General features: G+C 59.2%; 6 protein-coding genes across 15 annotated transcripts; 1 reads left to right on the forward strand and 5 right to left on the reverse strand.

Annotated features, from left to right (window-relative positions):
* Window positions 1-905: 905 nt before the first annotated feature.
* KCTD17 (potassium channel tetramerization domain containing 17) lies at window positions 906-10511 on the forward strand. 6 transcript variants are annotated; one of them, XM_037068157.1, is made up of 7 exons: window positions 906-1167; window positions 2273-2381; window positions 4527-4630; window positions 5537-5632; window positions 6672-6797; window positions 8090-8183; window positions 9716-10511. In XM_037068157.1, exons 1-7 carry the CDS (start codon window positions 958-960, stop codon window positions 10051-10053), a joined length of 1077 nt encoding a protein of 358 aa, XP_036924052.1. In that variant the 5' UTR covers window positions 906-957; the 3' UTR covers window positions 10054-10511. The 6 variants fall into 6 exon arrangements, with proteins under 6 accessions (XP_036924052.1, XP_036924051.1, XP_036924054.1 ...); XM_037068156.1 differs by having other exon boundaries at window positions 8376-9808; XM_037068159.1 differs by having other exon boundaries at window positions 908-1167; window positions 4527-4618.
* A 2263-nt stretch (window positions 10512-12774) lies between these two features.
* Window positions 12775-47271, reverse strand: TMPRSS6 (transmembrane serine protease 6). Of its 2 annotated transcripts, none has more exons than XM_037068168.1 (18): window positions 47052-47271; window positions 41509-41705; window positions 37727-37860; window positions 36518-36585; window positions 35754-35938; window positions 35513-35554; window positions 33493-33697; window positions 30686-30822; window positions 29369-29481; window positions 28999-29108; window positions 20545-20690; window positions 20078-20176; window positions 19119-19232; window positions 17717-17833; window positions 17223-17391; window positions 15752-16023; window positions 14083-14219; window positions 12775-13594 (listed from the first exon to the last, which is right to left on the reverse strand). In XM_037068168.1, the coding sequence occupies exons 2-18, from the start codon at window positions 41702-41704 to the stop codon at window positions 13436-13438; spliced, it is 2403 nt and encodes an 800-aa protein (XP_036924063.1). In that variant the 5' UTR covers window position 41705; window positions 47052-47271; the 3' UTR covers window positions 12775-13435. The 2 variants fall into 2 exon arrangements, with proteins under 2 accessions (XP_036924063.1, XP_036924064.1); XM_037068169.1 differs by lacking the exon at window positions 47052-47271 and adding an exon at window positions 46898-47008.
* An 8700-nt stretch (window positions 47272-55971) lies between these two features.
* Window positions 55972-73227, reverse strand: IL2RB (interleukin 2 receptor subunit beta). The gene is made up of 10 exons (XM_037068226.1): window positions 73070-73227; window positions 70411-70525; window positions 69913-70027; window positions 69028-69109; window positions 66801-66906; window positions 65248-65396; window positions 63883-64048; window positions 63272-63368; window positions 61898-61982; window positions 55972-58930 (listed from the first exon to the last, which is right to left on the reverse strand). The coding sequence occupies exons 2-10, from the start codon at window positions 70490-70492 to the stop codon at window positions 58169-58171; spliced, it is 1644 nt and encodes a 547-aa protein (XP_036924121.1). The 5' UTR covers window positions 70493-70525; window positions 73070-73227; the 3' UTR covers window positions 55972-58168.
* Window positions 73228-91165: 17938 nt separating this feature from the next.
* On the reverse strand, window positions 91166-98774 carry C1QTNF6 (C1q and TNF related 6). 2 transcript variants are annotated; one of them, XM_037068283.1, is made up of 3 exons: window positions 98703-98774; window positions 95330-95594; window positions 91166-92971 (listed from the first exon to the last, which is right to left on the reverse strand). In XM_037068283.1, the coding sequence occupies exons 2-3, from the start codon at window positions 95586-95588 to the stop codon at window positions 92424-92426; spliced, it is 807 nt and encodes a 268-aa protein (XP_036924178.1). In that variant the 5' UTR covers window positions 95589-95594; window positions 98703-98774; the 3' UTR covers window positions 91166-92423. The 2 variants fall into 2 exon arrangements, with proteins under 2 accessions (XP_036924178.1, XP_036924177.1); XM_037068282.1 differs by lacking the exon at window positions 98703-98774 and adding an exon at window positions 98063-98221.
* An 8477-nt stretch (window positions 98775-107251) lies between these two features.
* On the reverse strand, window positions 107252-118031 carry SSTR3 (somatostatin receptor 3). 3 transcript variants are annotated; one of them, XM_037068380.1, is made up of 4 exons: window positions 117882-118031; window positions 116082-116300; window positions 112951-113112; window positions 107252-108867 (listed from the first exon to the last, which is right to left on the reverse strand). In XM_037068380.1, exon 4 carries the CDS (start codon window positions 108829-108831, stop codon window positions 107542-107544), a length of 1290 nt encoding a protein of 429 aa, XP_036924275.1. In that variant the 5' UTR covers window positions 108832-108867; window positions 112951-113112; window positions 116082-116300; window positions 117882-118031; the 3' UTR covers window positions 107252-107541. The 3 variants fall into 3 exon arrangements, with proteins under 3 accessions (XP_036924275.1, XP_036924277.1, XP_036924276.1); XM_037068382.1 differs by lacking the exon at window positions 116082-116300; XM_037068381.1 differs by lacking the exons at window positions 116082-116300; window positions 117882-118031 and adding an exon at window positions 113316-115140.
* A 3907-nt stretch (window positions 118032-121938) lies between these two features.
* RAC2 (Rac family small GTPase 2) lies at window positions 121939-135968 on the reverse strand. The gene is made up of 7 exons (XM_037068177.1): window positions 135806-135968; window positions 133695-133766; window positions 127275-127392; window positions 126439-126501; window positions 125926-126085; window positions 123358-123490; window positions 121939-122679 (listed from the first exon to the last, which is right to left on the reverse strand). Exons 1-6 carry the CDS (start codon window positions 135838-135840, stop codon window positions 123360-123362), a joined length of 579 nt encoding a protein of 192 aa, XP_036924072.1. The 5' UTR covers window positions 135841-135968; the 3' UTR covers window positions 121939-122679; window positions 123358-123359.
* Window positions 135969-136259: the final 291 nt, after the last annotated feature.

Consider the following 136259-nt stretch of genomic DNA (forward strand, 5'->3'; position numbering starts at 1 on the left):
CTGCCCCTCTTCCCCCAACCTGCAGCACCCACGGCGGTAGTCCCACTTTCGATCCGAGTTATCTGGCTCAGAAGGTGACCCACACAACCAACCCTCCACCCCTTCCCAAAGTACAGGTGGGAAAACTGAGGACTCGCCCAATATCTCATCCTGCAAGAGTCAGGATGAAAGCCCAGTTCTCCAGACTTTGACCCAGTGCTCTATCCGCTTTTCCTCCCAAGCAATCTTTCCCAAGGAGCGCAGGCAGTCCATGGCAGGGAAGCAGGAGCGAGGCTTGGTGGTGGCAATGCACTTGGAAATCTCGTGGGTTGCTGCCAGCCTGCCACTTGCCAGCCATGAGTCAGGGAGGTCACTTCACTTGAGTCCTCCTCTGTGCAATGGGTACAGGGCTGCTGAGAGCATCAGAGAATAGTACGGATACAAGAAGCATCTGGAATTCAGTGGGGGCTCAGTCAGCTTTAAGCTCAGCTATGCTGCCTTCAAAGAACTGATGTGGGTAAAGAACCAGCTCTCCTTCCTCTACCCTCTTCCCACAGGAAGGGCAGAATGAAAGAATATTAGAAAACAAATACGGGCAAATGCTATGGAATGCCGGGAAAGAAACGTTTCTTCTCGTATTTATCAGCTGTTGGATGATCCAGCCTGGGCAATGGGAAATCAATAATACGGAGAACAAATGGGAGGACTGCTGATTTGGGGTCTCACTGACTATTTTCCCAGTGACCCCGAACTTGACTTTCCCCAAACACACAGTCGTTTAGCCAACGGGCTTCTTCAAGAGACCCCAGTTTCAGGGCTTCCCAGGAAGGGCAAAGTAGGGCGGGGCTGGGGGTGGTAGGTTGCTGGCATCCGGGGACCCTCACCCCAGGCGTCCCAGCTATGGGAAGCGTGGACTACAGCTCCCGGCATGCCCTGCATGCAGTACCTGCCCGCCTCCAGCTCCCGGGAGCTGGGAGGATGCAGGATCCGGGGCCAGACTTGAGGATGGAGGCCGGGGAGGCAGCGCCGCCGGCGGGGGCGGGAGGCCGCGCTGCAGGAGGCTGGGGCAAGTGGGTGCGGCTCAACGTGGGGGGCACGGTGTTCTTGACCACGAGGCAGACGCTGTGCCGGGAGCAGAAGTCCTTCCTCAGCCGCCTGTGCCAAGGGGAGGAGCTGCAGTCGGACCGGGTGAGGCCCTCGGGTTGGGTGGTGCGGGGCTGGGGGTCTCCAGCTCGCTGGAATCCGGGCTGTCTGGCCTGGCACTTCCGCCGGGCTAGGGACACGGGCGGGTTTTATTTACAAAGAGCCGGAGGCGGGAAGAACTGGCTGGAGGAGCGGAGGAGGAAGTGGATCAGAGAGTGAGGAATGTGCCTATTGCCTTGGCAACGGGACAACGCCAGGCAACGGCCATTTGAAGCTTAGGAGAGCTGCCCTGGACTCCCCCTAGGAGGCTGGTGGATCAAATCCGACTCTCGCCCCTCCTCTGGGGCTGTGCTTTCAGTCAGAGGCGTAGGGCCTTAGGTCCCTCCCAAACGGGACCTTCCCAAACGGGAGTGGCTGAGGCTGCTTCTCCCCTGCCGTTTGGGGTGTGGGTGGCCTAGGTGTGCAGGGAGCTGGGTGGAGAAGGCCCAAGGTGGCTTCTGAGTTGGGCTTCACCTGGGAGCCGAGCTGGCCGGCAGCCCCAGGTCTGGGGAGCCAGGGGGCCCTGCTGGACACCGCTTGCCGGACCTAAGGTCTGACAGGTCCTGCTGCAGGCTCAGTCTCCTGTCTGTGGCCAGAGGAGGCTGGTCTGGAGATGACTGCCAAGGCCCCTCCTCCCCCATTCCCTGGCCGTCTGATGCTGTGACCTTGGGCAAGTCCCCGGACCTCCTGATGCTCTTTTCTCTCTGTAGAGTTGTGCTGCCGCCTGCCCTGCCTCCCTGCAGGCTGAGGGTGTCCAATGAGGCAGCGGCTCCTTTGGCAACCTGCAAACACCCCAGAATGACTGGGGATCTAGTGGAGACGGTGAGGGGCTGGCTGCCAGGGAACAGCCTCTAAGGGGGCAATCACTGAGCCCTCCCTGGATGTCCACCGTGACCCCCAGTTATGGGGGAGAGGCACAAGGTTCAGAGACGCTAAATCCCTGGCCCAAGGTCACACAGTCAGGACAAGGCAGGGGCAGGATTTGAACCTTTGTGATCCATCGTGCTACTTCATTCCAGGGAAGAACAGACGCTTTCACGGGCCCAAATCGAGGGGCAGGCAGGGGGAAGCCTCAGCCCTCTCTCACAGCCTCTACCCCTTGCCTTCGCAGGATGAGACCGGGGCCTACCTCATTGACCGTGACCCCACCTACTTCGGGCCCATCCTGAACTTCCTGCGGCATGGCAAGCTGGTGCTGGACAAGGACATGGCCGAGGAGGGTGAGTTGGTGCAGGGGGCTGGCCCGGCCCACATTTCTAGCCTTGCTCTCTGCAGCCCGCCAGGCCTTCTGTGCAGTCCAGAGCCATTTCTTCCAGCCAGAAGGGACATCTGCTTTCCTCTGTTCCCTGCCTGTTCCCATCCCGACAGGGCTGAATCCCTCTGCCAAGCGGACCAGCCTGAGCTTTCACTGGGTGCTGTTGGGGAGGTGACCGAAACATCCAGGCAGAGGTTAGAGGAATCCAGCGAGGCTGGCAGCTGGTGTTGTGGGCAGGGATGCCCTTTCTGCTGGCCTCCGGTGAAGCCAGATATGAGCGGGGTGGAGCTGGGCAGGGTGATCTAGTATCTCAGATGCCTGGTGAGGGCTTGAGTCAGCAGGTGGGTGGGCCGGGTAACTCTTCCCAAATTTGGCAACCTCAGCAGCACTGTGCTAGATGTGGGTGGAGCAAGGAAGGTGGGAGCCCGCTTCCCAGCAGGGGCTTTGAGGCCCCGTAGATGCCCACTCCTGGGCCCAGCAGGTGGTAGGGAAGCCATGCCTGGCGGGATGGCCCCTTGACAGAGCCCCAGCCAGGGGCAGGGACCACAGTCTGTGCCAAGGCAGAATGTGGCTGTGGGTCAGCTGACCCGGCCTGGCCAGCTTGGACATGTCACTTCTCCTTTCTGAACCTCCATGTGGCTAAAGTGTAGACGGTGATCTGCACTGGGGTGAACACACTTTGCAGCAACTAAAGTTATGAAGCCCAGTGCTTGTACCCTGGGGGTGTCTAGCACAGCCCATCCCTCCTCTCCAGTGGGTCCCCAGTGGGCCCGGACTTCAAAATCAGAGCCCACCATAGGCACTGGCTCAGCAGGGCCCACAGCTTCCCAGGCAGTGCCTCCGGAAGCACAGGTGCCATGGGTGTGGCTTGGCCCAGGAGCAGGTCCCTGGGGCAGGGAAGTAAACACTCCGGCTGTGGCGTAGCCAGCTCTTGTTTACAGGTTCGGGGTTTGTCCGTGTTCGCCACTCCTGGCAGTTTCAGGCGGGGCTAGGGCTGTGTGCAGGGGACCAGGGCATCTGGGAGGAGACTTACTGACTGTGTGACAACGGGAAAGTCCTTCATCCCTTTGGGCCACATCTGTGGAATGGAGCGACACAGCGGTTCTGCTGCGAGAATCACAAGAGTGGGGGCTTAGTGCAGTGTCTGGCCCCGAGGACCAGGGGGGCAGTGTCCATCGTCTGTATCTGCAGGGGCTCCTGCACTGCCACTCACCGGCCGCCTGCTGTGTGTTGGGCACTGCGTGGGCCCCGGGGACAGCAGCAGAGAGCAGACGTGGGCCCCGGGCCCAGGGAGCTCAGCCGCCACTGATGAGAACGGTCAGGAGTGTCCCTGCCCTGAGGGAGCTTTGAGGAGCCCAAAGGCCAGGGGCCCTCCCACGGCACTGGAGAGGTGACTCGCCTCGTCTCTTAGACACAGCTCCCTGAACTGCATGGGGATGATGGGGCCCGCTCCCCCATGTCCCCAGGGCTTGTGATGGGCACAGGAGGGGTTTTGCAAACTGTCACTGGTGGGAGTCGGGGATATGCATGTGTACAAAGATCAGGCCCTTGCGGTGGGCTCTGAAGTCAGAGGAACTTGAGCTTGAACCTCAGCTCTGCTGCTGAGTGGCTGTGGGTTACCAACAAGCTGTTTCTCTCCCCATTTCTCCTGTGGGGCAATGAAAGTACCTACTTCTGGTTCTGAGAATTAAATGCAGTGAGAAATGAAACTGCCCAGCACAGCGCCTGGCACTTGGCATGCACTTCATTCACAAAGGGGGGCATGTCATAGGGGTCCCCCAGGGCCCTTCTCATTGTGGCATTGTAGGGTCCAGTCCTAATGAGCCTGCTGCCTCCTGCTAGCCCCAGAGTAGCCCCCAGATTAGAGGACTGGTAGGCACCCCTGGGTCACTGTGCGCAGTAGAGCAGAGATGCGAGGCGCTGTGTGGCAGAGTTTGGCCCATTCCACACAGAGTATGAGGTCCAAGGAAGGAAATGTTCCCTCTTGCTCTATCCCTGAACTCAGAGTTGCTCATCGCCGTCATGTGACTGGAGTGGGTTTGACGAGGACAAGGGAAGAACAGGGCACAGGGCAGTGGGAATGACCCAGGGACGGCTTTGTCTGTGCCAGGGGTCCTGGAGGAAGCAGAGTTCTACAACATCGGGCCGCTGATTCGCATCATCAAAGACCGGATGGAGGAGAAGGACTACACTGTCGCGCAGGTTGGGGCGCAGGTCGGGCCTGAACAGCAGGGCAGCACCTGTAGCCAGGGCAGTTGGTGGTGGGGAGAGGGAGGCGGGGGTAGGGGTGGGGGAGGCAGGAGAAAGGTTGGTGGGGGTGGGTAGTTTTCCTTGGGGAGGCCCCACTATCCTGTAAGGGAAGAGGTAGTCGTCCAACTCCCGGACTGCCCAGCAGAGCCCCAGACTGGGAGGTAAACACTGGTTCTTTCCTGCTTCGAGCTGTTTGCTCTGTGACCTTGGGCCAAGCATGCCCCTCTCTGGACCTTGATTTCCTCTGATGGAATACAGTGGTCCTGAGAACTGCTCGCCCTTCCCTTCCTCACGGGCCAGATGGGGTCAGGGAGGGGCACCGGGGCTCTTTGGGAGGCACTTCGGGGTTAGCACATTGTCTGTTTCATGGGCTCAGGCAGCCCCCTGGTGGGCGCTGCAGAACTGCTGGAGCTGACATTGCCTGGCCCCTGGGCCTCAGTGACCAGTCTGTAGGAGGAGGTGGAGACATTCCCAGCCTGCCCTGGGAGATGCAGGGGTGGGGAACAGGTAGTGAGGCACCATCTCCTGGCCCCGATTAAAGTGGGGAGGCTCTGTCTCCTGGAGGGCCTGCTTTAGTCAGTGACCTAGAATGTCCCCCAGACCCCTCCCTTTTGTCTTGTATCACGTGTTTCAGTTCTGACTCCCTGCCACTCTTTAGCTGGGTGACCTTGGGCAAGTAACTTACCCTCTCTGAGCCTCCACAAAAACCCTACAACAAATGTGAAGTGTCCCGCATGTAGCTGGCCCTTGGGACTCGGCTCCCATCCTTCTCTCCTTCTGCAGGAGGTGGGGTTGAGAGGAAAGAAGAAGCTGGGGGGCAGGCGCTCACCCCGCTCCTGGGGTGCCCTCACATCGCCTCTCTGCCTGCAGGTCCCGCCCAAGCATGTGTACCGCGTGCTGCAGTGCCAGGAGGAGGAGCTCACGCAGATGGTCTCCACCATGTCTGATGGCTGGCGCTTCGAGCAGGTGGGCCAGGGACACGGGGACATGGAGACCATGCCCAGGACCTCCTAGTCTCCAGGGGAAGCAGGCCACTCCCTTCCTGCCACCCCCACCCAGGGGTGGTTTTAAGTAAACAGGGTTAGGAAAGGCCACGCTTGGCAGCAGATTGGCCACAACGAGAGGGCAGAGTCCCACATTCTGCATGGCAGCTCCGGGTCCCCTTGGTAGGAACGCTCGCAGGGACTGGGTGGTCATGCACATGGCAGTGTGAGCGAGGCCCTGGGCCCCGGGCGACAGCTCGTGCAAGGAGTGGAGATGCACACTGGCGAGCGGAGCTACTTGATTGAATACCACCTGGAACAGTTCCACCAGCGGGGCTCCCAGGGCCCCTGCAAGGGACAGGCCCAGTCACGGGCATTGCCATGTTCAGGGAAGCCCAAAGCAGCGACTTCCCGAGGGATTTTTAGGGACCACTAGTTCCTCCCAGTCCAGATGCCGGTTTCCCATCAGGGGGCGTTTATCATGAGTCATGTGGCCCTAGTAATACAGCAGATGCCCCACCTGCCTCAGGTTTTCAAAGGGATGGATTAGAGGGACCACCGATAAAGTCCCTGGCCCAGGGTAGGACTCTAGAATATTCCAAGAGTGAACAGAATATTCTGTGGGCTCCACCATGCCAACCTGGCACTGGGGCCGCCTCATCTGGTACAGGAGGCAGCAATCTGCCAGTTCCAGGCCTTCTCCTGCTTTGAGGAAGTGGCCTGCTGGCCCTGGGCTGGGGGAGGAGCAGTAATGAGACCTTCCCCCAGGGATCAGGCCCAGCCAGCCAGCCAGGTGGGGAGGCCAGTCTAGAAACTCACCGGAGGTGTAGATGAGGGAGGGGAAAGGACTCTTAACTTCAGCCCAGAGGTATTTTCTGGAAACCCAGGCATATGCCTGAGTAGCACAGCCAGGTCAGGACACAAGTTGGCATCAGGACGAGTTATGCACCCTCCTCCCCCTTCCTCACGGCCCCCCAACCTGACCTGTCATCCTTTTCCGCCCCCGTGCACCACCCCTCTAGCTGGTGAACATCGGCTCCTCCTACAACTACGGCAGCGAGGACCAGGCGGAGTTCCTGTGTGTGGTGTCCAAGGAACTCCACAGCGCCCCCCATGGGCTGAGCTCCGAGTCCAGCCGCAAAACCAAGGTGAGCCCCCAGCCCCGCCTGCCTGCTTTCCTCCCTCCCCGCCCCTCCTCGCAGCCATCCCTGCTTTTTCTCTCTCCCTCCCGCTGCACACCCACAACCCCAGTCACAACCAGTGCCATCCATCCCATGCCACCTGTGGTCCTGTCTGCTCACGCTGGTCACCCAGGCCCAGGCTGGGAGAGCAGTGAGATGGGACCATCCCAAGGGTGAGGCAGGTGTGACTTAGATGCCACTTGAATGGTGGCCATGGGCAGCATGGCACGAGGGGGAGTGCCCCGGGGTAGGGGTTTCTGGGTGTGGTGCGCCTCGCTGAGTGACACTAGACAAACCCCGACCCCTTGGCACCTTTGCTGTGCTGAGAACTGAGGGAGGTAGACCACGTCCTCTGCGGGCCGTCAAGCTTGGGACTCCTGGGACCCTAATGGCCAGTGTATTCCCAGGGGTGGGTCATTGTCTCAGCTGGGCCGGGCCCGGGTGGGGAAGCCAAATCGGTTGGTGCTGCCCCTTTCCCAGGCCCCTTCCTCTGGAGAAGAGTCAGAAGCCTTTCCAGGGCCCAGCCCTGTGTGTCCGCCCTGGCCTCTGAGGTGGCCTCAGCTGGCTGTGAGGAGCTGAGTTCCTGCCACCCGGACCCACAGCTGGTGGGAAGCCTCAAGGGCCTGGCACAGGCTGGGAGGGAAGGAGGCCCTTCCTTCCGGGGCCTGTTCACATGGACCGGAGACATAGGACTCTGGCTTCCTGTCTGTCTGCCTGCCTTCCCTGTCCTGTGTGTCCTCCTCCACCCCAGTAAGGGCCAGTGGCTGGCCCTGCCTCGCAGGGGTGCAGTGCGAGCCTTCTGCTTCTGCCTTTGGCCCAAAGCCTTGGGACCTGGGCTGCCAGAACCTGTGGCTGGCATCCCAGGCCTGGGTGATGTCTGCCCTGGGCCTTCCCTGGCCTCAGCTCCCCTCTGGGGCAGCCCTCCTGAGATAAGGCCTTCCCAAGTGCCCCTCAAGGATACCCCAGCTGCACGCCCGCCCCAGTCCTCTTCCTGTCTGCACCCAGCCTGCTCCAGCTAATGGCAGCCAGCCTGACCGGAGAGCACCCAGTGGGGCCCGTCCTCGCTGGTTACTCCTGTCCCTTCCCAGGGGACTGGACAAGATGCCCAGCCTCTCTGGCTGTAGTCCCCCGCTCTCCTGGAGGCCCCCCTTCATCTAGCCCGCTGCCTGCCCTGAGCTGGGGCCCTTGGGGACGGCGCCCACAGGCTCCCTCGTTAGTTCTGCACTCTTTCTTCCCTGGGTCCGCCGGCTGGTTCACAGAGCGCGGAGGAGCAGCTGGAGGAGGAGCAGCAGCAGGAGGAGGAGGAGGTGGAGGTGGAACAGGTGCAGGTGGAGGCAGATACACAGGAGAAAGGTGCAGCCAACCCCCGAGGAGAATGATTGCTAATCCAAGCCGGAGCCTCCTGCCCGCTCCCTGCCGGAGCCAGCCCAGCCGCAGAGCCCGGGGGGCCGGGGGCCGCTGGGGGGTGGGCCACCAGGGTTAGCTCAGCTGCCCGCCTGGCGCCTCACCTGCATAACCATCCCTTCTCTCACTTTCTCTTTGCAGCCCAGTCATCTCAGGATCCCGCTAACCTTTTCTCCCTCCCACCACCGCCTCCTCCTCCTCTGCTTCCCGCTGGAGGTCCTGCCTCATCTTCATCCACCTCTTCTTCCTCCTGGATCTCATCTGCACCCTGCCTCTTCCCTCTCTGCCCCTGTCCGGGCTTTCTCTCTGCCTGCTCACGCCTCCATCCCGGGGCCACCCTGGTCCCAGGCGCCCCGGCCTCACATCTCAGGGCACCCTGCCTGCCGCCTCCTGCACCCCTTCTGGCAGCTCCCGCATCCTGGCCTGGGGAGCAGGCGTGCCGCTGCACCTCCTCCGCACCTGCCCAGCCCACTGGGCACCTCTGAGACTGGGCCGCCTGCCCCAGCGCCTCACCTCCTCGCCTCCTGCTCACACTTCCTCCTTGCAGGTTCCTGTCCGCACCCCTCAGACCTGAGGCTGCACTGGCAGTAAGGCCCTCTCCTCAGCCCCTCACCTGCCCCCAGAGCGGCCAGCCCTGGTTTGTAGCTTGGCGGCGCTGGAGGGAGTGGCAGAAGCCAGGAGGGTGTTCATCTCTCGTTCCTTGGACTTGGGCTGAACTTGCGGCTGATTTTCTCCTCTCACCCAAGTTTCTTGGCTGGCCTATCTTGGCCCTGGGTTATGAGACTCTGAGAGGAGGAGTGAGTTAGGGGTGGACACGGTGCCATCTGCCCATCAGCGCCAGAGCAGGCTGGGAAGGAGGGAAGGGGAACAAGCCAGGTGCCTCGGCCTCCGCCCTGCACATGGGAGTGCCTGCCTTGCAGCCTCGAGGCGCTGGATTCCCTGTCTGCGGGGGTGGGGAGGGCTGGAATCAGCCTAGCTGGCTGTGGGTTGGGGTGTGGCAGACGAAAGCCCTGCTCAGGTGCCCAGAAGCCCAGAGGGGCAAGTCACTGTCCCTCTACAATGTAGTTGCCTCTAAAGTGGGGACAGATAGCTACTCACTGTGACCTGCCTCTCTTGGCCTTGACCCCCCTGGCCAGTCTAGGCAGCATCTGGCCTCCCAGGCAGCCACCACCAGCCCAGGATGGAGCCTGGGGACCCCAAATAGGCAAGCTGGGTCCCCTTCCTGCTCACCCTCCTTCTGGGCTCTGAATCCACCTTCTCCGGGCCTCAGCTCTCCTCTCTCCTCCCTGAAGGGACTCTGTGACTCACCTACCTCTTTCTCTCTCCCTCTCTCCCCCACCCCCTCCCTCCATTTCAACCTCCTCTCCTTCCCCTGGCCCTGCATCACCCTGTCCTCCCCCACTGGCTCCACCCCTCACCCCCTTCCCGGTGTTCGGACCACCTCCCACCTGTCCCCTGCCCCTTTTCCTCTTATTTTCTAGCTGTTACAGGCCAGAGGCACCCGGATGTGAGGTCCCAGATCACCTCCAGGGACTTGGGGTTCCGATCTGACGTCCTTTATTTTTGTACCATGGGGTGGGCCCCCAGCTCGGGGTGGAGGAAGCGCCCTTCCCGTGGCCACCTGTGTCTGCACCTGCAGGGCTGTGGCCGCCCTCTGCCTCCCTGGTGGGCCCTGGGACCCCTTGGCAGAGCCGCCTGCCGGCAGCCAAAGTGTGTCGCCTTCCAGCTGTGTCTCCCAGGCCCCCGTGTCCCTTCTCCCGAAGCCCCCAGCTGCATGGCGGAAACAGTCCCTCCCGGCCCAGTCACATCGCCTCCTTGAGCCTTAGTCTCCCCATGGAGTGGGTTCTCTCTTCCCCCCACCCCCGCCTACCTCACAGGGCTGTTGTGAGGTCACATCCGAGGGGAGAAGGTTCCCCAGAAGTCCTCCTTCAGAGAGGAAGCCTTCCTCAGGGTGGGCCTTCTTCACCCTTCCCCCAGGGGAAGGGCCAGCTTAGCCACAGATGAAGTTCTGGTATTGGTGGGGATGAAGCGGGTGGGTTGGCCCTGTCCAAGGGGGTGGGGCGACGTGGCCTTCACCTGGACTCCTCCCACCCCCATCTGTACTGGGGACAGAGGGCCCTGGCCCAGGCAGTGGCTCAGCAGGGGCAGTGGGGCTGCTCAGGGGAGGGAGACGCTGCCTCCTCCATTCAGGGGCCCGCCTGCCCCCACTGGTGCCTGCCCAGCTGGGTAGTGCTCCGCCGTGTCTGGCCCCACCATGTAATAAAAGCTGAAGAAACAGCTGGCCTGCCTGCCTCTCTTTCTCTGGGTCCCTGTTGGGACAGGGGCTAAACTCAGGGCTGGGTAGGTGACCCAAAAGTAATGGGGCTTTTGCCCAAGGCCCAGGGACCATGCCCTGCCATTGCTTCCCAGTGGGGTGGGGTTCGAGGCTGGACCCTCTGCTCAGACACTGCAGGCATCTGCTTTGGCTGGCTGGTGCCCACCCCTCTCGGCCTGTTTCCTCATCTATACAACGCAGGGTTGGACCAGATGACTTCCAAGGCCCTGCCCCTAGAGTCATGAGGGTCTCCCCCTGCCTCCAGGCAGCCCTAGGCCAGCCGGGGTTGCCAAGGAGAGGGTGGGCTCTGGGAAACCAGGTCCTCTCAAGCCTGGCACGCTGTCCTCTTTCCAGCCTCACCCCACTGTCCAGGTAGCCCTCAGCTTGCTGCCTGCGGCCGCCCCTACTCATCCTAATGCCCTAAGACACTTCCACTTCCTCGTCACCTCCCTGTCTCCCTGTGGCTCTACCCTCTGTCCCCAGTCCCAGGAAATAAACACCCAGGGACCCACCCACCTTGTCCTAGAGCCCTGGGGCCCCAGCACGCCTTCCTGCCCTGCCGGGGCCTGGTCCCCCACCCTGGCCCTCGCCTCCTCCCTAGCTCTTCTGTGTCCGCCTTACTTGGCTCAGTGTGGCTGGGGCACAGCCCTGCGAAGCCATGACTCCAGGCTGAGGCCCCTCTTAGGCCAGGTCCTGGCCCCACTTTCTGTATCTGACTTGGCTGCGAAAGACTCACCAAGAGCTTGTTACAGATGGCCAGCTCCTCTCCCCAAATTCCTACTAAGCCTGAGTAGGCTCATGATTTGCATTCTAGCACAGCCCCCACAGTGCTCTGGCCAGTGAGCCTACCTGAGTAGGAATGCTTTAACATCCTGCCCCTGCCCCAAAGGGTCCCCACACAGCATTGGCTCCGCCTGCTGTCCCCTCCCTCCCACAAACGGCCCTCCGGTCATGGCTCGCTGCCTCTGCCCACCCCCCTATGGACAGGTGCACCCAGACAGGTAGCAGCTCCCTATCTTTGAAACCCCCTTAAGTCCAGATCTCCTCTGTGGCTTCCCCTTCCCCCAGCTAGGCTCATCCGCACTGACCACCCCCAGCGCACCCAGGAGGTGCCAGTGAGCCAGGGCCTGGCCCCAGGCCCTCCCTGAGCTCCCCCACTGCCCTGTGGCCTTGGTACTAAGACGCTGCTGCTCAGTTTCCCTCCAGCTTCTGGCCATGTCCTCAGCCTCCTACTGTGCGCAGTGTCTCTGCCTCGTCCATGACGTGTCCATGACACCTTCCCACAGCCTTGCCCGCCCTGCTGCCCCGGGTTAAGGCAGGGGCCCTCCCCTGGCCAACTGCTCAGGCCAGCCCCCACCAGGAGAGGTTCTGAGTGGCTCCTTCACCCACCCCATCCACGGAGGCACTTCAACCCTATGCTTGAACCCACCATCCCACGCAGTCCAGGCCCCCCACTCCCTCCACAGGGCTGCCGCTGCCTTGCTCCAGAGCCTTCCGTGGCTCCCCCAGAGCATCCAGGTCAAGTCCTTCACTCAACTCCAGGCTCTTTATCATCTGGTCTCAGTTTGCCCCCCACCCTTGCAATTCATCTGTCACTCAATCTCTGTGTAACTGAAATAGCTTGCTGTCCCCTAACATGCCATGTTCTCCTGGGACACGCTACCTTTGCACATACTGCCCATAATTGCCATTAATCTCATCTCCAGGCAACCTCCCCTGACTGCCTGGGTCTGAGGCCACCCAGAAGCCTTTGTGCTAGAGCAGCAACCCCCCACCCCCACCCCACATAGTAGGAGCCAGGCTCTGTGAACGGCTGTGGCCCCAGCATAGACACCCAGTGGGAACTGCGGGCTCAGAGGGAGTATCCGCTGGGGGGTGGGGATGGGGACCAGGAAACAGGAGGTAGGGCTTCCACACCAGGCTCCACTCCCAACCCCTGGTGCAATCATGAGGACGTCTCTGGCCTTCTTGAGCCTCAGTTTCCCCCAGAGGATTCCGGAGTCCATCACTTGTCCCACTCCTCTCTCTGACCTGAGGGTCACCAACTGCTGCCTTCCTGGGGTTGCTCCTGGGACCTGCACAGCTGTCACAGAGGCCACCCCTGCCTCTGCTGACCTCACGTTGGCCTCTAGACAGCTGGCAAACAGGCTGAGCAGGAAGCAGAGTCTGCTCAGTGAAGGGTACAAGGTTGGTGCCTACGGCCCCATTCAATCTCCAAACGGGGCCTCAGATCAGGCGGTTTTATTCCAGGGCAGCTGAGCTCACCTCCAGGTGAGTGGGCACCAGAGGCCCAAGGGCAGGCAGGGGTGTGGCGAGAACCCTGGGCCCAGGGCTCCCCAACCCTTTGGCTCACAGGGGCCCCTGGCCCACTTGGCTGTCTCCAGGATGCTGAGGACCCCTCCTCGAGGGCACCTCCCACCCCCACCTCTCAAGGCAGGCCAGGAGCTTCAAAGGCTGGAATCTGCTCTCTGGCACGATGTTGCCCATGTAGCCTCTGCACTGCCCGGCAGGGGCGGGGGACGGTGTTCAGACATTCCTGCTGGGATGTGGCAGCCCCGTCTGCGCTGCTGAACAATTTCCCCCCAAAGTCAGCAGGGGAGGATGGGGCAGGAGGAGAGAACTGGGAGGTGATGGGCTGGATGTGACCCCACCAGCCAGGCCTGGCGACCATGCCGGCCACTCCGGGAAAGTCTTGACCACCAGCTGAGGGCCCTCCTCCTTCCTCGTGCCCTTTCTGGGTCGACGTCAGGGAGCAGGCTCGGGGACTGGGTGCCACCTGCTTCTTTCACAGGGTCCTGCCACCCCAGAATGCTTGCTCCCCCACCCAGTGGGCACCCTGGGCTCTCTGCATCCAGGAGGTGGGCCTCAGCTCCACGGGGGCAGCTCCTCAGGTCAGCACCTGCTGGATCCAGCCAATCACACCTGTGATGCGGGTGTAGACGCCAAAGTAGTTGGGCCGGCCGCAGCCCAGGCCCCAGCTGACCAGTCCTGCCAGGAACCAGCGGCCACTGGGCTCCCTGCACACCAGCGGGCCTCCCGAGTCGCCCTGAAAGGGGGAGAGGAGAGGCAGGGCTGTGTCAGAGTTAGGGCGGCCCCGCCTCCAGGAGAGGGCCCCGACTGCTGGGCATCTCTGGGCGGCAGCAGGAAAGGCACAGAGCCTCCTGACGCTCAGCTCCCCTCTTCCCTTGGCCTGGCCCCCAGTGTGTTCCGACCACCCTGGAACTAGGGTGTGTGCCCACCCCCCATCCCCCTCTGCCGGCTCGTTGTAGCCCTCTACTCTGTCACCTCGGGCAAACAGCCTTAAGGTAGGCAAGGAGCAGAACCGGTCCTGAGCCTCAGAGCCGCCTGCCCACCACAGGTCCCTCCAGATCTGCAACCTGGGGCATGTCCCTCAACCTCCTGTAAGGTGGACATGGCCATCCCCTCACCTTGCTGGGAGCCCAAGGAGCTCATTCAGCAAGCTGATGTGAGCAGATGGCCAGGTACAAGGAACATCACCCTCTCCCTCCTCCAGCCCAGCCCCACGGGAGTCACCTGGCAGGCGTCCTTCTTGCCCTTGTGGTAGCCGGCACACAGCATGCGGGGTGTCACCTGGTAGTGATAGGCCTCGCTGCACAGGTCCTGTGGGACCAGCTGCACGTCCACCTTCTGGAGACCATTGCTGGTGGGGCCTGTCAGGTGGGGTCCAGGCCAGAGGGCAGAGGTGAGAAGAGCCACATGCCCAGGAGGCCCCGCCCTTTCTCCAACCATCTCCTCTGCACCTCCCACTCATGGTCACTCTGTATGGCCCACAGGCAGTGGCCCATGGTGCCCGTGGTCACTCTGTATGGCCCACCCAAAGCCTGTCTGGGCCAGTGTCTTCTCCTGCTTGAGGCCTCTTGGCCACCTCCCCTTTGCTCTGTGACAACCCCGGGGGCAGGGGGCGGTTTCCAGAGCACACATCTGACCCCTCCTCTCACCCCCTAAAACACCCCAGCACCTCCCCACAGTTCAGCCCAGTGCTCCTCCATGAAGGTCGGTGTAGAAGCCCCTGGCAGCTCCACTATGCCCTGTGCCTGGCCCCACCCAGGGACCTGTTCACCTGGAACATGCCAGGCATTCTTCCCAAAGCCCTCAGGGGGCTCTGCTGCTCTGTCCAGAGCCTCCCGCAGCCCCACCTGCCCTGGCTTCCCTCTGGTGCTGCCTCTTCTAGGGCTCCCCGGGCTGCTAGCTGTCCCTCACTGGAATGCCTTCCCCCTCCACCAGGACACTGCCAACTCTGTCTGCCAAGCCTCAGCTTAGCCCGCCCGTCCCCAGAAGCCTCCTGGGCCCTGCCTGTGTCAGTGGTCGGCTCCTAGCACTGTCTCCCCTGTACAAGTTCTCTTTTCATCTTATGTCCCCAGAGCCCAGCTGCAGGTCCGCTGTACTGTGGGTGCATATCAGTGTGTCTCTGAGTGAATTCGTGGGCCAGGGAACCCATCCTTGCTCTACCACTGTCCTCCGCCAGAACCTCAGACAAGACACAGCCACCACCATGAAGGACAGAGAGCATGGCTGTAGTAGGCCAGCCCAGGCCTGTGTTCATGGAACTGAGAGGTGGCCTCCAGGGACATCGGGCTTCAATCAGGTTAGGCAGGAAGGGGAGAAGTGCCCTGTTTCTGAGAGGCAGTGGCAGGAACAGCAGGGGTTCCGGCAGTCCTGAGTTCCAGCGTCTGCTCCAGCCCGCTCTGGCTGCGTGTCTTTGAGCAACAGTAACTGTCCCTGAACCTCAGTTTCCTCATCCATAAAATGGAGTCATAAAACCCACCCTAGGACTACTGGGCAGATTAAATGGAATCGCCTTCCCCCACCATCCAACCTTAATGAAGAGCCTCCCCTGCCCTGACCTGACACACCCACACGTCACCCCTCCGAGCCCCACTGTCCAGGCAGCAGAGGCGGAGCTTGCCGGTGGGGCAGTGGGGTGCCTGGTCTGCCCCCCTTTATCCCACGTGTCCCCCAAGATAAACTTCCATGACAGTTCTCCTTAAATGCCCTTCAGGGAGGAAGAGAAGGGCCAGGCAGGCAGGGGCCCATGGTGGTTGCTCTTTCCTGTGAAATCCAACCCTTAATCCCAGGATTTACAGGCCTGGGGGCAGAGCCCTGTCCCCTTGCCCCACCCTCCCCCGGACAGACCCTGGGGGAGGCCCACCGCACCCTCTCCCCGCCCTGCAGGCCGGCTCACCACCCTCGCGCAGGGCACCCCAGCCCGTGATCCAGCAGTGCAGGCCTGGCTCGAAGAGGTGGGAGCGTGCAGGCAGGCAGACGGGGCGCACGGCAGCCGAGCGCACCACGGGGTGGTCCAGCTGCAGCAGGGCCACGTCGTAGTCGTGGCTGTCCTCCTCGTGGTACGGGTGCAGGAACAGGCGGCTCACCTTGAAGGACACCTCGCCCGGCCAGCGGGAGCTCTGCCACACCTTGCCCAGGAACACGGTCCACAGTGCTGGCAAGGCCATGCTGGGGGTAGGGAGGTGGCCTGCTCAGCAGCTGCCTCTGCCACCCCAGACCCTTAGAACGGCCAGCTTCCATACCTGGGGCACTGTCCCCCGCGCCCATGCCCTCCTGCCCTGCTCTGGAAGGCCGGGTCACTGGTGCAGGTACAGTGTCCATTGTCCCACCCAGGGCGCACCTGCCTGGGACCCAGCCCCAGCTCCACCCCTTCCTAGATACATGTGCGCCTCTCTCAGCCTCAGTCTCCTCATCTGTGAGATGGGAATAGGATTTTCTATGCATGTTTCTGGGGGGTATAATAAGCTGTAGGTAAGAGAATAAGCACCCATGACAAGTATCCCTTCCTTCTTATGTGGGTGCTTCGCAGATGGGGCCGCCGTGGACTTGCTGAGACCTGTCAGTCCTCACTGAGAGGGGAGTGGAGTGTGGAGAACTCGGCAGACTGACCAGGCAAGTCAGCATCCAGCCATTCTCTACCTTGAGGGCAGAGGGGAGCCAGGGATAGAGTGAGAGAGACTGAGGTGGTCAGACCACCCTCAGAAAGAGTCCCCAGGCACCGGGCTGCTGAGGTGACTTGGGGCAATGGTCCCAGTGTGGCCGGGCAGTGGCCGAGGATTCGTCCAGCACACTGAGGCTGTCTGCCTCTGGGTGTAAGGGGAGGGGGTGCCCCTGTGGTGCTGAGCCCTTGGTTGGGGACTGAGTAGACCCAGGACATTAGAGGAGGTGGAAGAGGAGCCTGGCGCTGGCTGTGCTGGGGGCAGGGCCAGGGGCTCAGAAGATAGGGCTGGGTGGGAGGGGAGCCCTGTGAGCCCACCTCCAGGCAGACGCGGAAGGGTCAGTGTGCTGCCCCTCCCGGCCCGGGCATGTTGCTCCCTGCTGGACCCCAGTGAGAAGCTCAGCCCCTGGCACATGGCGGGAGCACGGCAAACATCGTTGCGTGGATGCGTGCGCGAAGGAAGGAGTGAGCTACTGACCCAACTTCAAACAAGACGCCAAGAGGATAGCCCGGAGGGGTGGAGCAGCCCGTCTGGGGCCACGGAGCACGGCTGTGGTGGAGCCAGGACTGAACCCAATGGTGGGGGCAGCCGTGTTCAGGGGGGCCTCACCAGCCTTCCCTCTGCTTACAGCTTGGGGACACGGGCCCTCCCTGCTACGGCCGTTCCTGCCCCAGTATTTACAGTCTCTGTCCCACGCCCTCCCCTCACCTGTCCTCCTGGAAGCAGTGGGCGGCTGTAATCACCCAGCGGTCGGCGATGAGGGCCCCCCCACAGATGTGTCGGCCCCGGACCTGGAGGCTGGCCTGCCACGGCCACTCACCCTCCGAGGACACAGCCCCGCCCACGATGCGGCCGGAGGGGCCCTGGAGGCCACAGTCTTCAGGTGGGAGGAGAGGGCGAGGAGAGGCGGACAGGCAGGAGGGAGACCAGTGAGACAGAGAAGGGGGAGGGAGAGAAGCAAGGAAGCCGTGGAGGGAAAGACAAATGAAGGGCAGAGGGAGGGGCAGAGGCAGGTGGGACCGAGGGAGGGGCAGAGGTGGGGCAGAGAGACAGAGGGACACACAGTGAGCTTTCCCTCCAGCATCCGGGCACGGGCACCTCCCTGCCTCCCTCCCACGCTCTGGGCCCAGCGCAGGAAGAGGGTCTCCTGCCCACCCCACACTGTCAGAGCCCAGGGGCAGCCTGGCGCAGGGCAGGCTCACCACAGTCCTGCTCATCGGAGCCATCCCTGCAGTCGGGCCGCCCATCACAGCGTGGGTTGGGCTTCTTCACGCAGCTTCGGTCCTCACACTGGAAGGTGAATGTCCCACAGGGCACCCCTGGGATAGAGGGGGTGGGGCAGGGCACAGAGGTAGGCCCTTGAGCCCAAGGAGGCCTCCAAACCAAGGCCCAGGGGAGACGAAGGCTGGAAGAGGCCAGTAGGTGACCGGTGAAGGGTCTCTCGGTCATAATGGAGGTTCCCCAAGACCCCTTCAGTGTTTCCCAGGCTATGTCCCTTCGCCCGACCCTGACTGCTCTGTTGAGAGCAAGGCTAGGTCTCCCCTCTCAGCCTGGGGCCCCCAACCACAGGGCCACGCCTCTCCCATCAGACAAAGGCTGCACACTTCGCCTGGCGGTCCTCCAGGTCCCGCCCCACCTAGCTGCCCACCTGCCCCTCCCTGCCTTCTCCACGAAGGTCCTTCTGCTCCACCACCTGGTTTTTGCCTGGTCTCCTTCCCTCCCACCTATTTGAATGTTACTTCTCTTCAAGGCCCAGTGCAAAGCCTGCCTCCTCCAGGAAGCTCCCCCCTCCCCCCCAACTGCCTGGTCTCTCCCCACCTCCAGGCTCCCCATGCTGCTGGACATCACGTCCAGGAGGCTTTGGGCAGAGAGTCGCCCATCGTGTGTTCCTACTAACAGACAATCCCCAGAGGACAGGGGCCACATCTCTGGCATGAGATTCCCACTTCACCTCCTGCCTCTCTCATCCGTGGGTAGCCGGCAAGTGTTGGTTGGTTGGTTGGTCAGTTAGTTGGATGGATGGATGGATGGATGGATGGATGGATAGCTAAATGAATAGGCACATATAGGAAACTCAGCGGCCAACAAATGGGTGGACTGATGGTCCAGCAGGGAGATGGGCAAGCAGCTGGACGGATGGATAACTGAGTGACTTTAAAAACCAATAGATGGACAGGTAGTTGGCGAGATCAGCAGATGGATGCGTGTGCACAGGCACTGGAGGATGCACGGGTGGAGGACGGGACATGCACACACAGACAGGTGGCGGGACCGACCAGTAAATGGGTAGATTGATGGCTGAGTGGATAGGGACACATGATTGGATAGGATGGTGAATGGATAAATTGGAGGGTCTGATGGAGGGGACGTACCCTCACGTTCTGGTTGGCGAGACCAGAAGGTAGGTGGGTGGGTGGGTTGGTGGGTGGGTGGGTGGGTGGGTGGGTGGATGGGCTGATGGACAAGGCGTACACGCAGATGGGTTGGTAAGTGTCTGGACACGAGAGCAGAAACCTTTGCCAAAGAAGTAGGCAAAGGGCTGGCTTGTCTGGTGAGACTCGTTCTCTGGTGGCCGACCAGACACCTGGCCACATCCCGGCCTACCTTCCCAGCACTGCTCTTCATCACTGCCGTTGACACAGTTGGGCTGCCCGTCACAGACCCTGGAGAGGGAGATGCACGTGCTGTCCTCTTGGCACTGGAATGTGGCTCTGCAAACTGTGGGGACACGTAGAGGGGGCAGGTAGGAGGGCGCCCGCGGAACAGGCTGGGCCTTCGCGATGCCTGTAGAACATGTGTGTTGCCCTCACATCTCTCTTGGCTGCTTCACACTCGAGTTGCCCAGCAGCCTGGGGACCTGCCCTAGTTCCTTGATGAAAACAGAAATGAAGCGGCTTGTCCAAGGTCACCTGGCTCAGCCAGAACTGGGCACCTTCCCCAGCACCCAGGCAGAATCCTCCCAGGGGAAGGCGCGTCTCCCTGCCCTCCAGCCTCTCGCCCCACACGCTGAAGACTCTGATGGGATGGGGAGGAGGTAGGTTGAGGAGATAACACTGGACCAATTCAGAGGAACAGGCATTGTTCCAAGAAAGCCCGGGTTTGGAGACCACCAGGTCCCTGAGCCCCTTCTGTAGGGCTGGGTGGTGATGAGCACAGCTCCTGTCTCCAGCCTAAACCCTGGAAGAGGAGGAGTGAGGGGTCTGTTCAAGGGACGGAGATGGGGCATTCTCTCCTTGGACACCCAGAGCCTGCCTGCCTCTGATGAACACCTCTCCTTCCTGGTCCCGCCCTTGCCCGCTCTGCCCCTTCTTGGATGGATGGCCGGGACAGAGGCCATCCTGAGCTGCGGGTCAGGAGCCCTGGTCCCAGCTTTCTCTACCACTGTTCCATGGGGTGGTCCTGGGGGGCCGCTTTCCCACTCGGTGTCTCTGCCTTGCAGTCTGGGCACAAAAAGATCCCCACTTCCTGGGTGCTGATAACGGGGCCTCTACTCCCAAGGGAGGGCTCAGCTCAGTGTGGAGAAGGCGAGGGGGCAGGAGGGGCATGACGGGCCGACTGCTCACCGCAGTTTCTCTCGTCCAGGCCATTGGGGCAGTCCTTGACCCCGTCGCAGGAAGGCACACAGAGTCCGTTCACAGAGCAGAGGAACTCTCCGGGGCAGGCTGGGGTGGGGGAGGTGCCACCAGGACATGTCATCACGAAAACACATGCAGATGCAGCATCTGTGCTACACGTGTAGCCACACATACACATGCTATGTGCGTGGTCCACGTGGACATTCATGTCCAGGCAGGTGCATGCAGCATACATACAGTGTGCGCGTGTGTGTACACTGAGTGAACGCACAGGACTGCTTTGCACATATGGGCGTACACAAAGTTGTGTGTGTAGTACACAAGCACATGTGTGCCTGTGTGCACACACACTGCCTTCGTCTAGCCTCTTGGTGCTCCCAGGGCGGGCAAAGAGGCCGGAAGAGGCTAAGGGGCCCCGGGGATGCCTTCCTTGCTCCCGGCTGCCCGGTACTCACGGTCCGACTGGTTGTACAAGCTGTAGTGTGCCTGCACGCCGGGCCCGGTGAGCGAGATCTGGGAGGTAAAGTTGATGGTGATGCCGGCACTGGCTACCACGGGGATCCTCTCAACATAGGGCTGCAGGGTGCGCAGGCCACACAGCCTAGGGATGACAGGAGAGAGCCTCAGGACCGTGTGGGGCTGTCCCCAGGGAGGGAGGGCCTGGGCCTTGGTGCAGACAGGGCAAGGACAGGGCAGCCAGAGAGTGAGGAGGGGCCTCACCTCCGCCCCCCCTCCTTGTCTTGATTTTTTCTCCAGCGACCGCTCACCCCACCCCCTCAGTCATCTTGTCTTTTAGAGCATAGCCTGGCTGCGCCATGCCTGTGCTCAGACACCTTCAATGACTCCCCATTGCCTGAAGGATAAACTTCAAAGTCTGGACTCATGTCCCCATTACCTAGCACACCAGAGTCTTCTCTGTGCCTCCCTTTCCTCCCTGATAAAAGAAGGGGTATTTGTTCTCTGCTGGCCTGAAATCTGGCAGAAAGGCTGCAATGTGCGTGCGGGGGCTGAAGTCCTGACTGTTCTGCTCTCTGTGGACAGCACAGGGTGCCCCCTGCACTCCGTGGGGGGAGAAGGCAACACGCTCCTGCTCACGAACTGTCCTTCACACAGAGACCCCCCCATAGCCCTGGTGGTCTCCCTGTGATGCTCTGGGCACGCGGGAGGCGCCCGCCCTGCTCCAGGACCAACAGTGCGATGCTCTTGGGAAGGAAGATTCTTCTCTGTGCATGGTCACACCTGGTGGGACCGTCCCCCAGAGGTGGGAGCACCCCCAACCCCTACTGGGCCCTCTCCCTCCCAAGAAGATGCCCTTGTTTCCCAGAGCAGGAAGGAGGCCGGCACAGAGAGGCAGAGTTTTCCCCACAGAGCAGGCGGGAGTCCTCCCACCTCCGAAGCTGGGGCAAAGCGAGCACATCCCGCAGGGATCTGGGCGGACCTCGTCTCACAGAGCACGTGGGCGCACTTTCACGGGGCAGGTAAAACTGCACCCCCAGAGCGGCGGGACCCTCCCCAAGGAGCCGCATGGGGTTCCCTGCCTTCCCAGGCAGAACCCCCTCAGATGTTCTTAGCCATGCTCCCTCACCTTGCCAACAGGGACGCCTCCATGGAGCAGGGAAACACACCCAGAAGACAGGCGCAAAGACCTCCAAAGAGAGGTAGAAAGGCTGCAGCCCAGCAGGTCGGAGGAAGTCAAGAGAGCAGGTGGGAGTGCCCCGTGGCATGCTGGGAACACGCCCGCCCACCCCAGCAGGTCACCTGGTTCCCAGGAGCCAGGTGTGCTCCCTCAGAACTTCTAAAACATGCTAGGCACTAAAGCGAGTTAATCAGTGAGTTAACCAATGAAAACTGAGGATGAGCTTTGGGGCTACATTAACATCTCAAAGCACAGGGCTGGGGCTGGGGCTGGGGCTGGGGCACAGGGAACCTCAGCCGGCTCCTCCCTCCTGCAGCTGCAGCCTCCAGAGGCCTCATCACACAGTCATTCCCAGGTTCTTGAAGCACCTCTCTCCTGGGAGAGGGGACTTGTTCCCCAGCCAGAACCCAGCCTCCTCAGGGACCAGGAGGACCCCCCCTAGCCTGCTGGGGGGGCGGGGGGGTGGCAGGGGGAGGGGCTCCGACTCTCAGGGCAACTTGGGCCTCGGGCTGAGCCCACACGTCCCCACCTGCCCCGACAGACCTGGCCCAAGGGGTGGCCTCCCTAACGCGGTCAGGCCGCAGTGACCGTGTTCTTGCCCACACACCAACAAATAACTCTCAAAGTGGTCTCTGGGGACCCCTTGGGGTCCAAAGTAAAAGTTATTTTTATAATAAAGCTCAGCGGTCGCTTGCCGTTTTGACTCTCACAAGAGAACAGTAGAATTGTTCAGAGACTGCATGATGTATGAGAGGATTAACCGATTAAATGCAGAAGCAAATGTGGGGTCTAGTTGCGGTCTAGTAACCCAGTTATTAAAGCAAGTTGCCAAAGTATAAAGTGGTGTTATTTTTCTCACCAAATGTTACTGGTTTGGGAAAATACAATTTTTAAAAATGTTAAAGTGTAATGGGTTTGTTATTTTAAAGGGGTTGATAAATATTTTAAATTTTTCTCAGCTTTAACTTATAATGCCGTAAATATAGATTATGTAACCTGTATAAAAACTCCTTGGGGTGCACAAAAATTTTGTAAAGTGTCAAGGGGTGTTGAGGTGGAAAATTTTGAGAACCGCTGCTAGGATTTCCACAGCCGGGGGAGAAGGCGCCACTAGGGGGCACCCCCGCGCAAGCCTGGCCTTTCTGGTCTTTAAGGAAAGAAAAAGATTTTTGTCTTTGTTTTTAAAGTAGATACACAAATGTCAGGGGCTGTAATCCCCTGAGAACCGCCCTGGGGAGCTGAGGGAAGAGCCTGGGAAATCCTGGGGGGGGGCAAAGGAGGAATCAAGTGCATCCTAAACATCTAAAGATTCAAGGACATAGGGCTCTGCCTCCCCCCAGTCCCTGGAGTTGGTGTGACAGGAAGGACCCAGAACCGGGTTGGAGGGGAGTGGAAACGCTCCAGTCTAGAAGAATTCAAGGGCTGCATGCTCGCTCCAAGCCTTGGCCAGGGGCCCCAAGGTACCAGCCCCTGCAGACAGGATGTGTTAACAACTGGAGTCGAGACTGAATTCCACAACCAGCTACAGGCTCAGCCTGGGCAGCACGGAGTTCTCCCCTAGAGGCCTGAGGCAGGGGCGGAGTGGCAGAATTGCAGAATTCCTGGGATGATCTCTCTCAGTCAGCAGGTAGCCAGACAAGAATTCAGGGCAGAGCCTGCCATCTGGTTACTCAGGCCAAGTTCTCAACGTAATGATGATCTGTTTAGTCTATGCAGTGTTAATTTTTTCTCTGAATTTAGTTGCTAGCTGATTTCACATCATAATCTAGATTCTTGTTTCTAGTGAAAAAATAAGCTCCAATACGCTGGCTGGTGTTTTGAGGCCACCTGAATTAGGCAGTGCACGTGTGGCCCTGCTCACCCGGTCCCCACCTGTCCCGCCACCTCTAAGCAGCCTGCCTCGTGGAACTATGTGCCCCCAGTCCCCTTTGCGCATCTGCACCTCTGGTTTCTGCTGCAGAGCCTCTGGGGGAGGCTGTGCATGCTCTAGCTCTCTGATTCCTCCCCACCACCAAAGCCACCTCCTCCCCACAAGCCCTCTCCAAGGAGCTCAGAAGTCTGAAGGCTGTGGAGCCCCCTCTCATCTCAGCCTCAAAGCTCTGAAAGCGTGCGTTTGCACTGTGGTCTGCCTTACTTTCTCACTCCTCTGGACTTGGGGATTCTTCCTTCTTGTCTCAGGTGGTAAGCAAGGACCCTGTCAGCCATCTTGCCTATCAGCCAGTCCACACAGGGAGGAATTCAAGGAAGAGTGGATGGGTGGGTGGATGAAGGGTGGGTAGACTGATGGGTGGATAGATGGATGGAGGGGGAAGGGTGGGTGAATGGTGGATGAGTGGATGAATAGATGGCTAGATGAGTGAGTGAGTGAGCAGGGAGAAGAAAGGGAGTGTGGGGAGATGGATGAATGGGGAGATGGAAGGGCGGTAGAAGAAGGAAGGAAGGAAGATGGATGGATGCATCCCCTTCCCTTGGAACCAGTCCAATGGGAAGGACGGTCAGAGGATGCAAGCAGTAGAGGAAGGAGGTCAGCAGCCTCTCACGTGGTGGCCAGAGCCCTGGACCTGGAGCTGCAGAGCTGAGTTCCAGGCCCAGCTTTGCCCCGTGAGGCAGCTGTGTGACCCTAGGCACAGGGCTCAGCCTCAGCAAGCTTCGGTCATCACATCTGTAAAACGGGGCGATGTTGTCCCCCTTGTGGGAGGTTCTAAGGAATACATGACAAGATGACTTCTTTGGAAGCCAGCTGCTGACGTGGTCAGGCTGAGTTCATCTGGGGCAGCAGCCGGAGCGCCAACTCCCTCACTGCCAGCGCCCAGCACAGGTTCTGCCACTGGGCGGGATCCAGTGGGCCTGGCTGGCTGCAGGCTGTGCCGGCCCCCCAGGACTCCACACAGCAGAGGGCACCCCCCCAGGGCGGGCCAGGCCAGCAGGGGCTCCAGCAAGCCTGAGGAGCCTGCCTGCGCCCATCCGTAGGAGAGCGGTAGAAATGGTTAGATCACAAGAACAGTGACATCACAGGAGAGGAAGCTGGCGAGAGGCAGGTTCCCGGAAAGGGGGAAGCCTTGCCTCGGTGACGCCCAGCCAGACTGGGTTCTGTGAAACCAAGCAGCTGGTGGCTGGACCCCTGGAGGCCAGACCCTTCCCTGCCTCTGGGCCACTCAGAGGGCATCAGGCCTCAGCTAGAGTCAGGTGGGCCCCAGGAGAAGCTGGGTAGAAAGCAGGGAGGGGTGGGGGCAGAAAGGGCTCAGCAGAGTGAGGCAATGTACCCAGCGATGCCTGGACGGTGACGGGAGGCAGGCCAGCCTTTCCTGCTCACTATGCTGGCACCTGAGGGGCAAGGCTCCCTCTCCTCAATTCACTCTCTGTTGTTCCTCACCAGTGGTCACTCTGAGTCCAACGGCCGTGCCTCCCCCTGTCTCCAAACCCTGTGCCTGGAAATCTACACCCTTCCCCAGACGTCTCGCATCTTTGCCACCCACACAGGCAGATTTTCCAACAAATGCTCACTCAGAGAATTTCCCGGCATCTACATAGGATGATCATTATCAAAGAAGATGATAACTAGAGGAAGCAGCCTGTCCGGCGCACACAGGTCGGAGGTTCGCCTCTGCCTTCGCTCCCGCACTCACTCACGGGCAGAAGCCTGAGGGAAGGGGGCAGGGGTCTCCACTGGGGAACCCGGGACTCTGATGAAGGTCTGAGAAGACAGAGATGGGACTTTGCAGGCTGCTCTTGGAACTGACGAGAGCCACAGACACTGTCAGTCCCTTGTCAGGATGCCAACCAGCGGGTGGGTCGGGAGCACCGGGAGGGTGAGCAGCTGGCACAGCCACACAGAGGCTCTGTGGGAAGAATCTCACCAGCTCCAGCACTGGCATGCAGACACGTGCGCGCATGGACTAAAGGAGATGATGGATGCACGGGCACGTGTGTGCAGCCCCCACGAGGGGGCCGAATCAGACCCCGTTCTCAACTCTGGCTTCTCCCCCGACAAGCTGGGTGCCTTTGTGGAAGTGACGTGGCCTCTCCGTGCCTTGGGCTCCTCAGTGGTCCAGGAAGGCAGTGCCGGGACCTGCTTCCTCACCGGGTGGCAGAGGGTAAAGGAAAAGGCACCAAACCCCTTAGCTTGGGGCCCGCCTGGCACCGGGTCAGCAGCCAGTTATGAATCTGTGGTTGGTGCCTCCCAGAGCTTTCCCCAGGCCTGCAGGAGCCAGTGGCCTGAAAGATCCATCATCTCGTTGAGATGACTGGGTGGGGATCTGGGTGGGGATCTAGTCTGTCCTGGGTGGGGATCTGTTTCATGCCCACTGTCCAGGTGAATCAGCTGGGAGAGGTGAATCCTAGCTGAGTAGGCAGCAGAGGAGCCGGGATTTGAACCCTGCTCTGTCTTGTTTCCACACATAAGCTCTTTCCACAATGACATTTCACCAGGAACTGAAAAACACAGCACACTGGGTGCATTTATCTGGTGGGTAAATAATAATAAGTCGGGGCCCTGGCCAGGTAGCTCAGTCGGTTAGAGCGTCATCCCAATGTACCAAGGATGTAGGTTCCATCCCTGGTCAGGGGCACATGTAAGAATCAGCCAATGAATGAATGCACAAATTTTTGGAAGACAAATCAATGTTTCTCTCTCTTCCTATCTCTCAAATCAATAACTACAAATTTAAATTTTTTTTAAAAGTTGGGGCCCTTGGCTGGACTGACTGCCTTGTTTTACAGACAAGGAAGGGGGCCTCCCCAGAGTTACAGGATGAAACCAGGTGGCCCCCACGAGGAGGGAGGGGCGCGGGAAGACAGGCAAGGGGCCTCCCAGTCCCCACTGCACCCTCTACCTGGCTACACCCTGAAGTTCCTCCCTACCACTTCAAGGCAAAAAGATAAGGTCAAGAGGCCAAGTCCTTAGTCCTGTCCAGGCCTCAGTTTCCCCACCCACACAGTGGGTGAGCGTTGGCCAGTTTTTGGCCACTGGGAGGGGGAGCAGCACTCCGACCCCATTTCTTTCACTACGCCTGAGGTTCCGCCATCAGGGGAGCATCCCTTTTGGTTAAGGCTGTCTCCAACCGTGGTCCGCATTTAAACCCACGGGTAGCTCCTGAAGTCCCCAGCCCCCGGGGCCCAGCCCCTTGCCCGACCCCTCTGGGGGGCATCGGGGAGGGAAGAGGGTGGCCCTCCATAGGGAGTACACTGTAGCCGCCGTGTGTCCTGCTGTGGGCACGGGCGAGGCCCCGACTGTGGCCCATCCAGGCACTGCCTAAGCCCCCTGAGCCTCAACTCCCTTCTTGCAGAAATGGAATGGCGTTTCCCTGGACGTCACAGGCCATCAGGCCAGTGACCTGAACTTGGGTGCTCGGCACCAGGCTCGGTGCAGCTGAGGGCCTGGGACTGGGGCTGGGCCCCTGGCTCATGGAATGGCCACAGGGGGCGGGGACAGGAGCATCAGACTCAGGGCCCCTCTCGCTCCTTCCTAGCCCCTCTCTGAGATCAGATTCAGCCGTGGAGTGTGGAGCACGGCAAGAAAACCCATGGCCATCATTCAAAGGACTAACTCGTGGGCCACAGTCAGGGTCTCTGTGACCTCCTAAACCCGAGGGGCGGGCCCAGCTATCCTCAGTCTGGCCAGGCCCCAGGCAGGGGGAAAGGGGTCCCAAGGGAACTCCACGAAGGGCCAAGGCAGTCATGCCCAGAGATGCCACCTACGTGCTGGGAACAGTGGGACAAGGTGCCTTCTGCTCCCCGAACAGCACAGTGCCAGTCTCAGCATCTGGGGTTACCCCAGCAGCACGAGCCTGAACTCACACCCTCCACCACCCCCGAAAGGCACGGGTCTGCAGTCACACCATCTGCATTTCTCCTTTGTCCTTTAACTGCTGTCCCTGATACCATTCAAAAGGCCTGGAAAAGTATGGTGATGGGTCAAAGAGCATTGTCAGCCCCCGTCACCCCGTCGGGTTGATGCTTTTGAACAGGGCCGACCTAGAGCCAAGTGTGAGCGTCGGTGAATGTGGACACCAACCCCAGAGTCCAGCACCCCAGAGTTCGGGAACCTTCCAACCGTAGATCATGAGAATGTTGGATACTCAAAATCGGAAGCCAAGAAGTCAGACTTTGCATTAGAATGCCAGCCTCTTACACGGCCCCCCAGAACCCCAGCACTGGGAGGGAGGGCAGAGGCCAACCTGCTATTAGATACAGAACCTTCTCCTGTTCAGCATTCTTAGATCCCGGTGGGGAGGGGTCTCCTGGCTCTACAAGGCCCCTCCAAGACGCTTCTTCTGTCCCCAAGCCTCTGTCTGCCTGCCAACGATGGAGCCCCGCAGGGCCCCCTCCCACTCCCCCTCCATGCGACCCCTCCCCTCCAGCCCTGCCTCCCAGCATTGTCGCCTGCACCTGCACCTTCCTCGTCCTTGCTCTCTGCTGGAGCCTCCACGCAGCACATGGACGTGGAGCCCGCCACTGTGAATATCCTCTCCCTTACATGTCTCCTTGTCTCCTCCTCTCCCACTGCCCCACCTCCCGGCCCACCTGACTCCTTGGCAGCTGTCAGGACCAGCAGCCCCAGGTGGCCTGCCCCAGCGGTCACAGACCAGTCTCATCCTACTGACCAAACTGCCACCACGGTGACCCGAGGAGGGTCCCTCGAGTGACCTGGCCTCACTGTGTCCTGCACACCTCCCCAAGGGGCTCCCTTCTTCTCCAGATAACTTTATCACCAGGGGAGCCACAGGCAGGGCTGGCAGCAGGGTGGGTGCTCTGCAGGGGGTGTGGGTGACACAGGGTGACCCTGGTTACCGAGCAACCCTGCGGAAGCAGTCGGGTTAGCAAAAGCGTTGGACTTGGCCATGCAGCCTTGCAGCCGGGAAGCCCCTGATTTTAGCCGAGAGCGAGGTGCGCGCTAAGGGAAGGGGCTTCCAGCTGCACTGAGGTGGCTCAGGGAGGGCGCTTAGCGCCGCTGGGTCCTGTGGCTCCCACATCACTTCATCTAAGCGTTTGGGGACCCGCCACTGGGGTGATAGCACCCAAGAAAAGGAAACCATCTCCCTCTAACTAGGGTCCACATCCAAGCTGTCTTATGACAAAGGTGTGTCTGAGAACTTTGGGAAGCAGGAGGGGAGCTGGGGCCAGGGCGGGGTGAGACGGAGACTGGGTCACAGGGAGGGGCCACAGGCCTGAGCAGCCCCACCTCTACGGTCTTCCTGGGCTGCTCCTCTGAGGTCCGGGGCTGGGCTCCAGAGGGGGTACCTGCAGGGAGAGGCAGGGGTGACGGGGGTGGTACCTCCGGTTCTGGATCGTCCACTGGCCCTGGGTGCATGGCAGGTCGTATTTCTGCCTCCTCAGTGCATAGGCATCAAACGAGAGGGCCAAGCCATAGTCTAGGGAGGGCACCTGTGACAGAGGAGCTGGTCACCAGGTGGCCCGTGGGCTCTGGCTGGTCTGGCGAGTCCACCTTCTGTACACTGTTGTGCCCAACAGAGCCAGGCCTTGGCGACCCCTGCCACGCCCACTCCCAGAGCGATCTGAACCCGGGCTCAGCCTGCAGGTGCTTCATCAGAGGCAGGACAGTGGACCCCTCCCAGCCGGGGCCCCCAGAGGGCCTTAGAGTGCCCTGGGCTGACAGCAGAGGGGCAGGCAGGGTGGGGGCTCACCTTGAGGTGCCAGGAGCAGTGGGTGCTGGGTGAGTAGTAGCTGGGGAAGTACGGCGTGCTGAGGACGCCCTGTGCCTCCAGCCGGCCCTCCAGGGTCAGGTTCACCTCGCAGGCTGGTTCAGAGAACGGCGGTCACACAGGGTCCCTCAGCCGAGTCCCACTGCTCTTCCCAGCCGGTGGCAGGCAGCTGCACCGCACCCCCCCCTGCCCCTGAACAGTAAGCCTAGTGTCTGAGTGTGACTGTGTGATCTTGAGCCTCAGATACCTCCTCTGCAAAATGGGGACAGCAAGGGTACGTGGCTCAGAGGGTACTTCAGAGTGAAACAGACATAAAACATGCAGAGGGTCTGGTGTGTGGGAAGGGCTCAGCAAATGTGAGCTGTTGACACATCGTGCGGCATCGGGCCAGTTACCCAGTGGACTTGAGGCTGTGGGAGCTTCAGTTGCAGGCCTCAGGGAGGAAGAATCAGGACCCTTTGCAAAGATGAGGTTCGGAGGAAAGAGGGGTGACTCAGCTGAAGTCCCACAGCAAGAGGGGGAGGGTTTGGGAGCTGGAGTGTCCCCTGCTGTCCTGCTCCCTCTCCATGGAGTCAAGGTCCCCAGAGCCCCTCGCTCCCTTCCCCCTAAAACTGTGTCAGACTCTCCCATGAGAACTGAGCCAGCTCTGGCCCCTCCTTAATCCCAGGGCCCCCCCCAGAGGGCAGCCAGTACCGCAATGGGGTCAGCCGGGGGCCATGGGCCACTGCCAGGAGGCCGAGGGGGTCAACACCAGGAGAAAAAGAAACTGAGTTGGGGGGCAGGAGGGAGAAGCAGCCCCCGTGTGTGGTCTCCTGTTTATAGCCCTCCCCACACAGAGCTCTGGAAATGACTGGGTTGCTTTGCCTGCCCAGGGGCAAGGCCATGGCCATGCCCAGGACAGTCAGCAGGCGGGAAGGGTAAGTGTGCTTCTCCTGAGAGAGGGGATGTCTGAAGGGGGCATCTGAAGGGGGAGTCAGGATGAGGAGGTGAGGAAAGGAGGAGAGGAGGGAGGCCAGATGAGGACGAACTCAGGGAAGAAAATCGCACGGCAGGAGAGGCAATGAGGAAGATTTGGGAGGCATCCCAGGAGCGCAGAGAAGGGGAGGGAAGTGGACTGAGCACAGAGGGAAGGGGGGCGGGGCTGAGGCATATGTGGGAAGCAAGGTGGAGAGCAGCGGCTCTTCCAGAACCTTCCCTCATCCCACACCAACTGGAGCTGAGAAGGTGAAGGGCATGCCTGAGGGTGCGTTCTTAGTGTCTGCCCCCTCCCTCCCCCACCCCCAGGGCCCAAGCCCTCACCCTGGAAGGCCACGGGCTGCACCGAGAGCACGAAGGGGTCGTAGTAGCTATGTAGGCCCTTCTTCCAGACCACCGCCATGACGGCGCCCGACGCCAGGACCTCCACCACAGGTTCCTGGCGGCTGCAGCCGTAGACCCTGGGGAGGGCAGAGAGAGGTGGGGAGGGCGAGCCAGAAGGTGTCTGGGAGGAGCCAAGGAGGGTCAGCTGGGAATCTGTACAGCTGGGCACACAGCCAGTCTGCTGTGTGTTTACCCAATGTGCTGACCCTCTCTGGCCCAGGGGACGGATGGGGCCTCATAAGGATCAGGCCAACATCTCAGCTGAGAAAGGTGGGGAGATTGCTGGGCTGTCGAGAGCTTATATTTGACTACGCCAGCTGACTCCCGCCCCAAAGAATCTGTTCTACCCCTCAGAGTCCCCATGACCTCTGCGTATTTGGCCTGTGCCCGAAGGAAGGGCAGACAGGCATCTGTGGGGACCCCATTTCCTAGCTGGCTGCACCCTAACCTTGGTCTTGCTCCCATCCTCTCTGGGGCAGAGAGGAAGCAGGGGCACGGTCTGCGACCCCTGGGGCACCCCAGGGTCCCACCCAGAGCTTCGTGCCTGGATGCACAGAGTGAATCATGACATCTTAGGAGTCTAGACTCTTCCAGGGCTGGAACGTCAGCCCTGCCAAGGCCGTCAGGAGATTGTCCAAGTCAGCTGCTTGGTTTCTGGGGGGTGGGGGCACTGGGGCTCAGCACCATGCCAAGCCCCCACTGCAGGTCCACAGCAGAGGGAGAGATGTGCTGAGCCCTGTCTGTGACAGCGCCTGACGTCCCCTCCCAGTAGGTGGCCTCGGGGTTTGCCATCTCAAGCAGGGGTGCTCCCAGCTCTCCCCCCACCCCTTACCAACCTCCGTCAAAAGACCGCTCATCTCCGACAGAATCCTCCGAGCCACCACCAATTTGGAGACCAATTCCCAACTAATAACCCTGCCTCCCAGAGTGGCCATGCCACCATCCAGCTGCAAGGTACTGCCTGCCTCCCATGTGCTGGCCATGGACTTTACTGGCGGGGATGGGCGCTGATGGAGGCACCAGGGCATGTCGGCAAGGGCATGTGTGAGATCCACGCGCAGCCTCCAATGCCAGAGCGGCGTGAGTAATCCCAAGGCAGCTCCCCCAGACGGTCCCAGGGAGGGGCTCTGGCCCGGGGCCTCAGCTCTTGTCAGGGCGGGAGGTTGCAGAGGTGCCCCGGTCCCTCATTCCTCCTGCTTTTATCCCCTGGCTTGTTCTCATTGCTGGGTGCCCCCCACTCTCCCACACACCATGCCTCCTCATCCTCACCTGCTCCTCTCCCAGAAAGTGCAGATGAGGCAATAGGGTAAAGAGGCACCTGGAGGTCACATTTAATGGGGGCTGCCACTTTTAATGTTGGGGGTTCCTTTTATTTTCCTCCATTTACTTAGCAACAGAGCTGTGTTGCAGATACAGTGTCCCCCTCCTCCCTGGGGTAAAAACACTCGAAAACAAGCCAGGAGGTTGAAAACAAGCGAGGGCCCGCTCTGTCTTCCTGTCACCCCTGGAGTTCCCCCTCACACTCTGGGTGTAGGTGGGAGGACACCCCCAAACTTGTCTGTCATTTTAGAGCCTCTCCTTAGGCCCGAGGTGGAGGGCATCACCTGTGCCCAGGTGCCACAGTGAGCAGGGACGGAGCTGAGCCCAGCAGCAGCGGGGGCGGGGCCACTCAGAGAAGCCCCAGGGGAAGTTCACGAGCGTCTCCACCCTCCTAAAAACCAGATATCATCTGGCTTCTCTGCATTTCCCAGAGCCCTCCAGGAACCTGGCCCACGCACGCCTAGGTTAAGGTCATGGCGTGGCAGGGCAGCAGGGGTGGGTGCCAGCGTGTCATCCATGCCACCAGGAGCCTGGAGACTCAGAGGCCCTGGCGGAGGGAGCTGAGAAGAGGCTTCACAGGCCCTCCTCAAGGATGGCTTTGGATCTGAACAGCAGGCCCCACCCCCACCCCACCTGGCAGCTGGCCCAGCCCAGGCAGGATGGAGAAGGCAGCAGCCCGGGGCCCTCTGTGTCTCCCCCCACCTGCTACCCTGTGGGGAGGGGACCAGACTCCTGGTGATTGAAGCCACTTCCCGCCCTTTTATGGTCTCCCCACCCCATGTCCACCTGCCCTCTGACCTGGTCACTTCTGCACCCCACTGCACATCCTGTGCCCTATTCCTCTGCTCAAGAACGCACAGGCAGTGCCCACCTCCCAAGTATTAAAGTTTACATTGCTGCTGGCACTCAGTGCCCTCCGTGACTCTGCCCAGCTGAAGAGCATTACTGCGTGCAAGGATCCTGGCACAGATGGGCCAGTTTAAATCCTCGCAATTACCCTGCATGGTAAGCCTGATTGTGCACCCATTTTGCAGGTGAGGAAACAGACTCAGGGAGGCAAAGACTCGCCTCAGGGCACAGGGCTGGGAAGCTGCAGAGTGGGAGCTGGAGGTCAGGGCTGCCAGACTCCAAAGCATTCTTCTGACCAGCTGTGTGGCCCCCCAGAGGTGACCTTGGGGGTCATCTAGTACAACTGTTCTGTTACACGTGGGGAAATGGATGGGGGAGGGGAGTGCCCGCAGTCCACAGCCATCTCCAGTCTCTCCTCCCCCTCTCCCTCTGGGCTAGCCTCACCGTCTCCCAGGTAGTGAACGTGAAGTCACTCAGCCCCTGGTCTCAGAAGGCTTGGTGTGACCGTTGACCCCACACCACCGCTTCCTTCCCAACCCCCCACCTCTGCCCCCACCCCAACCTTCTCAGGGACTCACGAGGTGATGAGCCTCCTTTCTAGGGGCCCCGCTGCATCGTACATGGCCAGCCGGTCCCGGCAGTCGGCCAGCGTCCACTCGAGCCGGAGTTTGAGCATGAGATCCTCGGGGCCCTGCAGGTGCCACAGGCAGCTGGAGGCCAGGTAGTCAGGCCCCTTCAGCTGGAGCACCTGGCCCCGGCCCACGTAGCTGTAGCGGTAGCAGCCTGGAGGGGGAAAGGGGCAGGCTCTGTGACCTCTACCAGTCGGGAGGAGGGACCTGGGGAGCCAGCCCCCGCAGGTCCTCACCGGGGCAGGGGTGCCCTTGCCCCACCTCAACCTGACAGAGTCCTGCCTATGCCCCACGCCTGGTCTGCTGCCCCTGCTCCAGGAAGGCTTCCAGAACCCCCAGCCAGGAGCAGCTCCTTTTCTCTAGAGGCACGCCCCTTCCTCTGCTTTGGATTGGAGCCCTGCCCGAAGGGCAGAATGACTCCCCACACACACACCGCCCTGGGGCCTCTGGTCCAGCCCTGGCACTTCTGGGCTGGTGAGAGCCTGTTCAGTCTGTCTCCCTCATGGGGCTCTGGGCTCCTCCCAGGGCAGGGGTGAGGGCGCGTCCTCTGGTGTCCCCTCCGCAGGCGTGGGGCCTGGCATGGAAGAAGTGCTCACAGGCCTGTTTAAAGGACTTTAATGGTCGTCCTTGCCCCTCAGACACTGTGTTCCCAGAGGGCAGGGCTGCAGCTGCTCACGGACCCAAACAAGGGTAACTGCAGAGAAACCTGGGGACACACGGACACCCAGCACAGGCAAGGGCAGCCCAGACTAAAGGCCAGTGCAACTGCAAGTGTGCCGATGCTGTGTAAGATGGGCGGACGGATGGATGGATGGAGGGACAGACAGACAGGATGAACAGATGGTAGATAATAGAGTACAGACAAATAATAGATCGATGATGGAGAGGTAGAGAAACAGATGATAGATAATATTATAGATAGATGATAGACGATCGATAGATAGGCCAGACAGATGGCAGATCCTAGAAGAGAGATAGATGATAGATAGATCCGTTTCCTGTGCATTCCTCTGACCCGGCATTTCTACCCTACTGGTTCCCTAATTACAGGGTGAAATGAATCTCTGCCTTGTGCTCACTTTGTCCGTGTGTGAGAATCACCATGTGAACTGTCTGAAAGTGGTGCTGGGACCCCACAGCCTCCACCCACCGAGGAAGGAAGCAGTGGGCTGGGTCGGTGGGAGGAGAGAAGGCGAGTGCGGGCACACCGCGCACGGGGGCGGGGAGGGGGGGCAAGCGCGCAGGGGGTGTTAAGCTCCGCCCCCACACGGACCAGGCAATGAGACCCTAGCTCTGGGCAGAAACTACAGGACTACAGGAAGGACCTGAGAATTCAGGGGCTTAGGCTCAGGACCACAGGGTACAGTGGCCCAGGTCACGCCCTGCACAGCCCGGGAGTCACCAGTCACACAGACTGCGATGTGGATGCCCCTGGCCTGGAGCAGCACGGTGGCCCTGTGCTGCCCAGGGCTTGGCAGGGGGACAGTGGTGCCTCTTGGAAAATAGCAAGGGACTCTAGCGATATAGAACAGGGGTGGGTGAGGGCAGAGGGCAGAGGGCAGATTAGCCTGGCTGGCTGAGAAAGGGAAGAAAAAGGTGGAGGGAGTATCCTTCCTTGAATGTGAAACATCTCCAGAAGACCAAGTTCGAAACCCGAGATGACTGTTACCCCTTGAAATTGCAAGACTATTTTCAACTATGAAAACCATGGCCTGAGGGCAAACTGAACTCAATGACAGAAAGCAGAGTCACACTCTCACATCTCACACAGGCAACACACGCACACTTGTGTACATGACACACACACATATTCACACATGCATGCCTCCTTCTGTCCCCCCACAGCCTTGCCTGGGACCCCCACCAGGTCCACCACGCACCCCGGGTGGCTGTGGGCCAGTGGCCCCCTGACGCTCGACCAAGCCAAGAGAGACACCGGCTCAAACGTGGAAAAACAAAAGGAGCGTACCCAGTGTGGAATTCAGTGCAACTATGTCTTTTATGCTGGCTTCTGTTAAAAGGAAATGAACAAAAATAATAAATAAATAAAATGAAAACAAAAATAGAAGAGACCACCAGAGCCAGCCTGCCTGCGATTTACCCCAAACGCCCACCCTCCCACGGCCCCCACCCCAGTCCTGGCTCCCAGGACCCTGGGGCTGCACCCTGAGAGCGTCCCAGCCTCCCGTGCCCCGCTCCCCAGCACTGACCCAGGATGACCAGGCCCTCTGGGTCCGGTTCGTACTCCGCCCTGTAGGGAGCAGGGCCTGAGCCGTTGGCTGTGGACAGCAGCTCCTCCACCAGCAGCGCCCGCACCACTTCGGGGCTCAGCAGCAGCTGGTGGTGCTCCGGGATTTGGAGGATGAACCAGAAGAAGCAGGTGAGCGGTCCCTCCCTGAGGCGGGCGGAAGCGAGAGGGGCTGGGGAAGGGACCTGCTGTCTCCCGGCCCAGCCCCCGCACCCCCCCCCAATCCTGTGGTGAGAACACCGACCATGCTCACACATGCTGAGCACTTACTACCTCCCAGGCAAGGCTCTCCAGCTTCACAGGGGAGCCTCCTAACCACCTCTAGGCAGGTGCTTGCCTCATCCCTGTTCTGCAGGTGAGGAAACTGAGGTGTGAGAGGTCAGGGTGTATGCCACAGACCACGTTGAAACTGGCAGAACCAGGCAGGAGTGGAAGAGCTGGGCCACCCCCCACTCCCACTCACACCCCCACTGGGGCCCCATTTACCACCGGCCAGGCCCTTGGCAAGCACAGTGTGGCCCCTGTCCAGGTGACCCCTATCATACCTCTGTGCCCCCTCCAGAGATAAGGAAACCAAGTGCATGAAGGAAGGTCACACACAGGAAGCCAAGCTGCCTCTCCATGCCTCAGTTTCCTCATTTTTTAACACAAGGGCATGGCATCAGTCAGCTCCCCTCCCTTCTTTGAGCTCGTGGTTCTAACAGGGCGGGAGGGGCAGGGACTCACCCCAAGGAGTAGACGGAGCTAGAGTTGTAGTAGGTGCCCAGGCTGGTGCTGGCGATGAGGGCCTTGAGCTAAAAGGAGGGGAAACAGTAGCCCCGCTGTGACCCTCTGCGGAAGTCTCTCCCACCTCAAGATGCCCTTTTCCCCTCCAGGCAGCCCCGCCCGACAGGGTAGAGAGCCCTGCCTGTGGTCACTCACTCGGCAGGCAGTGGCCACGCCTGGCAACCTCACACCCTTTCCACTTTTCCCCTCCCCCCACACGCAGGCACTGCCCCCCAACCCCCTCCATCAGCTCTGGCCTCCCTCAGACCACCCATGCATGGCCTCTGCCCCCTTGTCAAATGCCATTCAACTCTGAGAAGCCCCTGTGGCTCCTGAGTCCCCTCCTCAGCCCAGGCACCAGCCACAGAGCGCAGCTGGCTGGGCTTCTCACGAGTTCAGCCACAGGGCGGGCGAGAGGATGCGTGGTTGGAAGTCACGCAGCACTGGGAGCAGCCCACCAACCCCACAACGACCTACGGACAGGTCTGCCATCAGCACCCCACTTCCCAGCGGAGGCAGGAGAGCCCTGGGGGGGTCCCTCAGGAGCAGGCCAGGTCAAGGGCGCAAGGCAAGTGGTTTACGTGGAAATGATTCTGGGAAGACCAGTGGGTGGCGGGGCTCAGCCGACAAGGTGCAGGGTGGGGCTGTGGGCCACTGAGGCAAGGCCAGCAGGGAGCTCTGGGAAACAGAGGGGGCATCCTCAGAACTGCCCCCCCCCAGGGGCCAGGGTCTCCAGGGTGTTTATCCACCTGCTTCATTTCCTGTGGTTGAGGGTTGCTCCTGGGAATAACCCCTCGTTGGGCAGGTGTGGCCCTGTGACCTGTGACCTGTGACCAGAGAGCCCAGACAGAGGAGGTGCTGGCAGTGGGAGACCACCCCCAATGCGGGGAGCCATTGCTCAAGAGGGGAGGGGAGGTGGGTGGGCCCTGACAGCTTCCTGGTACTGCCCTAATTCCCCAAGGTCACACTCTTTGTTAGTGGCACAATCAGGATTTAACATCAAACCCAAGTGCATTTGATGCCAGAAACCATTTTCTCTCCCATCATCCTATCGGTCTCCTTCCATCATGCCCGGAACAGGCCCCTGACCAATGGGCTTGACACGATGAGGCCCCTCCCTCTTCGTTCTTGCCCTCCCCCTTCCCTCCCATCCTCCAAATCCTTCCCTACCATCTCTTGGGCTTTGGCGATTTCACTGCGGAAGGCACTGGACTCCCGGTGGGCAAGGTCCTGGGAGAAGTGGCGGTTGAGCACACGGAGGCTGCCGGAGTACACCTGGCTGACGGTCCCCTCTGCCTTGTACCCTGCCCAGGAAGAGACCAGCAGGTTAACCAGGGCGCAGCAGGGAAGGGGCCTGCCTCCGCCATGCCTTCTCTCACACCTGACCCTTAGCTTGGCCTCCTCCATCTTGGGCCTCCAAGGCACTAGCTTCATCCTCCATCTTTGCCATTGTCATCGTCGCCATCCAAAGTTTATTTAGTGACACACTGGCCCCAGGTGCCAGGGAGAAGAGAGGCCTACAGATGGATGATGTCCTATGGGCTCCCCATCAGAAGCTGACACAGTGGTCAGTCCAGGACATGGATAACCTGAAGGCCAGGACACCCCACGGGCCCAGGTCAAGTTCATGGGTTACAGCCTTTATTCATCCTTCCACTCTCCAGGTTGTCCAGCTTGCACCCACCATGTGGAGAACACTAGAAAACCACGACAGGTGTGGCTCCCCATGCGGAGCAGACAGTGGGGTAAGACAGGGGTTAAGAGCCTTCAAGGGGAGGCAGGAAGTGCTACTGAGGGGCCAGGACAAAGCAGGCCAGCCGGTCAGGGCGGCCCTGCAGCTGAGATGAGAGGACTGCAGTGTGGCCCGGAGGAAGGGAAGGGGGGAAGTCCTTTCCGGACAGAAGGAATAACATGTGCAAAGGCCCTGAGGATGGGGTACTGTGATGAGGACACAGGGCTAAAACCTGCTTGGCTGGGGCCACCAGTCAGGGCAACCAGGCACTGTGACAGAAGCAGGGACAAGTTTCAGCCTTCACCAGCGGAGCAAGGGGCGCCACGAAAGGGTTAAACGCAGGATGATATCATCAGACTTTTATTTTGCAAAGACTCCTTCGGCTGATGTGAGAAAATAGATCCCAAGCCCTGGGTTCATACCTCTGTCTATTCATTTATTCATTCTCTCAACTAATATTTATGGAGAACCTATCTGTGCAAGGACTAGCCGAGAGCACCTAGGAATATCCCAGTATAACAATGGGCAAAACAATAAAGAAAATAACCCCTGTGCTAAAGAGTTTATAATCTAGTGGCAAATGTGTGGTGACATGTTACAGGTGTAAGTGGACAGTGGGGCTGGGGCTGGTGGCCACGTGAAGACCAGAGAAGGGGTGGTGTTAGCCACCTGGACATTCACCTGCAGAAAGAGTCACCCAGGCACCAGAACTGCATGTGCAAAGGCCCTGTGGCAGGGGTTTTTCTGCTGTGTTTGAGGAGCCGCAGAGTGCGTGATGGGGAAGCAGGAGGGGATGAGAGGGGCGTGGACTTTGGTTTCACTCCGGGTGAGATGGGAGCCATGGGGATTTTAAGCAGAGAAGTTAGATGATTTAATTTGCTCTTGTGTTAAGAGCCAGCTCTAAGGAGGCCCGGGCAGAAACTGGGAGACCTGCAGGAAGTGATTTAGGTGAGAGAGACCCAGGCGAGCAGTGCGGGTAAGAGGCGATGTGGCCTGGACCAGGCTGCGCAGCAGCAGCGGTGCAGAGGGTGAGAAGTGGTTGGGCCCAGCTGTGTTTGGAGGTGACCGGCGTGCTGGAGCCCGGCCACCTTGGGGGAGCCAGGAGGGCTTGCTTTAGAATAGGCAGCCCTGGCTCACTGCGGGAATGAGCAGGAAGGCAGAGCACGCCCGGTGCAGCTGAGGGGACTTCTAGGGGGCTTTTCTTCTGACCGGCTTTGTTTGCTCATTCAAACTGGTGGCAAAGTGGGTGGGGGTGCAGGAGGTTTGAGAAGAAAGCATAAAATGGTCAGCCAGAGAGAGGAGAGGGGGAAACCAGGGAAGCACGGTTGGGCAGCGTGAGCGACAGGGCCCATCTGCCTGGGGAAGCCACTCTCTGCCCTCCCCTCTCCTGTCCCTTTCTGGGGCAGGCTGACACTCACTTTGGGTTTATTCCATTCCGGGTCAGCAGGGTGCACCCCTGATTCATCCCTCACCCAGCACCCAGTCCCTAGGGCACAAGGGCACAGCGTGGCTGGGCGGGAGGAACGGCTCACATGTCCCCTGACATGCCTCCTCTACACTGACCCCTCTGCAGGGCAGATTCGGCTCCCCCACTGAGGCTTGGAGGCACTCGGCCCCAGGGTGTGGAGCACCCCCTCTGCGGGGGGGGTGGGGGAGGGCAGTTTCCTGCTGCAGCATCATCAGGAGAAGTTAGACTCATCTGCAAAGACAGACAGTTGGCAGGCGAGCTCCTGGCCCTGCAGCCTGGTGCTCTGTGGTTCACCCTAAGGACTAATTATCCCACAGCCTAAAAGGGCCTCGGCAGCCCTGTGCATTTGGGGTGCTGGCTTCCTGCCAGTGGTGAAATGCGCACAGCTTTCACACCCTGCCGATGTCCTTCGGTTCTGAGCAGAACTGCCATCCACTCTGGGCCATGGCAGGTGCACTCACATCCCACCTGGGCGTCCTAACAGTGTCTGTCTGCGGCTGGTTCCAACTACCGCTCCCCCCGACCCCCTCTGGAGCTGGGCCTAGGCTGACCTCCCCATGACTGCTCCAGAGTGGGTCCCCCCATCCCTTCCCACAGACCTGAAGTTCCACTATGAGATTCAGCCAGTAAGAACACTAACTTCTGCAGTGTCTAAGGGGAAGTCTCTGATCATCAGTCCCTGCTCTGCTCCCCCGTGGCCTCAGCTTCCTGGTCCTGGTGAGGACACGCTTTATGGCAAGGTAGGGCCATCCTCAGAGCCTGGCACAGAGCTGGTATATAGGAGGTGGTCAGGAACGAATGAACGAATGAATGAATGAGTCTTCTATAGTGTACATGGAGCATTTTCACAGCCAGTGTGAGCTGACTTGGTTTATCCATTATTTTCCATCGTCAAGAGTGGAGCAAAAGAGATACAGTCCCCATCAGATTTAGAAAGAGACAGTAGGTGTTGAGGAGTGTTTATTGAATGAACGAACGAATGAATGAATGAAAGCAAAGGTGGACAAATGGACCCAGTCTGGGGACCAGTTGCTTCCAGGAGGCTAAGGGCCATGACACCACAGAAGGAGGCCAAAATTCAGGACCTGGGAGAGGCTCTGGGCCACCTGCCCTGGACACCGCAGGCCCCTCCTTCACTGCATGCTGAATCCCACGTGTGCCGGAGCTGGGGTATGAAAGGCCTCTGTGCGTGTGGACCACCCCCTGGATGCCTGAGCCCTGTGGCCCTTCTCTGCTTCATTCCCGTCCATGCTTGGCCCTGGGGACTCAGAGGTGACAGAGCTGTGGTCCCCACCCTAGAGGAGCTCCCAAGTGGCATTCAAGTTAACAGAAGCACTAACTGATGCCAGGAACCCTGGGCAACACTGGACCTTCTCCAGCAGAACCAGATGGCTCAGAGTCCCAGGGGCAATCCTGGAGGGCTGCATGCAAGGAGAGGCAATGTTTATACCCCTTTGGTGTGTTGGTTCACAAGAACAGGGTGCTGGGAGAGCACTCCTTCCCTAGCTGGTGAGAGCTGGAGGCACTTGGCCTGAGTCCCAGGACCCAGAACATAGGTCCAGCAATCTCCCCTTCCTCCCCTCCCCACCTTTCCCCCACAGGACAAGAAGGGAGACTCAGAGAGAGGAAGTGCTTGCCCAGGGTGGGTTGCTGGGCACTGCTGACTTGGAATCCTGGTCTGCTCTGCTGTGCCCCCCACAACCACCCCCAGTTTTTCCCGGGTGCCTTTCCCGGACAGGCCCACACCTTTACCTAGAAAATACCACAGCAGGAACGCGCCTAAAGCCAGTGCGACCAGGGCCAGCCACAGAGGCACCAGGCGGAGGTAGTCCCGAGCTTTTCTCTTGGAGTCCTCAGAGGCCTTGAACATCCCCTCCGGCTCCGCCTCCTCGCCATCACCTCCATCGCCCTGCCCACCAGCCGCCTGGGGGGCCTCTGCCACGGGCATCCTAGCAGGGAGACAGACCTCAGATGAGAGTGGCCTGGCATTTGCAAGGGAGCCTTTGCTGAATGCCCACAATGCAAGAAGTAAGTCCTCCTGCCTTTTGGGGTAGGAGGGTCCTATCACCAGGGAAGGAGCTGGATCAAAAGTGGGCATGGGGCCCGCTGGCTCACAGAGCCCCCCAAATCAGCCTTTCTAGGTTCAGAGGACAGGTAGAGGTTTCCGGGCCTGAGCCCTGGCCCCCGGGGACTGTGCCCACAGATAGAACTGAGAAACATGCGGTCCAAACCTGGGGTCCAAACACTGGCCCCGCTTCCCTTCGTCCAGGGGGAGGCTTTTTGCTCCTCTTGGTTCTCCACAGCAGAGCGTCCCAAGATACCCACACGGTCAGTTCACTTAGCCCTCACCCCGGAAGCCCCCAAGCCAGCGCTGGGCAGGGCCGGGGACCCACCCCTCACAGAGTGCTGGCTGTTTGGTCTCCCCACCAACCCCAGACCCTCTCCGGGGCAGGAGAAGGAGACAAACACTGATACTCAAGTACCGTCTACAGAGGACATTTCACAGGCATCACCTCACTGAATCCTCTGGTCACCCCGGGATGTGGGGACCACGGTCCCCAGGCACTCTTCTTTCTCAGGCCCGCTCTGTGCGGACGCTCTACATGTACCATCCTGCTTAAACCTCCAACCGTCTTTCAAGGTTCTGACCCATTGGACAGAGGAGGAAACTGAGACCCGGTGTGTTTCAGCAGTAACTCAGGCCGGGTTTTCCTGGCCGGGCCCCATTTTCCCAGTGTGACTCGAATATCTAGCACTCACCACCAGCCCTGTTTTACAGATGGGAAAACTGATGCCCCGAGAGGCTAAGCCACTCACCCAACAGCAGGGAAGTGGGGAGAGGGGAGGAGGGGCACATCCAGGTGTCGGATGTCCTGCACCTTCCCCTTTGCTACTCCTGTAAATGAGCTGTTAATTAGCAAGTCATGATTAAGTGACAACTGACTGCCATCCCTCTCAGGGCCCTGAGTCTGCAGCTCTATCATCCGACCCCCGCCCCTCTGCCGCCCCCAAACAAACTGAGTATTATCCGGCTTCTCTGGCAGGCTTTCAGAACACAGGCTCTGGACCACTGAGAAGCTGGTCTCCTCCTCTCAAGTCCATTAATGCCACTGTGGCTTTGAAATGCATCCCCAGATGCATGGGGGTGGGGGCTCCTTTGGGCTGTGTTCTGGGTTTTCCCAAAAGGAGAGACTCCTCAGTGATGCTTAGCCCCTTCCTGGCCTTCTCCTGCTTCCCCACGTCCTGCGGCTCCTCTCAGCCGTGTTCCAGGGCCTCCGGCAGCCAGCCCCTCTGACCCTCTTGAGTGGCCCCTACCCAGTGGAAGTGAGGGAGGGATTCTCAAGTGGGCATGGAGCTCCCCTCTACCCCTCACCAGCAGACACCTAGACACGGGGGGCGGGCCCTCTGGCTCTCATGGGGCTAGGCCAAGGGTGGTAAATACGCCAAAACGGGTGGGACAGCCCCCAGTGAGAAACTACCTGTCTCCCAAAGCTGAGCGGGGTGGCCAGAGCCGGGAGAGCCCTGTGACAGCCCAGGTCCTCATCTTCTCTCAGGCCTGGGCCGCTCCCTCCCCCAGGGATGGCCATGCTGGTTTTACTCTTGACTCTGGATCACCAAGGACCTATTTTGGAATGACTCACATCACTATGGGGACTCAGGGGCACTAGAAATGACAATAGTTGACATTCACTTCAACTGTTTCCAGTGCTTTACAGGCACTGTCTCATGTAAGCCTTACTCAGACCCTGTGGGGGTAAGTTCTCTTATTGTTTCCATTTTATAGATGAGAAAGTTGAGGCACAGAGGTTGAGCAGCTTGGCCAAAGTCACACCAGCCGTCCACAGCAGAGCCAGGCTGCAAACCTAAATAGTTTGTCTACAGAATGAACCCCTGGTTCCTCTACTGCCTCACATATCACCCGAGGGGGAAACTGAGGCTCAGAGAAGGCCACAGGTCCCTTAGGGGAGGCAGCAAGAGGAGCATCCAGGGTGAAACACTCGGCAGACCTCCTCCTGCCGCTGCCCCTTCCCCAGCCAGGCCCGTGCTCTGCATTCTGCTGCCCTCGTAAATGAATGCCTTTTCTGTCCAGGACTTTGAATGTCACAAAAAAGCCCATTTTCAGAAAACCCGCTGTGTAAAAACCCAAGATTAGATACAGCCCAAAGGTGGGGCGAGGGGTGCTGTTCGCCTGGGCTCCCCGTCAACCCCCACGTTGACTTCTGAGGCAGCTTTCTACCTGGGCTCTCTGCCTCCAACCTCCCCTCCTGCACACCCTCCACGTTGCACCAGACTCCCTCCACACCCACGCCCAGCCACTTACCACTCGGAATCCTCCCAGCCACCTCCGAACCCTACCCCGTGGCACCAAGACCTTCTTCCCCAGGCAAGCTGCTGCCCACCCTGCTGTGGCCCTAATTTCCATCGCATGTATCACCCTGTAGACCCAGGGGATGCCACCTCTGTGTAGCCACACCCTCTGCATGAAGAACAGTGGGCACCCTTACAGGTGACTCCAAGGCCTGGCTTTGGGTCCCGGGGCTCTGGGGAGTAAGCAGCCTCCTCCCCTGGGGCAGCCCTTGGTCCGATCAACGACATGCCTGTCTTTTGGCTTTGTCTGTCTCCCACACAAAGAAGTGGGCTGGGTCTTCTCTCCCCACCCACCCCATTCCCTGCAGCACCCAGCACATGGCCTGCCAGGTGAGTGAATGCTTCGTGGGAAAGGGTAAATGCACAAAGCCCCAGGTCTCCAGACTCTCAGGGCAGTGCTCCCTCCTAATCTTGCTGCCTCCAGGAAGCAGCACTTGGGGGGCTTACTGCTGGCACCTGGATGGTGGTGCTGGCCTCGGAGTCCTGCATGCGGTGACCGGGCTGCCCCATGTTTGTCAAGCATGTCTGCATGATGCCAAGCTCCATGCTAGACAGAAGGGGCACGTTGGTGAACATGAGACCCCATTCTCATCCTCTTGGGGCTGACAGCCCAGCAGGAGACGGACAACTTGGGACGATTGACAGCTGTGACAATGCCCACACCACTCCTGCCTTTCACTGTTGTACAGCAACTGCCCCATTGTGTCAGCGGCCCAGCCCATCAGAAAAGTCTGTGGCTCGACCTTCCACATGTTCCCAGGACCCAGGTCTTTCTTGGTACCTCCATGGCTCCCACCATCATCCAGGTCAACATTGTCAGTCACCTTGACAGCTGCAGTAATAGCCAGCCGTCTGACCACCCACGGAGCAAAGTGCCACACAGCCGTCAGCGTGGTCTTTTCACCAGACGCCCTGCTCACAAGCCTCGCGTGGCTCCCATCCACCTAGAACAGAGCCCAGTGCCCTTATCACAGCCCACCAGGGCCCCCTGTGATTTGGCCTTTGCTCGTCTCTCTGTCCTCCCCCCTCTGCTGCAGCCCCGCCCCACTCCTTGCCAAACCATCAACATATCAAGTGCCCGCCCCTTCAGGGCCTTTGCACTTGCTGGTCCCACCACCGGAATGCTTTCCCGTCGCTCTGCCTCCTGGCCCGCTCCTTTACCGCCTTCGGGTCTTTGCTCGAACGTTACCGCTTCCTCCTGAGGCCTTCCCTGACCACGCCCCTCTCTGCAGCGGTTTTTTTCCTCAGCACTTCTCGACCTTGCATGAGATGCTTCTGTGTCCTTTGTCCCCAGCACTTCTCGACCTTGCATGAGATGCTTCTGTGTCCTTTGTCCCCTCCCCGCCTGTGAGGGGCAAGGGAGCGGGGGCTTGACTTTGTTCAGCGCTGTGTGCCCTGCTCCAAGAGCAGAATTCGGCACTCCGTAACTTTAGTTGAGTGAATGACTGCTAAGATCCCCATTCCTTCCCGTACAGCTCTAAGGCGCTGTGTGCACATGTGGCCGGGCCAACTTCTCCAGTCTCATTTCTCCCCGCGCCTTCTTTTTCCCCTTGTACCTCAGTGACATTGGGCTTCACAGTTATCCATTCCCACAGTGACTATGGCAGAGCATAGCACAGATGGGTCTTGAACACTGAATGTTCTAGTTACTCCCTAGCTTTCCACACACCCTTCATTCTGCCTGGGCTGCCCACCTCCTGACCTGGCCAGCTCTTAGATGGCCCCTTCACACCTCAGCTCAGCTCTCACCTCCTCCTGGAAGCCTTCCCGGAGTGCCCCAGGAGAAGCGGATGCCCCTCTGAAGCGTCCTGGGCCATCTCCATCAATAAGCAGTTTACTTTGGGGCACAGTCTTTCTGACCCACTGACAGTGAGCCCCTGAAAGAAAGGACTGGGTGTACCCCAACTGCCATAGGGGCTGAGGCTGTCCCTGGATTTGAGCATCTGGACCCCATCCTGAAACCTGCTCCTTTCTCTCTCCTGCCCTTCTGACCACTGGAGGGACCTCGGTCTGCCCACTGGAGGCTGAGCCCCGGCCCTGTACTGGGCAACACCATAAACCCAGTTCACCTCAGCCTCCAGCAGCCTGGGGTGCCAGCCTTGCTGCTTCTACTTAATGGCTGGCAACTGAAGCAGAGAGAGATGAAGTTGCTCACCCCAGTCACTTAGCAGGGTGGGCAGAGCAGGGCCGTTCTGATCTGCGGCCTGGCAGGGAGGCCGTTTGGGCCTAGAGTACCATCCCCTGCTCTGAGCTGCTGTGGCCATTGGGGACCCAATGTGAGGGCATGGGTAAATGTCCCTTACACACACACACACACACACACACACACACACAGGTGTACACAGACTCACGGAGCAACTGAGGTACACACACCCCCCTATCTATGGCACAGATTCATAGATGCACACTCCTACTTCAATATACACTTGTGAACACACTGCACACACGCACACATGTGCGCATACAGTTGGCTCCAAACTCGAAGGCTGGCAGCTAAGGGTCCCCTGTTTAATACAGTGTGGGACTCTGGGCCCATCCCCACACTGTACAGCCCAGGTGGGAGACCCGGGTATGAAGGCAGCATGTCCAGTCCTGCAGTAAAAGTGGGGTGCTCAGGGGCAAATCAGGCCTCTCCTCTGCCTGTCCCCGCTCCAGAATCCACCAGCCGCACCTGAGCCCAGGCCCACTGCCCCTGGGCTGCCCATGCCCCTGGCCTAGCTCCACCCTACCCTGCCCCAGCCCCAGCTCTGGGGGCCTCTTGGCCCCTGCTCACACAGTCACTCTCTGGCCGATGAGACCCTGCAGACCTCGCCTCACAGCAAGGTGGACAGCTCAACTTCCAGGGAGCCAGGCCCAGCTCTCAGCATGGACACTGTCACGGGGTCATTCATGGATCCTGGTCCCCTCCCCTGGGGGCCCCCACTTACCTCTGGGAGTGGCAAGTGAGTGCCGGGCCTGCACACAGACCTCACAGCTGCTGTTTTTCCAGGCCAAGGTCTCCCTGCCCCCACCTGGCCAGCTGGGGCTGGATCAATGGCCCAGAGCCATGGCCTGGGTGTCTGGCCCTTGTCCTCTGTGGCCTGTGGCCCCAGGCTCCATGGGCCTGCCGGTCCGTTTAGGACCTGCTGTGTGCCGGCACTCAGGTAAACAGTCCAGAGGCTAGAGGCAGGCAGTGCCCGCCCCACCCCGCCCTGCCCCGCCCCGCCCCACAGGCACCCTGGAGGAGATCTGAGCTGTCCCCCGAGGCCTGTTGCCTGGTGACATTCTTGCCTGGTTACAGCCCCTGGTCCCCTAGAGCATGAGGTGGGGGTGGCAAGGCCTGGGGGCTAAACTGAGGGGCCTGAATGGTGCACTTAGGGGCTCACTAGGGTCTCCAAACCTGGGCAGGTGAGACCAGAGGAGCCAATGGCCGGGGAGAAAGAGAAGGAGGTGGGCCCCATGTGGTCCCAGCACAGGAGAGAAGCGAGTGGAGTAGGGGGCGGGATTTGCTGCTATTTTCTGTTTAGTTGGCAATTATGTGAATTTCTACCTGATTCTATAGAGCTGTGCTGTCCATTTCAGGAGTGCTGCACCCCCCCCCCCCCCCAGGGCTCTGGAGCAGCTGGGATGCAGCCTGTCTGCATAAGACGGGCCACGCAATTCAGGTACACACCAGGTACAAAGATACAGCGCAAGCGGAGAATGCAGAGTACCTCAGAAAGGGTGGTTTGGCATTGATTATGTGCTGGCTCTACTGGGTTAAATAAAACATACCTTCAGACTTCATTCCACCTGCTTGGTTTCATATTCTTCACTGTAACTACTGGAACACTGAATGCTGGAGAAGGGCAACACCACTGAAACTCACAAATGTGAATTGCATGCCAGTGGGCGAGGCTGCAGTGAGTGCAGGGGCGATGGGCCTGACCCCACGTGCTCCAAAGCACATGCTGGGCACCAGGGTTTTCTGGGTCTGTGCAGGTTGATCAGCGTCTGTCCCAGTGAGGAAGCTGCACACCAGAGACCCTGTGTGCTGTGACACATGGGTCCCAGCATGTGTGTGCACATGAGATGTGTGAGTGTGCCCCATTAGCGTGCACATGGAGTTTCAGGTGAAGGTGAGGAAGGCCTCCGGTGCAATATCTACCATGTGGCACCTCACAGTGTCACACACATGTGTGTGCGTGCTCCTGCATGTGCTCTGTAAGGAGCCTGCTGAGTGCAAATGTCAGGGGTCCGTGGGGTCCATGTGTGTCCCAAGGTGTGTCCATCAGAAGCGAGAGTTGTGCACAGAGGTGTCTGGGTCTGAGATCTGTGCAGCTGGACAGTGAAAAGTGGATCTTGCACAATCACTGTCCTCTGTACTTGTTGCCTGCCCAGTCATCGATCAATCGATCTATGGGCCATAGCCCGGGGGAAGGGCTGACATGGGGTGGCGGCAAAATAAGGAGGGGGGCACTCAAAAACACAGGCATGGGGACCACCTCCCCAGGAGCTCAGAGAGCTGCAGGCAGGCGGCAGCCGGCCCCTGAGAGAGGATTCCTTCTGTCAGCAGGGTGACCACGTGGCCTGGGTACCGCGTCACCACAGCAGAGGGACCTGTTCCCACACAGACACGGGATGAAGACCTCCCTGTTCTCTGGAAGCCTGCATTCCACGCTAATGCTGGGCCCCTTGGTCTCCAGAAAGGTCCTGAAGGCTTGGCCAGTGAGGCTGGGAGGCCAGGCCTTAATGTGGCCACCACACGCAGGTGACAAGGATCCTGCCAGGGGCTGGAGAGTGAGGCTGTGGCCAGAATCTCGGTCCCTCCACCAGTTGGAGACCTGGCAAGACCTGTCACTCCCCAAGCTGCCCTCTGTCACTGTGGATGGGAATGATGAAGCTGGGTTGTTGAAGGCCCAGCACATGGAGTCTTTACAAAAGGTGAGCTGCCTTTCTTGCTTTAAGGTTCGGACAGAGTTGGGGGCAGGGGGCAGGCAGCTGTGTCCTCACCACTGTCCACAGCAGCCTTGTGAGATGGGCACCAGGACCCGGCTGGCGCTGTGAGGACCGCTTACTACGGCCAGGGGCTGCACCCTGCACTGCACATGTTGTCTCATTCACTTCTCACAGCAGCCCTTGCATCGGTGCCATTTTTAGCCCCAACATGCAGAAACGCAACCCTTGTGAAATGTGAACTCACAGCTCCAGTTTATTAATTACGCAAACCTGTGTGAAGTGCCTACAACACGTCAGGCCTGGCCATCCGTTGTCCCACTTCCTAAGACATCCTAAGACAAAGGGACATGCAGGAGGCGGCCTGACCTCAGTCCTGGGGGCACAAAAAAGGTGCTTCTGATGTGTTAGACTGTGTCCCCCCAGCTCTTATGTGGCTGTCCTAACCCTTGTCCCTTCGGCTGGGACCTTGTTTGAAGATGGGATTGCTGCAGACACAGTGAGTTACGATGAGGCCACACTGGAACAGGGCGGGCCCCCAAACCAGTGACCGACGCCTCAATAAAAGGGAAACTCGGAGACCGCCAGGCACGCAGGGAGAACGCCCCATGAAGGTGGAGGCAGAGATCAGGACGAGGCTCCCACCAGCCCGGGAACCTCAAAGATGGCCAGCACACCGCCAGCCGGTGGGGAGAGGCATGGAATGAACTCTCCCCCACAATGCTCAGAGTCAGCCCTGCTGTCACCTTGATCTTGGACTTTTTGCCTCCAGAACTGTGAGACAATGAACTTCTGTGGCCGAAGCCCCTCGGCTTGTAGTGCTTTCTCGCCCAGCAAACACAGTGCTGACTGCACCTTCGGGTGGGTGTTGTGCCAGGGCATGTGCGCACCCTGCTGCCTCCCGGGCTGCACACAGCACGTGCTCACACCCATCCGCTGAAGAGGCTGCAGCGCCACAACAGCCGCATTTTTATCAGGCCTCAGCCAGGGCTGTGTCTTAAGCTCCCTCCTCACCCCTAGACTGAGAGCCCCATGAAGACCGAGTCCCACCTGTCTCGTTCCCTGCTGGGTGCCAGCCTAGAACAGCGCCCAGCACACAGGACAAGCACTGGCTGAGCCCACGAGTAACAGCCGCTGCTGACTCCTTCGACGGTCACACAGGAAGGCTTTCCAGCTCTGGGCCCACACTGGGCTCTTCACAGTGGCGCCTCGCGTCCAGGCTGGGGAGTGACATGTCCCCACTCAGCTGACAAAGAGACCAAGGTTCCAAGAGGGGGGTGACCCGCCCTGGGTCCCGCAGCCTATTGTGGGTGGAACAGGGACTCCATCCTCTTCTCTTTGCCGGCAGGAGCATCGGTTGCCTGGGCTGCTGTAACACACGGTGCAAATCACTGTACACCGGGCAGCTTCACACAATGTCGGCAGGCCATTCGGGGCTCCACGAAAGAACCCTTCCTGCCCTCCCCCCCACCCCAGGCCATGCCCCAGCTTCTGGAGGTGCCAGCAGTCCGCTGCTTCCTGGCTTGCAGAAGCGTCCCTTCTCCTCTGCCCTGGCCTCCCCTGTGGGCCTGGGTCTCCGTGCCCAATCTCCCTCATCTCTTAAAGACACCAGTTGTATGGCACCACGCTATCCACTATGACCTCATCTTACCTTGCTTATGTCTGCTAAGATCCTACATCTGGCTAAGGTCAGTGCCACAGGTTCCAGGTTTTGGGGGACATTATCCAATCCAATATGGGGGGTGGGACTATTCCAGGAGATCAGGGTGAGAGACCATGGAGAGCTGCCTGCCCTAGTCAGCCGTCTTGCGGGTCTACCAAGCCTCAAAGCTCAAGGAGGCCATCCCTGGGGTGCTGGGGGCTGAGGATCCAGCCAGCCTAGAGAAGGTTCTCTGCTAGCCAAGCCCCTCTGAAGCCCTCTGAGGAAGTGCAGGGCTCACAGGCTCAGGAGCTGTGGTGAGGGGCTCGCGAGGCCTGGCTCCATGGGTCCCAGCCAGACGCTGCCTAAACAGGCGGAGTCTGGGAGGCCCGGGCCCCCCTGGGCTCCAAGGCAGTGTATTGGTTTCCTAGGACTGTCCTAACAAAGAGCCGCCTCTAGGTGGGTTAAACAGCAGAAATGTATCGTCTCACAGTTCCGGAGGCTAGAAGTCCAAGATCAAGGTGTCAGCAGGACTGTGTTCTCTGCAAAGCTGCCAGGGAAGGATCCTTCTTGCCTCCTCTTCGCCGTGGTGTTGGTGGCAATCCTTGGCATTCCTGGGCTTGTGGCAGCTTAATTTCAACCAGTCCCTGCCTCTGCGGTCACATGGCCATTCCCCTGTGCCATTCCCAGTGTCTCCTCCCCTCTTCTCACAGAGACACAGGTCATAGGTCATATTGGATTAGGGGCTACCCTAATGGCCTCACCTTATTTGCATCTGCAAAGACCCCTTTTTCCAAATGAGGCCACTTTCATAGGTGGGAGGGGCAGTTAGGCTTCAAACTTGCCTTGGGGGCAACACAATTCATCCCATTACAGGCGGAGGTAGGGGGGCAGGCTGTTCATTGACAATGCCGTGGACTGTGGGCTGCTCTTCCAAAGGGTCATGTAACCCTGAGTCCTCCAGTCACTGCTGAAGTGTGTCATGCCTCCCAGAGTCCCCTCATCAGAAAATCATCCCTTTGAGTACTCAGATCTGCTAGGGAGAGTCACACCTTAAACCTGTGAGCCCTGAGACTTGGGGAAGACAGCCCATGAGGAGCAAGAGGTCAGGTCGGAAAGGGCAAGGGGGTAGCCCCGCCCAAACAGCCTCACCAAGCCAGCGGAGAGCATCAGAGAGGCAAGCCAGCAAGCCAGCTGCACCCACACCTGCAGCCGTGGTCACCGCCCGGCCCCCGCCCGGCCCACCTCTTTCTAGTGCTTTACATATACTCCTGTCTTTCATCCTCACCACTGCCCAGGTACTTCCCCGGTCTTACAGATGAGAAACCCAAGGCACGGAGACATCTACACATCAGCCCAGGGGCACGGCTGGCAGTCAGCAGAAGCAGGACCTAGTCCGGGCCACCCCAGGTCCTGAATCCGTGCTTCTACCACCACACCAGCTGCCCCGCAGGGGCCACATGGCCCCCTGCATGGGGCAGGGGGCGTTCTGCCCACCCTGGGATCCCCAGCACCCAGCACTGTGACCTGCACCTAACAGGCCCTCAGCAAATGCCTGTTGAGGGGATGAAGGAGTGAAGGAATGAAGGAATGCATCTCCAAGAAGAATCCCTCCCTCTTCCCAGGGCTGTCCTCAACCAACTACACCCCAAACCTGCTGAGCTGGGCCGAGCCCCTGTGGCTCAACCCCAGATCCCACCCTCCCTCCCAAAGCTGGGCAGCTTCTTCAGAGCCTTCCCAAGCCAGGCCTTCTTCTGAGCGCCTTTCTTCTGAGAGGCAGGGTGCAGCTACCAATTTTCTCGTCCCTGCCCTCCATGGTCACTCTCTCCTCCACCCAGCTGAGGACCCCGTAGCCAGGGCAGTCGTCATACTCCTCTCTGTAGCCAGCGCCCTGCCCTCGGCCAGCTGCACAGAGGAACGGGAGGTGGCGTGTGTCCCGTCAGCTCCTCCCTCCCCTCTGTGCCCTGGCTTCCTGGAATTGCAGACTGGGCACCCCCCACCCCCTGCAGCATCTCTCTCCCCACTCAGCACTTCCTGCCTCAGGTTCCCACAGCCCTGAACGCCACCACCGCTCCCCCGGCACTGTGACGGGAGCGGAGTGTGTCATACCCGTGGTGGTGGAAAATGTCTCTAAGCAAGCCAGCAAGGGGATGTCCCCAGGCCATCACAGGGGCCAGGCCTAGGCCGCTGGTGCTAAGCTTGAGTTTAATCAACAACCCAACACCCAACCCTCATGGTGACAGTGGCCATGAGACAGGAGGATGTAGGGGTCAGCGCACACGGTTCCAGTCCTCCCCTTCTGGCCCCCCAACCTACTGTGTGGCCTGGGACGCAGCACCATCGTCTCACAGGGCCTCCCGTCTTCTTCGGTGATGCAGGACCAAGAATCTCTGTCATTCTTGTCTTGCTAGGTCGCTAACAGACTTCATGAGACTCTACGCCTGCACACCCTTTAAGACCTATGAAGGGCTTGCCCCTGTGAATGATAAGGACTGCTTTCATTCCCATCCTTGCTCCACCGTGTTCCCGCCAGGATGCCCTGCACAAGCCGTTGACCACTCTTGGCCTTTGCTTCCTTTCTCATCTGGACAATGAAGAGCAGCCCCTCCCCCCTCCTTTCTAGAGAGGCGGAGGGAGGGAGTGTGGTGCTTAGCACACGGCCCGAGGCACAGACACTGAAGGACTGAAAACTTTCCACTGTGGCCTTCACAGGCCTGGTCCCCACAGCTGTCCCTCCCCCACTGCTTGTTGATAAAATCCAAATTGCCAAACAGCAGCCGCTAATCCGCAAGAACAATTCCTTTCCTCTTCCAAGAACCAACCAACAATTCTCAAAACCAGCTGGACTCCCAACGAGACCCTTCTACTAAAGGCCCGAACAACACGCCACCCGCCTTGCCCGAGTTAGCGGCTCCTGCAGAGTCTTCTCATGCCCAGGGTTTCTGAAGACGGGTTTGTGCCGGTGCGGTCTGGCTGACTTTCCGCCACACCTATCATTATCTCCCCTGTATCCCAGAGTCTAGCACAGGGCCTGGCCCACCACCCGGCAGATGGCTTTCACCAAAGGAATTCAGAAGTGGGCAGGGGGAGGCAGTAATCAACCCCACTTGGGGTGAATTGAGAGCCTCCCAGAGGTGGAGATGCTTGAGTGGGGTCCTGAGGGATGTGTAGGAGTCTGGAAGCAGATTGTTTGGGTGTCGGGATGACTTCAAACACCAACAGATGTCGAGCTAAATGAGCCATCTATGGTCCCTACCCTCGTCCTTCGCCTCCCACTCTTCAAGTGACATATGTGTAGACCCGGCCACAAGCCACATTTCATGTAGCACCTGAAACCACATCATATCGGTGTTAAGAAAACACTTAGAAATCACGTCATCTGACTGCCCCATTCACAGATGGGAAGACTGAGGCACGAGAGCAGAGGCACCCTGCACGAGGCCCCTCAATTGTGGACTCACATTAAGGAGTTCGGCCCTTGTCCTGAAGACAACAGGGAGCCAATGCAGGCTTAACCAAGGGTGTGGCATGGCCAGAGCAAGACCACCCTGGCAGGGCTTACAGGTGGGGGGATTAGAGGGGACGTGTGGACCGAGGAGAGGCTGAGCAAGGATCCGACCCAGGGATGCCAGGCCGCGGGCATGGGGATGGTTTCAGACACAATGCCAGTGATGGAATGTGAGCTGCCTTTTATCTTTTTAATGGGTTGCCAGTAAGTTTAGAGTGGGATTTTGCTTATTTTTTTTCACTAATATAGTTGTCTTATGTATACAGAGGGCCAAACGTTGCGGAACCACATGTACCTGAGTTCGGACCTTGGCTGCACTGACCATCAGCTCCACGTCTTCACCTCCCTGGGCCTCAGTTTCCTAATCTGCCAAACATGCAGCGCTTACCTCACAGGGTGCCTTTCAGGTGATGGGAGGTGATGCTTGGGACGTGCCTGGCACAGTGTCTGAAACATAAATATCAGTTTTCTCGTCCCTTTCTAATGCGCTTCTTGGCTGCTTTGAGAGTCATCCGGAATGTCAATAATTAGGAAGACAGTGGTGGGTTATTCATCCTCGTCATGGTCTGTTTTCACAGTTCTCCTGGTAACTGGGCACTGGAAGCTGCTTGGAGTGGGAGCCGGAGGTGCGGTGATGGGGGTGCAGAGCAGAGATGCTGAGGATCAGGGTGTTGGGGGGACAGTTACTGTTCAAGGCACTGGGGACCTGAGAGGCTGAAGGCCCTGCCCGCCTCTCCGCCTTTGGCTCTTATCCCCGCATCTGCCCCGGCTGCCTCCTGCTTCCCGCTCCGCACCTGCCGGTCCCGGGCCGAAGGTTGCCTGGTCCCCAGCTGGCGCCACTCCTCTCCCCTGCAATCTGACCCTGTAGGCCTGTCTCTCCTTTACTCCTTCCACCACCCCCTCCTTGTTCCAGTGCCCAAGGCCCACACTCTCATGCACTCTGGACCATCACACCATTTCTACCAGGTGTAAGGTGACCCCTTAATCTGCTCACTGCCAGCTCGGGTCTCTCCTCAGAAATGGTGGGGCCAGCTGGGTTCCCTGGGCCTGCCTGTCATGGTCCCCTCTCAGCTTTCCAGCCCCCATCATCTCATTTCCCACCTGGAAATCCTGAGTCTCTGTTGTGGAAGGAACCTGGGGGATTATCTGGTCCAGAGGCGTCACCAGGTGCCAGCCAGCCCTGATCATTCGGGACCTGCCTACAGAACCCAAAGCTGCACCCAAGCTCCAGAGGAAGGGGGGCTGTGGCCAGTCGAGACGTCTGCCCTGCACAGGTGCAGCCCATCAGCAGTCCGCCTGGAGCGCAGTTTTCTGAGTGCCGGATGTCGCCATCCACAATCTGTCCAAATTGTCAGAGTCAAGGGTTCTGAAAAAATAAAAACAAATTGAAAATGTACATACACATCCCAAGCATCGTCTCTCATCACCTGAAAAGGCCCCTGTGAGGCAGGTCCTATGTCGCACATTTTGCAGATTAGTTCCACAGAAGTTAGGACGTGCAGCTGATAGTCGGTGCAGCCAGGGTTCATGGAAGTTGAGCGCAATATTTCTCCACGAGACTATGTCAGATGATGCCTGGACCCGGGATAAGGCAAACCTGACTCTTATTGGTGAAAAAGATATTTCCTCTACAGCCCTTTTGCTCTTTCTCAAGAAGAAGTCTCTGTTTAGTGCTGGCAGGCCTTCAACAGCGTCATGACACTTGCAATCTCCCCTTTAAACTCAGGGCCCGAGCAGATTGCCGGCAGGCAAAGAATTAAGACATGTTTCATTGTATTTCGTTTTTACAGTTACCTTTTATTTATAGTGAATATCAGCTTTCCATTTAGAGAAGCAATCGAAAGATTTTCTGTTAAATAAAAGGACTTAACCAAAAATGTGAACTGACTTAAAAATATATGAAATACACAAAGATAGCGCACACAGATCCTTAAACATCTATGTAACACCAAGGACCAAGGCTGAGCAATGTCACCCTCCCGAGGACTCTGCCAGGTGACTTGCAGAGGTTTCCCAGTTTACCCCAGGGCACGCAGGAGAGGTCGGTATGGAGCTGGGGTCTGACGCCTCGGCCAGGACAGCGCCACCCAGTGGCCCTGAATACAGGGCACGTGACGGCAGGGAGTGGGAAGTGACCCTGTAGGGCAATTAAGCTATTCCATAGTAACAACTCAAGACTCGGGTAGCCTCAGGAAAGGGTGATATTGGCCATAAGGGAACAGGGATCCTGAGTCAACGGCCAGTAGCTGCTCCTCCCCTGCAGCCGGAGTCTTTGGATCGGGAGCTGGGGCTCAACGCCTCTCTAGCCTTTTCCGGTGCCTTCTCCACGTGTGCTTGTGTCCAAGGGCCCCCCTTCTTCCTTGAGGTCAAAGGCCCAAGACTGGGAAAAATCTGATTGGCCAGCACAGGCCTGGCCTCCCTGATTGGATAGTTTCTGTTTTAAACCACCTCATATGTTGCTCGCCTGGGTCAAGTGCCCAATCAGCTGCGAGCAAGGTCTATAAACACAGGCACTACTTTTTCAGTTCAGTTGTAAAGGAGGCTGGTGCTTTCCCAGTGTGGCTTGATGGACGTCGCTGGTGTGATCAGTGCCCGGGGCAAAGGGGAGAGAAGTGGAGGGGCGGTGGGAGGCCCTGAGAAGGAAGTGGGAGGGGGAGGACTTCCATGTAAGGGGATTAGCCTCTTGCTGGAGTGGGCATGCTGGAACCTAGTGGGCATGGGGCCTCACGTCTCTGAGTCCTGCCTGACCTCAGAAGGGTCAGGGTGCCCAGGGTGCTCTCACGAGGTGGATGGTGCCCCCGTGAGAAGGCAGCTGGGTGCAGGAAGCCCAGGCAAGGTGGTACCAGACAGTTCATCAATTCATCAGAGGAACACAGTGCGGGGGGCCAAGTGGGCCAAGTGCAGCGATGGAGCTGCTCTTCTGGAGGAGGTCCGTCAGCCCCTAGGCTTCGGAAGAGACCCCTGCAGTGGAGGGTGGAGCGGGAGGGACCATCACTGGGCTGTCTGCGACACCAGGCGGGCCTTCCTCGGGTGGCACGCCTGAGGACTGTGCGAAGCCTTTGCTGAAGGATCCAGCCGATGTCCACTTTGGCGGGGCATTCGTATCCATACTTGGGCCACATTAAAGATGCAGGAGCCAAACCTTTTGCGGCCATGGGAGATTCCCAAGAAAAGTGACAGAGCCTCTTTGTCCAGGCGCCCTGTGACCCTGAGAATTGGTCCCTCCTGCACCGAATCCCAGGGTCCGGGCACGTTAAAGGAGGCGGAGTTTCCGTTCAAGGGGAGGCCGAGCACAGTGGAGGAGTAGGGCAGTCTGTCACCTAGATGAGAGAGGAGGGCACCGTGGCATAGAGAGTGGCATGTGCAAAGGTATAGGCATGGAGGAGCTCCGAGGGGCTCAGGAGGGCTGTGGAGAGGGTTCCTGAAGGGATTGAGCCAGTGTGACGCTAGAGGGGCAGGGCCAGGCCAAGACGACAGTGAGGAGGCCCGGTGTGGTTTTCAACAAGGACAGCATGGCCATATGTGTGTTTTGGAAAGAGGGCTCTGGCGGCCCCGGGGAGGTGGGTGAGAGGGGCTGACAGGGTGGGATTGGGCAGGAAGCCCAGTAAAGAGGCCAGCCGCCGCCCCTGGAGAGCCGCGAGATCTCTCCTCCAGGAACTGCTGCCGGCTGGGGAGGAGCGATGCCTCAGAGGCAAAACCCAGGGCTTCCCCCATGATTGACTGGGGGGGGGGGGGGCGGGGAGGGATCCAAGTGCCCCCGCTGCAGTTCCTGGCTGGGGCAGTAAGTAGGACAGGGAGCAGCATGTGTGGTTTGGAAGTGAACAACCCCATGTGCAGGGCCTAGTGGGGGCCATCTGGGCAAAGACGTCCATGGGGCAGCTGGATAATGAGTATCTCAGCAGTGGACAAGCCTTGACAAAAGAGTCCCCAACTGGGCCTGGAGTGACAGTGGACAGCCACCTGCCCCACCACTGGCTGTCTGTCTACACCAAGTGAGCTGGGTCCTGATCCTGGAGCTCTTGGAGGGACAGATAGGCATCAGTGTTTAGGGGCAGGCAGAAGGTGGGGGCCCTGACCTGGCACTGCCCAGGGGGGCTGGCCCAGGGGAAGCCTGCCAGTACCCCAAGGCCAGGGCCAGGGCCAGGGCCAGGGCCCTCCTCCCCAGCTTCTCCCAGTGCATTCTCCACAGGTGACTGGAAATCCACCAAGTCAGGGGCTGCTGGGGTGGGAGGCTCCAGGGTCTGGGGGCCCCAGTCTTTGGGGACTCCCTCCTGCAGAGACGGGGACAGCCTCTCGTCATCAGCCCCAGTACCCCCCAGGGCAGTGTTTGGGGGGCTTGGGCCACCGACGAGAGTAGGGGAGAAGAGCAGCAGGTCATCCCTGGGGGGGAAGGTACAGTAGGCATCATCCTCCCCTGGCAGAGGTGGGAGGAGAGACCCCTCAGATGCTCCAGGCCCGCCCTGGTCGTCGGGCTCCTCGGCACAGGGGTCGTAGGTGAAGTACACCTGGCAGGACTCAATCTCCAGCGCGTCCGGGAGATGGAAGAAGAAGTAGCCTTGGTTGGTGAAGCAGCTGGTTAGTGAGTGGCCACTGGTCTCCAGGGAGGGTAAAGGCGCTTTGTCCTGCTGCAGCAGGAGCAGCTGTGTGGCCTTGGCGTCCCTGTCCAGCACCTCCAGCGGGGAGATCTCGGGGGCCGGGCCTCCAGGACTGAAGGAGGACGAGGGGAAGGGCGAGGACAGCCACTTCTGCCGGGAGACAGGCGGGTGCAGGATTTAAGTGGGAGGTTAAGTTTAATCTCCTCCAGGTTCTTAGCAACAGCTCCTAACTCCTCTGGCAGCAAGCCACTCCAGGCTGCACCCAGGGGGAAGCCCTCCCTGGTTGTGTCCCCAGGCCCCACCTGCTGCCCGATGCTTTGGGAGTTCTCTGGGTCAGCCAGAGCAGACTCCTGCCTCCTAGCCCCCTGGCAGGCCTTCCTGGCCCACTGCAGGTGCCAGGGGATGTGCTGGCCCAAGGGGCCACTTCCCGAGCGCCTGCTCTACGTCCTGTGCTACTCTAGGTACCAAGGACACAGCAAAGGGTAGAATGTCCGGGTCCGCTGAGGACCAGTGTGGGTATGTGAATGAACCAGCCAGTGCCAAGGCAGGACGGGCCCAAGAGCGCATCCCGTTCACTTTACAGATGTGCCCTGGCCTTGATTACGCAGCAGGACTGGGGCCCAGGCCCCCCCTCACGCTGCCACAGACACATCTCTGGTGGAGAGTTAATAGTCCCCTTACGTGCGTCTCCCTCCCACTGCCCTGTGCGCCCCCCACTTCCCCACCCTCCATCCATGGAGAAAGGAGTACACCCATCAGAGTGCTTCTCAGTAGCCTCAGAATCCGGACAGCCCAGGCCCAGAGCAGGGTCGCTTGGTTCTAGCCCCGGCTCTCACGAGCTGTGTGACCCTGGGCAGGTCCCTGCGCCTCTCTCTGCCTCAATTCCACAGCAGTGAGCTGCCCCTCCCCGGCTTCCTCCCTGTGGACCTGCAGGGAATTGTCAGGTGAGAAAATGAAGGCAGGACGGCTGGCATAGGGTGCACAGGTGAGATGTGGGGGCAGTCGACCCCTCAGGGCGGTGCGTTTGAGAACCCTGGCAGCTCCAAGAGCCTGGGGACCAGGCCTGATGGGCTTTCCCCACATTCCTGTGCCCGATACTGGGCCTGCAGGGCCAGTCCATATATTTTGGATGAATTAATGGACCAGTAGTAGAGAAATGCCCCATTTCTCCCTCCCCAGAGAGAGTCTCTGGAGTCATGCAGGCTGTTACACAGGTGCACGGACACAGGCACGTGCACGCACACCCCATACATATATGTGCCCACGTGCATGTGTTTGCACACACCACTCAACAAAATCTGCCCAGTCCCCCAAACCAGAGGTTGTTATTACAGGAGAAAAATCTGAAAGAGAACCTAGGGCAAACCGAAGACAGCAAGGAAGAGGAGCCAACTGGGAGAAAGGAAGAGAGCACAGGTCGGGTGGGGGCCGCAGAGGCAGTGGAGGGCAGCTCAGGGCCGAGGCCAGGCCTGTGGCCAGGGCTGGTATGCCAGGCCTCCCCGGACCCCCTCCCGGGAGTGTGTGGTCAGCCGCTTCCCAGGCCTGGGCCTCCCTCCACAATGCCCTGAAAGCAGAGGGAGGGGGCGCGAGGGGAAACTCATCCACCTTTATGCACACCCACACACTCGCGTGCACTCCAGGTCCCATGCACAGGACAGTGGGTCTTGCGGCCTGGCAGCTGGGGTCCTGAGAGAGAACCCCCAGGGAGGGAAAGAGGAGCAGGCTCCCACTCAGATGCAGAGGATGAGAGGGGGTGCCCCTTGGCCAGCCCCAACCCCCAGCCACAGGTGTGCACCCAGGGACTCCTCTACACTCAGGGCCCGGGGCAGGAGTCTGAAACTGGGGGTGACCTCCTGGGAAGATGGAGTGGTTTGCAGCTCTCTGGGAAGGACCTACTTTCACCTCAAAATGCCTAGGCTTGCAGAATCAGGAAGACTTCGAGCTGGCAGAGGACTGAGAATGCATCTAGTTCAGCCTCCAACCAGGTCCAGTGTAGGAACACCTTCAGCCGTCTTTTGATGCATAATCAGCCTTTCTTGCACGCTTTTATTGGTGGGGAGCGCACTATCTATAGGTCTGAGTTTTCCAAAAAAACCCCACAAGGGGCCCTGACCAGCCCTGATAGAAAACCCCAAAGCCAGCTCAGGACAGTTCCTGTCCAGGATGGCCTCCCAGCCCCTCAGCACTCCTCCTGAGCTTCCTCCAGCCCCACCTCATCCCCTCCCCCCCAGTTCTAGGGAGCCTGAGGTGGGGGGTAGGTAGGGTGGTACAGGCAGCCCACCACATCCCCCTTCCCCCTTGAAGCTTCCTTCCTGAAGTGGGTGTGGACTGGGGGAGGGGAGGTGACGACTCTGAGTGGCTTTAGAGTGTTACTGCTCCACGGGCTAGCACCTTCCACGTGAATCTGTTTTGTGACGGGAAGGGACTAGAGGACTCTGAGCATGTGTGCAAAGTGACAGGTCTACCCAGGATTCTGTGCAGGGGCCGAGGGAGCACCGTCTGTGCTCTGTGGTGCGGGGAGCGCTTGTACCCCGCAGAACGGAGTGAACCAGGAGGAGGGAGCTAGAAGAGAGGCCAGATTCTGGCCTCCTGGTCAGGGCCATCATGGACGGTGGTTCATTCAGGTTGTGCAGAGAACAGGGGTTGGGGGGTACCCAGGGCACCTGACTTTGGGAGGTGGGGGCGGGGCTGAATTCCAGCCCATGCTCTGCTTGCCAAGACCTGCTCGGTCAATGGACAGGTGACAGTTCTAGTGAGGGCCGCTTGAGCACCGCCTGTGAGCCAGCAATGTTCTCGGGGCCACGTACCTAGTAACACATGCTCCTCCCCTTTTACAGGTGAGGAAACGAGGCGTAGAGCTGTTCTGTAACTTGCCCAAGGTCACACAGCCAAGAAGTGGTGGACCCAGGGTTAGAACCAGGCAGCATGGCTCAAAAGGAGGCGCCATTCCACCAGAGAATGCTGTGACAGATCTGGGGAATGGGCCCACCCCACCCCATCCCACCCAGCACCCACCAGAGTGGGCCCATCCCACCCAGCACCCTCCCGGCACCACTGCCCAGGCATCGGCTGGCCCGAGCCAGCTGTCTGATTCCGCCCCCAGCTCCACTCTCCTACCTGGAAATCTCCTCCATGCTCTGAGCTCAGCTGCGAAAAGAACTCTGAGGGGTCTGGGATGTGACACTTCAGAACCTTCTTCAACCTGAACAGGGGGGAGGGAGGGAGGGGGAGGGTAAGAGGTTGCCACCGTGTCCTGCCATCAGCCTGCAGCCCTAGGGGCAGGGTATGGAGCCACTCGACATGGGATTATTTATCTGGTTGACATTGATCGAATGCCCAGTGAGGAAGGACATCGTGCTGGGCGCTGGGACACAGGACTGGCTGACAGGGAAGGTGCCTGCTCTCCAGGAGCTGACATTCTAACGGGGGCACGGACACAAAGTGGGGTGTCCCGCTACCACTCATCGGAGGAGACGAAGAGTGCTGTGGAAGTGTGGCAGGGGACCACGGAGCCAGAGCAGTCAGGGACAGAGGTGGCTGGCACAGAGCGAACCAGGAGGAGGGAGCTAGGAGGCCAGATCGTGGGCCTCCTGGCCAGGGCTGTCCTGGGCGGAGGTTCAGGTGGAGCGCTGCCCCAGGGCTCCCGGAGTGGGGAGAGGAGAGTGGGGGCGGAATTCCAGCCTGAGGGCTCCAGCGTCTGTATGCACCAGTGCTGAAATGTAGTGCATGCAATTCCATGGCCTCGAGACCCCAGAAAGCGAAAGCGTGGCTGCCACCCACGTGTCCGAGCTCCGGTCAGTCCCTCCCCCACCCCCCTGGTCTCCAGCCACAACCACCTCCCTGCGCTCTCAGTTTCTGAAATGTTCTTGCCTGCCTCCCACCCGGGGCCCTTGCACACGCTGTTTCCCCTGCTCTCCCTATCACCCCTGCACTGGGAATCATGGCTTCCTCGGGGAAGCTCCCCGAGCTACCCCTCCGTGGAGGCTCCTTTCCCGGTGCTCCACTTCCAGTGCACCCAGCGCCTTCCTGCACCACCCTAATCACAGCGTGTCACTCTGCATGCGTTCAACTAACAAGCCTCAGCCTTCCCTCCAGGAAGACAGGACCCCGTGCGTGTGGCTGCTCCCAGCACTCAGCGCCGTGCCTGGCATCGAGCCGGCCCACACCCAGAAGGAGCCATGAGGACCAAATGCACACCAGCTGGCGTGCGCACACACAGGCCCAGGTGCGCACACTCTCCCGAGGGTATCACTCCAACAGGCCCCCACCTAGGGCTCTCCCTCCCCCACTCCCATCAAGCTGTTTCCGTGGGTTCCACCTTTGGGGTGGGATCACAGGGAGAGGCCGGGCGTTAGGCAGGGCATGCCCCTGGGAGGGCAGAGGGGGCGCTGGCGTGTCCGAGCAGGGGGCTCAGCCCACCACCTGACCTGATGAGGGGTGCGTGTGTCCGAGGGAAGTGTGCGGGATGGACAGGGAAGCAAGCGTTCTTACCACGGCCTGAGGTACCGGCAGTTGACCAGCAGGTAGACTAAGATGATGAAGCCAAAGGTACCACTGAGGCCCACGATGATATGCCCCAAAGAAGGGGCTGCCGGTGGTGGGAGGAGAAGCAAGAAGAGAGGGGTTAGAGGGGTTCCCTGACTCACCCAGATCCCTCCACACCCACTTGTGCTGGGGGCGGGCTGATCTCGGACCCGGCCTTCCCAGCATCCTAAGTGGCCCGGCGAGCTGCTGTGTGCCGGGCCAACATGGGGCATGGTGCTACCCACTTCACAGATGAGGAAACAAGCCAAGAGGTGGAAGCAGCCCTCAGCTGCCCTGGGCAGAAACCCAGAGTGAGAGGTTTCAGGTGGAGAAAGTGAGAACAGGCTCTCGGGCCTCCCCACTAATTCCTAAGGCAGTGGGCCATCCCATCCCCTCACTGAGTCCCTGTTCCCATCTGTAAAGGGGACACAGACATGCCCCCGAAGCCCCCCATGCCCACCCTGCAGGGTCACGTCAAGTGAGCTAATGATGAAAGTAAGCACTGTAGCCCCGGCCCGCCCCGCCGGCTGCCCCCAGAGCCACCTCCAGCCGCCACTTTCTGTCCAACTCTGTCTTACCCTCAGGCGTTGTCCTGAAGGCCAGGGGCTGGCTCCAGGGGCTCCAGGTGGAGTTGCTGCCTCGCTGGGCCCTGACCCGCACCTGAAACTTATACTGGGTGCCTGGGGCCAGGGTCTCCAGGCAGATCCACTGCTGGTTCTGCCCGATGGTCAGCAGGGGGGCCTCCTGCGGTGGAGAAGATGCTGTCAAAGCGGAGGGGTGCCCACCGCCCACCCATCTCTCACAGCAGGCTGAGCAGGAGGCTGAGCAGGAGGCTGAGCAGAGCAACGCCCTCCTTTCTCCCCTCCAGCCACCTCCTTCCCGCACCCCACCCATCCTCCCAAAGGCCCCCTGACTACCGATCGCTAGGGCCCAAACCCCAGGCTCTTCCTAAACCCTCCCTTCTCACGCATCCACTCCAGCCAATGCCACCTGCCAATCAACTGGTTCCGCCTCCCGGACACCCTCTGGACCCTTCCCCGTCTCTCCTCCCTGATCCCAGTCTGAACTCCCACCACCTCTCGGACCTCAGTCTGGCCTCCTTGCTCCACCACATGCACTGCAGTCTGCTCCTCGCACGACCAGAGAGAGGGCTTTTCCCACAGACCTCTCCCACCTCCCCACCCTCCCTTCGGTTCTGCCCGCCCCACCCCCCACACACCCGGGCAGTGTTTTGCCTTTGCTGTGGCTGCCTCCTCTGTGTGGAACACCCTCCCCAGATCTTTGCAGGGTCAGTTCCTTCTTGACCCTCAGCTCTCAGAGCAGCCCTCCCTGGTCACCTGTCCCTGGAAGTAGCCTGTCCCCATCCCTCTTAGAAGCATCGTCCCATTTTGAGTCCCTGACGACTTTTCTCAGTGTCCCGCAGCCTCCAGTTCCTGCATTTGCTGACAGTCTGCCTCCCCCGCCCGCCCCACCCCACACGTGCATCCATGTAAGTTTCCTGAGAGCACAAAGACTGTCAGTCTGGCCCTCCATCTCTCTCCCCAGCACTCGGTGCATAGTAGGCATTCAGGAAATGTTTGCTGAGTGACTGAGTGAATAAAGGAAGGAGTCAATGAATAAGGACAGACCCCTGTGGGCCTGGACCACGCCAAATCTGAAGAGTGGGGAGGGAGCGTCCCAGCGCCTCTGAAATCTCACAGAGAGGGGAGTTTTCTGTCTCTTGGCTACATCAACCTTGCCTGGTGTCAGCTTGGAATCTGCCACCAGCTGGAACCCTGGGTGTCAGAGGTCACGTGGAGGGAGGGAGAGGCCAAGGCAAGCAGTACAGAGGGGCAACAGGGGCTTCCTGGGGGCCACTGCACCTTTGCTGAGAGGGGCGATGGGCAGGGTGCCCAGCACAGGGAGGGGGGATCAGGGCAGGTTGGCCTGGGCCCCGCACTCACCTCCCAGCTGTGGCCTGGGGGCCTAGTCCGGGCCTCGAACTCCAGGTATCTTGTAAGGTAGTGGGAGGACTGGTTGACGGCCCAGGTGATGTTGCACCTTCGGGTCTCCATGTGGGTGACCCGGAGGGAGTTCGGCGCCGTCAGGCGAACTGGAGCAGGGAGGGAGGAGGGGGAGGAAGCTCTGGGGGGCCTGGACCTTGACACCGAGACAATAAAGCCCAGGGGTGCTCCCACTCCCACCTTCACACCTGCTGTTCCTCCTCCCTGGCATGCCCTCCCCCGAAATCCGCAGGTCACCCTTCAAACATCACCTCTGCAGAGAAGCCTTCCCCAGCCACCCACCACTCTCTGTCCCCTCACCTGTTTCAGTTTTCTTCCTGGCACTGTCACCACCTGACACGTTAAGTCCCTGTTTGGGGTCCTTTATTTATTTCCTATCTCCCTCCCCAGACCATGAGCTCGCTGAGGGCAGGGACCCTGTTCTCTCATGCGTCCTTGGTGCCTGGGACATTACCTGGCAGGTCATAGGCACTTAATTAAATATCTGCTGGATGAATGAGTCGGGGCGGCATTTCTCTGCACTCAGAAACGATCTGAGAGTTCTCAATGGATCATTTCATTCATTTCATTCATTTCATTCAACTTCATTAGTCTTATGCAATGATAAGATTTTATGATTCTGAAGTTAAATTGATCGAAGTTTTATAATTCTGAGACTTTTGGTAGCGCTCCACAAACAGCTACAAGCGAATGTTTACTGAGCATGGGCCAAGCAGTCTTCTTACAGCAACCATGGGCGGCAGGGAACTGGTTATCCCATTTTGCAGATGAGGACACTGAGCTCAGATGGGTTAAATGATCTGTCAGTCAGATGACAGTTAAAGGAGGGCACCATTTAGAACCCTGCCTGGGTCTCACCCTTGGCCCCCCCTCCTTCTTAGAGATGGCATGCAAAGTCTGGGGGGAGGCAGGTAGGGCTGGGCATGGGGCCAGGCTCTCAGTCATTCAACAAACCTTCCCAGAGCACCGCCAGGATTAGACTTGGCGCTGAGTGCTCGGTATAGAGACAGGGGTGGCAGAGACTCTGCCCTCAGGGAGCTCACAGCCCAGTGAGGAAGACAGCCCCATAATCAGCCACCGATGACCTAGGACATAAATGCCCTGAAAGAGGAGGTGCAAAACGCTGGGAGAGTCTGGGAAGGCCTCCTGGAGGAGATGGCTTTTCACTGAGACTTGAAGGGTGAGTGGGAATCCTCTGGGGGAGAAGAGCCTTCCAGACCATGTGATTAGCACATGCAGGGGCTCAGAGGCATGGATGGGCAAGTTGAGTTTGAAGAGCTGGCCTTTGGCATGGAGGGGGAAGCCAGGCAGATTCCCAAATGGCCTTGAATGTTAGGGTAAAGAGCTGGGACTCCATCCCAATGGCAGCGGGCCATGAACTTGTGAGCTGTGGGTGTGGCAGGTGATGGGGAGAGACTGGAGCAGGGTGATCCCACAGAGCAGGCAGGGAAGGAGGTGCCCACCCCTGCGCCCACCCTGGGTTCCTCACTCACGGTTCTCGAAGGGCTGGAACTGCTGGGTCAACACCACCTGCCACCTCTCCCCTTCGAGGCACATCACCTTCATGTGGACGACATCTGCTGCCGTCAGCATCTGAGACTAGAAGGGGACCAAGGTGTTGCTGCCATCAGCTGGGGCGGGGAAGGGGGGCCATGGGGACGGGTCTGTGGGGGGAGGGCCGGAGGGGAGAGCAGGACAGCAAGGCAGGTGGGGCCCCGCCACGTGACCACCCTGTCTAAGGTCGGGGTCGACAAATGTTTTCTGTAAAGGGTCGAGGAGTAAATATTTTTGACCTAGCAGGTCCTGTGGTCTCTGTTACCACTACTCAGCTCTGCCACAGACAACAAGTAAAAGAATGGGTGTGGCCATGTGCCAATAAAACTTTATTTACAAACCAGACAGCAGGCTAGTTTTGGCCCATGGGCCACCATCGTTTGTCAACCACTGACCTAAAGGGAAGAGCGCTGCCTCGGGAAGGGGGCGTTCCCAGTCACAAGAGGTATGCAAGCAGGAGGAATCCCCAGGAAGGTGCAGGGCTGGCACTGTACTTGTGTAAAGACTTTGAGTGTGAAAGCCTCCCCTCCCCCTGCCTTCCCCTGGCCCCACCTCCCGACTTTTCTGGAAAGAAATGGCGGGAATGTACTAAGTATCTGTGGGCAGGCACCGCTCAGGCGTTTAAGCCGCCTGCCTCTCCCTGCCCTGCAGCTGAGAAACCTGCGGCTCAGGTAGGTAAGAGACTTGCCCAACATCACACAACTGGTCTGCAGGGAAACCCAGATTCAACCCCAGGCTCTGTGTCCAGCAGGGCCATGGAGACCGAAGCCCTGGCCCGCCACAGCTGACCGGGGGCAGCCGAGCAAGGGGCTTCCTGCAGAAGGAGGGCCTAGAGCAGGTACGGTCGGGGTCTGTGTTCCGGGGCCGGGGTGCTGCCTTCACAGCCAGGACCCAGGGCCCGGTCCCTCTGACCTGCTGCAGGGCCCACTGTGAGCAAATCTTGAACCTCAGCCTCAGAGTGTCCAGAGCTGGAAGCAGTCCCTCCCTCTGTGCCCCGAGGACCCCTAGCCTTCTCCCAGCTCCTACAGGGGCCAGGTTTTCCCGGGTCATGAATAGCATCATCATTGCTATTGTTGCCGAGGCTGTGGTTGGAAAGGTGCCAATAACACCCTACATGGCCCTCAGTCTGCGGCAGGTGCCCTTCTGAGCATTTACATATTTCTCGACACCCAATGAGGCGGGCATTCTTACTATCCTGGTCCTACAGCTAAGGAGACTGAAGCACAGGGAGGCTTGGGGACTCACTGAAGGCCATGCAGTCAGGAAAGTCACCCAGACAGGCAGGACCAGGGCCTGCAGAGCTCACGGGGACAGGCTCAGCAGCCTGGTCCCCAAGGCTTCGCCTTTATCAGCTGCACTGCACAGGCCCGTCTGCCTACTCTCCTGTCCTCTGAGAAGGCAGAGGACCTGAGGGTGGTGGGTAAACATGGTCCGGGTGACCCTGGTGCCCCCCACTGCCAAGGAGGGTTTGCCAGACAATGATGGGATGCACAGCGACAGGGTCACGGCCACAGTCATGACCACGTGCCCTTTGAGAGGCGGCCTGGTGCCGTGGTGAAGGGTCCGGGCTGCGACTCTGCCACTCTCTGACTATGTGACCTTGGGCAGAAACCACGCCTCTCTGAGCCTCAGTTTCCTCCTTAGTTAAGAAGGGTAGAGTGCCAGTGTCCACCGGAGTCCTGGGGACCCACTGACAATTGTGTCAAGGCCTGTTTTACTCTGGGTGGCGCTCCACATGCCACAACACCCAGGCCAATCCCTTGGGCAGGTACAGGAGGGAACCAGGCACAGAAGCCACCCCGTGGCACCCAGCCATGCACAGTGGAGCTGGGGTTGGGGCCCAGGCTGCCCAGCTCTGGGATCCATGATTCTGACCCGCAGCCTCGGGAAGAGTCAGATGTGTGGCTGTTATTATTACTGGGGTGCTCTCCCCACTCACTGAGGGGTGCAGGAGTATCCAAGGTCTCCTCAGCCTGGGGAGACCACTGGGACAGAGTAGAACGAGAGCCCCACGGACCATGGGTCCACCATCCCCAAGGCAGGCTGGCAGTCTGGCCTTTGGTGGCTGCCCGCCCACCTTCCGCCTCCCAGCTTCGCTCACTGAGCTGGTCCAGCTCCTCTCTGGAAGGGCAGCCCTTGGTACCCACCCTGCCCTGGGCCTCTCACCTCTGGGTTCCTGTTAAGGATCAGGTTGCAGGCCCAGGATGCTGGTACCTCTGGGAGCAGCTCACAGGATTTGTTCCAGGAACTTTCAAGGCAAGAAAAAAAAGAAAACCTTAGAAGAAAAGGAGGGACCCCAGCATTGGGACGGTGCCCCATGCCGTGAGGCCAGTCTGTGCGGACGCTCTGTGCCAACCTCCCAGGGGTGTCAGATCCCCAATCTGCTCCACTTGCCCTCACAAGCCCTTTCTTCCTCCCTCCCCACCCTGGCCTGGCTCACAGCAGCCAGAGGGATCTTCTAGAAGCAAAGCAGCTCAGGACGCCCGGCCTCTGCAGCTAAAGCCCTGCAGTGTTCCCCTGGGGCTGCGGCGAGCCTTGGGAGTCTCACGGAGTCACCACCCATGGGAGTCTTTGCTGCCGTCACCATGATGTCTGGGTCGCCACACTCCCTCCATCACCCCCACCCCCTCCAAAGCCCCCCAACCACTCCCACATCCCCTGTCCCCACAGATCCCACAGGGGTCTCTCAAAATCCCAGACTACTCACAAAACTTTGAAACCCTCCCTCCGTCCCGCTCCGCCTCTAAAGCCACGTCCAGCCGCAGCAGAGCAAACTCAAAGCCCATGTCCCCAGTCCACCCTGCCCAGTCCCTCTCCAGCCTGGACCCCCACACCCTACTCCCATCCAGGTTCCAGGAGCCTAAATATCTGATTCCCAAATTTTCCAGACTCCTGTGATAATGAGAGTCTGTGGCCTCCGTTTAACCAAGGTTCTCAAAATGAAGACGTCTTAGAGTCTGAGAGTTAGGATTCCAAGAGCCTGACCAGAGGGGACGGTAAGATCCCACCGTCCTGAGGCGCCACAGCCGGGCCAGTCGGTGCCACCCTCACCGTTGAGCAGGCTTCGCGTGGATGCGGCAGGAAGTGTCCGGCAGGGTCCCATCCGGGCTCCAGATGCAGGAGATGTTGGCTCGAGAGTTGTAGAAGCACGTGAATTCGGGGGTGTCTGCCAGCAAGACAAGGTGTGAGCGGCTGGTGCAGAGGGCCCCGGCCCTGCCCTTCTGGACCCACCCACCGTCCGCGCTTTTGGCACCCTCAGCCCATCCGAGGGGGAGGTGAGCCACCCCCCGGGCAGAGGAGCAGTGAGAAGGCTAAACAGAGCCCCAGAGACTGCAAGATCCCCACAGGCAGGCTAAGGTGGGGCAGGGACAAGAGGCCAGTGTCCTCTTATGGCTCGTGGGGGTGGCTGGGGGATGGGGGTGGAACAGAGGGGCAAGGGGGAGGGGGACACCTGACCTCTGGTCCCATCGCCCCTGCCTTACGCCCCTGATGATGGACCTGCCAAGTGGCAGAGTCCCGGGCACAGTGTCCAGATGCTGGGATCCTCACCTTTCACCGCTGTGGACACCCGAGGGATGGGCAGGAGGAAGAGGAGGAGGGACAGACACCAGGACAGAGCAGGAGCCGCCATTACATCCACAGGTGGGAGCTAGGGAAGGGAGCCCTGAGGGAGGAAGAGGGGGAGAGCACAGGTGAGCACCCACCCCCACGCCTCTGGGTGTGCAGGCCTACTTTCCACCACGAAGCATAGTCCCACCTCAGGGCCTTTGCACATGCTGGTCCCCCACCCCACCCGTCTGGCTCCCTTCCTTCAGACGTTCCGGGACCCGCAGGTGGTCACTGCTGAGAGGGCTCTTTGGGTAAGCTGAACTGCTCGTTCAAAATTGGAGAAACTGAGGCCCAGGAAAGGAAAAGACTTGCTCACGGCCACCTAGAGAGGCCAGCACAGAGCCGGGATTAGCGCCTACCTCCTCCCTACCTGGCTGCCCCCTTCACTACACTAAAACCACTCATGAAGATGTTCTGTGTGCCAGGCTCTGTTTTAAACCCTTTATCTGCAACAATAAGAAATAAGAACGTCTACTGGAGATAGTCTTACTGTCCAATTTTCAGAGGAGGAAACTGAGGCACAGGGAGGTGAAGAGCAAGTTGCCGGAGGCCACACCGCTGGAGAGTGGCTGGCTCTGAGTCAGCATGGACTGCCCAGGGCGAGGGCAGGCCTCCTCCCGTCACTCTGACTCCGGCCCCTCACCCACTGAGAGGGCACGCAGGCCAGTGACCTCAGAACAGTACTCACTGTGGGTGCTGAGCTCTCACACTTGCCAGGGGCTTTGGCACACTGGTTCCTCTAATCAGCCCAGCAGCTGGGGTTTGGGGGTGCTGGTATGCTCCCCTTACACAGATGAGGAAACATCACTAACCTGACCAAGGTCACGTGTGCAGAAGAGGCAGAGCCGGGATCCAATCCCCACGCTCGGTCCCAAAGCCTGTTATCTCAGGTTAACATTCTACCCTGCCCAGCCCCTGCCCCAGGCACTGGTCCCAAAGGTAAGGCCGATGGCCTCCCAACCCTGGCCTGGTGTGGGAAGGAGCCCCAAGAGGTCCCGGTGGGCTCCTCCACGCCTGGCCCACAATCCCCACCAAAGAGTGAGCTCCCCAGGGTGGGGCTGGTTGCCTCTGTTTTGGACCCCCACCAAATACCACAGGGCACAGCATTGGGCCCCCAAAGGGTACAGAGCCCGGCAAAAGGGCTCCCAGTAAGCCCCCTGTTGTCCACAGTCACTCCATCACGACCCCGGGGCACTGGTACCTTGGATTCCCTGGAGGGTGTCACCTGGGGCAGGCCCCAGCAACAGGCAAGCCCATGTCCCGGAAAAGACATGATACAAAGCCCCAGGATGAGAGGAAGCGCGGGGCGCAGACACGGAAAACTGCGAGGTCAGAGCGCAACTGCAGGCTCAGCAGGGGCGAACCTGGCGGGAGGGGAGGCCTGGTGGAGAGCTCCCTGCCACCCCAGCCAGAGGGTGTGGGGCAAGGTTCACTGGAGGAGGAGGAGGCCCAGCTTCAGGGAGGGCAAGTCCAACCTCTGAGTCCCAGCACCGGCCTCCAGGGTCCCCACACGCATCGTCGAACACCCTTTGCATCTGCAGGGCCATCCCCACTGACTGACTCATTGGGTGCCTGCCACAGCCCTGAGAGATGGGCGGCATCGGCTCCTTTGTGACAGATGTGAAGACACACAGAGCTGCCCAGGGGCCGAACTCAAACCAGGTCATCTGATTTCAGGTTAGAAGAAGAGGCCGATGGCGCGGAGGATGCCGAGGGTGACTAATATTCAGCCCCACTCAGACCGGCACTAGCGTTTCGCAGACTTCACCTCATGCGATCCTCACAGCAGCCCTCTGGTCTGAGCTACTGTGACCCCTTTTCTCAGACGAGGAGCCAGAGGCACAAGCAAGCAAGCCTCTCACCCAGGCTGGAGGCTGGGGGAGCCAGGGTTTGAACCCAGTCAGCGGGGGCAGAGGCTCCAAGGGGCAGATACTGAGGAACAAGGGGGCTCTTGGGGGCTGGGAGAGGGTGTGAAGCAGGAGGTCAGTAGCCAGAGATGAATCCCACCTGGCCTCTGAACTTAACAGACACCTCCTTCCCTTGTCCCCTCGGAACAACTCCCGCTTCACACCACACACACACACACACACACACACACACACACACATGGCTCACCCTTGCTGTTTCACTTGGGGGGCACCTGCCCAGCAGGTGTGGGATCCTGGTTGTGGGGATGGAAGGAGACCTTAAGCATGGCTCTGTCCCCCCCGACCACCACCCACCCCCACACTGCTCCTAACACAGCTAAGGGCGGGAGGCCTCTGCCCCCAGGAGAAGAGAGAGCCGCCCTCCAGGCAGCCCCAGAGAGGGCATCCCCCCCCCACACACCCTGTGGAGTCTGGGGACACAGTGGACTTTCCCAGTGACACAGCCAAGTGAGAGCCCCGCCTGGACTCGAACCCCGAAGGCCTCCCGGCACCCCTGCTCCCCAGCCGGTGTCCTCCCTCGCCCCACAAGCCTCCTCAGCAGCACTCACAGGGGACTCCTGTGTGGGCCCCATCCCCGAGACCTTGACTTCCAGCGGGCGGCAGGGGCCAAGAGGGAGCTACCGATACCTGGGGACAGGGCCGGGGCAGGGGAGGGCAAGGTGGCGTATCACCTGGCTGAGGCATGGGGCTGCGGCAAGTTCTCTCGGGTTCTCTCTGCGGCTGAGACCACAGCCATCTCCCCAGGGCCCTGCTGCGGCTCTGGCGCTGGCGACTCACCTAGCAGGCTGATAGGGCAGCAGACGAATCCTAGGGCCAGCCTACTTCCTGTGCAGAGGCTGGAGGGGGCATGGCCTGGGCGTGGGGGGGGGGGTGGTGTAGAGAGATGGGGCTGCTGAGAAAGCTTGAAACTCCCTAAGCACCTAGGGCCAGATAAGATCTCCCTCTCCCCGGGGGCGGGTGAGGCTGGGGGGCGTGGGTGTTGAAGCAGCGTGAGCACACACACCTCAGATAGACACCCTGCTGCACACAGGAGCCCAAGGGGGGCAAAGACCCTTCTTTTCCCGCCTACCCCACCTCCACCCCATCCCACATCAGCCGCCTTTGACGCCTTCATCCGGTCACACATGCCCACGAACCCCAGCCTCACACAAACACGTCCCTTTGAGGTGTCCCCAGGGCTGCTCACTCGCATCGAACCCATCTCTCTGGGGCCTCCCTTCTCCCCTGGCCCCCCAGGGAGCCCCCTACTCACTTCAGCATTGGGGGGTGACTCTTTGGGGGGCTTTGCGAAGAATCCGATAGCCACTTATTGAACTTTCCTCTTGAGCCGCGGTTCTTTTTTGAGGGGAGGGGGGGAGGTCGGCTTCCATTTAAGGATGAAAACTTACAGGCCCCTGTTTAGAAAAGCGCATGTTTACGTACGCAGGTGTCCCAGGCCCAGGGACCCTGTGACATGGCGCCAGCCCGGTGAAGAAGCAGCTCCCCTCTCCCCTGATTTCACTGGCCCTGCTAATAAGCAGCTGCCTCCTTCCCAGAAAGGAACAGAGGCCAGCAGGAGGGGGCGGGGCAGAGCCTCCGCAGAGCCAGAGCCCCTAGGGCGAGAAACCTGGATACCCTGATAACAGGGTGACTCCCTTCTGAGCGGGAAGTGCCTCCCCCTGGGAGGCCTGAGTCAAGGCCCCCAGGAAGCCGAGTGAAGGGCCAACAGCGCCTACGGGCCTGTCCTGCGCCTGTTGTAAGGCCATAGGTAAGTTGGGTGTGTGATGCAGGTGTGGAGTCAGCAGGCTGCAATGGAGGCCGGGGGCCCCTCTCCCCCAACCCCACCCCCCAGGCCCAGCAAGGCTTTCTGGCTGCAGGGGAGGATAACCACACAAGCACCACCAAGACGTGAATACTAGCCAAGACCTGTTTTAGGAGGCTTCTCAAGAAAGCAGGAGTGTTGGCTCTCCTGGGAACGAAAGCCAGGTGAGGAAGGAGCAGGAAGGCCGCTTTTCGCCGTCGACCCTTCTGCGTCACGAGAATGTATTTTCTGCCCTCCCAAACACGTGAATCCAGTTATAACTTCTAAACACAAATAAAGAACAAAACCCATCCCCAGGCGAAGCCAGGCATCAGGAACCCAACTGGTGACAGGCAGCCTCTGCCATCTGCCACCAGTGCTGCCCGAGCCTGGGCCCCCCTGAGTGCCTGCCGGAGGCGCTCGTCCTCCTCTGTCCCTACCCCTCTTTCCCGTCATCTGCTCGGCGAACGAGTGCTGAGCACCCTGGGTGTCCGGGCAGCCCAGCCGGGTACAGAGGAGCCTGAGGTGCCTGGCACAGGCCTATCTTTACAAGCAGCACGCAGGCCACACAGGAGGACCAGGTAAGGAAAGGGAGGTGTCTCTGACCCACTGGGGTCCCCAGAGGTGGGGGTGGGGGTGTCGTCTGAGACCACTGGAACAGCAGAACGAAAACAGGGAAGGGGACAGGCCACACACTCATCGTCCCCACCGGAGGCCCAGTGGGTCTCACCTTCAGGAGGGGCTCAGGCCAGGACGTCTCAGGGGCGATTCTGGGCCTGGAGAATCTCAACACTGCACAGTCTTCATATCCTTCACCTAAACTTTGGCTGTAGGGCCACAAGGGAGGGGACACATCAGCGAGAAGGTGGCAATGTGTGCCCACTCCCTGCTGGGCATCTGCTAGACCCCATATCCCAGGCTCCCTTGCAGTTACGTGAGCTGAGCCTGGCCAGGGGGACGTGGGGGGGAAGTGATTTAGTTTCTTGCCAGGCTCGAAAGGCCTCCTTGGATTCTCCTCTGTGTCTCTCTTCCACCCCTCGCTCCCGGATCCCTCCCCAACCCTCTTCCCCTGCAAGAATCCGCTGGCCCTGTGTGAAGCCTGGACAACCCATGCTGGGCTGGGACATGATCAAAAACGAAGCCTCCAGTGTGTTGGGCCTCTGTGGTTGGAGGTGTCCGAAGCCAGTGGACAGTCACTGACTAATACAGAAGGCGCCCCGAGGTTAGGGTGGCGAGCAGGTCACAGGGCAGTTCAAGTGCTTAACATGGCCTCCAGTCCTGTCCCACTGCCACCGTGTCCCTCCAGCCAGGACTGGTCCCCCTGTTTCCACTCCTGACCCCCTCCCATCTATTCCCCATTCAGCAGTGGGAACGATCTTTCCCAAACCAAATCAGGTCATTTCACTGCACCACCCCCCTTTCGAACCTCCCAGGAGTTCCCAGCGCATTCATAATAGAATCTAGACTCCTTGTCTTGGCCTCAAAGATCCGCATGAGCGGGCCCTGCCGTCATCTCTGAACTTCCCGCCAGCACAGGCTGTGCTGATGTACAGCCAGCAGGCCAAGTTCAGCAAACAGCCCGAGCTCCCCCTCCCCGGGGGCTTTTCACAGGCTGGTCCCTGCCCAGAAGGCTCTCTCCGGAGCATCCCCTGCCTCACAGGCAAGAGACCCGAGGCTCACTGGTCATCCGGCCCGAACGTGACAACCAGAGTTAGAACTGGCGTCTGTTGGACAGGGAACATCGGACTCTCTCTGAGGAAACCTGCGGAAGAATCCAGAAGCTTCTCTGACGGCAGGGGCCTCAGGCCTGCCCAGACCTCTGACTCAGGCATTCTGGGGACCCAGCCCAGCCCCCTCCGGTAGGCCCAAACCACCAAGTGCATCAAACTCTTGTTCCACCGGCAGCCTCTCCTGCCCCCACTGCCCCCTCACCCCCTCCAGCCCTGCTCCCCCCCAGCCCTGCTCACTGCGTCCTTGCAAATTCCCTTTGTGAACCAACTTCCCTGTTCCCTCAGCTTCTGGGGGTACAGGCCCAGCTGCTCAGCCACCACTGAACGCCCCCTCAGGGACCCCACTTTCTTAGGTGCCAGGGGGCAGGCACTCAGTGGGGTTTTCTGGCTCCAGGTCCTGCCCTGACCAGGGCTTTTCCACTTGCCCGTCACAGGGCTGCCTCTTTGGGGGGTCAAGCCAGGCCACCAAGCCCCCATACCCTCCTCAGCCCTGGCACCTCCCTCTCCCCTCCCTTCCTCTCCACTGCAACTCCCAGAAGCCCTTGGGGTCCATGCCCAGCCTGCGGACTCCTTCTTCCCCCTGGTGGCCCTCTGACTGACCCCACATCAATGCCCAGGCCCAGCCCACACTGGGCCCTGGTCACCTCTCTGACTTATTGCCAGCCCAGACCCCCTAAACTGTACCTCCCCCTGTGCCACCACCACGTGTCCCACCTACAGCAGTGCCCCAGTTAGTGTGATGTCTAGCTGTGGGGTCAGAGACTTAGGAGAGGACAACAGCAGCTTGAGGTCAGAGAGGAGCTTCTTTCTAGCTCACACAGAAGAAGTCCAGGGGCGGGCAGTCCCGGGCCAGGGTATGGCCTCATGACGTCAGCAGCACCCTGAGCCCTGGCTGGCTGGTGCCCAAAGCATCTCCAGTCTCTCTCCTTCCTCACAGCCCAAGAGAGCTGCCCGAGTTCCATCCACCACATTTGCGTTTCTGCATCCAGAATGTGGGAGAAGAAGCAAAGAAAGGCCTGAGTCTGCCTCTGCCTGACCCTTTCCCAGAATGGCCCTCGACACTTCTTCCATCCCATTGGCTGTGTCAGAGTCACAGGACCAACCCAGCTACGAGGAAGGCTGGGGACTGGGCCTGGCTGGGACTAGAGACCCACAGCCAGGGGAGAGAGGTTTGGAGGGACCGCTCACCGTCTCTGCCATCACAAAGACCTCCAGCACCTTCCGGGCCACCCGCTGCTGCGGGCCTCCCTCCCTCGATCGCTCAGCCTGGCTGGCCCAGTGGCTCACCCAGCAGACGCCGCCCCACCCAGCCCTCCCAGGTGCAGGGACCTGCCTTCTCCACAGTCAGCAGCGAGCTGAATCCACCGCTGGAGCAACTCCCACCCGTAGACCAGACTTCACTGGAGACCAGACACAAGTCCCGGTCCCTGGCCAAGAGGAGACACCGAGCATGACTTTGCATCCCACCCTCAGCATCGTCACCCCCCCCCCCAAGATGGTGGGTGGCTCCACATGAGTGAAGATCACAAGGCAGGAGGAAATCAGAGTAGAACGAGGAGAAAGAGTGAGGCGGGGAGCTGACCGCCCTGAGGGCTCTGCTCTGAACCTGCCCTTCGGCTGACATCCACTCTTCACACACCAGCCACCGGTCCCCAAGCCAGAATGAGGCCATCTGCGGTGGCACTTCCTCTTTCTCACCCCCCACTTCCAAGCATCCCTCTCGCCCTCTCCGCTCTGCAGCAGTCACCTCCCAGGCTGCAGACCTGAACACCCTGGCCTTTCCGTGTTCCTCTCTGATCAGCCGATTCCTTGGTCCCACCCTTGCCTCACACACCAGCACCCCAAGCAGCCCATGTCTGGTGCAGACTGTTCTGTTCACATAGAAAGTCACTCCTTGTTCTGGTTCCTTGCTGGGACTGCTCCAGGGGACAAGCTGTCCCACTTGGCCAGGGCCTGAACAGGTTTCGAGGATGTAAGACTTTCCGAGCTAAAGCTGGGACAAAGTTGGTCACCCCACTGCCACCCATTCTTTCCAGACTAAGCCAGCTCCCCAATTTAAACCAGTCCTTCCCTTGATCTGCACCTCCAGCCAGGCTGGATCCATGCACACTCCAGCTACAGCTTCTGCTCACGATCTTCCGTGCACATGTCTGCCCCAGGCGTCCCCGGAGAACCACACCTGCGTGCGATCCATCCAGACGGCTCCAGAGCCTGGGAAGGTACCTGACAGGCAGAAGGTGTCGAGATGCAGAGATGGAAGAAATAAAGGAAGAGAAAAAGAATCAAAGTTTCCCAAGCGCTAATACCCCAAAGTTCCCAGAGAAGTTGAAAACAATGCTGGAAAAATGTATTAGAAGTTTGAAAGGTTTGCCACCAAAAGTGGTCTCAAAGGGCTTGACCCCTTGCTGTCGTGCACGCGCGGGGGTACCACCGCCTCTCAGGGAGGCCATCCGACAGCAGCCGCCAGCATCTCCAGCACACGCCTCAGGTTCTGTGCCGTGACTCAGAGCCACCCTGCAGAGAAGCACACACCCGTGCATGAGGTGCTCGTGCAAGGATTCACACAGTAGCAGCAAGACCTAGGCAGCCTAACTGTGCACGGACAGGGGACTGCTGGGAAGTGAATTGACTAGGGGTCATCCACCTGGTGGGATGCAATGTAATTGTGTCAAAAAAAGGGGGGAAAAGAAGACAAGTTTAGAACAAAGTATGTAGTGAGCCACCACTCGAGTGGGAGTAAAGGGAGTAAATGTGAGTGCGTGTGTGAATGTGAGAGGGTATGTGCATGTGTGTGGGTGTTTGTGAGGCTGTGCGAGGTGTGTATGTGTGAGAGTGAGCTTCACTGTGTGGGGAGGTGTGCACGTGAGCATTTGTAAGGATGTGTGTGAGGGTGAGTAGTAGGTCTGAGCACACACATGTGAGTGTGATGGGTGTGAAGGTGAGCCTTCTGTGGGTGAGGGCATACGAGTGTGTGTGTGTGCACGTGAGTGTGAGTGTGACCAGGACCGGGCATGTGTGTGCCCTGAGGAGCTCTGGAGGAAATCCCCAAGGTCTGGCTGAAGCGGTTCCCTTGAGGGAGTGGGGCTGGGAGCAGAACTCTCCCGAACGACCCTTTGGACTATCTGCGCTTCATTTCATGGGAACATAATGCCTCCTTGAGGAAATAAATAAAATTAGAACCAAAATCAAAAGTATGGGACCCTTCGTGGGAGGTGGAGTGCCCCTAGGGCTCCCCCAACACCAGCCCTCACCTGAAAATGTCCCGGAATCCCCAGGCCAGCGGGCCAGGGAGCCCAAGGAGGGAAGGAAACATTTTGTCCCCCGTCACACCGACCCCCAGCCCCCGAGTCTGTCCCGACAGCCGAGCCGGGGTCCTGAACAGGGACAGTCAGGGAAGCTTCCCCAACCTCCGCGGGCACCTGCAACGGTCTCCTCCTTTCCCGTGGGAAACGGGTAGAAAGGAATCTTTCTACTTTTTGTTATTCACAAGCAGGTTTCACCCGACCTGTGATCTTTCTCAGAAACCCGTCTAGGTGTCACAGCAAGGAAAGAAGATGTGTGATGTTTGCCCAGCGTCTGGGAGTAGTTCCTTTCCATCTAGCAGTTATGCTCAATTGCTTTTTTGCTTACGGTTTTTATTTAAAAACCAGAAAAAAATTAAGTGTCCCTCTCTGGTAGCTGTGTCTGGCTGCTGACACTGCCTGCCTACTGTGTCTGCCTAGCGGAAAGCAGCACATGGGGTCAGAAATCCACACCAGCTCTGGAATGACACCCCCAGTCAAGCCTAAATCTGTGGCCAGGGACCCTGGACCCCCAGAGAACAGGGGACCCCTGAGCTCCCTTCTCAGAGACGATGCCAGCTTTGGGCCGTGCCCAGGGGCCAGGTGGGCCAGACCCGGGCCCCGCCTGGCCCTGCACCATAGAATGAGACCATAAAATCTTCCTCTGGACCCTACTCTTGGCATCTTGGCATGCCAGCCCACTGCCACCTCAAGAACCTAAATAAGGTGGCCTGAGAGAGGAGACACACCAATATGTGGCAGGTCCTAAAAAGGGCCTCAAAGACCATGGGTCTCCTCCCCTGGGCACGGTGGCCAGAGCGCTCCTGAGGAGGGGGAACACAGGCCAGCCAAGGCAAAGCCTCGGGATACGCTGGGCCAGCCGCGGGGGCTCGTGGAGAAGAACCCCTGTGGGCGGCACTCGGGGTTCCCGCTCAGGGGCCGGCCCTTCTCACAGGTGCACCGCCAACTTGAAAAGAGATTCCCTGGACGTTGTTTTTATGTTTTCAGGTTGGTGGGCTCGAACCCAGAGCCGTCCCCACCGCGCCGTGAAGACCGCTCGGGCCAACGCCACTCCTGGACAAGCAGCCGGTAAATAACGTCCACCGGACTCCGCTGGCCTCCAACACCAATGGCTTTCCTGAAGGAGGGCAGCCTGGTCTCCTTCACACTGGGTTCGGGCAGGAGCCCCCACTGCAGTGCCCGTGGGGGCAGCCAGTGCAGGGGACAGGGGGAGCCAGGGCAAACCGGGGCCCCACCTACAGGAGAAGTGGCAGAGGACTGCCAGAAAATCCCGAAGTTTCGAGAAGAGCAGAACACTGAGATATTTTTAAATATGAAATCCTCTCATTGAAAAATATAATTCTAACTGAAACACACAACGAAACCCCACCTCGGGCCTGCCGGCCCCTCGCATTGCGTGCGAGGAGGGACCGCTTTCAGAGGGAGGGGTGGCGCCGAGGGCCAGGGCAGGCGAAGGAGACACCCTCCATCGGGGATGTCTCTTTATCTCATGCTGAGGTCACACAGCACCCTCGCGATCCTTTCCTGTGTGTCTGGTGCTAACTTCGTTAGGAGTTGACCTGTCTTGAGCAACAAGCACACACTTGGCTTCCCCAGCCTCTCTGGTAGCACGTGACTGGGCTCACCCAATCAGAAGCCTCTGCTGCAGACAGACCTCGGTGTGAGAGAGGGAAGCAAGTAAGGAGGCAGGGAATCCCAGGGGGTGGCTTCGGAACGTCCCATCACAGGCGCTGCCTGCTTTCCCAGGCCTGCCAGAGGTCCCCGTGCTCCAGAGCGTCCTGAACCAACTCCTCTTGTAAGGAGAGCAGCCAGGCTGGGTTCTGTGGTTTGCAGCGGAGATCTCTGACAGGCATGGGTGCCTCTGCTGGGCAGGGAGGAGCAGCAACCTAACTCACAGGTTAAGGCTTGCGTCATCTTTCATCTCCAGCACCTCACCCCCCACCCCGGCCCTTCTCCTACGGCTGACCAGCCTGGTGATGGGGGTGACACTGAGCGAGAGGGCAGCAAGAGCAGGTGCTGTCTCCATGCTCACCCCTCTGCTGGGGCCCTTGGGACAGGATCCATGTTGTCACCAGACCAGGTCGCCAGGCTATACAGGAGGCTCCCAGACAAAGCCTCCCGCTGCCCGGTGCACTCAAAAAGGGAGTCACAGGTGAGTGTCCTCCTGGCTGGACATGGGGATGAAGGCCTGACGTCCACCACCTGCTAAGGCCCATGCAAGTCCCTGCGGGCCGACTGATCTCGACTCTGACTCTGTGACTGGCTCCCATTTTGAGTGCTGCTGAAGAGAGAGGCAGGCTTCCCAGAGCTCTCAGAGCTGGCGGAGGCCCCCGTGTTTGGTGGGTGGCTGGTTTCACTTTCAGAGTGAGTGAGACAGCCCTGTGCGAGTCCTCCCAACGCACACCCACCACGGCTGGCCCGAACCAGGTCAGGGTGCGCTCTGTTTACCAGCCCCTGGTTCCTTTTTGGGGGGCGACCCCCTGCCGGCACCCCCACCTGTCCAGCTTCTCTGTGCTTCCTCACACTCTGCCCAGCAGCCAAACCACCCCCACCCCCACCCCCAACACCTGGCTGTAGATGGGAACACTCATTTCTCCCCTTCGCTTCTTCTGCGTTTCAGCCCCACCTCCCTTCTCAGGCCCCAGGCTCCTCCCAGGGGACACGAGCCCCAGTTGGGAGTTAAGAGGCTTAGGTTTCAGTCCCAGCAAGGCCACCAGCTCAGCAGTCCCATGTCCCTCCCTGCAGTAAGCACTGTGCCAGGGCTACAAACCACAGGAAAGGCCCATGGCAAACTTGAGCCAAACAGAACTAACTAGAAGGATCTGGAGAGGTTCACAGGTTCTGGACACAGATGCAGACCAGACCTCGGGGGGCACAGACTCCAGGCCTAGCTGCAAAGATCCCTGCAAGGCACCCATCTCCATCTCCAGCCGTTTCCCGGCTTTATTCCACTAGAATTCAGAGTCTCTTCGGCTACAATGGGGTGGAAGGTGCCCCCCCCCCCGCCACTGGCTAGAGAAGACAGGACACTGGGACTGCAGCTCAGCCAAGATCTCACCTCTTAGATCCCCAGATCTAAGGTAGATCCCCAAAGAGAAAAAGGGGCAACTGCCAAAAATAGAAGGCCAGAGGATGCCCAGCAAGCCAGAGCCCGAGGGGCCTGGCCTCCCTGTTTTGGCCCAAGATCCTGAAAGTTCTTCCAGGAAGTGCATTCTCTAATAACGAGCGTCCAAACTGGGCACCTGCCCCCTCGCAGGAGGAGGGGTTCTTCTCAGCCCTCGAGGGGCTCCTGGCATGAGGAGGCCTTGAACTCCCCCTCTGTTTAGGAGGGAACCAGACAAGGGTAGGGCTACCACCTGAGTGGAAAAGAGGGCAAGTTCACTTCCATCCCCAATGTGGGGCTTGAACCAGTGACCTTGACCTCACAGGCCTCCCAGCGCTCATGAGCCAACAGGAAAGCAGCAGAAGTTGAAGAGCCCCAGGCTGTGTCACCTCTCTCGGGGCAGAGCCGGAGGGACGCTGGGACTAGCTCAGTTCTTGGGGCCCAGAGCTGCTCTCCGGGAAATGACCTCAAACTGGAGCTCAGACCACAACCGGCTGCACCTGCCCAAAGGCCCTCGCCCACCCCTAACTGAGGGGGGCGATTTGGGCTCCCAGACCACTCCGCACAGGTCACCACATGGGAGCCCTCGAAACAAGCCCTGGAGGTGAAAGGTGACCCTGGGACAGGGGTGTGTGGGGAAAGGGAGTGCGTGAGGGCAGAGCTGAGACGCGCCACCCAGCTTCCCCAACAGGGTTCTCTCACACCCGGCCCTCAGCCCCTCCACTCCCAACCCCCAGTGCACTGACAGAATGCTGAAGAGCCTCAGCCGCACCCCAGCCGAGCCCCAGCCCCGGCCCAGGCTCAGAGACCACATGAGGCCTGGCCAGCGAGCTGGCGGCTGGAGGGGATGGAACAGGACATTTCGATCAGGGGGATGTGGTTCAGGCCTGTGGTTCCAGCCCAGAAGTGCCACTGGAGCTCTGGCTGAAGTCACCTGTGCCTTTCCTGCAGGAAACAGGGGGTGGCAAGTGCGGAGGGGGCGGGGGAGCTGTGAGGTGTGTGGTTGCAGCTGTGAAACTCACGCCACAGCCAGCCCGGACACTTGCTATGAGGGGGCTTCTGAGCCAGCCCGTGCCACCAGCCCTCTTCCTGTTTCCTCTCAGCTCTCCCAAAACCACCCTCTGCCTGCCCCCAACACCTGTCCCTCCTTAGGACCCAGAACACCGAGGAGGTTCAGACAGCCCACCTCAGAGACATTGCTGGCTGCAGCAACACCAAGGCTCCAGAGAGCAAAGCACCATGAAGGATGGAGAGGGCAGAGAGTTCTAGAAGCCATAGCCTTCCCCGAGAGATGCCAGGTAACATCGACTAGCAACACTGCCCCCAGCCCTCACTAAGCACCTGGCCCCATTCTAAGCACCTTACACCCAGGGGCTCCGCCCGCCAGGCAGAGGTCCAGCAGTGCCAGCCTCCCCCGCAGCTCGTCAGAAGTGCGGCATCTCAGCTGCAGAATCTGCATTTTAACCAGGTCAGCAGGCAATCTGTGTGCACAAGGAAGTTTGAGAAGCCTTGTATTCACTCATTTAATCCTGGCAGCAATGCTTTTGGGTCAGTACCCTTATTTTTCTATTTTATGGAAGAAGAAACGAAGGCTCAGAAAGGTTCCGTACCTTGCCTGAGGTCACTCAGGTGGTAAGTGCCAGGGCTGGGACTTGAACCCATGCCATCTGCCTCTGAAAGACAGGCTCCTAACTGCTAGGCTGCTGCTGGGTTTGCAATGAGAAGCTGTGGGACCAGGGGGCACTCCTGGCCATTGGGTGCCTGTCCTGGCTGTGCTGGTCCGGCCTTCCAGAACCTACTCTGGCCTTCCTACCATTTCTCTGACCTTCCGCCTCTCCGGGAAGAGTCTGAGTCACGCTTCCCCAGGCATCGAAGGTAAGAGCACCTAGCCGTCAGCACAGAGCATTCATCAGGTACGGTATCAGCTCTGGGCCGAGAGCTCTGGTGGCCAAAGGCAATAGTCCAGGCACAGCCCGTGCTTGAGGGGTCCAGGGCCCAGCGGAGGAAACAGGAAATGGCACATGTGTGAACACTGTGGCAATAGCTCGAGTTTGCATAAGGTGCAAACTCAGACACTCCATGGGCAGCTGCCTCTGCAGAGCAGGCTTCTTGGAGGAGGAGGCTTTGAGCCAGACCTTGAAGGATGGACAACGGCTAACACAGGGCAAGGGTCAGAGACCAGCCTGAGGCCCGTGTAGGGCAAGCAGATGCCTGGAGCTTTAAACATCCCCAAGTCCAACCCTCACCCGATGCCCAGCTCCCTTCCACAGCATCTCAGAGTGCCAGCCTCCCTTGGATTCACCCTGTGACAGCAAGATCACTCCCTCCCCCCAACACCTGAAGAAGTAAACCCACTTTGGTGCTGGTGGACACACAGCTGTGCCCAGCTGCTGACTTAGGGGTGAGGGACACCTCACATACCCAAGGTCTCTGCTGCACCAAATGGGTCCCCTCTCCCTCAGGCCCTTGAAGCCCTGGCTCTGGGAAATGCCACTGTTACTCAGAGTGTATCTGCAGGGGACCTGTACGACCAGGTCTCTCCACCCGGAGCAGCCACGGGGGGGGGTTGCGGGGCGGGCAGGGGAACCTTCCACTGCACTGCAGGGACAGCACTAAAAAGGGCCCCTCCACACCTGAGCCCCTCCCTGCCTGCGGAACCCAAGGCCACACACAGCAGCCTGCCCCTCCAGGTGGTGGGCTCCTTTGAAGGTGCTGAGCACACATGTGTTATGGATGGAGGCTGCCCCGCACCCTGGGCCTGTGGCTGGTTAATCCCCACTGCAACCACGTGTGCTACTTTACCGTGATTGCAAGGGCGGAGAGGAGGACACCGAGGACGGGGGCGAGGCCGGCTGACTTGGCCAAGTTCTGCGCACCACACACAGGATCCCTCAGCCTCTCCTGCCCCACCCCGCCCCCTTCTCACCACCCACCTCCTTGACACCTGCCTCAGGACATGACCCACAAAAGATGGTTGATAGTTGCTTTAAGGATACCACAGTTGAGCTGAAATGCGACAAGGCACGGTGACATGTGGGCCCAGAAGTTGCCACCAGAGGGCGATGCTGGTCTCTCCACTGCCTCCACTCAGGGCCTGTTCTGCAGGAGGGAGATGAGGCCTGGATAAGGAGAGCCACCCAAACTGGACAGCAGCACCTTCTCCTCCTGGGAGTTTCAGGGGCCCGCGTGGCAACCAGGGTGGGAGGGCGCAGGAGAAGGCAGGGACTCTGGGTTTCACGAAGAAAGTGTGAGGGGAGCCCAAGAAAGAAAAAGACCAACACCGGGGACCTGCAAGGGGGCTCAGGGGCTCCCAAGTCCATCTCTTCTCCGCACAGAGGACTGGTCTGAGCTCAGAGGGGTGCAGCTATTAGCCTAGGTCACACAGCAGGGTGGGGGCTTGAACGCTGACCTCCAGCGTTCCAGAAGCCTTCATCCCACTTAACATCCGGGTAGAGCAGGGAACTTGACTCAGGCGAGTCCTCATCTTCCTTTAGCAGGTGCAGGTCAGAAATGAGTTTGCCCCCTTCTCCCAGCCCCGACTGTTGAGGCTTCTGAGACAGCTGCTGGCCCCAGCCCTCCGTTCCTCCCGCATCACTTTCCCTTAGCGATGGCCATGGTGCCCACCCCTACCTGCAGTCCCCACGCCCCCCCCCGAGCACTGAGGACTCACAGTCCCACACCCTCAGCCCTGACCCACAGCCTCAGCCCCCCTCCCCTTTTCTGTCCTTCACTGTGCCTCCCAAATACCGTTGCCATGCCCTTGGCCCCAGCCCAGGTCTCTTCAAATGAAAAGCACATAAGAGCATGTCACCTCCAGGCAGGGTCCCTGCCGCACTTATGATACAACATCACCTGCCTGCCCTGAAAGGCCCAGGCCTGCCGTCCCTTCCCCGGCTGCCTGTCAGCTCCTGGAAGGCCCCAGGCTCTTCCTGGCCTCAGCCTCTCCCCTGCTGCCACCAAGGCCTGTGCTTGTGCTCTCAGAGAGGCCGCCCTGGCCAGTCCCAGCCCCACCCCATCTAAAGGTGACGTGGGCCTGTTCGGTCCCAGCACCTGCCCTTCTTCCCCCATCACTTGCTGTCATTTGTAATTAGCTGGACATTGGTGCCTGTCTTCCTGGCTGGACTGTGGCTCATCAAAGTCACGGGTCAAGTCCAAGGAGCCCCATGGCTTCTCTAGTACCCAGAGCCATGTGTGGCTCAGGGTGGATGCTCAGCTGTGTTTATTGGAAGGATAGATGGACGGATGGATGGATGCATGGGTGGGTGGGTGGAAGGAAGGGTGGAAGAAAGGAAGGAAGCACGGCAGGGAGGAAGATCTTGTTACAAGGGCGGAGAGGTATCTATTCCTTCCTTCCTTCGTCCCACAGGGATTCACCGAGTTCCTGCCGGCAGCCCTGCACTGGGCACTGGGGGAGTTACAAGGACATGTGGGGACTGAGGTCTGCCTAACTCGAGGAAGCTTCTCTTACTATGGGGGGAGGGCAAAGGCAAGCAATTCGGTAGCAGAGGAAGCACGTCAGTACAGTGACATTGGGCCTGCATTTTCAGAACAGTCCTGGATCAAGTGTAAGAATAAATGCAAGCTATTTGATTCTAACCCTTTTAAGGTTTTATCTCAATAATGAGACAGAATAAATAATCTCTCAGGCTATATAGGCAATTTGTTTTTAGAAGATGTGGTTATAGCCCTGGCAGGTGTGGCTCAGTGGATTGAGCACCAGCCTGCGAACTGAAAGGTCACAGGTTCGATTCCCAGTCAGAGCACATGCCTGGGTTGCAGGCCGGGTTCCTGATTGGGGGCATGCAAGAGGCAACCAATCCATGTATCTCTCTCACATCAGTGTTTCTCTCCCCCTCTTTCTCCCCCCTTCCCCTCTCTCTAAAACTTCAAAAAAATGTGGTTATAATGAGTATAAGAGACACAGAGTGGGCCGAGTTCAACAAAACACACACAGAGGACAAAAACAAAACAAAACAATACAAAATAAAACAACACCTGGGCCTCGCTTGGCTGGAGCATATGGGGAAGATCTCCCGATACCCCGTAACCTCCCCAAATTCCAGGACTCCTATTCATCAGGCCAACAGGGAGTGCTTTCTGTTTCCCAAATCCCAGGAGCAGGACCCAGGCTGGGCCCCTGTGGCTGGGGCCTCCCATGGAGCCATCAACCACCCTGGCCACCAGGGGGCAGGGTAGAGAGACTGAGCCCTGGGTGGGGAAGTGGATGGTGGTGGGGAGAGCGGGTGTCAGGGAAAGAGGTCATTGAGCCTGGGGACCACACTCAGGGTACCTCCTTCACAAGGCCCTGCCCCCATCAAGCCTGCTGGGACTCCCGCTGGGAGAGGGGCCTCAGAGACTCCAGTCTCCTGCGAATGGTGGTTGTGATGGTGTCAGATGCTCCGGGGGACATCCTCTCATCACCGAGGGCTGCAGTTTTAATGAAAGCCTTGTTCTGTAAAAATTAAAATGGCCACATCCGCCAATTTCCACGGTGTAAGTACCGCTGCCATGGCCGCTTCCAGGCCACCATCCTGTGTGTCTAAAGGCAGATTTTGGAGCAGATACACACAGTTGACCCCGGCCAGCAGGCTCCAGCGGCTCAACACACCCCACTGGTGGAGGGTGTCAAGGCCCAAGGGCGAGAGCTCCCCACAAACTCCTGTAAGGGTCCTGCCCTGTGTCGAGACCGACCGCAAGAGCCTGAGGAGGTGTGGCGTCCTCTAGCCCCCCTCTGAGAAATAACAGCTCGGGGTGGATGCTCCTCGGAAAGGCCAGGGTTTGAATCCTGGGTCCGCCTCTGACCCGATGACCCGGAACTCCTTCTGATGCTGCCCATTGAATGGACCCGAATCCCAGGTTCTGGGAACCTGGCTCCTTCCTGCCTCCTGGCCTTTGTCTAGTTCCTGGGAAGTGCTGAGCAGGGTCCTCCCTCCAGGCCTGTGCCTGTGCTGATCCTTCCACCCTCCGGGGCTCAGCTAACCCTCCTCTTCTTCCCTCCTCCCCACCCCCCCCTCTTTCAAATGAGCTTCTTCCATGATGCCTTCAGAGCACGTACCCTGATCTGAAGTCCTGGTGGGACGAGCTTCGTGGCATCTGCTTCCTCCACCAACTCCTGGCCCTGTGAGGGCAGGGGTCGGACCACGTGGGCATCTCGTCCACTGCTTTGCCCCCCGGGACCGGCCCAGAGCAGAGCCTGGGGAGCAGGCGGTCAGTCAGCTCTGCGTGAATGGACGAGCACACACTGCGTGGAGGGGATTCTTCTGTCTGTCTGCACTTGACTGACAGTTTCTTCTCCTACAAGTGAGTGAACTGTCTGCCTTATGATGGTATTTGGCACATAAGAGCGCCTACTGCGTGCCAGTCTCTCACGTATACTTACTTCTTTAGTGCCCACAACAGTCCTGCAGGGTAGATGCTGTTATCATCACCCCCTTTTCCAGGGGTGGAACCTGAGGCTCAGAGAGGTCAGGTCGCCTGCCCGCCTCTACCTGGATAGAGGTGAACCCAGGCTGGGCCTCTCCAGCAGCCTCCGTTGAATTCAAAGAAGCTCCCCAGCAGGTATGGGTACCTGAGATTCGGAGGGGCGGTCCTCTCTCCCCAGGAAGGACCCCAGGGAGGCAGCAGAGGCCCCAAGACAGCAACGGCCACATAGTGGATCCAGGCAGATGGGGCTGGGCTCAGACAGCTCTCTGGGGGACCCAGAATTTGTGAGGCAAGCGCCTGGGCAGAGGGGACCTGCCCCACGAGGGACAAGGGCCGGTAGGCTCTGCAGGGATGCGCATGACTCCACAGGTATGTGGCAGAGCCAGGAGCCCAGGGCAGATGGGACACCCACAAACTCAGGACACGACATGATGTCCTGTGGACATGCTGCTCCAGGTGACTCCTGCCCACTGCCGGGAGGGGCACTGCAATGCAGCCCCCACCCCCAGAAAAGTGGTGGGAGAGGAACCCTGGAACCCCAGCTGGCCAAAGGCACATTTCTGACTTCAGCAGAAAGGAAGTCCTAATACAAGCTAAGTTGAGGCGTGGAGAAATAAAACAAGCTCTATTTCATGTACGTCTGAGTTTGTGACATCAGTTCATTACCTCCAGGGATGAAAGGCAGTCAGCCAGACGAAGATTGGCCACCCGCACCCCCACCCCTGCTGCCACCCTGCAGAGGGTACCCTGGCACCTTGGTGTGCCTGGACCCCAGTTACCACTTCCTCCGGCCCACACCACCACCCCGACCCTGCCCTACTATCCCAGCCGCCCGTCCTGCTGGGTTGCCAGCCAGAGGCTCCCAGCCCTGCGGCTTGGCCCTGCTCACTCCTGACTCGTGTAGTGGAAATCCCTCCTTCCTCTCTGGCTCCCGGCCTCCTGCTGGCCCGGCTCTCCCCCACTCGGCCCCGCCCACAATGTTCTTGCCATCTGTTTCTGGTTTTGTGGAGTTTCTGCCTATGTCCTTCCCTTCCTCCAGAGGTACACGTGGCAGTATGTGGCTACTGGGAGGAGCCTGGAGCCTGCGTGGTGGGGAGGGAGGGGGGGCGAGGCAGGGAGCAGGCAAGGGGAAGCCACGTCTGGTTTCAACTTCTGGCTCTTGCTTCCTGCTGCTGCTCAGCACAGCCACTCACCTGACAAATGCCCGTCTGAGCACCTACTATGTGCTGTGTGCCGCCACTAAGAATGCACAAAACCCCGTCACATTCCTCACTCGGAAAAAAACCAAGACTCGCAGGGAGGAAGGGACAAGCCCAGGTCACACATAGGGGAAAATCGTGTTGCCTGTCATGAGCCAGGAACTGTTTTAAAGAAATTCGGACCCAGGATCAGAAGCCCCTGGCCTGGCGCGAGCCCATTCACTGAAACCTGAGCATCTCTGAAAACGCCAGCCTTGTCGCATACACTTTACATGTTCCGGAACAATCAGCAGTAATTGCACCTTTTCTGCCCCACAGTTAGTCCAGAGGTTCTCATTTGTGGTTTTGAAAATACAACCATGGATACAGCTTCAAGTACCCCCAAAGACCCCAGTGGGGCAGAGGCAGTTAGATTTTAAATTCGATGGACAGGTAAGGATAGTGATGGGGTTCCTGAGAGGACAGAGAAATCACCCAGCATCCTCTAGTCCTCGAGTCATCAGGGACTCACCGGGGGCAGCACTGGCCCAGCAGTCCGCCTCCTGCCCCCAGGCCTGCCCCCTTCCTTCCCACTGTTGGGGAAAGCCTTGCAGGAACAGTACTGCTTGGTAGACACTGTACCCAACATGGACCGCCACCTGGCTACTCTTCCCACCCCTCTGCTAGTAAATCTCTTGCCTCCTTTGAAGTCCAGGGAGGACATGGCCCTCTGCCCCAGGATGGCATTCACAGTTCACCAGGTTTCCAGGTGTTGTTCCACGCACTCCCCTGGACCACACAGCTCGCCCGCTAACTGCTTCCAGCCTCCCCCTTGCTCCACCTGGCCGCCAGAGTGACTTGCCTCTTAAATCGGCTCTAACCAGTGACTGCACTGCTCTCAGTCCTCCGGCAGTGCCCCGGCACCAAGGAGTTCAAGTCCAGATTTAGCCTGATGTTTAAGGCCTTTCACAGCTACCTTTCCAGTCTCAAACCCCCTCCACACAGCAGACATTGAACTGGTTCCACTGATTTCAGAGCACACTGGCTGCCGGAGTGACTGAGGGGCTGGACTCTTGGTGGCTGGGGAGCCCGTAGAGGGGAGCTCTGGGCTGCCTCCGTCTCTCCAGAGCTCTGCATCTGGGTCCAGGGGGCCCAGGAGACCCAGTGGACCCAGGACCAGCTGCCCTCTCAAGGTGCATCAGAAAGAACCAGGCTGGACTGCCAAGAAGACATGCCACCTTTAATCACGCTGGCTGGGCAGGGCAGGAGGCAGAAGGGCTGGCACACCGTGTAGCACCGGCCTTCGCACCTGATCAGGCCTGTTGACGTCACCCGCCACGCAGCCGTGGCTCCCTCGGCGGTAAGCAAGCACCAGAGACCACCATGGGCCCCTCTTCCTGGAGTCTATATAAGCACCAACGGCTGGGGGCCGCCTCACTCAGGGCAGAGGGTCAGGCCTCCCGAGTGGGGGAGAAGAAGGCTGAGGGCGGCCAGGCTGCCCCACCCTGGAAGTGGGAGAAGGGACAGAAAGCCTGATGTCCCTTCCTTGGCCTGGGCCTCTCTTGGCATCATGGCTCGGAGGAGGGTCCCCCATGATGGACCTAGAATGTGACCTGCTTCAGCCCCCAGACCTGCTGAGGGGTCCAAAGCCTAGGTCCTTCTGTCCTCACATTTCTAAACTCAGCACCAGGCCAGAGGAGACCCTGCTGGCTCTTCAGTACCTTAAAGCTTAGAGAACCGGTGACACTGGGCCAGTGAGGGGCCCAGGAGGGTCGGAGAGCACCTGGGGACAGGTATCAATGACTGCCATTGCTGGGAGCTTTGGAGGGCTGAGGCCCAGGCGGCTTTGGCAGGACAAGCCAAGCAAGGCCTTGACTGAGCCCAGGACGGGGTAGGGAGGGGGTGCTGTGAGGACAGGAGTCCAGCTGTATGGAAGCTAGGGGTCTGGGACCCCTCCCCCAGGGACCTCTTCACCCCAAAAAACCCCTAAGCCCCTGGGTCCTTCCTTCATAGCACCCTTGCCCTGATCAAGGCTTCATCGGGGGTTTGCCTTAATGATAGGCATTGAGCAGGAATGAGAGTAGGCAGGGAACACCCCCACCTCGGGGACCCTGTCTTGCCAGCCTTGGGGAGCCGCGGGTAGTGAGGGGCCATCGTGTCTGAATGCCCAGAACCAAGATGTCTGTGATAAGAGCACTGTGCGTCTCTCTGGGTCAGTCCCCAGAACCCTGTGTCTCCCCACCTGGCTGGACTGCGCCATCACCAAGGGCAGGGTCTGTGTCCCATCCACCACTGCCCCCCAGGGCCTGGCACACAGTGGGTGTTGGATAAATGACTGAATGAGCTCTCCAAGAGAGGAGAGCAGCACAAACAGACTGGGAGGGAAGGAAGGAAGAAGAATGCTGCCCTGCGGGCCCACTTTACAGAGTGGCACACGGAGGCCCTCCTGGGGATGGGACCTGCCCTGACCACCGCCCCCCCCAGCACCAGAGCTGCCCTGCTGGAGGCACTAATCGTCCTCAGGCTTGATGAGGTGGCCACTGAAGGTGATGTAGGTGTCGACGTCGTCGCTGTAGATGGCATTCTCACGCTCTCGCTTGAAGAGCCGTGCCCAGACGCGGTCGCCCGGCGCCAGCGCCAGCATCACACTCTGGCTCTGCATGATGCTGCGGTCACTGGGCTGGGCGTACAGGATGACGGCCGCCTCCTCGTTGTGCATGACGTGCACGTAGGTCTCCTTGAAGTTCCAGCTGTGCACATTGAGGCTGAAGAAGTAGAGGCCACTCAGGGGGGCGACGAAGTGGCCGGCGGCCATGTCGAAGTGCGCGTCCGGGTTGACGAAGACCGTGTCGAACAGCAGCGGCTGGAAGCCCTCGCTGCTGTGCAGGGCCGTCTTTCGGCCCACTGAGAAGGCTGAGAAGCGAGTCTGGCACGGGCTGCCAGGGCTGCCCGCCTGCCCCTTGTCGCCCTTGGGGCCCTGGGGGCCTCGCTCTCCCCGGGGACCTTCCCTGCCCAGCTTCCCCGGTGTGCCCAGCAGGCCTCGGTCCCCTTTGTCACCTGTGGGAACAAGGGAGAAGTCAGGACAGGCACCTGAGCAGCCGGGCCCAACAAAGGGGGGTACCCACACTTGTCCGCGGAGGGTTCTGCCCCTGCCCAGAGAAGAGCCAGCATTTATTGAGCACCTACTGCACGCCAGGCAGCACCTCCCTGCACGCCCTTCTAAAGAAAGCACCGCAACCTCTTTCACTCACAGAGAGGGTAAGTGACCACCCAGGGTCACACAGCTCAGGAGCAGGAGACACAGGACTCCAACCGCACGGTCACACCTAACCCCCCTTCGTTCCCCCTGCCCCCCACAGCTCCCCTCTCTGCTCCCCACCCCCAGTGAGGGCCCAGCAGCCCCATCCCTCACTGTCCCTCACTGTCCGCAGCTGCACCCCAGTGGGGATGCAGGGATGGCAGGCACTGACCCAGAGGAGGAACCAAGGAAAATACCTCCATGCACCCAGAGGAAAATGTCCTGGTTAGGAGCCAGGCATCCCCTGGCCGGCATTATGCCCCACTGTGTGACCTGGGTCATGCCCACCTCACAGGGGAGTCCGTGAGCCCTCCACAAAATGCCAATGGGAGAGTGTGCTGAGAACTGAGTGCACTCTGCAAAATTGATTCTGCAAATACAAAGTAGGAAGGTTCACCCAGCACTGCCTGGTCCACCTCCATCTGCCCCGGGGTCTGGCAGCACCCACTCTGATCCCCCGGCAAACACATGTCTGCTCAGCCCTTGCTCCAGGCTGACCTTGAACTCGAGAAGCAGGTGGCCACTTAAGTCTTGAGGGACCTGATCCCAAATATTTCCCTGCTTCCCACCACAGAGCAGGAAATTGCATCATGAGCCACACCCCTTTGTCTTCCCAGGTCCCCTCTGACCATGGCAATAGGGGGAAGAGAGGAGGAAGGAGCCAAAAGGAGGACACAGGCCCTTGGGGGAGAAGCCTAGAGAGAAGGGGGAAAGGGGACCACAGCCCTATGGGAGTCTGGTTCAGCGACTCACTGGGGAGGCAGCTGCCCCATCAGTGCACCACACTGCAGGCTGCAGAGCACCTGCTTCACCTGAGGGAGCAGGTGAAGGCGGTTATAGGAGACGGTTACCTTCTCCTTTTTACGGGTGAGGCAGGGAGCCCAGGGAGGGAGAGACCAGTCTGACCCACACAGCCAGGGAGCTGAAGACCTGGGCGTGGGGCTTGTGGGGAGGGTCGTGTGGGGAGACCGCCATCTGCAGCCCGGCGCCTGTCGACCTTACAGGAGGCTCTGATTTATGAGGTGGTGGGGATAGAGGCTCGAGGGAGGGAGGTGTCCTCACCTTGGAAATCCAAAGGCAGGAAGGTCTCAGACTCCAGCCCACTGCTGGCTGTAGGATGGGGTGGCCCTATGGAGACTCGAGGGGCAGATCCTAACTCTGCCTGACAACTGTGTGACCCCAGGAGAGCTCCTCCCTTCTCAGAGGCTCAGCTCCCCCGTCTGCAAAGTGGGAGGGAGGAATGACAAGGTACCAACCCTGGGGCTATGTGAGCCCAAATGGAGGCTCAGGGTGCTGGGGGGGCCTGACCCCAGCCGGGGGGAGCACAGGAAGCTCCCTTCAGGTCTGACTCTTGCCTCAGAGGATAGGAGCCAGCGTTCACCACGTGGCCCTTGTGGCCCCCGTGACCCTCAACAGGTCCCCCTGCTCCTCCCCTTACCCCTGCCATGGATTCCCCACAGCACGAGAGAGGGATCCATTTGAAACCTAAGTCAAATCAGGACTGCCCTCTGCTCTAACCCTCCCCTGCTCCCCATCTCACTCAGAAGAGAAACCCAAGTCTGATATGGCCCCTATTTCATCTTTAATTCCAGCTCCTTCTGTTGCCCTTGCTCCTCAAAAACCCCAGGCCCTTTGCATCTGCTGTTCCCTCTGCCTGGAATGCTCTTTCCCAGATACGCGTGGCTTCTCCCTCCCCTTTTCAGTAAGAACAGACCGCCCTGTTTGATAAGCAACCTGCCCCCTTATCTGGACTCCCGATGTCCCTTACCCAGCACCATCTTGTCATTTCCATGGCATTTATCACCATTGAACATTCTGTCTCATGAACTTGGGTAGTATGTTCACTTCTGTCTGCAACCCCCACTAGGTTGGAAACTCAGTGGCAGTAGGTGTCTCTGTCTGATTTGTTCAAGCTCCAGCCCCAGAATGCAGTATGGTCCTGACACATAGTAGGTGCTCAATTAATGTGTGCATAAAAATTAAAGGGTCTGGAACAACTTTCTGTCCTGGTCTCTGCTACTTCCTCCACCTCACCTCCCCCCAGGCCCAGGAAGAGACCCACATACCCCCTGTCCCTGCCCAGGCCAGTCCCACTGGAGCCACGCGTGGGTACTCACCCTTCAGAATGGTAATGTTAATGTAGGGCCTGACCTCGGGCAACACATAAGGAAGGGTGGACGGAGAGACCGAGGACACATCTGCAGCATCAGCAGGGGCCAGGTGGTCCTCAGAGTCAGAGTCACAGCACCATCTGCAGTGCCCAGGGGCATGGGAGGCCACAGCTTCCCCAGAGGTGGGCTCTTCGGTGGGGACCCCAAACACCAGGAGAGGGAGCAGGAGCAATGCCCAGAGGACATCTGGGGCAGCTGTCCCCATGGCGACCTGGAGCAGGGAAGGAGAGAGGGGAACTGTACTTTACTTACCCTCTCCCAGGTGCCCACGCCCAGCATGTAACCCACAGCAAGGGCAGTGCTGCAGGCCTTGGGGAGGGAGCATCTCACCGAGACTTCACAGACAAGAATGCTGAGGTCAACACGAGGAAGCGAGGAAGCGAGGTCTTCAAGGTCACAGAGACCCACGGCAGGGCAGGGCCTGCCGGCTGAGTCTCCCAGAGAAGCCCAGTCCCCAGAGGCTCTGCCACATAAGGGCCCCAGAGGAGGAAGCCCCTCTAAAGAGAGTCTGGGCCAAGAGCACAGAAGGCTGGGCGGGGGTGGGGGGTAGGCGGGTGGCTTGGTGGGGAGGAAGAAGCCCCAGCTGCCCCTAGGTCATAACCTCCGGGACTTTGAAACGCTCTTCCCTCCCTCCCACCTCCCCTCTTCCCTCCCTCTGGCTTACTTCTGTAGCCATTGGCAGATGGGAGGGCCCCTGGGACAAACACAAGCACGGGCTTGCTCTTTGAGAGAGAGGACACAGGGCTGAGCCATGGTCTGGGGCACGGACACAATGGTCCTGACAAAGGATCTAGGAAAGTCCTCCAATTATTCTGGCCGACAAGTAGCGACTTCCATCAGAGAAAGCGCACGGGATTATTAATCTATTGTTGAGCAGTCAGGGGTAGGTAAGGTGAGTCACAGGCTACAGGACATTGCGGACCTACGCGATGCCTCCGATCAAGGGTAGAAGAAGGTGCTCCTGGGGAGGGACAAACTAGAAACAAAAGAGAATGCATCGCTGACTGCGGGGCTTGCTAAGGGCTGGCGTCATCGTGCAGTCCCGGACCTGTAACCTTACGCAAAACCCTGCAGGGAAGCCTCAGGCGAGGCAAATCATTGGAAAGCGGTTATGTCAATCATACTAAACCTGCCAATTAGCTGCCAAGGTGGTAAATTGGAATTAAGGGGCAGGACTAGGAAATCCGGAAAATTCAAAAGGATCAGAGAAGTACAAGGGTTTACAAGGATCTGTTTCGGCCTTGGCACTAAGGAAGGGATCTGGCGTTCCTGGAGAGGGGCAGGAAGTGGCCTGGACACCAGCCGCTGGAGACAGGCCGGGGCTGGGCGGGCAGGAAGCCGGGCGAAGGGCCTTTGAGGTGGCAGCAGGCTTTGGGGGCTGGCGCCGAGTTATCGCAGGATCAGAAACTCGGCTTTTGAAACTAGACTGGTTTTTACACTTCTGGCGTTTCTCTGTTTATTTCCTTTTTGTTCTCTAACATTTAGTACAATTCAAAAATATTTTTCTGTGGTTAATACATGTAGAGAAGGTAAAATTATTACTTTAAATGCCATCCTCTCTCTGCTGAGTGCCGCGGTAAGAGCTAGATTTTAAAGGGGCAGGAGCTCTCCCCTGAACACCTCCACCTCCCTGCGGCTAAGGAGGAGCCAAAGGGAGGGGTGCCAGGCAGCCTCCCAAGCCATCACCCCTCCTGGGGGTAACCATTCCCCAGCTCCTCTCCCCCACTCCTGGTCCGGTTTCCCAATTCTCAATAAGAGAGGTCCAATCCTCACAGATCAACCCCCTCCCTGTCCAAGATCATTACCCTCGCCTTTTAATTGGTAAATGACACATCCCAGTGGTTTTGAGAAAAGCAAAAATCCTGTTTTTCCTGGCCAGCATGTGACTTGTGGAGAAAGGTGAGGCCTCAGAGTCAGACTGGAAAGCCCAGGACAGTTTACAAGCTGTGGGACCCAGGGCGGGCGACTGCGCCCTCTGGGCTTCCTGCCCCTTGGCATTCGGCATTCGCCAGGAGAGGACACTGCCACCTTGCTCCTAGGTGGTCCAGGATGATTTAAACACAGGACAATTACCCGACTTGTAAAAAAGACTCAGTAAAAAGTTTGTTTCTTCCCCTGCCCGGTATGCCCTCTGCCCAGTGCCTGCTCAAGACAGTGCAAGGAGGACAGGCTCAGTTTGGGGGCCTCTCTGTGGGCTCCAGCCAGGAGACATCAAAAGCTCTGAGGTGTGAACTGTGGCCTGGGGAGCAGGAAGCAGGAAGCAAAGTGGATTTAACAAAAGTAGTAGTAAGCCAGCGTCAGTGACTGGCTGTGGGGGAAGGTGTCAGGCAGGGAGTGTGAGGGACAGGACCATCAGGAGTGATGAGGGGGGCCCTATTGCCTCCACTCGGCAGCTGGGATCTCTTTGGGGTGGGGGGAAGGGCAGGCCCTGCTGACTGTCCCAGCAGCGTTAGTGGGACCAAGCTGGGGCAGCCCTTCTCCAGGAGCTCAGGTCTTACTCATGGGGAAGGGAGAGCCTGGAGGGGCTGGCCCGGGGGCCAGTGGGGGAGGGGGGGCAGTAGTGCAGAGCCAGAGAGGAGTCCGGGAAGAGGAGGGAGGAGTGGAATTCCAGGCTTTGACCCCAGCCTCCTCCTGGGTGCTCAGCCCTGCTGTGGGACACACAGGACCTCCATCACTCACCCAGACTCCTGCAGCCTCGCCCAGCACCTCACGGACCCCGGGCCTCGGGTCAGCCTCTAGCTCCTATGCCCATGTCTGCAGTAATAGCTTGTTGCTGGCCCAGACCCCCAGGCCCAGCGGAGGAGGTCGGGAGGCTGGGCGAGAGGGAGGAGAGAGGGACGAAGGGCGGAGGGAGAGGGCTGAGCGGGAGGGCTGAGCTGTCTTCCCACTTCCCCTCCTCCCGCTCCCTCCCCTCCAGCTGCTGGGTTCTGCCGAGATAATGGGAGCTCTGGATTTCCTTTGCTTAACTCTTTGGTGGTCCGGTGGGGTCTTGCCAGATTCAGAGACCCAATAAAGTCAGAGCCAGAAGGGATCTGAGGCCCCTGTTGTGCTGGCAGGGAATTGAGGTGGGGAGGGGTAGGAGCTCCTGGTAAGTTGCTCGGAAAGGGAGGCAGCTCCGAAACCCTGTTGCCAGGGGCCTCCAGCTTAGGCTAGACAGTGGAGAGGGCACAGGCTCCAGCGAAGCAGCCTCAGGCTCAAATCCTAGAACCACCACCACTAGTAAGTGACATCCTAGGTGTCTGTAGAACTTCAGTCCCCAGCCGCATCCCTGCCAGTCACAGGGGAAGCTCAGTCAAGGTTTGTCCAGTGAAGGCATTACCTGCAGGGGTTCCGGGGAGGGGGGGCAGCCAAGTCAGAACCCCACCCCAGTGGATACCAAAGTCCTCCTCCTCTGCCCAGAATTGCATCCTCCTGGGCTTCTAGAGCCCGTGCCCCTGTGGAAGTGACCCCCAGGGGTTCCAAAGGCTGCCCCTGGGAAGGGAAAGGTGGTGACATCATCGCCCTTGGGAGGTGCAGGAGTGCAGAAATCTGAGGGGGATTTACAGAAACCTGGAGTTTAGGGCTGGAAACCCACCCAGTCCCCACGCACAGGTGGGCAAGGTGTGCAGGACGAACAGCTGCTGGGCTGTGTGTCCTTGACAAGCTCTCATCTCCGGGCCCGTTTTCCTACTAGTTGGGCGATAATCCAACAGCAGACTATCCTGGCCTGGAACGACCTTAGAGATGATCTAATCCAATTCCTCAACCTGTCCCCCAGGGAGGACAAGCCTTTGACTCAGGGTCACACCCCAGACAGGAATCCAAGCTGGGATGAGAGCCAGACTCCCCAACATCTGGGTCTGTGCTGCTTCTCCCTCCCAAGCCCCCTAGGCCTATTCAGGGGTCCATGGGGCCTGAAGGGAAGCAGATGGAAGGGCTCTGGCCGCTGGGAAAGCTAACAGGTCCACACTGGCTGTGGCCTCTGTGTGGCCCTGCCCCCGGCAGCGTTCCCAGGGCACACAGCCAGGGCTGCAGAGGGAAGGAGCCGATGGGAGCCAATGGGAGCCACCCCCCACCCTCCCTGCTCTGCTGCCCCCAGGAAAAGAGCTGAGTCAGCAGCTCTGGAGCGGGACACAGCTGGCTGGCTCTGGCTCTCTGGCTTAGAAAGCCTAGCATCTGAGAAGAGGGGGAAGGGAAGGAAAAGTGGGTGGAGGGTGGGGAGAAGCAGGCTGAGGACACAGGGGTGGTTTTGTTGGGGCCTCTTATGTGGCCAGCACTGGGCTCCATGCCCACTCCACTGCCCCTATGCAGGGAAGGCTGCTCGTCCCACTTAACAGGTTGGAAGGCTGACCCTGGGAAAGGCACCTGACTCACCAGGTTCTGAGGCCAGCTCCCTTGGCCCCAAGCCACATCAATGGCCCCAGAAAAGGGCCCCGTGTCCCCCTGAGGGCAGCACAGTTGGCTGGGGCCAGGGCAGGCACGAGAGCAGAAATACTCTACTATTTTTCCTCCCACTCTCCAGCATGCCTGAAAGCCCTCCGTTTGCACATTGCCCCCGGGTCTCCCAGCCATTCCGAGGGTCTCCCCAGCAGGCCAGGGACCTAGGAAACGGAGCTCCTGGTCTGGGGCCGACAAAGCTGGGCAATGTCTCAGCTCCTCCGCCTTCTCCAAGTGCAACCTTGGGCATGTCTCCCTACCTCTGGGCACTGGGAAAGCGAGGAAGCCAAGGCCACCTGACAGCCCGGTGGAACACCCACTGGGTGCTTCTTCTTGTTAAACCCTGGGTGTGGGGAGGGACTGAGCCCCTTCTCCTCATGAACACAGATGAGGGAAGTGAGGCACAGACCCACTGACTCAGACCCAGCTCCCAGCCACGGTCACCTTCCAGCCCAGGGTCGGGAGAAGGTATCAAAGTAGTGACATTTTAGTCAGTGCTTACATAGCCGTGAGAACCCTGCGTGTATTTAAAAAATAAAATGTGTGTTCAACAGGGAGAGAGATCCAGAAGATTCCTGGAATCACCTTGCAAGTTGTGACCGGCAAGTCCCTGCTGATCCAGTTGTGCAAGGACGGGAACCAATTAAGAAACCGAACAAAGGAAACCGTGAGCGCCACCAAGTGGAGAGAGGATGGTCGCGTCTGGCGGCCCGAGATGCTCCCATCCAACCAGGCACCCACCCCATAGCACCCATCCCAATCCCTTCTCAGGGAGCCGAGGGCGTAGGGGAGGGGAGGAAGAGAATGAAGAGCCCACTGAGAAGCGATAGGGGCTGGCTGGGGCCTCCATTCCCTCACTTGCTCTTCAAAACCCCACAAAGTGGGCAGAGGGCCCAATGGGACCCTCGATCTCCCACCAGCTTGTGCTCTCCCTGGGCTTCCTAGTTCTACCGAGCCCCTCCTTTGATTAGCTGGGTGCACTTCACTCTGTGGACTGTTTCTCCATCCTAGGCTTTCTGCAACCCATGGCTGATCCATCCTAAAGGTGTTAATCCGAACCGGACGACTTATCCCACTTCACAGAGCCAGAAACTGAATCCCCAAGAGGCCCAAAGAAGGAAAGAGCCAGCCAGCACGGTCCCAGGCCCACTGGACTCTGTTAATTGTTACAGAAAGGAAACTGAGGCTCAGGGAAACGGGGACAGCAACTGGCTCCCTCCCTACCGCCGACTAGCGACAGCGCTCGTCTTCCCCGACTCTCGCGGCAGAATTAAGGGAAACCCTCCACCCCATCCCGGGCCCGGGGAGCCCCTCCATCGCCACCCGCTCCATTCTCAAACACTCGGAAAGGACTGCCACAATTCGAGGCCATGCTCAGCACCGCTAAGGGTTCGGCTAATCCTGACCCCCGCGGCGTGGACACCCGCTGGCGTGAAAACGGAAACGCGTCTCTGCTCCGGCCTCTGAGCCTCCATCCGGGAAGCCAGACGAGCAGGGGTGAAGAAGGAACCGCTGTGGCGCCGGGGAGGGGCCTTTGCGCATACAGCGGTGAGCAGAGCCGAACAGAATCGAACAAAGCCGAGCTTGGCCGAGCAGAGCCCAGGGTTGCCGAGAGCTGCCGAGGCTAGCCGAACAGAGATGAGCCCCTTGAGCCTGACCGAGCATTGTCGAGTCTGACCGAATAGAGCCGAGTCCGCCCGAATGGAGCAGCGGTGTGATGGAGGCCCCTGGCGCCCCCTGCGGGACACAGAGCACAGGGTCCTGCAACAGTCCTGTGAGATGGGGCTCTGGAGCCCGTTTTATGGATAAGGAAACTGAGGCTCCAAGAGGTTCTCAGGCTAACTTAAAGACACTCAGATCTAAGAAGTGGTGACGCTGGGGCTGGAACGCAGTTCTGTGGCCGAGAGCTCACTTGCCACCATAATGTCTATTGCGTTCTCTTTGGTCTTGTCATTGCAGCCGTTTGATTATGGCCCGAGAGGAGAGATCCGCCCTGCAAAAATAGCAGACTGAGCCCCCTCTTCTCACAGATGGAGAAATCAAACAGCCTCCGGGCTTGTTGACCCAGTGCGACAGGGCCAGCAGTCCCCGTGTGCAAATATTGACCTATTTCCTGGTCATTAAAGCAGAGAGCAGGACAGAGTGGCCATGTCCTGCAGGTCCCCTGTCCCCACCTTTATCAGGGTGGCCATGGAGGACATCTGCTTCTGGCTCTTACAGGCTGCATCCCCAAATGCCTGAGCCAGGACCTGAGGTGTCTGGGACCCTGGAAAATACCAGGTGTGGCCTGGGAACTTTTTTGACCCTGCGAAAAAGTGAGGGCTGGTCTTGTCCTCCACACTCACACTTGAGCGTGAGTGTGTGCCTGTTGTACACCCCTGTGTGTCCAGCAAGCCCCCCACAAGGCTGTGGGGCTTGCTGGACAATGGCTGGGCCTGCAGAGGGCAACTGAGGTGCCCTGGGGCCTGGGCTGCCCCTCATGCCTGCTTGTTAGGTCCTGATGAGGGCACTGTCCGCCACTGCCCAGGGGCCACCGAGGAGTTGGCACTAGTGGTCTCAGAGCTCTCTCCACCCCCAGCAGCGCTCCTGGCACCCCAGCTATGCTCCTGGTACCCCAGCTATGCTCCTGGCACCCCAGCCCTCATTTCTGCAGTTTTAAAAAACTACAGACATGGGATGGGGGCTAGGAAAGCCGGGTTCTTGCCCCTGTCTCTGGTGCTGCGGCCCTGGGCAAGTCACATGACCTACGCAGGCCTCACCGTCTTCAGCTGTGAAATGGACCGCAGCTGTTCTCAGCACCTCCGACGGACGTCTCCCACGCCTCCTTCCCTGAGCACAAACTCCCTCTTTATACTCAGCTGAACTATAACCCCTCCTGAGGAGACGCCCACCCCCACCCACGGCCGGGTTCGTACTTCTGCTCAAATCACTTCTCAGGTTTACTTAACATGTGGCTCCTGAGATACACCAGGCACTGGTCTAAGCTATTTATAAATATGAACTCATTTAAACCTCCTAACAATAGAGACAGCTGCTCTTACCCTCATCTCAGGGAAGAGAAAACTGAGGCACAGAAAGCTTAATGAGCTGGCCGAAGGTCAAACAGGTAGTGAATGGATGGGCTGGGATTCAAACCCAGGCAATTCCAGACTGGAGGTGGGGGAGGTGGTGCTTGAGAACTGCCTTCTTCTTTCTCATCTTGGCTCCTGAAAGACTGGCCTTGTACTTCCCTGCTTTTAGCTGGTTGCTCTTGTCAGCTGCCCAATAAACACTTGCTGAAGGAAAGAATGAACCAGTTAGTCCATGGGTCCTCCAGAGTCAGGAGTGGGCAGGGGGCACTGCCTCTGTTCTGCAGGTGGGGCATTGTATTCGTTAGCAAGGCTACTGCAACAAAGCATCACCAAATAAATGGCGCCAGCAACATGAATTTATTTTCTCTCAGCTCTGGAGGCTGGAAGTCCAGGACCAAGGTGGCAGGCAGGGTTGCCTCCTTCTGAGAGCGGCTCCAGGCCCCTCTCCCAGCTCCTGGTGATTTGCAGGCACCCTTTGGTGTTCCTCGGCTTGCAGAAGCATCGCTCCAGCACTCTCCCTGTGCACAGGCCTGTGTCCACCTCTTTCTTAAGAACACTGGTCCCGTTAGATTGGGGCAGTATGACCCCGTCCTAACTACTTACATCTGCACCCTTGTGATTCTAGCCTCCTTTGGAGTTTATTTCCAAATAAGGTCACATCCCAGGTACTGGAGATAAGGGCTTCAACGTATGAATGGGGGGGGGGGGTCGGGCACAATTCAACCTACCACAGGAATTAGCCTTCTAGGAGGTCCTGTCTGACACTGTCTCTGTCCCTGAATTGGGCCTCACCTCTGCCTCCCATTCACTGCAGGCCTGCAGCCTCCGGGCCTTAGCGCAGGCGGGTCTCTCCACCTGGCACACTCACTTGCAGCCCTCTGCTCCTGGTGCGGCCCCGCCGCTGACCCTCCCCACAGTTCTGCTCCCCCAGAACAAGCTTCACCCGGACAGTGATAGAGACATTTACTTGCACGGCTGCCTGTGAGTGCCAAGAGTAGAAGAATCGAATCTGTTTCCTTCCACTGCACCCCCAGCCCAGTGCCAGGAAATCTTTGCAAACTTAATGAAACACGCCCAGAGAGGTTACCTGAATGGCCTAGAGCCACACAGGAACTTCATGGCAGAGTGGGCCTAGGGCCCAGCCCTCCTGACTTTGGGTCCCGTGACTTTTAGGGGATGCAGTGCCCTCACAGCATCCCAGTGAACTCCCCAGGGCCTGCCAGTGATAGGGGAGCACGCTGAGACCTTGGCAGAACCACAGCCCTGCACAACTCCAGGGAGAGCCCTTCACAGTACAGTCTGTGGTTCTCACACTTTTAGAGTATTTTCTTCTGTGTCCGTGGAGCCCAGGCTGTCCCCGTCCCACTCCCAGCTTCGCTCCTCTCCTGCTCATGCTGATGCATGAAGTCTGGCCCAGAACCTGGTGGCCTGGGTTGTTGCCTGGCAACCACCTCTGAGAGACAAGTGCAAGGGGAGGTCTTGGGTCTGAGCTTGTGGGATATCTGGAGAAGAGGACTCAGTGGGAGGCTCATCACCACCCCTTCCTGCACACTCAGCCTCACAGCCTGGAGCCGCCCCTCACCCTACAGTCCCTGCGGTTCCCCTAACCACAGATTCCAGCCCCAAACCTCCATACAAGTTCCCTTTGTCCCCCTGCTCCTCCCCACTTCCTGTTTATTCAGGGTCACCACCTTTTACAAATCGGAAGAAAGCTGGAGTCACACTGGGAAAATCGCCCCCTGGAGTTGTGAAATGGAATTCTCCTCATTCATTCCTTTAGACCAAACGCTCACATGAAGGGCCCAGTGCTGCCAGGCCCTGGAAACACAGATGCATCAGGAACAGTCCCTGCCTGGAGGGGCAAGGCTAGCGGGACCCCCCACACACACACACACACGCATGCATGCACATAAGCATGCACAGACAGCAACACACGGTGTGGTGGGGAAGCTGGGGGGCTATGGGGTCCAGTAGCAGGAGGGGGGACCCTGGCCTGGGCACCACTCCCACCGAGTGCTCGCCCCCATGGATACAGCTGAGGTGCTCTGAGCACCTACTGTGCACCTGAACTGTGCTTACACCCCCCACCCCCACCCCAGCCTGCTATTGCCACAGCCTGATTGCCCCCCTTGGCTGCTGCAGTCTGTCCTCCACCCAACTCCTACCCCAATGGTCAGGCCAGACTCTTCATCAGAGTTATTCCTTCTCTCTGGCTGGAAGGATGGTCACATCACCCACACCTGGCCAATCATGGCACTCTATCACCGTGTCTTTGGTTATTATCCCAAGGGGCCACCGTGTGACCTACGTGGAACCAATCCGCTTCCTTCCGTGCGATTTGAGATTTGGACTCAGGAAGAGAGTGTATCTGGGGCTTTTGCACCGAGATCTGTAAGAGTGCTGGCTGAGGAGTGTCGGGGCATCTTCCATGTTCCTTGGAACAGCGGGACTCTGGGAGGCCTGGGCGCGAGGCAGAGCTGAGAGATGGGCACAGGGAGCACCCTGGGGGAGATGGACGCACACCCGCGCACACCCACGCACACCCATCTAGACACACAGCGCCTGGCAGAGAATCGGCCCAGGCCATGGCTACTGTCACGTGACACCGTCTTTATTGACAAGAGATAGGAGCAGAAGCAGCAAAGGATTTCCCCAAGGGGTCTCCCAGCCACCCTTGCAGAACAGGCTCCCCCGGCCCTGGAATCAAGAAGGCAGGGCTGGCCAGGAAATGCCGGAATGCCAGGTCCCTCTCCCCTTGCCCCCCCCAATCCTCTAAGGGGGCCACACACTCCCCTAAGTCCTGCCTCCATGATCCTTGGCCTCTGACCCCTAAATCCACCTTTGTCTTGTCCTCTCCCCCAAGGGCCAGATACAGAGAGATTGTAGGATGGAGGAGAAGGGGGTGGCAGGGGCAGGCCACCTCTACTTTATAATCTGGCACGCCCCACCCCCACCCATTACAGTGTGCGTGGCAGTTTACCCGGCATGACCCATTTTCCTCCCCAAACCCCAGGAGTCAGGCGAGCTGGGACAACCGCACCTATTTTATGATGGGGAAACTGAGCCCCAGAGAGGTTGCTGCCCGCCGGGCTCTGGAGCTGAGTTGAAGACGTGGGCCTCCCACGCTGAGGCCTGTGTGCTTTCCCCGAGGGCCCCCCACCCTCTGCAGAGTGGAGACTTAGCCAGAGGTCCCACCGTCCCTGGCACCAGGCTCACTGTGGCTGTCGGGGGTCATCTCTCAGAGGGTGTCCTGGCCACCCAGGCCCAGCCTTGGACCCTGGCCTCTCTCTGTGCTCCCACTCTTTGTCTTGTCCCCCCGGGGCCTTTCCAATCTGCAGCCCCGGGGATGTGCAGGGTGAGAGGCCCGCTCCCCACCTGCCAGGCCTTGTTTCTCAGTGCGGCCATCAGGGCCCAGCCCTTCTTATCAGCCCTGATAGGGCCTGGAGGCGGCTGGCCCTGCACCTTCCAGACCATTTGCTTTTCCACCCGATGGCATCGTTTCCTTGAGGTTGGTCCAGTCAGGCAGCCCGATTTCATGGATGCCGCAACTGAGTTCATTCTACAGGCGCCAAGGACAGCTCCAAGGTCATGGAACAGATCTATCCTCCAGTCTCCCCCTCGTGATGCTCATCCTCCCTCCTCTTCCTCCCCCTTCCTCTTCTTCCTCCTCCTCTCAGCACTGTTTAGATCAGGGGTGTCCAACCTTTTGGCATCCCTGGGCCACTATGGAAGAAGGAGAGTTGTCTTGGGCCACACATTAAATACGTTGCAACCTGTAAGCACAACAAAATCTCATAATGTTTTAAGCACATTTACGATCTTGTGTTGGGCCGCATTCACTGCCATCCTGGCCACCGAGAGGGGAGGAACAGGCATAGCTTCTCCTACGGGGAGGTTCCAGGAGCTCAGAGACCCAGAGACCCCTAGATACAGAACGCACAGCGAGCTGCTTTGGGGATTGGTGGGCTGCCCTCAATGGGGCTGAGCTAGGCTTTGGGTGGCCCAAGCATGTGCATTTTGGGATCCCTCTTTAGGAAAAGCAATACAAAATTTGCAAATACAAAACTAGACACAGGGTCTCCGATGGGCCAAAGCAGTAAGGGACCCGGCAGCTGGACGTAATGAGCTCCTCGGAAAACCCCCCTCTTCTCCTCGTGTCCAAGAGCACAGGAGTCGTGGCCTGACCACCTGGGCCAAGAGAGCCTGGAGGCTATCGGGTTGCTCAGCAGGTGAGGCCTGCCGCCCAGAGAGAAGAAGAGATGGCTGGAGGCCTTGCAGCGAGTGAATAGGGAAGGACTGGTCGCATACCCCTCCCCTCTGTGGGGTACGGGGCCCTTCTACTCCAGGCCCTGGTCCAGCTCCCTGTGCACCTGGGCCCCTCTTCTATGAACCTGAGGGCCAAGATTCAAGCCAATTGGCCAGGATGCTCTGTCTCTGAAGGGGACAGCCGGGCCCCACTCAGGAGGGTGAGCCCAGCGGTGATGTCCCTCCAGTCTCCTCATCCGATTACTCCCACCCCTGAGTCACAGCAGAGAGCGTGAGGCCCAGACAGCGAGTCTCTGCAGCAGCGGGATCTGAACGTCCCAAGGGGGACCCTGGCACCTTGAGTGCCACGCCCTAGGCACACCCACAGCCCCTGTTCTCGGGCCCAGGGGACCCCCCCACAGGCCCCTACACACAGCTGACGCGCAGTGCGCCCGGCTTCTCCCCAGCTGAGGGCTCTTGGGGCAGGAACTGCCGTTCCCTGCCAGCAACGTGGCCGGGCAGCAGCTCCTGCCCGCTGGTGCCCGGCTGTGCGATCTGACTCACCCGGTCCTTCGTCTCCTTCTCTCCCCCGGGTTTCCCTGTCCGCTTCAACCCAACCTCCTCCCCACCCTCCTCCCCATCCTCTTCCTCCTCGTCCTCCTCCTCCTCTGTCTTCTCTGGGGGCCCGGCAGGGGGCTCCTGGCTCCGCACACGGCGGGAAGGGCGGAGCAGGACCCGGCGGAAGCCCTGCTTGAAGCGGTAGGAGAGGAAGCCGTAGAGGACGGGGTTGGCGCAGCTGTTGGCGTAGGGCAGCGCCACCACCAGAAAGTAGAGGCCGAAGAAGGCGGGCTCCTCGGGCAGCGGGCACACCACGTTGACGATGTTGAGCACGTAGAAGGGCATCCAGCAGAGGACGAAGAGCACCACCACGGCCACCACCATGCGCGTCACCCTGCGCTCGGAGCGCCGCCTCCGCTGGCATGAGGGCGCCCACACCCGCCGTCCGGCCGAGCGCATCTTGACCACTATGAGCAGGTAGCAGAGGCAGATGACCAGAAGTGGCCCGAAGAAACCCAGCGCAGCCGTGTAGATGATGAAGCCAGCCCGCCAGGCTGCCGCCGGCTCAGGCCACTGCATGTGGCAGGTGCTCATGCCCTGGGGCACCCCGGAGAAGACCACCACGGGAAGCACCACCACAGCTGAGGCCACCCAGACTGCGGCGCTGACCATGCGGGCCACCGGCGCTGTGCGCCAGCGTGCAGAGCGGGTGGGGTGCACCACCGCCAGGTAGCGGTCCACGCTCATGACCGTGAGGCAGAAGATGCTGGTGAACTGGTTGATGCCGTCCAGGGCCATGACCAGGCGGCACATGAGGGAGCCGAAGGGCCAGTAGGACAGGGCATTCTGGGCAGCCAGGAAGGGCAGCCCCAGCATGAACAGCTCATCGGCCAGCGCCAGGTTGAGGATGTAGACGTTGGTGACAGACGCGCTGGCCGTGTGCCGCAGGACCACGTAGATCACCAGCGAGTTGCCCAGCAGGCCCACCACACACACCACCAGGTAGACCAGCGGGATCAGGACCCCACGGACAGCCAGCCCAGCCGCACTCGGGGCCACAGACACATTTCCCAGGGTGGCATCCAGCAGCCAGGCTGAGGAGGTGTTCCCAGGTTCCGAGGTCGTGGGCACCGAGGGAGGGTAGCCAGGGGCGTCCATGCCTGAGTGGAGGGCAGTCCACAGTCAGCTATTGGCCTGGAGGAGGGAGGACACAGCCAGGTCAGGGCCAAGATGGTTTTCTCTCGGCCGCTGCCCTGTGTCACTCTGAACTTGTGCGTGTCCAGAGTTTCATCTGTACCTGCTCATTCACTGCACGAGGCAGCAAGGCATCCCCACCACTCTGATGAGGAAACTGAGTCTCAGAGAGGTAAACTGACCACCCTGCACCACCACGGCTCAGGGATGCGGGCGTGCCTGGCTCCAAAGGGCAGGGACCAGCACTGACCTGTGCCCCGCCATGTCCCCTCGCCTGTGCACAGGGTGAGTGCCACACAAATATTCGCTAAAGGCATCAATGGGTCATTCAATTGGCCGATGACAACACCAGCGCTTTTCAAATAGCTCAGGTGTCAGTGCATTTTACATAGCAACCCAATGGAGTCATATCGCTTCATAAAACAACGTGTGCCCTTTGTACGTACGATGGTCCCAGCCAGCAGAGCCCCAAATGGATCACCCACTGCTGTCGACTGAACGGGTCCCTCACCAAATTCGTATGTCAGAAACCTAACCCCCGGTGGGACGGCATTAGGAGGGGGGACCTATGGCAGGTGATTGGGTCGCAAGGGTGGAGCCCTCATTGATGGGGTTAGGGCCCTTGGAAAGGACTCCAGAGAGTCCTTTGTACCTTCTGCCATGTGAGGTACACAGCAGAAAGATGACCGTCTGTGATGCATGAAGCAGGCCCTCCAGCAGGCCAGCACCTTGATCTTGGACTTCCAGCCTGTAGAGCTGTGAGAAATAAATGTCTGTTATGTATACGTCACCCAGTCAATGGTAATCTATTACAGGGGCCTGAACGAATTAAGACACCGCCAACAGGTCTCAGTCCTCATGTCTGAAAACACTGCTGCCTATCATAGGGTCCTTAAACTTGAACTTGGGTCTCTAGACAAACTTCAGAGCATTCACAAACCCCCTGAACTCTGAAAGCTCAGAGCTTTCATCAGATTAAGAACCATGGGCTCGGGGGGTATCCCCTCCACAGGGAATTAGAGCCCTGGAGGACCCCTTCTGTCTGGCCCATACCACTTTGCCTCTGCAAGACCCTGCCCCAGATGACTGGCTGTGAACCTGGGGCATGGGGGGTGGGGCTCCTTCTCCCCGGAGAGGGAGATGTGGTAGAGAGATTCACAACCTGCTGGAAGTAGGCACAAGAATAGCCACCTCCTCCAGCCCTAGCAGGCCTGGCTTCCCTGAGAGGAGGACATGCAGAGGAGGCTCGGAGGTCAGCAAGAGTGTGCCCCTCGCACAGTGGGGGCCAGCATTCCCACTGGCCTTGTTGGCACCTTCCTTATCACACCTCCCTCCCATGCAGATGAGGAGCTGGGACTCCTGATGGCTCCCCCTACCCAAACTAAACTCTGCCCAAGGGTAGAGACGCTCTTACTCAGCTTTGGACCTTCCCCTGTCTCCCAACGGTCCCTGTCTCACAAGCAAAAGCTCTGCATCGATGCTTGAGGCAGCATGCAAATGAATGAGAGGAACCAGAGCGGGCGCATCTTAATGCAAAGGGGGGGGGGGGTGAACTGCTGATGGTGGGAATTCAGGCCCCGCTGGGAAAGGCCCCTGCTGGTCCCTCAGCGGGACTTCCTGGCTCTCAGGAGGTCCAGTTAGGGGCCAGGGCTGAAAACTGGACCCTCCCCTGAGCCTGGATCTTTCCACTTCTTCCTAATGATCCCTCCCCAGCATTTAGTATCTTCCTGCCAGCCCAGAACTGGGCCTGAAATGTTACCAGTTTGAACCTGGGGTCCACCTTCCCCTATCAGATGCAAAGTTCCTGGAAAAGGGAGGTGCTGAAATTCGAGCAAACACACGTGGGTGGGTGAGCGCGCCTGTGTGCCCTGCAGGGTGACCTGGGGCTCCCAAGGGTCACCAGGCACAGAACCCCTTGGGTGTGGCTCCTCCTGATGAGACCCTAGGCTGCCTGCACTCAGAGCACCCCTCCCTGCTCCTCCAAGCCCAGGGAGAGACCCCCAGCCTGTTCCCAAGACACTCATCACCCCGGCTCTCCTCAGCCCCCCTGAGCCTGGCACGGACGGCGTCAGTAAGGGAGGGGCTCTCTGGACAGTGGGCTCATGGAGTCCTAACAGTGTTGTCAGCTCCTGATCATGGAGACCCATCGCCAGGTTCTAGGCTAAGCTGGTGACATGTTGCATCCTATGGGTCTTATGAGGAAGGCGGTAGTGTCTGTCATTGCCAACATACGGACAGGGAACAGGAGAACAGTGAGTCCACACTCTCTGGTCACGTAGCTGTGAAGGACCAGAGCTGGGAGGACCCTTAAGACCACCCACCACCCACCTCTACTTCCCAGGCTGGCAGACTGAGCCCAGGCCTGCAGAAGGCACTTGCCTGGCATCACGGCTGGTCAGGGCACCCAGCTGGCATCCGGCTCCCCCACTGGCCATTCAGAGCTCCCGCTGCTCCTCAGGACCTTGAACAAGATCACAGACCCAACCCCCTAGACTGACTCTCAGAGGCCTAGAAATAGAGTTTTCGTTTCTTCAAACTTAGTTGTAGAGTCTAGGACTTTTTGACTGTGTGTCCTTGAATCAGAAAAGGTTAGAGTTCCAGGATACCGGCATTAGCCCTTCAGAGACTTGGAATTGTGGGATCTGGGACCTTAGAGCTCTGGCTTCCTCGGCCGGGGGCCCCGCATCTCCCGCTCACCCACCTGCCTCCCCATGCCCCCAGCTTCTTCAGAGCATCGCCTCCGGGTGGCCAACCCAGCTCAGCGTGGAGGCAGGAGGGGAGCGCTGGGCTCCCCAGAGAGAACCAGCTGGGCAGACCTGATTGCCAGGCTGCAGGGACAGATGTCCCCAGGGAAGCCTGGGGGCAAGCTCCGGGGACAGCCTCCCTGCCGGGTGCACATGATCACACACATGTGCACCCGTGCACATTGGCACAGGCACTAACACACACACAGTCCTGGTGGGAAGAGGGGGGACCCACCAGGCCCTGCATTTGTACCAGGAATGAATGAGCTTTCTTAGAGCCCCTGCCCCCTCAGAAGATGCCCTGCCTCCAGCCTTATCTGGGCCCATCTCCCCTGACCGAGGTCAACGGGACAGGCTGCCAAAAGCCAGGCAGAAACCACTCTCGGGGGCAGCGGCCGCCAAACCTGCAGTTTAGGTGCTGCCTTTTATTTTGGGAGCAGGGATTCTGTGCGTGATCTAGTTCATCCTGGGGGAGGAGGGACTCTTTCTCCCTGTCTGGTTTATCTTTGGCACAGCGCGCCTGGAAGCTGGGGGTGGCCTCCTTAGAGGATGGAAGCCCAGAGTGGGTGAATGGCTGCGCTGAGCCCCACAGCAATTCAGAACAGCACTTTCCGGGCTACCAGGCACCCCAGCGGTTCCGCGTGTGGTGTGTTCCCCACCCCCTGCCCCTCCGAGTGCGGGCCTTCAGGCTCAGGGGCCCTGAGCGTGTGTTGCCTTAGCCTCGGCCGCTAGCGCAGCGCCCAGAGTGTCAGGGAAATGTGAATAGACCAAGACGTTCAGTGAGTAGAGCTCCCTGTGAGGCAGGGCAGTGCTCCTGGGCAGAGGCCTCCACCTCACATTGTGAAATCCTCGAAGAGCCCACGAGGGAGGGATTTTAGAGAGGAGGAAGTTGGGGCTCAGAGAGGTTCAGTAGGTTGCACAAGGTCACTCAGCTGGTGAGCCAGAGGTCAGAATTCAAACCCAGTTCGCTCTACTCTGAAACCACCAGCAGCACCCCATCCTGCTGGCTTCCCTGAAGGCCTCAGGCTTGAAGGAGCCAGGCAGGGATGGGACAGCCGTGGACAGTGCAGGCTGACGTCCCCTGGCGGGCTGCACTCTGCTTGCCCTCTGTTGGCCCGAGCCTTCCCCCAGGAGGCCCCACATTGTGTTGGTCACTGCCTACCGAATTATTCCCACCCTAGGCCTGGGACCTGACCCCCAGGAACACACCCACAAACCCAGGATGGGGCTTGGCTCTGCCACAGAGCAATGAGGCCAAACTGCAGTGTGACCTTGGGCAAGTCACTGCCTTTCCGGGACTTCAGTTTCCTCCAGTTAAAACAAAGACGAGCGTACCCACCTCGCAGGGTTGCAGTGGAGGTTCCCTGGGAGCACGCTGAGCACAGTGCCCAGCGCGGACAGGGACTCAGGGAAGCCGGCTTGGGAGCTGGGGAGGCCGAGCAGCACGGTGCATCTGGCTTCTTCCAGCTCTGACACTGTGCTGTGCTGTGATTCCAAGATTCTAGAATCGTGGTACGAAATGCCAGCATTAATGTCCCCCCACCCCCACAGCCCCCCAAGAGGTCAAGGAAAGCCTCCTTCCTTTCTGGGCCTTCCTCCCCTCTCCTAGCCACCAGCCCCAATCTACCAAATTCATCCTGGGCGGGGGTGGAGGGGTTCCAGGATCCCACCCTCTGGGACCCCACCCAGTCCCAGCCTCCTTACCTGCCCGTGGGGTGAGGGATCCCCTCTTTGCTGGCAAGCTGGTAGTCATTCTGCTGCCCCTCTCCCTGCACCGTGCCCGGCTGCCCCCCGAGCACCCCTTAGCTGGGGGCTGCACACGGTGCCCACTTGTGGACCACTTGTGGCCCGGGCCCCTTCCTAGGCCCTCGGTGGCCGCGTCTGCCCACCAAGCCTCTTCCATCTGGTCCCCAGCCCTGACTTCCCACTGGTGCCTGGTGCGTCACCCCTCATCTCCAGGACACATCCTGGAGGGTCGGGACACGTGGGGGTCTGCAAGCAGGAGCCTGCAGTGGGGATGGAGGGGGAAGCCTCCCAAGGAAAGACGAGAAACAGGGAGCAGGAGACTGTCGGAGCCAATAGAGAGCGAGGGAAAAGGGAGGTCGGTCGGAGGTGGAGGGAGAGAGAGAGAGAGAGGACAGTGAGTGGGTGGAAAGCCAGAGTGAGGGGGAGTGATGAGAAATGCGTGACAGGCAGAAGAAAAGGAGGAGGAAAGAGAGCAAGAGAAGGGACGAGAGGAAGAGATGTGGAGAGAGAGCAGGGATAGAGACGGAGGAAGGAGGGGGTGGCAGAGCGAGTGACAGAGAAGGATTGTGCCACAGATGGTGGCATGGTGAGCCAGGGAAGGAGGGAGCAGGAGTGAGGGTGTGGGAGGGGCTGGGGGAGGGGCCCAGGGGCCACCGAGCAGGTGCCGGTGAGGGAGAAGGGACCGGCCTGCTTAGGGGAGGAGGCTGGTGGTGGGGGAGAGGCCCCGTTACCAGGGAGATTTCAGCCACCCACGCTGGCCTTGGCTCCCATAGGGGGCTGGAGAGAAGAGAGAGGTGCTCAGGGAAGCCGGAGGCTGAGAGCCAGAGACCAGACGACCCCCACCCCCAGCCACCATGGCCCATGTCTGCTAGGGTGACAGCTGGGTCCTGAGGCCAGGTGGGTGTGGGGTTGGCCAGTGCCACCAGGAGCATGGGGTGAGCACTGGAATGAGAGTCCAAGTTCCCATTCGCCAGCTATGGGCCAGACACCAGCCACAGAGAAAGGCCAGGTGGGGGCGTTAGTCCCGAGACTGGCTGAGTCTAGAGAGCCCTGGGCGGGGTGAGGTGTGGAAGGACAGGGAAAAGAATAAATACTGCAGTCTCGGGGGGCAGGGGCCAAGAAAGTTGACAAAATTCCCAAACATAATAGCAATAATTGAAGGCAATGTCTGTAATACAGTTCTACTGCTGAGAAGAGTAGAATTCTTTTGGGGGGAATAATATTTGGATTAATTGCAATTCAAAGTTGGTGTTTCCCATCATCCATACAGTTGCGAGTGGCCGTCTGTGAAATCCGTCCTTAGTGGCAGGCTGCAGGCCAGCAGGTGGTGGGCAGGTTTGGTCCCTGGGTCCGAGGGGCCCGGCCTGGCTGCCCCCGACCCCGCGCCCCAGCTTGCGCTGACTGGCCGTGTGACCACCAGCCAGTCCTCGTCTCCCTAGGCCTCGGTTTCCTCATCGGAGTTACAGGGAGGTTAGGCTACGTCCGTCCTCAGATCCTCTTTCCGCGTGAGCAGTACCAACTCCTAAAGGTCACTGAGTGATGATGGCTATTTTTATCAACAGCAGGATGCTTCTCGCCCATTATCTTGCTTCACACCTCCACACCCACTCTGGTGAGCAGCGTCAGTGTGTCCGGTTTGCAGATGAGGAAGCCGGGGCTTAGAGAGGGGACACAGTCCACTCAGATCACACAGAGAAGCTCCACAGCCTCGTGCCAAAGGTGCGCTCTCACACACCTTGCTGCAGAGCAGCCCCACCCCTTCCCAGGAGGGCAAGGGAGTACCAGTCAGGAGAAGGGCAGGAAGAAAGAAATGAGTCTTTGTTGAACACCTACTATGTGCCAAGCCCCATTCCTCAGGACCAGTGCACAACCTACTTGGTCATAGGGCTGGTGTATTGTAGGCCCTCAGAGAGCCAGGAATCTGGTTCTCCCAGAGATGCCATCCTGGCTGCTGCAGCACACAGTAGGACCAGGCACGTCCTGGCTTGTGCCTGGAACACCCCGCCTCTTGGTGCTGTCCTTCCACTCACTGTGGGCCCTGCGTGAGGCCCTTCCTCCAGGCCTCACTCTCCTGTCTGGCCAAGTTGGTGAGGAGTAGGTGGGCTCTGAGGCAGTCCTGGGAGTGACGGAGGGGTGTGTGGCACTGGCTTTCCTCCCCACCAGGGCCTCCCGTGGCTTCTCATCACCCACCAGGCTTTACACTCCCCCTGCAGTTACACCTGCTCCCTCTCCCCCCCCCCCCACAGCCTGTCTCCTCTGCTAATTCCCCCGCCCACCCGGTGCTCCAGCCGCACCCAGCCTCATCCATTCACTACGAAGTCAGTCGGTCTTGCATTCACTCATTAGGCAGGTGAACCCAGGAGGCCTCTCTGATAGGGGCAGCGACTGAGTGGATGTCTGGGGAAGAGCCCCAGGCAGAGGGAAGGGCAGGGTCTCAGAGCTGAGGTGGGGACAAGCGTGTGTGTTTGAGGGAATGGGGGTGACACTGGAGTGTCTGGAAGAGAAGGAGGTGTGGTGGTGCAGCTGGGGTGGGGGGGTCCCTATGCCAGATTCCCCTTCTCAGCCTGGCTGGGGTGGGGGCTTCTCAGGTGCGAGCAGGGGTGTTGGGAGCCTGATTTCTGTTTTCCAAATGCTCACGGGTCAGAACCGGTGTTGGTTCTCCTCTGGGCCTTTGCACAGGCTGTGCCCACCCCCACCCCAACCCAGGACACACTCTCCCACCACCTCCGGATGTGAGATGAACTGAGTCCTCCTTCAGGGGTCCTGCCTGCGGTTGGCTGGGCCCTGCTCCTGGACTTCTCGGAACCCCCTGCCTCCTCCACGAGACCTCTAATCCGAGCTCACCAAGACTCAGCTCGAGGGGCTGTGGGCTCCGGGAGGGAGACTGTGTGGGTCCTCACTGTGTCCCCGGGCCTGGCATAGTCCTGGTACAGTAGGCGTTTGCTGTGTGTTTAATAAGGAAAAGAGGATAGATAGGTAGCTGGTTAGTGGGCAAGGGAGAGGAGGGAGGCTATGCTGAGCATCTGCTGGGTGGCAGGGAGCGGCAGCCTGCAAAGGTGGGGAGGGGTCCTGAGCACCAGGCTGGGGACAGGTGTGGCCTGAGTCTAACACCAACTCCCACCCAGGGGCCTCCCCGAGCAGAAATGCCCCTGGTCAGGCCTCCTCTGGGACTGGTGGGGCAGAAGGCAGAAGTGCAACTCAGTACCTGTGAGCTTTGGGGGGCAGGGGCGGCTGGGTGTCTGGGAGCCATGGGGTGGCCCTGCCCTGCCTGGCATTGCGGTCCTGGAGTGTGAGGCCAGGACCGGTCACCTCGGTGTCTCATGTCTTCCTGGTAACCCAGAGGGGCTGACTGGCCTGTCTTCCCAAGATAGGATGATGCTGTAGAGGTCTCTTCTGTCACACCTTCCTAAAACCAGGCCTTCTCCACCTCAGACTGAAGGGCTCCTTCAAGTCCAACAGATGTGCCTCCACCACCAGACAGGTGGTTTTCCAGCAGCCGGGGCCCAGGCTCCTCTCACCCCTGCGAGCTAGGACAGAACCTGCCCCTCCTCTGTCCCCGCCAACACACTGCCATGGCCTGGGTAAACCCCAGGGCAGTGTGGGGGCCTCAGCTACAGATGCTGAGGCCTGTCCTCTCAAGTAAGACAAGCCGAGCCAAAATGCCTTCCCAGCCAGCCCCTGGGGCTTTGTCACTGGAGTCCCCATCAAGGGTGTCTTCTGGTTCAACAGTCCCCACTGGGTCCTGCCGGGGTTGAATCTCAGCTTCACCATTTATCTACTAGCTGTGTGATCTTGGATATGTGATTTAACTTCTCTGAGCCTCCGTCCCTCATCTTCACAGTCGCTACTGCCTAGAATGCTTTGAGGGTGGGATTAATTCTACAGCTGTTCCCAGGGGCACTGCTCCATGTTTCTTTTATACCCTGAGCCAGCAGGCTTACCAGGGCTCATTCTTTTGTGGGCACAAGTGAATGAGCCCAAGGGCGAAACACTCTCAGGTCTCTCCTGTGATACATATGCTAACAATCCATTGGCCAAACGCAAGTCACGTGGCCAAGGCTCACGTCAGTGGAGAGGGAAACAATGGGCGAGGGACGGGGGTGGTCACCTGCCCGGCATCATCCAATCTACCACAGGCCCGATAATCAGGCTGGGGTCTCGTGGCCTCCTGCTCTGTGGCCGGTAGCCAGAGGCCTTGGGTCTAGAGCTCTCTGGCTGCATTTTCCCTGCTCGGGTTTAGAGAGGAATGGGTGCCAGGCTGGATAGTGTGGAGGCGAAGGCCTGGGGTCTGACTGGTCCTTAAAGGGGTTCCCAAGCAACACCCCGCTCTGCCTTGTTTTCAGCCTCCTGCTTAACCATCTGTGATGTCTGAGCTTCCTGCTCAGGAGCCTCTCAGGGGTTCTGCAGGGCCAGTCGGTCTGCCGCTCGCTCTTCAGGCTCCACCCCCGCCCCTCCCCCTCCTGCCCCACAACGGAACCGCAGGCTGTTAGGTTTGCCTTGCCAGGGCTCTGTTAAATCATTTACCACTTCTCCATCTGCTCTTCTGCTCGGGTGCATGCTTGGGGTCACAGGTGTCTCCTGGTTTCTGTGAAGACGAGAGTTTGAGTTTCTGTTTCATGTTCTCCTTGTCATGGCTGCTTTTCTGCGAGGTTGTGGTGGGGTGGTGGGCAGAAGCCTCCCCCCACCCCCCCACACCCCCCACCCCCACCCCCGGCACCCGCGCCCAGAGCCTCTCCCTTTCTGGTGCGCCCCCATGGTGTGTGGATCAAACCACATGCTGGGTGTTGCTTTACACGCCTGTCTCTCCTATCAGCCCCTGGGGAGCAGAAGGCTGGGTCCCCCGGCCTTCACTTCCAGCTCCAGGCACAGTCAGCACACAGCACGGGGTTGGTGCATGGGAAGTGAACTGAGTTACAGTTCAGATGATACAGATGCCTGCTCATCACTTCACCTTCCTTGAGGCCTTCAGAGGTCTTCTAGAACCATCCTAGACCTTTGTCTCCCTCCTGAGAACCTATCCGGCCCTACTTCTTATATCCCACAAGGCCTGGACGGAGTCAGATGTCCCAAGAGGTGAACATTTTCTTGGATGATGGGAGGGTAAATGATGAAAGACGGAGAAAGCAGGATCAATGTTTCTCAGTCTGTTAAAATCCTGCTTCCAGGTATATCCTCACTTTGGCTCAAATACATTTTTATCTAAACAATTTTTTTTAAAGATTGCAGGGACTTGGGCTCTGAAAAGTCAGTAAAAATTGAAAATGGTTTCAGTAGGCCATTTTATCGCCTCATGATTCTGTGATTGGCTGGGTTCAGCCGGGTGGCTCTTCTGTTCCGCACAGTGTCAGGTGGGGCTGCAGTGGCTGGCCCAGCCCAGATGGCTCATGCCCATGCCTTTGATGGCTGGAAAGCTGGGCTCACTGTGTATCCAGCATCTACCAGGTGCCAGGTCCTAGTTAGGGTCATGGCGACCTATTTTAGTAGAAGGTATATTTCCCTGGGCTCTCTGGAGATTCAGCAGCCCCACAGCCCACTGTGCCGAACTCCTGAGTAAGCCCACCCTTGACCTTCCCTCAAACCCTGTGTTCAGCACACAGCCCCAATCAGTATTTGCTGAATTTTCACATTTTTTAAGGCATCTGAGAAACACAGTTGTGTTTGTAAATGAGGAAGATCCCCCAGGTTGCCTAGTGGAAGCTGGAGTATAAGCAGAGACCATGGAGGCTGGGATGCCAGCAAATAGGTGGTAACTTGTGGCCAGGGAAGAGATGCAAGGCCTAGAACAGGGAATGGCAGTAGGCCAGTGTAAGGAGATGGGTTTAGCAGATATTGGGAGCCAGTTCCTCCTTGTCCAGGCTTGGTGGCCAGTCAACGCTGGGGTGAGAGAATGAGAGGAGCCAGGGGCACCTCCAGGCCTCTGCTTTGGAGGAAGGAACAAGGAGCCCCCAGGCTCCGTGATGGAGAGCCCCAGATGAACTATGGGAAGTCTTGCTGGCCGGTGCTTTCCTGCCCACCAGGCCATGACTGCACGGCGAGGAGCCGAGTGTGAGGTGTTGCCCAGGCTGTATGGGTGCTCGGGAGTGGTTGCTGTCGAGCGAGCGAGCAGCGCCGTGTTGTCAGCTCCTGCCCACAACCAACAGCTCTTCCTGTTTCAAAACAGGTTTCTCTTTCCTATCTAAAGGGCCTCCAGTTCTCAGCCTTCTAGAGCAAAAACAAGTGATTCACCCTGTGTTTCAGGGGCTGCTAAGCACACTCATACAGTGGAAAGAAGAGCAGGGAGCTAGAAGTCATGAGACCTCAGTTACAAATGCCATCAGCTCACAGTAACAAAAGGCCTGGCCAACAGCGAGGAAACAAAGAGGCAGTTTCATTTTCCTTTTATTCCCATAATAAGGGAGCCATTGGCATTGGTTCAGCTGCCTACCAAAGTGGTCAAAAATCCAGGTATTTTTATCTTTCTGATCCTCTATTCTTAGCATGTGTATTCATATTACTGGCTTTGAGTTTGCAAGAAGGCTGCTGCAGCTCCAGACACCTCATCAATATTCAAGGCAGGGAAGGGGACAGCCAAGGGCAATGTCCGCAGAGTCTACCACTTTTTAAGGAAGAAGACAAAACCTTTCACAGATGCCACCTCTCCAGATGATTTTTATTTATATCGTGTTTGGCCAGAACTGTGCAATCTTGGAACCCCAGCTGCAAAGCAGGCTGAGAAAACAAATAGTTTTGTCAGGGTTTAGGTACATTGGCACTCTGCACAAAACTAGGATTCTGATAGCAAGGAGGATGGGTGTGGTGCTAGAGAGTGGGAAAGGGGAGTGTTTGTCTCAGTGGGGTAGGTGAGCTCTGATTCCTGTGCCCGCCTGCACTTCCCTTTCCTTCTCTGCACACACACACACACACACACACACACACACACAGAGCTGCTAATACCTGCCTTGCAAGGCCAATAGGAGGATGAAATGAGGTGATATGTGCTGGGTGAGACACCACAATGGTGAGAGAATTAATTTACTGACGTTATTGGAACAAAGCAACGATTGTGCCCACTGGGGCAGGCTCGGGGAAGGAAGCCCCACCTTGGCATGCAGGGAAGTTCGAGGAGCACAGGAAATTATTCGAGGAAAGAGGACCGGATCAGCTGTGCAAAGGCCCGGGGTTAAAGAATGTGGCTTTGAGGAAATGTGAGTTCGGTCTGACAGCAGAGTTGTGAATTCGGGAGCAGAGACAGAGGCAGGGTGTGGCCAAGGGGGCTTTGAGGAAGTGGGAGTCACTCTGATCAGAGGTGTGAGTGTGGGAGGAGGGAGGGAGGCAGGGGCCCGTGGGCCACCAGACGGGGCTGACTCCAGAGGCCCCAGGAAGAGCAGGAGACAGAAGGAGACACCCCTCAGACTCTGGCCTACTCGAGAGGGCGCTGTGCTCCTTTAGACATCGAAGGTTCAGGAGCGGGTTCTGACCTGCCACCTCTGTGTTCCTGGGGTGCGTCTGTCTCAATGTGGGCTTTTGTTTGTTTCACAGAGAAGTCACTTTAAAAGCAGCCAAATCCTCTGAAACTAACAGAGCTGGGGGTTTCCCTCTGCACCCGGTTCCTTTCTAGAAGGCGAGGCTCCTGAGAGGCCAGTGAGCTACAGAGCCCAGCATCAGAACTTCAGGACTTCAGGGCATTAGGGGTGGCTGGGAGCTCTGGGAGAGAAGAAAGCAGAAACTTGAAGCACTTTACTGGCTGGGAATTGGGGACTTCTGAGCTGTCGGGTGGGGTTTTCTTTCCCTTTATTCCTTTATTGTAGCCTCTCTAGAGTGTCGTCTAATTATGTCAGAAATGCGTGTGCACACCTGGATCCACGCACCTGCATGATCCCCCCACCCCCTGCCCAGAACAGTACCTGGCACAGAGTGAGTGCTCTGTAACTGAGTGAATGGACAGAGTTTAGATGGAGAGGCCTGATGGTCCACAGGAGTGGCAAGTCTGGCATTTGTAACTTGGCGAACACCAAGGTGACCAACTCCATACCAGGCACCACTGTGCTTTATGGATGAACTTCAAGCCTTAAACCACCCCATCTGTCTTTTAAAGAAATTCACCTTTGCTTAGTGACTGCTGGGACTGGCATTGCTTCCTTACATTGCTGGGACACCTTCCTGCCACCTCCGGTAGTAGTGGTGGCAGGTTTCTGGCTGCCGACACCCACATCCCCAAATGCCCGCCAGGCCCTCAGTCTCCATGTGGGGAGCAACCCCTCCACCCTGGTGCATGTGGTTTGGACAAGGTACCTCCATTCCTCACTCTAGCTGGCAAGTGGTCCAAGCCCAGCCAATCAGAGCCCAGCAGCTCCCTACCAAATATGATTGGTAGAAAAGCGAGGACAGACCTAGGCTGGTCCAATCAGAGTAAATCTTAATTAGAACCTTGCCTGGGGCAAACACTTGCTCTTTTTTTGCTGAACGTGAACCTGGAAGGATGAAGCCCTGAGCGTCATCTTCCTGAGAATGAACCAGACAGCAGAGGGCAAAGCAAAGAGGGGCAGGGAAGGGAGCCCTGGAGATGCCACCTGAGGCCCCTGGATCACGTGAAATCATGATATTTCCAAACTTGAATCAACACCTTTATTTTCTACTTAAGCAGTTGAACTGGGTTTTCTATTTGCAATAGCAAAGTCCTGACTGGCAGGGTCTGTAAGTGTCAAGGCTCTCACAGGTAAATGCAGCTCAGGAACCTGTGAGCGGAGCAGAAAGCCTTGAGAGATGGCAGGAGTCAGCTGGACCCAGGCTTCGGATTGGCTGCACAGATGCCCGCAGAGATTTTAGGAAACCTGATTGGTTGTATGTTGTCCCAAAAGGAGTGTGAAGACCAGAGGGACATAACTCCCGAGACCCTCATTGGAGCTCAGAAGAACTTTCGGACAGGTGGGACCACCGACGTTGGAGTGGACCGCCTCGGGAGAAGGGGAGAGGCGTGTCCCTGAAGACGCACGTGTGGCGGCTGGCCCCGAGTTTCTGGAGCAAAGTCAGGCACGGGCAGAGCTGGGGTTATGGACAGATGCTGCCGGATGCGGAGCTCCTGCTGCCGGCAGTAATGCAGGGGTGGCTTATCGGGTCCTGGGGCTCCCCTGGGGCCCCGGGCAGGAGCATGAGGGGTCAGTATGCTGCACCTAAATATTCACACCTTCAGACCCAGGGGGCCTCCAGCACAGAGAAGACGGTCGGCCAAGCTCTGCAGCCATCTGCTAAGACGCGCCACAGGAAGGGGACAGCATGGCCAGCCAGGGCTTTAGGTCGGGGCCCTGGTGGGTCCAAACCATCTGGCTGGGAGGACCGGGACAACCTGGAAGGGAGACAGGCAGAGAATTTGGGGACAAGCAAGATCGATAGCCAGCTCACAGCTTTCCTGGCTCACAACCCACCCCCAACTCCCAGCTGTTTCCCATCCAAGTACTAACCAGGCCCCACCCTGCTTAGCTTCTCATGTCAGACGAGATCGGGCGTGTTCAGGGTGGTATGGCCGTAGACCCAGCTCCAGCTGCATCCCTCCCATCAGAACTGCCCACCCTGCTCTCCCTCCACACCAAGTCCTCTCTGGCCTTTTCTACCCCAGTAATCTCACAGCTCTGCCTGCCCTGCCTCCGCCCCGATGTGGGAGTGCCAGGTCTCCCTGGCTGGACTGGGCTCCCCGGGCGGGAGAGAGGCAGGGGCTGAGGTATGGTTACCCCTTGTCTTCCCGCTCTCCTACATGGAGGGCAGAGTGGGACTCAGGGACACCCACGCCTTGGCTCAGGTCACCTGGCATTTTCTCATACTTTGGATTTTCCTTCTGGGACCTGGGCTCGCTCTGCTGGACTGGCTCAGGCAAATGGGGGAAACTGAGGCCACTCGCTTCTCCCCTTCTGTCCTGGTCTAAATGTCACTCCCAGTGAAACTGAGGGCCACTGCCAGCCAGAGCCTGCTGTATGGCAGTGGGGAGGGGCATGGGGGCGTTCTGAAGCAGTGAGGGCGAGGCTCTTACCCCTAGAGGATGCTGCAGGGGCGCTTCTGCGGCCTCGTGGGCTGGGGACAGAGGACGGCCCGGATTGCCTCATCAAAGACGGTCTTCAGGCCTCGCTGGGTGAGGGCCGAGCACTCCAAGTATTTCACCGAATCTGGGGTGTGGCAGCAAGAGGGCAGAGGCCTAGGTCAGGGGAGGGTCCGGGGCCAAACCCCCTCCCGGACACACAACTGCGCCAGGCTGTGGGGGCCACCCGGGCCATGTCACTCAGAGCGGGGAACTGACCACTGTGCCTATTTTCTCCTGACACCGTGGGAGGGGTTCAGACCCACAGGGGCAGGCCTGTGCTTTTCTGGACAGATAAGCCCTTAATCCGTGGAAGGGAGGCAGGACTTTCGGTTCTTTTCTGGGAAAAAAAGGTCACTCAAGCTAGTGACCAAACCTCCCTGTGCCTCAGCATCTTCTAGAACTTAGCCACTTCCCTCCCTCCACACTTCCTCACGGGCCCTGAGGCACTCCAGGTCCCCCACTTTCTAAGTGTCGCCCGACCATTCCTTAGCTTCATCCCATTTTAGAGATAAGGAAATTGAGACTCGGAGAGGTGAGGTTGTTTGTCCAATGTCACACGCCGCCATGAGACACCTAGGGGTCCTCAGCAGGAGGAGAGGGACTGGGAGAGCACCTCCTTTCTCCCAGGAGGGGACAGGCCTCCTCCCACATGACCGCTCAGGGCTGGAGCCAGGGCCAGTGTTCCATGGCCTTCTGGAAGGAACCTGTGTCAGCTCCACGTCCGCTACAACCCAAGCAGGTTCACCGCAGTGAGGCGACCACAAACCCCTTCCCCAAGAAGCCTCCTTTCGAAGCTGCTCTGAGAAGGAAGAGGGAGGAGGCACACGTCTGCCCCCCGCCCCCCACCCCAGGGCTCCAGACCCGTCAGCGGAGATCACCAGCTGGGCCTGAGCCGCCCCCACAGCTGGCACTCCGGGACCGATGGGCCGAGGTAGCGTCGTCCTCCTCACCAGCTGGGCAGCCACCCCGCTCCCCACCCTACTCTGGGCCTCCTCCCTCTGGGCCTAGGCAGGCCCAAGACAAGTTCAAAGTCTCTGCCCCTGCCCCCAACCCTCCCATCTGGGATCAACTCCAGGAGGCATTAGCTAGAGGCGGAGACAGGGTCACCAGGTCATCTGCTTAGAGAAGAGAAAGAACTTTGGGGGACTCTGTAGGCCGCCTTGTGCAGGTGGGGAGACTGAGGCCAGGGAGGAGCCACTGGCTCCAGGTCACACACACAGTCAGTGCCAGAGCCAGGGCAGCATCAGACCTTCCTGCCCCTTCTAATCTCAAAGCACGTGCCTTAGAAGGGAGATGGTCGCCTGGAGGCTGGAGGGTCAGTCTTTGGGGGAAGGAGTCTAGGGGGACAGGCTGGTCCAGAAGAAGCGAAGGCAGGGCTGCAATCCCTGACATTTGGGAGGGGAAACCAGCAGCCCCAGGAGCCAGAGCCCCAGCATGGGGCAAGGGGCCCAGGGCTTAAGCAGCAACTTGAGGTCCCTGCGCGAAGGTGGCCATGTCACTAGGCTAGTCACAGGGAGGGGGTGGTGGCAGCTGCGGTTTCTCTTCCTGTGAAGAGATCTGAGTCCCCAGGGCCCTCCCAGTTCCGGCGGAAGGAAGAGTGGTGGGGCTGAGGCAGAGACTGGGGCAGGGTGTGGAGGCCCGACTGATGCAGGGTCCACCGAACTCAGGGCCTGAAGGACCCCAGGTCCAGGCAGAGCATCCTGGGTACCAGGGTCACTCTTCACAGTGGCCAAACCCATTGGTGGCCCAGGACCTGGAGGCAGGTCAGGGCCTGGCCAGTCACAGCAGGTCTCAACACCATGAGAGGGACCAGCCCCATCAGTCATGGCCCCTCTGGTACGGCTGCCCTGGGCCACCTGAGCATGCCCCAAGCCAGCCATTTGCCATCCCGAGTTTTCATCCCAGTTCTGCCACCTACTAGCTGTGTGACCTTTAAAAGTCACTTCACTTCTCTGGTGTGATGATCGGGAGGCGGAGAGGAGTCGGGCTGAGAGGTCTGAAGACGGGGGCAGGCAGAGAGGGGACAGAGGGAGGCCCTCACCCCTCAGACCCAAGGCACAAGCACCTCCTCCAAGAAGCCTTCCTGGACACCCCAGACCTGACTTGGCTGCTTGTCCCCAAAGCAGCCACAGCACAGCCCACTCCATCCCTGCTTCTGTCTGTGCAGAACACACTTTGTTTCAAGATCTGATCATGGGTTATACTGCTGTTAATAATAGCAAACACAGCCTGCCTCCCACGTGCTGCTCCTCCCAGCGGGCGCTGCTCTTGGGGCTTCAAGGGCATTAACTCATCTAATTCTCCCAGCTGTCCAGAACTATTACTATGGCCGGGTTTTCCTGATGAGGAAACAGGCACAGAGATGGTAAGCAATCAGCCCGGGGTCACACAGCCAGTCCACGACATGGCCAGGGTTTGAACCACGGAGCCTGGCCCCTGAGCCCATATTTGTGATGAGCAGAGGCTGAGTTGGGGCCCCCCCCTGCACCCAACCACCCTCTCCAAGCCCAAGCCTCGTACCAATCTCTTTGGCCAGTGCCAAGCCCTGTGGGTAGGTAATAGGCGCCAGTTTCTTCTCCTTCAGCCGCTCGATGGTGTCCTTGTCGTCCCGCAGGTCCAGCTTGGTGCCCACCAGGATGATGGGCGTGCTGGGGCAGTGGTGCCGAACCTCGGGAAACCACTGGGCAGAGAGAGGGCACACATTTGTGTAGGAAGCAGAGGAAGAGTGAGAGTGGGGGAGAAGAGGGGCCCCAGGGCTGAGAAGATAAGAGGTGGGCACGAATTTTTGAGAACAGACGTGAGGTTGTGCAGAGAGGAGTGAGGGCAGGTTACAGAGGGTAGAGAATGAAGCTGACACTCCCAGCCCCCTCGGAGACCCCCTCCAAGTCTCATTCCCGGGGCCCCCCAGCTTTGGGTGGCACTGAGACCCTCTCTACTTATACCCTCTGCTGCCCCAGGGACAGGGGCCCCTCCTTCCTTTTCTCAGGGTTACCTGCCCCCCAGGCCCCTCAGGCACTGCTCAGCCCCGCTCACCTTGGCGCGAACATTCTCATAGGAAGCTGGACTGACGAGGGAGAAGCAGATGAGGAAGACATCCTAGGGACAGAGCAGGCGGGGCCACCTGTGAGGGGAGGCCCAGGTACATCCCACCTGTGCCCCCCATGCCTGGCAGCACTGAGCAGTGGAGCCCAGGGGACACTGGGGTCGGGCAGGGATGCCTGTCTGCCCACCGCCAGGCGGCTGCTGGTTTACCCAGAACGTCCCAAAGGCCAGGGTTTGTCCTTAGCGTTTCGTCTTCACATAGCACCTACTGCAGGGCTGCCGCCCCCATTCCGCAGATAGGAAGAGTGAGGCCACCAGGGTTTATGGGTTTGCTGTCTGGAGCTCCAGAATCCCAACTCCTGACCAGGCACCTACTACCCCACTGTCTGCTCACCAGCCCCAACCCTGGAGGAAAGGTCAAGGGTGGGGGCGGGGGGTGAAGTGGCGGCTGCCCAGCAGAATCACCTGCAGGCTTTCCCCCTCTCTTCTCTCCTCACCCAGCACACCTGGGGTTCACTGTCCTGGGTTCCCAACTAAAGCCCAATCCTGGGTCTGCCCCCTTCACCCACAGGGAACCAGGTGGTGCCAGAGCCCATGGCAGGGGTGGGGGGACTGGGAAGAGAGCAGAGTGGTGACTGGGGACTGAGGGAGGGCTGAGGGCAGAGGAGGAGGCCCTGGCTGTGCCTACCGAGGACCAGGCAGTATCCTCAGGCTGAGCCCTGGGGTGGGGGTCAGGGTTCACCAGGCCAAGCTGGCCCAAGGCCACCGCACACAGAGAGAACAAGGAGAGCAGAGGGCAGCTGGCAAGGAAAGCGGGGGGAGCTCACCGTCTGTGGATAGGAGAGCGGCCGGAGGCGGTCATAGTCCTCCTGCCCCGCAGTGTCCCACAGCCCCAGGTTCACGGGCTTGCTGTCCACCATCACGTTGGCTGAGTAGTTGTCAAACCTGCGGGGAGAAGGCAAGACAGAAGGGTCAGCCTGCAGCCCGGAGCGCAGGGCCCTCCAGTCCAGCCCCGCGTGGTTTCCTGGTGGAGGCTGGGAGGCAGAGAGGGCCTGCAGCAGGGCCAAAGGCACACAGCACTCTACAGTGAAGTGTGTTTCCTCTTTTACTTCATGACTGACGCACAACCTAAGGAATTTTAAACTCAGGTAAGCATGAAGGGGAAAACACTGTGTCAGTCGAGTTCCTGCCTTCACCTATCCTTTAGAGAGGAGCTTTTTCAAGGGTGCATACTATTCCTGGTAAATTTCAGGAGAATAAATTCACCCACCTCCTACGATGGACACTGAGGCCAGTCACCCAGGATTTGCTACACTAGGGTTTATCCCCACCTCAGGCTGGGTAACCACGGAAGAAACCCCACGATGAGGAGGTGGTACAAGTGGTTTATTTAGGATGTGAGCCCGGACAGCTACAGGGGGCCAGAGGGGAGGAGACGGGGAAGGGGCAGCAGCAGACACAGGCCAAGTGAGGGACCTGTTACTACTGTGGGCAGCTGGGGCTGGGGCCAGCCAGGGCCACCTGAGAGACAGCAGGGACCATGCTTAGGGCATCCCCCAGAGGTGTCCGGGTATTACCCACCATCCCCATCTTCCGCTGGTAGAGGGGTGTCCAGGGGTGTTCCTCCCCCGGTTTCCCAACCCACACTGAGGGCACACAGGAAGCTGTCAGTCATGGGGGGTTTGGGGAAAAGCCACCGGCACGTGCCGGAGAGACCCCCCGGACTCGCCGAAGGGGTAGTGTGGGTGCCGGCAACAACTGCCGGCCTCTGCCCGCCAGCTGACGGCAGGGAGGCCCCCAGGGCAGTGAAAGGAGCTGCCAGCGTTTTAAAAAACGATTCAATTCAACAGTATTTATCGCGACACACACCTCTGAGCAGAAGGTGCTGGTTCCTCATGCTGTGGAAGAGTAAACTGGGATCAGAGGAGTCTAGCGACTTGCTCAAGGCCACACAGCCAGTGAGTGCCCGAACAGGGTGAGACACTAGTGCTCACTGACTTGTGCCACACCTGGGCTTCCACAGATGCTCCCTGCCCTGTCCCTCAGGGCTAGAGACACCCCCTGTCTCTCTGCACTGAGGTCACCCACACAGGCCGCTGTCCCCTGATCTGGCCCACTGAGGCCTCAGGCTCTTCCAGTTTCTCTTCCTACCTGTCTTGTCCAGCCAAGCTGTTTCCCAGACCGGGCTCACACTGCCTGCCTCCTCGCACTCATTCACGCTGTGTCCCCTGCCTGGAGTGGCCTGTCCACCTCTCCTTGTCCAAATTTTCCCACCCACCACACTCTCCAGGCCTCTGCTCCTGTCTGCATCTCTCTCTCTAGATGGAATCTCCTTCCACCGCCTTTCACCCTTATCTCCTATTCATGCTTCAAAACCCTGCTCAGGCAGCTCCTCCTTTGTGGGGAAACCTCTGCACACCCCCCTTTCCTATCCTCCACCTGGACAGAGTTTGTCATTCCCTCCCCCAGGCACCCACTTTGCCTTGACCACGGGCAGGCACTCCATGTGCCTCTATCCCACGCACGCTGTGGGCTCTGCAGTCTCAGCCCAGGCAGCAAGGACAGATGCAGGTGGAATGGAATTAAAGCAAAGTGAATGGAAGCCCTTGGGACGTCACCTCCTCCATGAAGCCCTCACAGAATGCTATTCAGTGACAGGCTGCAGAAGCCCTGACTCTGATTCAGAGTCATTCTGAAGACACCTGTCCTGGGAAAGACCACGCATACAAAAAATATATAAATAAAGCCCGCCAGCCTCACGTTCAATACATCATGCTTGGTCAGCCCTGGAGACTGTGCCTGGTCACCTCTCAGTCACTCAGGTGGCCCTGCTCCCTCCTGCCTGGGAAGCTCCCGCACACACCCCCCTGACTTCCCAGCCCTTCTCCCACTGCTTGGCTGACTCTTACACAATCTCTCCTCCAGGCTGAGCCCAATGTCACCTCCTCCAGGAAGCCCTTCCTGACTGTCAGCCAAGTTGGGGTCCCAGCCCAGCAAGATGTGGGGAACTCAGCACCCCCAAAGGCAGACACCAAGTCTGGCTTGGTCCTCGCTGCACCCTGAGGCCAGTACCACCTTTGCACAGAGTAGGTGTTCTGTGTACCTACTCTGGGCTCCACCCATGCTGCCATGGGACTTCAGGTCCAGGGACACTCCACTGGGCATTATGGGAAAATGGTGCCTGCCTTGTCTTTGGCTCCACAAGAAACACTCCTTTAGGATAAGCTGGGGGTTTGGGGACACTTTCTCCTCTAGCACCCCATCTGAAACTCTGGTGCCCCAAGGCCTCCCCAAATTCTGGAGCCAAAGTGTCTGTTTTCTCTGGACCACCCCCCGAGGGACTCAGGGACTGTGGCCAGGACCTGGGACCTGCAGCGGCACCGAGCACCTACTCGGGCCTGGCAGAGGGCGAGGGGCCTTAGTACATTGTGTCTGGAAGGTCCACATGACCCGAGACGCTAGGACCTCAAGTGACTCCCATTAGAGAGAGGAGGAAACTGAGGCCCCGAGAAGTTATGTTTTTCAAGACCAGCCAGCTCATAAGCACAGGAGCTGGGACTTGAACCCTGCTCCCTCCACAACACCCATTAGTGAACCCAGGGACAGTCACCTGGGATCAGTCACCCAGAGTTGGGAGGGAACAGAGAGTTCCTCGTGAAGCCCTGTCCCAGCTGTGTGACCCTGAGTGAGTAAACGAGCATCTCTGAGCCTCACTTTCTTGGCTGTGAAAAAAGCCCTATCTCTTGGGGCCATCATGGGGCCATCGTGGGGTCCAAACAGACGGAGCACATTTAAGCCACCCCCCAGGGAGGTGCTGAGAAGCCGAGTAATCTCCTGTCCAATGTCCCTACATTCCCCTCCCCGGGCCCTCCCCAGAGGATTGTCGGCCAGAGCCTGAGGGATTGCCACAGGGACGTGTCCGTGACCTGTTGCAAGGACATGTCAGTGATCTGCAGCTCCCAGGGGTCCCCTTATCTCAGAGGCCCACAGGCCACCAGGACCAGAGGACCTCACTCCCATTTCCAGTGAGGGAACTGAGCCTCACAGGGAAGAGTCGGCAGCAGAGCCGGGGCTGGACCCTGTCACCCGGTTCAGAGCCCAGTGGAAAGCGTCGCTGCAAGTTCATGGCCCTCTGGGGACTCAGTGGAATTTGAGCCAGGGCTAGGATGAGAGCTACCCCTGAACTCTGGGAGTGCAGGGAGCTCACATTTGCTGAGCACCCAGGAGTGCCAAGCTCTGTTCCAGGCCCTTCATACTTCAATCTTTTCAGGGGCCCAGGAGGTGGAAATTTGCCATTGTTCCCATTTTACACTTGAGGAAATGGAAAATCAGAGAGCGGGAGTGACCTGCCCAAGGTCACACAGCTGGGATGTTTTCACCCAGAGTCTGTGTGGCCTCTTCCTGCCCGTCCTGGGCTGCCAGCCCAGCCCTGACCCTGGACTGGAGTGGAGGAGAAAACGGGACAGGTGAAAGGGGACCCCTAGTTCCAGCACCTTCTCAGGGCAGGCTGGAGCGTGACCTGCCTGCAACATGTTCAGCTCTGTTCTAGAAGCTGGTGGAACAGCTGAGGACAGGGCCCTGACCCCCCAGAGTCCTCACTCCAACAGGGAAGGCAGGTCAGGACAGGCTATGGAGACCATTAAGCAGGATGGTGGGAGAGAGGGGCCCTGCCAGGTGGGAGGGACCACATTTGACAGGGGTCAGGGAGGTGATACCTGAGCCAGGAACTGAATGGTGGGAAGAGGGGGAGATGCAGAGGCTTCTGAGAAGCTGGAGTGCCTGGGATGGTCTGGGAGGAGCGGGCAGCATTCAAGGCTTTGAACTCCAGCAGGGGAGAGGGGCCGTAATAGTGAAGGGGAGCTGTGAGAGGGATTTAAGGCAGAGTGTGGCTCCCCCTAATTTTCACGTTAGAAAGCTCGCCTGGGCTTCCCTCTGAGAAAGGCTAGAAGGAGGAGTGGTGGACAGGGGAGACCCCCTCCACCACGGGCACCCAAGAGCAGTGCGTTTCCGCCATGTCTCTGTCTCCTCATCTGTGAAACGGAGGTCTAACCCTGAGCTGCTCACCCACCGCTGCTGGGAGCCAGCTGAGCCCAGCTCCCTGCTTATCTGATTCTGTGCGGCAGCCTGTGCCTCCCAGTGCCCAGCAAACCGTCCGGTCCCAGCCCCAGGGGCTCTGCTGACCTTCATCTCTGTGCCTGTTTTCCCCAACCCCACCCTCTGCAGCTGTCTCCACACTTCGATGTCAAGGGCTCAGTACAATTTATCCACCGCCCCCCGTCCCCGGTCCCCCATCACAGGTGCACAGGTTGTAGCAGGGACTGCTGTGGGGCGTGTGCAGAGCTGAGCCACTCGGCACTGGGAGACAAAGGAGGGTGGCAGGCAGGACTGGTCACACACTGCGCAGGACAAAATGCAAACACGGGAGCCCTTGTTCAGAAATCAAGAGCTCCAAGCTGGGGACACGCGGGCGTTAAAGCAAGTGTGGCCCTTCCCAAGCGCGGAGCCCTGTGTGGCTGCCTGGCAGACATAGCACCATGAGGCTAGCCCTAGTCTCCAAGTCCTGGGAAGGCAGACCTCGTCTGGTCCATTCTGTCTGTCCTTCTACAAGGTTGCCCAGGACAACCCACTCCACCAGGAGCCAGTCTGCCCACGTTGCTGGGAGCAGCTGCCCCCTGGTCACACCACCCTGCACTGGAGAGGACACCTCCCATCTTCCTGGGCAGGGGACACACCCAGGTGGTGAGCTTGGGACCTCCCAGCCCAGCCCCCACCTCTAGAGAAAGGGGCACTGAGGCTCAGAGGGAGGAAGTGATGAGCATAATTTCCCTCGGCAAGGTCCCTGCAGCCCAGCTGGGATAGGCAGAGGCAAGAACACACTGCTGGTAACAATGGCCTTCTGCAGGGGCTGCCTGAACCTGATCACATGCCCGCTTCACTGCTCAGTGTAGAGCCAGCCCTCCCTCAGCACCGGGAGGTGCGGCTTGGCATGGAACGGTGAACAGGCAGGTAAGGGCAAGTGTTGGGGGAGGTGTGAGCTGGCACCAAGCGGTCGGGGACCCAGCTGGGGCAGTGACCGGTTTCCCAGGCTCCCTCCCCAGGTCTTCCTGCCCTGTCCTGGCTGCCGGCTTTCCTCCTGCCGAGGGGCTGGTCTGTACCCCAGGGAGAAATATCAGTAGAGGGGAATCAGGGCCCCTTAGTGTCTGTGAGCCTCAGCTTCCCCATGAGTGAACTGGTATCATAATACCCAGCTCCCCAGAGGATCAAATGAGGTCACACACGTGTGACATATTGTGGGGGCCAGCACACAGCAGGCCTGAAAAAGATGGTAGCTATTATGATGGGTTCTCCTACAGGCTCCCCATGACATTCAGTTCAGGTCCCCTGAGAACAGACACTGTGCTGGGACAAGGGAGACAAGGAAGTCATCTGGGGAGGGATAGGCCCCTTCCGGCTAGAACAGAAAGGCTTCCTGGAGGAGGGGGCACTAGAGATGGGCCTGGCAGCCTTAGCCGTGTGGACGAGGGAAGGACAGGTAACTCCGGGCAGGGGAAACAGCTTGGGCAAAGGCCCTGAGGTGGAAATGCCCAGGAATGCTTGGTGAGCCGAAAGGGGCCGTGAAGCCAGCAGGGAAGGGTAAGAGACGATCACACGAGGCTACAGAGCTGGGAGGTTGTGCTGGGGGCGGCAATGGGGGCACAGGGGGCCGGGAGGGAAGGGCCGGTGCTTCCCCGCTTACCCTCCCCTCCCAGAGTGTGACACCCACACTTTGCTCCAACCCCGACCCCAAGTCTGACAAGAGGACGGCTTCTGATGGCCTCCAGATGGCACTGCCCTCTCCCCCAACTCGCGCGCATGCACACACACAGGTGTCCCGCTGCCTCTGCTCCTGGTCATCGAAGCCGCCCAGAACCTCCTCCTTCCCCCACCCCGGCCCTCTCCTCCACTTCTCTGACCTGGCCCCTCTGCTCGGGTCAGCCCCCCCCCATCTCCCTCCTGCTCCCCTCCAGCACCCTGACCCCCCTCTGCATGTGAGGAACCCTCGGCCTCACCCTGGCAGTGCCCCTCGGCCACGCTGGGGGCCCCTCCAGCCAGATCATTAGGCAGCTCTGCCAGGCAGACTGGCTGAGGCGCCTCCGGGTTGCTCGACCCCCCACATGAACAGCACACAAGAAGTGCCTGAAGAGGGGGTGGGCCTGGCGATGCGTGTCTCCCCACCCGCAAGCACCCTGCCCACACAGCAGACTCACACGGTGGGGATGTACTCTCCTGGGAAGGCATTGGTCGTGTAGCTGATGAGAAGGCAGGTCTTGCCCACGGCTCTGAAAGACAGGAAGTTCCAGAGGGCATTGGTCACGGTCACGGGCCCTGCCTGGTTGCCAAGCCCACTCCTCAGGAAAGACCAGGCCCACCCCCTGGGCCTCAGTTTCCCGGCTGAGGGTCCCTGCATCAGTGCTCTTAAACCTGAAAGCCTTAGAGTCACCTGCAGTGTTCGTTGAAGCACAAACTTCAGGTCCTCCCCAGAGACTCCGCTCCGAGGTTGTGGGGCAGAACCAGGAACCTGTGTTTGGGAAAAGCTTTCCCCCTGAACTGGAAGATGCTGCAGGGCCCCCAGGGCTAGACCAGGGCTCTGCCACCACACACCTGGGCCACCCCCTGCCAGCGGCATGAACGTGGGCAAGTCAGTTAACCTCCCCATGCCTCAGTTTCCCCATCTAGAGACTAGGGACAAGATGAGCCCGTCCTCAGAGAAGTGTGCTCAAAAGTAAATTAGACGAAGCCCATAGGCAACCCAAGCACAGTGCGGGCACAGCCCCGCCTCCAGCTGGTGGGGAAGCCCGCCCCCCACCGGTCCTCCCAGTGAGCACAGCAGTTAAGAACTCAGAGTTTCGGAGTCAGGGAGACCTGGGTCCAAGTCCCATGAGGCCTTGGACAAATTATTCCACATCTTTGAGCTTTGGTTCTCCCGTGTGAAATGGGTTGGTGAGAGGGTAAAATACAGGGTGTGGTTAAGCCCAGGGCCCGGTGCATAGTAAGTGCTAATTAAACAGCGATCACCCTTTGTTCCCACTGTCTGCCCCAGCCTGCCAGGCTGGGAGGTCACACAGGTAGAAGCCAAAGGGATGGCCCTGCCCCTCTTGCCCGGCTCCACTGTTTTGTCACTTCCTGTTTGGAGGATCTGGCTGCCCTGTCCCCTGCACCCTGCCCCCCCCACCCCCGGGGGCCTGCCAGCAAGGTAACTTTGAATGACTGGAACGTTGCCCTCGGCTTCCGCCCTCCCCTTCTCAGATCTGATACAAAGCAGAAGTGGGCGACGGGGAGATAACGGTCAGCGGTGCCTCAGAGTCAGCTGAGGGCAGCCTGCTCCACTGGCCCGCCCCGGCGACCCAGCAGAGTCCAAGGGAGCCAGGCCCCCAGAACCCAGGCCAGGCCAGGCCTGGTCTCCAGCTGCCCCTCTGTAAGACAGGTGAGAGGCCCATGCAGCAGGAACGTGTTGGCAGGGGCTGGGGTGCACCTACAGAAAACCCCAGGTGCTCCCATGGGCTGGATGGACCCTGACACGCTGATCCCAGGAGGCATCAGAGGCTGCCATTTGGACCTGTCCTCTCACAGCTGAGGAAACTGAGGCCCATGGGAAGACATGACAACCCGAGGCCACTGAAATCTGACTGCTGAGAAGGCACCTCAGCCCAGCCTGTCCCCAACTGACCCCCCACAATTACATCTGCTCTTCCCCTCCTTCCTTAGCTCTGCCTCTCTTGTCCCCACCTTCTGCTCTGCACCCCAGCCCCTGCACATCCTCCCAGCCCAGCAGCCCCGGTGGGGGGCAGGGGCTGGCATTTATTGAGCAAACACTCTGTTCAGGGCAGCCACCCCAGATGACTAGAATGATCCCCATCGACTTCGGTGGGAGTTCCCAGGTGGCCAAGCTGAGGTCCAGGGAGGCACTGTGACTTGCCCAAGGCCACAGAGCAGCATAAGTCAGAGAGGACAGCCCAGCTCGACCTGGGGACAAGGACCAGATTTTTGGTTCCCTATCCACCACTTACACGCACAGAGCTGAAGACCTACGTCCCATGGGAGAGCTGCCCCAGCACCCTACAGGCAGGGGGCCCTAGGCACCCCCCCACCCGCAGTCCTCCACCCTCCACCCAGGAAGCTTCCAGGGTGAGGTGGCCAGACAGAGTGAAGCTGTCCTCTGCCCACCCAGGGCTCCCCCTGGTTCCTGGGAGAAGGGACTGTTCCTCCTGGCTGCCTCCCAAGGACTCCTACAGGTAAGGGGGCTTCCCCAGGGACACCTGTGCAGGAGGGTCTCAGGGCTCCTGGAAGAAGCTGTGAGGAAGTTCAGCCAGGTACCTACCCATCTCCCACCACCACGCATTTGATGGCCTGCATTGTGCCCGGGACCTGGGAGGCGGAGGCGGCGGCGCCCGAGGACCACTCCTGCGGCACCAGGGGTGTGGGGAGCCTGGTGAGGGCCCGGCAGGGGAGCAGCAGCAGCCAGGAGGCAGGAGGAAGCGGAAGGGGAACTTGCCCAAGCTGCTGCCCCCACAGCCGTTTGTGGGAGGCGGGGCATGCAGTCTGGTGGAACAGCTGAGGGGACCTCAGGTGCTGGGCTGGGCCCTGGCCAATGCCCCTCCTCACATCCCAGCTCTGGGGCACCAGCTGGAGCCCGAGGGACCCTCCCAGCTGGGGACTCTCTCCCACAGGCAGGGCCAGAGTTGTTCACCAAGAACTTGAGGTTTCTGAGAATTCAGTTCACCTCAATTCTAAGCCATAAGCATTTAATGAATGCCTGCTGTGTGCTGGGCACA

Source organism: Sturnira hondurensis, unplaced genomic scaffold (genome assembly GCF_014824575.4).
Source record: "Sturnira hondurensis isolate 20B ecotype Veracruz unplaced genomic scaffold, ASM1482457v3 Scaffold0017436, whole genome shotgun sequence".
Classification (NCBI taxonomy): Eukaryota; Metazoa; Chordata; class Mammalia; order Chiroptera; family Phyllostomidae; genus Sturnira; species Sturnira hondurensis.

What these genes read in the sequence shown, in the direction of transcription:
- KCTD17 (XM_037068156.1), top strand. Translation starts at nt 958, where the DNA reads ATGCAGGATCCGGGGCCAGACTTGAGGATGGAGGCCGGGGAGGCAGCG. An exon ending in CAAGGACATGGCCGAGGAGG is followed by an intron (nt 2,382 to 4,526) that starts GTGAGTTGGTGC and finishes TGTCTGTGCCAG; the next exon opens with GGGTCCTGGAGGAAGCAGAG. An exon ending in TCGCGCAGGTTGGGGCGCAG is followed by an intron (nt 4,631 to 5,536) that starts GTCGGGCCTGAA and finishes CTCTGCCTGCAG; the next exon opens with GTCCCGCCCAAGCATGTGTA.
- SSTR3 (XM_037068382.1), bottom strand. Translation starts at nt 108,831, where the DNA reads ATGGACGCCCCTGGCTACCCTCCCTCGGTGCCCACGACCTCGGAACCT.
- RAC2 (XM_037068177.1), bottom strand. Translation starts at nt 135,840, where the DNA reads ATGCAGGCCATCAAATGCGTGGTGGTGGGAGATGG. An exon ending in GGAGAGTACATCCCCACCGT is followed by an intron (nt 127,393 to 133,694) that starts GTGAGTCTGCTG and finishes TTCTCCCCGCAG; the next exon opens with GTTTGACAACTACTCAGCCA. An exon ending in GGCACTGGCCAAAGAGATTG is followed by an intron (nt 123,491 to 125,925) that starts GTACGAGGCTTG and finishes GCCACACCCCAG; the next exon opens with ATTCGGTGAAATACTTGGAG.
- IL2RB (XM_037068226.1), bottom strand. Translation starts at nt 70,492, where the DNA reads ATGGCGGCTCCTGCTCTGTCCTGGTGTCTGTCCCTCCTCCTCTTCCTC. An exon ending in TCCTTAACAGGAACCCAGAG is followed by an intron (nt 66,907 to 69,027) that starts GTGAGAGGCCCA and finishes GTCCCCTTCTAG; the next exon opens with TCTCAGATGCTGACGGCAGC. An exon ending in CCCCAGGCCACAGCTGGGAG is followed by an intron (nt 64,049 to 65,247) that starts GTGAGTGCGGGG and finishes TCTCCACCGCAG; the next exon opens with GAGGCCCCCCTGCTGACCAT.
- C1QTNF6 (XM_037068283.1), bottom strand. Translation starts at nt 95,588, where the DNA reads ATGGGGACAGCTGCCCCAGATGTCCTCTGGGCATTGCTCCTGCTCCCT. An exon ending in TAACATTACCATTCTGAAGG is followed by an intron (nt 92,972 to 95,329) that starts GTGAGTACCCAC and finishes TTGTTCCCACAG; the next exon opens with GTGACAAAGGGGACCGAGGC.
- TMPRSS6 (XM_037068168.1), bottom strand. Translation starts at nt 41,704, where the DNA reads ATGCCCGTGGCAGAGGCCCCCCAGGCGGCTGGTGGGCAGGGCGATGGA. An exon ending in AGAGGGCCTGGTCATCCTGG is followed by an intron (nt 35,555 to 35,753) that starts GTCAGTGCTGGG and finishes TCCTTTTAACAG; the next exon opens with AAGCCAGCATAAAAGACATA. An exon ending in TGCACTGAATTCCACACTGG is followed by an intron (nt 33,698 to 35,512) that starts GTACGCTCCTTT and finishes TTCCCCCTCCAG; the next exon opens with GCTGCTACCGCTACAGCTAC.